Source organism: Mytilus trossulus, chromosome 3 (genome assembly GCF_036588685.1).
Source record: "Mytilus trossulus isolate FHL-02 chromosome 3, PNRI_Mtr1.1.1.hap1, whole genome shotgun sequence".
NCBI lineage: Eukaryota > Metazoa > Mollusca > Bivalvia > Mytilida > Mytilidae > Mytilus > Mytilus trossulus.
The window spans coordinates 62,009,684-62,131,579 of NC_086375.1; the positions used below are offsets into that span (position 1 = coordinate 62,009,684).

At 31.9% G+C, this 121,896-nt stretch overlaps 5 protein-coding genes across 14 annotated transcripts; 1 reads left to right on the forward strand and 4 right to left on the reverse strand.

Annotated features, from left to right (window-relative positions):
* The first annotated feature begins 21,925 nt into the window (after window positions 1-21,925).
* On the forward strand, window positions 21,926-26,675 carry LOC134712040 (uncharacterized). Its single transcript, XM_063573156.1, has 4 exons — window positions 21,926-22,431; window positions 23,615-23,788; window positions 24,798-24,958; window positions 25,601-26,675. Exons 1-4 carry the CDS (start codon window positions 22,389-22,391, stop codon window positions 26,558-26,560), a joined length of 1,338 nt encoding a protein of 445 aa, XP_063429226.1. The 5' UTR covers window positions 21,926-22,388; the 3' UTR covers window positions 26,561-26,675.
* A 4,226-nt stretch (window positions 26,676-30,901) lies between these two features.
* Window positions 30,902-49,316, reverse strand: LOC134712041 (leucine-rich repeat-containing protein 74B-like). Of its 3 annotated transcripts, none has more exons than XM_063573159.1 (14): window positions 49,227-49,316; window positions 46,355-46,605; window positions 43,708-43,892; window positions 42,855-42,962; window positions 42,225-42,318; window positions 41,552-41,607; window positions 41,088-41,166; window positions 40,261-40,346; window positions 39,597-39,791; window positions 39,200-39,295; window positions 38,424-38,696; window positions 36,124-36,209; window positions 35,153-35,353; window positions 30,902-31,572 (listed from the first exon to the last, which is right to left on the reverse strand). In XM_063573159.1, the coding sequence occupies exons 2-14, from the start codon at window positions 46,482-46,484 to the stop codon at window positions 31,548-31,550; spliced, it is 1,614 nt and encodes a 537-aa protein (XP_063429229.1). In that variant the 5' UTR covers window positions 46,485-46,605; window positions 49,227-49,316; the 3' UTR covers window positions 30,902-31,547. The 3 variants fall into 3 exon arrangements, with proteins under 3 accessions (XP_063429229.1, XP_063429228.1, XP_063429230.1); XM_063573158.1 differs by lacking the exon at window positions 49,227-49,316 and adding an exon at window positions 48,290-48,409; XM_063573160.1 differs by lacking the exon at window positions 49,227-49,316 and adding an exon at window positions 47,735-47,851.
* A 9,529-nt stretch (window positions 49,317-58,845) lies between these two features.
* On the reverse strand, window positions 58,846-79,127 carry LOC134712042 (uncharacterized). Of its 3 annotated transcripts, none has more exons than XM_063573162.1 (6): window positions 79,017-79,127; window positions 78,236-78,344; window positions 76,690-76,800; window positions 61,698-62,254; window positions 60,579-60,612; window positions 58,846-60,300 (listed from the first exon to the last, which is right to left on the reverse strand). In XM_063573162.1, exons 3-6 carry the CDS (start codon window positions 76,780-76,782, stop codon window positions 60,064-60,066), a joined length of 921 nt encoding a protein of 306 aa, XP_063429232.1. In that variant the 5' UTR covers window positions 76,783-76,800; window positions 78,236-78,344; window positions 79,017-79,127; the 3' UTR covers window positions 58,846-60,063. The 3 variants fall into 3 exon arrangements, with proteins under 3 accessions (XP_063429232.1, XP_063429233.1, XP_063429231.1); XM_063573163.1 differs by having other exon boundaries at window positions 78,236-78,294; window positions 79,017-79,076; XM_063573161.1 differs by lacking the exon at window positions 79,017-79,127 and adding an exon at window positions 78,653-78,767.
* Window positions 79,128-82,765: 3,638 nt separating this feature from the next.
* Window positions 82,766-88,927, reverse strand: LOC134712043 (uncharacterized). Its single transcript, XM_063573164.1, has 4 exons — window positions 88,553-88,927; window positions 85,290-85,867; window positions 83,991-84,048; window positions 82,766-83,038 (listed from the first exon to the last, which is right to left on the reverse strand). Exons 1-4 carry the CDS (start codon window positions 88,664-88,666, stop codon window positions 82,907-82,909), a joined length of 882 nt encoding a protein of 293 aa, XP_063429234.1. The 5' UTR covers window positions 88,667-88,927; the 3' UTR covers window positions 82,766-82,906.
* An 8,129-nt stretch (window positions 88,928-97,056) lies between these two features.
* LOC134712044 (uncharacterized) lies at window positions 97,057-121,615 on the reverse strand. Of its 6 annotated transcripts, none has more exons than XM_063573170.1 (7): window positions 121,482-121,602; window positions 121,330-121,382; window positions 118,799-118,869; window positions 103,699-103,839; window positions 101,695-102,071; window positions 99,409-99,463; window positions 97,057-98,232 (listed from the first exon to the last, which is right to left on the reverse strand). In XM_063573170.1, the coding sequence occupies exons 4-7, from the start codon at window positions 103,798-103,800 to the stop codon at window positions 98,074-98,076; spliced, it is 693 nt and encodes a 230-aa protein (XP_063429240.1). In that variant the 5' UTR covers window positions 103,801-103,839; window positions 118,799-118,869; window positions 121,330-121,382; window positions 121,482-121,602; the 3' UTR covers window positions 97,057-98,073. The 6 variants fall into 6 exon arrangements, with proteins under 6 accessions (XP_063429240.1, XP_063429235.1, XP_063429236.1 ...); XM_063573165.1 differs by having other exon boundaries at window positions 101,695-102,074; window positions 121,482-121,601; XM_063573166.1 differs by lacking the exon at window positions 121,330-121,382 and having other exon boundaries at window positions 101,695-102,074; window positions 121,482-121,613.
* Window positions 121,616-121,896: the final 281 nt, after the last annotated feature.

A 121,896-nucleotide genomic window follows, 5' to 3' on the forward strand; every position in this document is an offset into this window, starting at 1 on the left:
TGTCGATTTATGTTGTTTTTGTGAGACAATTTTTTTTTTAAAGTGAATATGCAACGAAATATTTATGAAAAAAAATCAAATTAAGGTGAATTTTTTGTGTTCAGAAAAGGTGCACTCTATCGAACTCAATAAAGGTGTGCTTGATAACATTTTGTTTTTTAGTTATGTAGTGATTAAGATTGTTAAGTCATATAATCAACACACATCGTTTTGAACGAACGTCATATAGTCAGTTGTGGAATTTGGCAATACTTTTTACTTTCTTAGGTTTCTTAGAGATACAAAATTAATGGGGTTTTTTGGTTTGAGTTTAAATAAAGATTCTGATAAACGTTGGTTGCTAAATGCACACAAAAGAGCTCCAATATCCTTAAAATGTCGAGATTTAGTAGGAATTATTAACCCTGAAACATCCGCCCAAAACGAACTCAGAAAAACTCGAATGAAGCGAGATGTAACTGATGTTTTGAATTGTTTCAGACACTGCAAAGCTGGCCAAATCCATTTAAAACAAATCAGCAGTTATATGGCTTGTTCTTGGGTTCTGTTGCTTCTTCGGAATTAATGTACGACATTCTAAACGCGTATGAAAAGGGAAAATTTGCTTCAGAATTTTTCATTACGGAACGGCGTATTCAAAAGTCAACCGATATCTTCAAAATACTCCAAAAAAAATCATTGCTTACATTTTTAAAAAAGGAAATATAAAGCAAGCAGTTAATTGCTGATTAGAACAACAAAACATTGAGAGCAGATGCAAAAAAAAATGTCGCCTGCTTGTCATAGCCTAGACAAAATAGTTGGTTATGCGATACGTTCTCCAAAAAAAATAAAAATCTGTCCTGGATGGTCTTTTAGAAAAGGGTCATTCCTTAGGAAAGCATGTGGATATTTGATGCCATGGCAGTTATTCAATCCATTACTAGGATACCAAGCACTTTTCTGATTTGGCAATTATTATTTAAAAAATCATCCTTTTAGTTTCGAAAAGAGGCCCCGCATTGATTTTGTCACTGATAAGTATCCTACAATATTCATAAAGAAATTAGAACGACAGGTCCTTGGGTGGACAAATCAGTACGGTAAGTTCTAGAACATCACAATCGTGTTCTTGTGAATGGAAGAAATGTTTGTTAGTTGGGGGAAACAAAGTTGCTCTTGTTGAAATGTTTGGTTTGGAAAATAGTAAACAATCCTATAAATTTACACTAGAATGTATTGATTTATTTGTATCACATGGAAGTATGTGCCACAAAATACATGTTGAAAATGAAATAGCGTAGAATGTTTTTAGCTTATAATCAAACAGGAAGAAGATGATAAAAAAATGTTTCTTAATGCAAAAACATGCAACTGACAAAGGTAAAGACTCCATTGTTATAAAACCTTCTGACACTGATGGGGAAGCATTGGCTTACTATTTTCACAGTTTCATATCAATTTTAACATTGTTATTCTGACAGATGAATGAAAGTTATTGTTTGTGCAATCACTGGTGCTAAATTTGGTGAGAATGTTTGTAGAAAACTGCCAGGATTTTACGCCAATACAGGTTGTGATTCAGTAAGTGTTTTAACTGGTAAAGAAAAAAAGCAAAGCAATCGGCTTTTTCACACCTTATGTGGAGTTTTCAGAAGGTCTATTCAATCTTGGTGAAACCTTTGAAGAGGTTGGTGGAGTGTGGAAAAACACTCGAGAGGTTTTCGTGTTCTGTGTATGGCTACGAAATTAAAAAGATAGATGAATAAAGATCAGAACGTTTGAAATGCAAAAGATGCAATGTAAAAGCAAATTAAATAAGCCAACTTTCAGACGAAGATTTGGAAATCTCCTCTTAAACAAAACACTGGTCTGTTGCCAAACAACTATGACTGGATTGTTTAGAACGCTTTGATCAGTATCAATTGGCTAGACCAACCACCTGCGTTAGATGCTTTGGTAATTCTGATGTGCTGTTCATGTAAAGCTGGTTGTGCCAACAAAAGTTGTTCAAGTTTTATCCTGAACAAATAGCTGTATTTTAATGCTCGAAAGCTTGTAGATATAAATATTATCAAATCGTTGATAACGTAACGATGACGACGAAGATGATGGAAATGATGATAATCATAATTCGGTAGATGCATGTGACTAAACTGATGATGATTCTATGGATTGAACTTCTGCTTGACCTTAAAATGTGGTGATTCGGTTGTTGAAAAATAAATATAAAAAAATAGAGATCTAGAAACCCTGATAGGTTTCTGTATTTTAATATGTGAGTTTTTTTCATGAATGAGATGTATAAATTTGTGACAGAATCATGCATTTCTGGTTGCTTATGTTTGTGTTTGTCTTTGATTCTATGTTTTTGTGTCTTACCTTGAAATGTTTTTTTCAACAACCTTTAGTTGATCTATGTTTCAATGTAAAACATATACCATTTTATCAAGAAAATTAGTATGTATGCTTTTTTTCATTCAAAATCATGACTTTTTGGAAATTACCCTCCCCCTTTTTTCTTGGTCCTCTACGATTTAAAGATTAATTCAAAATTAGCCTGCGTTTTAATAAGATATAATGTGTTCCATTTCATAAAAAAAAAAGTACTGAATACTTGGTTATTTTTACATTTTTCTGTAAATATGTACAAAACCAAATTTGTTATATACCCATAAATAAGTCCCCTTTTAACCCCTTTTGGACACTTTTTCAAAAGTCTAACACCTCTTAAAATATTCTTCAGATATTGCTCTTTAAATTTATACAAAAAAATTGCGGTACCCTGGGGTGTAACACAGAATTGAAATTTTGCCCTACCAGCTGATGGACTAAACAGGTGTTTTTTAGTAGTGTTGTATGCATATGATTAAGTCGCATATCATTCTTTCTTTTTGTATTGTTGATTATATTCCAAACCTGAACATACAGAAGTAGCATTGTTACAGTTAGAAACATTATAAGAGATGCTTGTTCACCAGTTTCCTTTTCATCAATCAACAATTTTTCAAAGCTTGTGTTCAGATTATTGTTGTGTTTAGATTATTGTTGTGTTCAATAGCTTACGTCTGTATTTGAGTGAATGTCGTTTACTACTGTTTGTCATATTTCCTCAGTTTATTATTTTGTTTAGTTTGTTAATTTGTTAATGTGTTGTTGCAACATTGTCCAAGGTAAATAAAGGCAACAGTAGTATACCGCTGTTCAGAACACATAAATCCATGGACGAAAAACAAAGTGGGGGTAACAAACTAAAACTGAGGGAAACGCATTATTTATATAGGAGGAGAACAACGACATGACACTAAAATGTAACACACACAGAAACGGACCGGGCATCAGACAAAATTCCACGAGAATAACAAATATAACATCAAAACCATAAGGCACCGTTCAATATTTATCAGATGGATGGGCCGGTGCATTCTGTATATTGATTCATTAAAAAAGTGATTGTCCATCCTTTTAAATTCTGAAAAAAAGTCCTCACCCATCTAAAACAATCTGTAAAAAAAGTCCTTGCCCATCTTAAAGGGGGTAGGATGGGTCCTGATCCAGAAATCATGGACTTAAAAAAACGAAAACCCGAGGTCCCGAATTTAAATAAAGTAAATCCCGATGTCCCGAAATCTGAAAAAAGGATTCCCGGATCCCGAAAGGGTCAATCCTGAAATCCCGAGCTTAAAAACACCCGATTCCGGGGTCCCTATAAAGGTTCTTTCCCCCCTCATCTTAAGCTTTAAACAATAAAAAAATAATAAAGTTTTTTTTCTTTTTGAAAGTTTGCAAGTTTATGTCTAGAAATCAAAGAATAGACTTTGGTGTAAATACAAAATTTAAAATGTGCTAGTTAATTCCATTTATATATAAATATTTATGTGTGTATCAGAACTATACATTTTATTGTTTTTAAAACCAGTATGAGTATACATGTATATATTTGATTTTATATTTTTTAACCTCAGATACAATATTGATTTAAAATACGGGAAATAATTTAAACTAAGGGACAATAACTCTTGGACTAGTAAAAATATTATCATATGCTGATTTTTTTATTATTGTCTTAATAAAACAGCATGTTAAATATAGTTCAAATACCAATGTCCCTTTATCTAATCTACTTTTCAAAAAAGAAATTATGGTCTTTTTATGCAATTTAGGCAGACATATTTTTGACTTTGATGTACCCTTTTTCACACATAAATTAATTCCGTACATTTGACAGTAAAACACAAAACAGCCTTGCATTCTGTAAGATTAATATATAAATGAGATAGCTGTAGAGTTATATGAAGATCTAAATTGATTTAAAAAAAAAGTTCTATTAAAGTTTAAAGATGACTATCCAATGATTTAGCCAAAACTGAACATTTTAGCTTTTTTTTTTAACCAATTTATTAAATCCATAGAATGACAGCAATTCACCAAACTACCAAACAACCTGTTATTCTGTAAGATCAATATATACTAGTAAATGAAATAATTGTAGAGTTTTAAGAAAATGCCAGTTAATTTGAAAAAGTTATGAAAAAAAATTAAAGATGACTATCTGAATTTAGCCAAAACTGAAAAATTTAGCTTTTTTTTAACCTATTTATTAAACCATAAAATGACAGCAATTCACCAAACTACCAAACAACCTGGTATTCTGTAAGATCAATATATAAATGAAATAATTGTAGAGTTTTAAGAAATCCCATGTTGATTTGAAAAAATTTAAAGATGACTATCTGAATTGGCCTAAACTGAAAATTATTGTTGAGACCATGTCCCTTATATTTTTTGTGCCTGCAAAAGGCATTTCCTACACACCGATGAATTGAGAGCAATTTTTTTCCATTAAAATAAGTTCAAGCCCATCCACTATATATATTAAAAAAAGTTCTCGCCCATCCAAATATTTCCACTAAAAAAGTGCTTGCCCCGCCCCATTTTGCACCGGCCCATCCATCTGATAAATATTGAACGGTCCCTAAGAAGAGTGTTTGGGGACCATAAACATGTTCAGCCCCTCACATAGTGTAAGTTTATGTTCCAATTCAGGAGTCTGTAATTCAGCGGTTGTTGTTAGTTGCTCTATATCATATTTTTTTTCGTTTATTGTTTAGTATATATAAATCTCTTGAATTGTTTTACATTTTGATGACTTTCATATACTAGTACATGTATATATAGCTTGCTATATAAGTATTTTTTGTTTAACAATAAAAATTCACAATATTGTCATAAGGTGTCTTAATAGTTGTTAGTGTTGAGAGGTTGTTATTTCCTTATCTTGCTATCTTCAACTTCGTTCATTGTTATTTTTAAGCTGTATTCATTTGCTGCTTCTCCATAATGCCATATTTAAAGCTATCCAGAGCTGTCTTTTAGTCTGGTTTATTCTTCAGTATGTACAGAACTCATGAATAAACACTTATTTGCCTTATCTGCTCTTTTAACTTCGTACTTTATTTGGCCTCTTTAACTTTTTTGAATTTGAGCGTCACTGATGAGTCTTTTGTAGACGAAACGCGCGTCTGGCGTATATACAAAATTTAGTCCTGGTATCTATGATGAGTTTAATTACTGGTCCAGATTCTTACTACAACCCCAAGAACCAATATTATTTAAGACTAATGTGAAGAAAAATTTAATTAGAAAAAAAACATAAAAGGTGATAATAACATTAATGGTATCAATTTTCCTGATAAAGCACACCTTGATGACACTGAAAATAAATGCATTCAAGGCTTAAAGCAACTCCCGTTTGATTAACAGAACACAAAACCTAACTGTAAACAAAACCTAACTGTACACAAAACCTAACTGTACACAAAATCTAACTGTACACAAAACATAACTGTACACAAAACCATCAGAACACAAAACCTAGCTGTACACAAAGCCATCCGAACACAAAACCTAACTGTACACAAAGCCATCGGAACACAAAACCTAACTGTAAACAAAACCATAAGAACACAAAACCCAAAGCAAGGAGGATTTACATCAGACACACAGTGTGATACAATTGACGAACAATTGTTTATTGATGGACAAGAATTACTAGTGTTTAACTCATGGAAAATAATGATTCCTATTGGTACGTGGATAATACTGTCTGTTTGAAGTCAGGAATAACAAACAACAATAAAAGATACATAGAAAATGCCACCCTGATATATGCAAAACCATGGAACAAACGCATGTTTGATCGGATGAAGTTTGTGAATTCTCCAGGAAACCCTTCTGTTTGTAACGATAGATTTACTGTATGACAATAAGCATAGACCATGTTAGGAATGGCTAATTACAATTTAAAAAAATCATTGATTGATTATCATAGATTATTTTTTCAGCTAAATAGTATTCTGAATAACTTTGTGTCCGTCTTTGTCTTGTCCTGGATGATTGTGTAATCCTCATAATCTGCGTTTATGTCTTTCTCCTGTTTGTCTCCACTCAGTGCTGTTTTTAGTCCTGAGGTTTTCCAATAATTTCCTTATAAAGAAGTACAGATATACTTATTTGATTGGATTAAACATTTATCTGTGAAATCAGATATAGTTCCTTTAGCACATGATATATGCGTATTGTCATACAGTTAATAGTTTTACGAATGAAGGGATTTCCTGGAAAATATACAAACTTATCCCCACGTACATCGTTCGATCCAACAGGTGTTTGTATAGTAGTCAGTTTGTATGCATATGATTAAGTCGCATATCATTCTATATTTTTGTATTGTTGATTAGATTCCAAACCTGAACAGACAGAAGTAGCATTATTCCAGTTAGAAACATTATAAGTGATGCTAGTCCACCAGTTTCTTTTTCACCAATCAACAATTTTTCAAAGCTTGTGTTCAGATTATTGTTGTGTTCAATAGCTTACGCCTGTAATTGAGTGAATGCCGTTTACTGTTTGTCGTATTTCCTCAGTTTATTATTTTGTTTAGTTTGTTAATTTGTTAATGTGTTGTTGCAACATTGTCCAAGGTAAATAAAGGCAACAGTAGTATACCGCTGTTCAAAACACATAAATCCATGGACGAAAAACAAAATGGGGGTAACAAACTAAAACCGAGGGAAACGCATTATTTATATAGGAGAACAACGACATGACACTAAAATGTAACACACACAGAAACGGACCGGGCATCAGACAAAATCCCACGAGAATAACAAATATAACATCAAAAGGGACCGTTCAATATTTATCAGATGGATGGGCCGGTGCATTCTTTATATTGATTCATTAAAAAAGTGATTGTCCATCCTTTTAAATTCTGAAAAAAAGTCCTCGCCCATCTAAAACAATCTGTCAAAAAAGTCCTTGCCCATCTTAGGGGGGGGATGGGAGGGGTCCTGATCCCGAAATCCCGGACTTAAAAAACGAAATCCCCAGGTCCCGAATTTAAATAAAGTAAATCCACATGTCCCGAAATCTGAAAAAAAAGGATTCCCGGATCCCGAAAGGGTCAATCCTAAAATCCCGAGCTTAAAATAGTTATCAAAGGTACCAGGATTATAATTTAGTACGAAAGACGCGCGTTTCGTCTACATAAGACTCATCAGTGACACCCGATCCCGGGGTCCCGATAAAGGTCCTATCCCCCTCATCTTAAGCTTTAAACAATCAAAAAATATTAAAAGTTCTTTTTCTATTTGAAAGTTTGCAAGTTTATGTCTAGAAATCAAAGAATAGACTTTGGTGTAAATACAAAATTTAAAATGTGCTAGTTAATTCCATTTATATATAAATATTTATGTGTGTATCAGAACTTTACATTTTATTGTTTTTGAAACCAGTATGAGTATACATGTATATATTTGATTTTATATTTTTTAACCTCAGATACAATATTGATTTAAAATACGGGAAATAATTTAAACTAAGGGACAATAACTCTTGGACTAATAAAAATATTATCATATGCTGAATTTCTTATTATTGTCTTAATAACACAGCATGTTAAATATATTTCAAATACCAATGTCCTTTTATCTAATCTACTTTTCAAAAAAGAAATTATGGTCTTTTTATGCAATTTAGGCAGACATATTTTTGACTTTGATGTACCCTTTTTCACAAATAAATTAATTCCGTACATTTGACAGTAAAACACAAAACAGCCTGGCATTCTGTAAGATTAATATATAAATGAGATAGCTGTAGAGTTATATGAAGATCTAAATTGATTTAAAAAAGTTCTATTAAATTTTAAAGATGACTATCCAATGATTTAGCCTAAACTGAAAATTTAAGCTTTTTTTTTTATTATTAAATCCATAGAATGACAGCAATTCACCAAACTATCAAACAACCTGGTATTCTGTAGGATCAAAATATAAATGAAATAATTGTAGAGTTTTATAAAAATCCATGTTTATTTGAAAAAGTTAGAAAATAATTAAAGATGACTATCTGTAAATTTTAGCCAAAACTGAAAATTTTAGCTTTTTTTTAAACCTATTTATTAAATCCACAGAATGACAGCAATTCACCAAACTACCAAACAACCTGTTATTCTGTAAGATCAATATATAAATGAAATAATTGTAGAGTTTTAAGAAAATGCCAGTTGATTTGAAAAAGTTATGAAAAAAAAATTAAAGATGACTATCTGGATTTATCCAAAACTGAAAAATTTTGCTTTTTTTTAACCTATTTATTAAATCCATAAAATGACAGCAATTCACCAAACTACCAAACAACCTGATATTCTGTAAGATCAATATATAAATGAAATAATTGTAGAGTTTTAAGAAATCCATCTTGATTTGAAAAAAATTAAAGATCACTATCTGAATTGGCCTAAACTGAAAATTATTGTTGAGACCATGTCCCTTATATTTTTTGTGCCTGCAAAAGGCATTTACTACACACCGATAAAATTGAGAGCAATTTTTTCCATTAAAATAAGTTCAAGCCCATCCGCTATATATATTAAAAAAAGTTCTCGCCCATCCAAATATTTCCACAAAAAAGTGCTGGCCCCGCCCCATTTTGCACCGGCCCATCCATCTGATAAATATTGAACGGTCCCTAAGAAGAGTGTTTGGGGACCATAAACATGTTCAGCCTCTCACATACTGTAAGTTTATGTTCCAATTCAGGAGTCTGTAATTCAGCGGTTGTTGTTAGTTGCTCTATATCATATTTGTTTTTCGTTTATTGTTTAGTACATATAAATCTCTTGAATTGTTTTACTTTTTGATGACTTTCATATACATGTATATATAGGTTGCTATATAAGTATTTTTTGTTTAACAATAAAAATTCACAATATTGTCATAAGGTGTCTTTATAGTTGTTAGTGTTGAGAGGTTGTTATTTCCTTATCTTGCTATCTTCAACTTCGTTCATTGTTATTTTTAAGCTGTATTCATTTGCTGCTTCTCAATAATGCCATATTTAAAGCCATCCAGAGCTGTCTTCTAGTCTTGTTTATTCTTCAGTATGTACAGAACTTATGAATAAACACTTATTTGCCTTATCTGCTCTTCAACTTCGTACTTTATTTGGCCTCTTTAACTTATTTGAATTTGAGCGTCACTGATGAGTCTTTTGTAGACGAAACGCGCGTCTGGCGTATATACAAAATTTAGTCCTGGTATCTATGATGAGTTTAATTACTGGTCCAGATTCTTACTACAACCCGAAGAACCAATATTATTTAAGACTAATGTGAAGAAAAATATAATTAGAAAAAAAACATAAAAGGTGATGATAACATTAATGGTATCAATTTTCCTGATAAAGCACACCTGGATGACAATGAAAATAAATGCATTCAAGGCTTAAAGCAACTACCGTTTGATTAACAGAACACAAAACCTAACTGTACACAAAACCATCAGTACACAAATCCTAACTGTACACAACGCCATCGGAACACAAAACCTAACTGTACACAAAGCAATCGGAACACAAAACGTAACTGTACACAAAACCATAAGAACACAAAACCCAAAGCAAGGAAGATTTACATCAGACACACAGTGTGATACAATTGACGAACAATTGTTAATTGATGAACAAGAATTACTAGTGTTTAACTCATGACAAATAATGATTCCTATTGGTACGTGGATACTACTGTCTGTTTGAAGTCGTCAGGAATAACAATCAACAATAAAAGATACATAGAAAATGCCACCCTAATATATGCAAAACCATGGAACAAACGCCTTTTTGGTCGGATGAAGTTTGTGAATTCTCCAGGAAACCCTTCTGTTTGTAACGATAGATTTACTGTATGACAATGAGCATAGACCATGTTAGGAATGGCTAATTACAATTTTAAAAAATCATTAATTGATGATCATAGATTATTTTTTCAGCTAAATAGTATTTTGAATAACTTTGTGTCCGTCTTTGTTTTGTCCTGGATGATTGTATAATCCTCATAATCTGCGTTTATGTCTTTATCCTGTTTGTCTCCATTGCTGTTTTTAGTCCTGAGGTTTTCCAATAATTTCCTTACAAAGAAGTTCAGATATACTTATTTGATTGGATTAAACATTTATCTGTGAAATCAGATATATACTGAGTGCCAATGAAAACGCAACACTTGGTTTTTCAATAATTTAAATTTATATAAGAAATGATAATCTTTCAAAATAAATTGTTCTTGAAAATTAACAATTCTAACAATAGATCAATATCAAACAAAAATCTTTCATTGTCATCTTTTAGACGCTATAGGTAAACGAAACATCCAATGTCAAATCATCAACTCGCAGTCCTAACAAAACATGTTACAACCCCGTTGTGCAGCGCAATTTCGACAGCGCCGTGGAACTAATCATCCCGGACGTTTAATGTGATCTCGAGGAATGTTGTTCCACTTGTCCCGCATATCAAACTGAAGCTGACTTTATGATATTGGTGGTGGTTTTCATCGTCTAAACCATGTCCAATCTGATGCAAAATTTGCACGATCGGACTTAAATCGGGCGAAAGACATGACTTTTGGCCAAGATGGGTGCCAAATGTCTATGTAACCACCACTGACGGTTTTTGGTACACAATGAATGATTTTTGGTCTACAGAATTCGATATTTACGCCTTACGGCCGTTTAGATGTCACTAAGGAAAGACTTTGGTGCTCTTTAACAATTTCTGCGCAAATGGTGCTTTACTGAAATTGCTCCAAAGAATCTAACGTGACCACCATTATACTCTCGTAACCTTTATACACCCATCAGAGTCAATATCGAATATGTTTAAGACCAAATTCATCGGTCTGGCTGAGCGTTTCTTGCTTTTTGTACCCCGGGATGTCGCTTATCATTAAATGATCCATTTTGGTTGAATTTGTGGATGATTTGGGTTATTGTAGAAGCTACAACTTCAGTCTTCTCGTAATTGTATGCAGTCCAAAACTGCATGTCGCTGGTTGTCAGAAAGTCCTGGCATTTATTCAGATGTTAATTTCAGTTTCCTTACAAGAACAGCAGGAAAATTCATGACATAAGCCAAGCTTTAAATGACAAAATCGTGAAAATGGTGCGTATGTTGAAAAGCGGAAAACTCGGTGTATGTCCGTTCAAAATAACCCTTACTTCGAATTTGTTCTAAAAATCACTCAACCGTAAAGTTGTCGTCAATTGTCTTAAAAGTAATTTTAAACCAACTATACAAAGTTCTAATATAAATAAAATAAAAATTATAAGATTTAAAAAAAAAAAAAAGTGTTGCGTTTTCATTGGCACTCAGTATAGTTCATTTACCACACGATTTATGCTTATTGCCATACAGTTAATAGTTTTACGAATGCAGGAATTTCCTGGAATATATACAAACTTATCCCCACGTACATCGTTCGATCCAACAGGTGTTTCTATAGTAGTTTTGTATGCATATGATTAAGTCGCATATCATTCTTTCTTTTTGTATTGTTGATTATATTCCAAACCTGAACAGACAGAAGTAGCATTGTTCCAGTTAGAAACATTATAAGAGATGCTTGTTCACCAGTTTCTTTTTCATCAATCAACAATTTTTGTAAAGCTTGTGTCACTTTCTGATATGCATAGTAGGGACGTTTTCCTGCTTTGAGTTTGGTTTTCTGTTGTTTGATAGTGAGTTGTTTTACGCTTTTCAGACATTTCTTCCATAATGATCCAAGAGTGTTCTATCAGCTTAAGTGATTTTGATTTCTTTGCCTATTGGCATTTTGACAGTTGCCTAAAAAGGCACCAATCCTTCAGGGCCTTCGATGACATAATCTGGATTTGTGAAGTATATATATGGAAAAGATATGGGTTCTATACATACTGAAGAGAACGAAACAGCTAATTCGAGTGTATAAGGAATTATGAGTCTGTCTCGCATCATGTAAAAAAAGTCTTCGACTATCTTTGTAGATATAACTTTATGCTAATTTCATGAACAATAACGGGATAGTTTTCAATTAATGACTTTAAGCAACCATGAAGCATTCTTTAATTTATTTAAAACTTTCGGGTAATGTACATCCCATGTACTGTTAACCATATCCTTTGTTGGTGTCGCCAGTTTCAAAATCATACAATGTTTTACCTTCTGCAACAATATAGGATGGTTGAGTTTAAGATAATGCCAAACAGGGTCCATATTTCAGACCAGTTTGACCAGATCATGCAAGAACCGAATTTTTTTTCATCAATACATTTCAATTGCTTGTACTTTATATCAGTTAAACTACATTTGGCCTTATCGAAGTACATTTTAATGTGTACTACATGTGTCTGATTTGATAACAATGACATCGCTTTCAAAAGTCTGCAAGTTGATGTAAGATATCTCTCCATTTCAACCACTGTCATCATACACCAGAATGTCCTCGTGTATCATCAGGTTGCTGACTACTACTAGTATATCAAATTTCAGAGCTAGTGGTTTTCCTGTGTAAAGTTCCCTCTAACCTATTTGGTCCAATATTACAAGTTAAAAAAATCTTTCGAGAGATTAGCAAAGAATAGCAAGTTGCTTGAAACTGCTTCTACAGATGTTCGATTGTTGGCGCGGATGTCTGAATTAATACCATCTTTTTTTGGTTTTGTTGACATCAACCATTCTGTAATACATTTCTTTAGTTCTTAGTGTTTGCTATTTCCATTTGCATTACTTTATTTTTTCATGATAAACTCGATAGCATTTGCTTTTGATATCCTTTAAGTTTGAGTATTCACTTTTAAAACACCCTCTAAATCAACATTCTTTTTTTTTTTAAATTCTTGGTTTCCATCACATTCCACTTCTTCTAAGATCTTCTTCCTCTTTAGATTCCACATCTATTGATCTACTAAAAGTAAAACAACAACAGCATATCACAGCTATAATAAACGTATCAGTTGACCGTGGAAGGTTTAGGCTTCTCCGTTTACGTTTTTTTATTTTTTTATTTATCTATTCTGTTATGCTCACGAACGTTTTTTTTTTTTTTAATTTATAAGCCTATGTTGACTGCTGTATACCTAATTTGACATTTTTACCTATTATATTTGTTTGTTTTGTTTACACATCGTTGTCAAGATAATGCAAATGTATGCGACTTCAATACAGTGTGTGTGTGTGGGGAGGGGGTTAGCTTGCCGTAAAACCAGGTTTAATCCACCATGTTTTACTTACGGAAGTACCTGTACCATATCAGAAATATTACAGTTGTTCTCCACTCGTTTAACATGTTTGAGCTTTTTTGATTTTGCCATTTGATAAGGCACTATTCATTTTGAGTTTCCTTTCGGTATTTTTATTATTTTACTTTTGGGAATATTATCTCCAAGTGCTGTTTCTTTACTGTTAGATTCATTAACATCTAACTTGTTTTATCTAATGGTGATAATATCTCACATTTGATATCATGGACCTGGACTTGAAAAAGAAAACATTATCAAGAATAGCAAAGTAAACATGTCAATCATACGCAAAGTTCATCCTACAATGTTTTTGGCTATTCTATTCAGGTCCTAATGGTTTGTATGCTCTCAAACTTATATTTTTTTTTGACTTTCTAGAATTTGGGAACCGAACGTACCCAATTAAAGCTGACTCAGAAACATGTGTTGAAAAAACATGAAAAAAGTACGGTTTTCTCTGTTAAATATCTTTTAACCATCTCAAAATACAACGTCTAGAGTAAAAGGAACGCCTATAGTTTACTTTTAAGTAAACTATAGGCGTTCCTTTTACTCAAGTAAACTATAGGCGTTCCTTTTACTCTAGACGTTGTATTTTGAGATGGTTAAAAGAGTGAGTCTTTGTACAGTCGGTATCGTGAGTAGCACTATGTGTTATTCTATCTTATCGTTCCTTCGTCCTGGGTTTCAACCATTGTCAAGATATTGAACATTCTCAAATTCTCAAATAATAGAGGATGGTTATAATCACTTGGAATTCATCCTATATATTATTCAACGCATCTTGATCTGTAAACAATAAAAAGGGCTATACGTCAATTGCATGTTAACCATGCAAACAGTGCTTAAACTTAACCAGTACTTATAGATGTGTTCAACCAAGATTGAACTGTAGGAATTGTTTTTTAATGCTTGACATCAAACCCTAAATATGAATTGCACAAACTTACCAGTCTTTCGGCTCTTACTTCATAATGCTACATGTGTTCAGAGAAGAAACTGCTACATCATTTTTAATTTATTTTGTTTGATAATCGATGACCTCAAGAACTTAATATAAGCTCTCTGCCACAAGACCACTGATATTGTTTTAAATAAAATGAAAAAAACAATGGCAACAACAATGTTTGTGTGCTTGTAGTCTACACGATCAATGAAGTCTTTTTGACATGCTTTGGACCTACTCGACTTGAGTGTATCGAACCACAAGTAGCTAAAACACCTCAAATTAAAGTAATTGGAATTAATACATCTTAAAAAGTTAATCTATAGATTATCAGTAATGAATTTTGAATTTAAGTGTAATTGTACGGACTTAATGACACAATCCTTTAAATCTCAGATTAAAACCAATTCGTATTTATAAGATTCAATTTAAAAGATATTTGTGTATTGGAGGAAGAAAATTGTAATCATGTTTTCCACAAGTATGGTTTTATCCTCTTAAAACACATTCAAATTAAAAATATACAATTAAATATTACTTCGCCTGTTTATGTGATATCAAGTTTTTCCATAGACGTTCAAATTGGCGTAAAATTGGTGTTGGATTAAGAACTCGTTACAGGATTAAGTAAATCTATCTTCGCGCAATCTTGTGGAAGTTAATCTTATAACGAGCGGAAAAGTGTTAAGTCTGTAATTTTTGTGGAGCCTCTATAAATATGGACTTAGCAAAAAGATTTAGCATTCTCTAAAATAGACGTAGCCTTATATTAATGTCCCATCTGGACTAGTTTTGGGTTAGTCCGAGGTTGCTCTGAAGTCTGACGTATATTTTTTTTTACTTTGTAAGGACAGCTGAATTTGACGATTGCGAGGCAGAAGCATGCCCAAAACAAGTCCTAATAGTCCGTCAGATATCAGAAAAGTCAATGACTTGTTGATGGTCAATATATGATAAAAATGAATATGAATTATCATTATGAAATTATTTTTTTGCTGTCTCCAAAACAATATTTTTGGGTTTTGTAATTATATCCCTTACTTCTTATATTTCATCATACAACTTTAGTGGATGTCTTGACATCACAGAAACTGTTAATACATTTAAAGAGAGCATGCTAAAGATATGCTAAATAAATAAGACAGGCATCTATGAACATAATAAAAATAGCAACACATTTTCCTCCAAAATCAAAAGTTTAAACAAAATCGTGATTTATCTTTCAATCTTCAGTTATTAATCTTCAATGATTATGTATTCAAAAGTACTATTCAGTTAAGACAGCTAAGTATTTCAAACTTCAGACAGCTACACTGTTTGTAAACTTTAATGGAAAAGGTGTAGGGTACAAGTCTAATTTTTAGCAATTTTCTACAAAGATATGAGCACTCAAAGTTTACCCCAATTAAGCTCATGGAAATGTTTTAAAACTTTGTGCTAGTAGTATACATTCGTAATAGTCTTTGTAGGGTCCGTAGACGACAGTAGTATGTTAAAATTCCTAACTCATCCGAAAAATACCAGACAATGCCATGGCAAATAAAAATGAAATCTGTTGGTGAGATTCAAACCATGTACATGCGGAAACGTGAAACTGGATTTTTGCTAAAAATGAGGAAACGTAAAACGCCGACATGAAGTATTTCATTACAGCGGTGAAGTACAGGACCGACTGAGAAAGTCTGAAAGGAAATTCCAATTTCATGTAAAAGGATAGACAAGTTCGTAACCGAACAGCACCGGAAACTGAAGTAACACGAACCCTCAGTTTAGCAACAAAAATAGAGTTGACGGATAAATAACTTTGTTGGAGAAGAGTGAGGAGTTCTTTACTTGTCCTTCGTGTTCCGCATGACAAATGATAATACAATGATATAAAATTGTATTTAAGAATTGAATGCTTCTTTTTGTAAATTTATTGGGGTGTAAAAGAGTTGACTGAAGTACATTTTGTATGAAGCGCGGAAGCGCTTCATACTAAAAATGTGCGCACGGTCAACGCTTTTACAACCCTATAAAGTTACAAAAAAAAGTATTTAATACTTATAATTACATTTTTTTTTAGCTATGATCATGAAAACACGAATTTCATAAGTTTTGTATATTGTTCACCTGTGCACTTTATTGTGGGACCACGTGCTATCATGAATGAAAAGTTTTATTGAGTGATGCAATTGCTTACGGAATAACAAGTAATGTGCCGTTAGCTAATCAAAATAAAGTATTATAATGAAACATACATCTAATGTAATTATTCATTTATGAAGAGTACAAGAACATCATAAATACGAAAGGAAAGGAGAATGTTGTCTGCTACAATTTCGTGACAGCATATCCTTTTCTAGTAGCAGTCCTTTCCCACCCGCCGTCATCCCAGGAGTTGGACCAAGTTGCATTCACAATGCTTGATCAGAGTATTATATGTCTCTGGCTTGATATAGGAAAATAAATACTCAACATAGCATCCTCTGGTTTCCTTGATGTTTCATTGGAGTGTTATTCATCCTGACTTCTGGTAACTTATATATTTGCAAACATGATAAAGATGTTTTGTGGTGTTTTTTTCTCAGTTACTCCCAAAATAATACAGAAATTTACCCTATCTGTCAAACGACTTTTGCAATCAGCTTTGAATAAGCTGTGAAGATAAGTTTAAGTCCATAACGATGTAGATATTTCATGTTAATAATTAAAACTATCACTTTTAAACATATCAACAAAGGCTTGTGATTTCTTACAACTGATTTCGATATTAGCAAGTAAATTTATCATCGTATTTCCCCGTCAACATGATAAAATAAGTTTTAAATTGTTGCAAACTAAGTGATAGGTAAATAAATTGGCGACGGTATATGGCAATTTGGCAATATGACACGCCCATATTTCTAAAGGAATAAAAACGTTTTTTTGTTATGGATTTAACACTTATAAACTTATATTGGTATAACATTTGAAACTAACAAAAATATGTATTAAAACATACTTTCAAAAATATTAAAGTTGCGTAAAATATATTAACCGATCACGGTCCTTAAAATATTGTTTTAAGTGCTATTAAAAGGAGGGTGTTTCTCGGCCTTTGTTTATTCGTGTTCTTTACCCAATCATTCTATGCATATGTTTGACTAAATACACGTCGTAGAAAACGTTTAGTTTAAATTGTGTTTTTAAGTGTTTTTGTGTTTGCAAGAAAGAAAAGAATGAAGGAAACATCCCCTTCAAAATTGTCATTGTCCTTGGGCATGTTATATCATCCAGTTCTTTGATTTGAAGACATTTTAGAGTATTCATCATAGGTTCAAAAAGTTGAAGTTTTGAAAATGATTTTCAGTTTATACGTTTTGGTTTGTTACTCGATACCCGGACCCCCATATGTACTTTTTATTCCGACACTCTAAAAAAGTCTTAAAAAAACTTTTTATATGAATAAAAATCAAGAAAAAGTTGTAGGGGTAATTACGAGGATGTTGATATAACTTGCTGAGTATTTGCTGTTTTAAAGACAAAAATATGTTAGTATCAAACATTTTGGTATTGAAAAAATGTCTTTATTGTTGAAAATTAAAAAAAACAACATATATCACTTTTAGGCCTTTGTCTGTCTCACTTAATTGCTATATAGAGTATTTATGGTTCTGAAGTCTGACGCTTTAAACATATTTTGGTACAATTTCATGCTTTTCTAAAACTGTTTATGACGTCTTTTCACTAATTCTGTATGATGTAAACTTATTGATATTTTAGCCCAGGAAAGCATGGTTTAGTAGTTGAGATTGTCTTTAAACAAGATTTCAGTATTGTGACCGCAAGTACACTAAGATCAAACCACATTATATATTTATTCACACCACTTTTTGTTTTAAATCAACTCTGAATGATACGCGAACCTCCTCTTAGCAATGCTTTAAATCGAAATAAGAGTATTGAATAGACTGGAGCAAACTTTATATCTTAAGAGAATAGCTCAGTATTATTTATTGTAAATGAAAAAAATATGTATAGAGATGTTGAGCTATGCTGAGTTTCAGCCTATTATATATGTAGTTACTAGTAACTCAATATTTACAGACTTAGGTATCATTTTCCACACATAATTATTTGCTGCTTCGGTGTGTACTTATTTAAATTGTTTGATTCTTTTTCTCACTACATATTCTACAAAACTATATAACAAGTGAGACAGACAAAGACCTAAAAGTGATATCTGTTTCGAGTTACATTGTAGAACCAGCAGTTAAGCTAAATTTTGTGTTGCTGCGAAAAATGACTAAAATCATATCTCAAAGACTTTTATTTTATATACAAATGTTGAGAGATACATATTGCGTTTTACAAACTCTTGGATTATAACATATACAAATGTATAAAGCCAGACTAAGTGGATAGTGAAGAGATACGAACGATACGGGAATTATGTTCACAAATCTTCATCTATAAGGAAGTGTCTTTGATGCTGGCGGAGAAATACAGATAAAACTAAAAGTGCGGTAAAACCGTGTGTATGTTTGTGTTTTTGTCCAAGATTTAAATCCTCGAGATTTTTTCCCGCCAAAAAATACGTCAAATGATAAGTGCACGTGTCAGCGTGCTCCAAGAGGTTTAGTTTGATTATTTTCGAGTTTGTCCTGTTGGGTTTCAAAGTTTTCTTTTTATGTCTTTTCTTCTTTTATCTTTGTTTTCTTAGTGAATGATTGGGGAACGTTGCCTTAGAAAAAAATGTTAGAAAGAGTCGAAATCTTAAAAAAATTATCAAATATTATATCTTTTTTTCTGACCCAAATGCTTGGAGTCCTGGGCCTCATATTTTATACCCAGTTGTTATGCGTATGTGTATCATTTCAAGAAAAAAAATAGACAGAGCCTGCAAAAAAGCAACACTCAAATTCGTGAGTCAAAAACAATTACACCATGGATAAACAAATAAAAAGAAGAAAAAAAGACCGAACTTAAGTCTGCACTACTACATAAAATAAACTAAAGATTATAAGCAACACGAACCCAACCAAAAACCGGTAATGATCTATGGTGCTCCAGATGAGTTGGTAGATCCTTCTCCTCAAGTGGCTCCCGTCGTGTTGCAAATTTGGTGATAAGTCACGTTCGATGATATAACATTTGGAGAAGAGAGAAAACTGGAACATATCTGTTGCTATCTGTGATACATATATTCCATCATAATAAAGTTCTAAAACTTAAAAATTCGGCAGACTTAAATGTATATACCATATGTGGTATTTGATGGTATACATGTTATGGATACGGTAATCATTATGATCAAGCTGAATAATTTAGAAAGAGGACATCATCTATATAGCTTCATTACATTTAACATGAGAAGCCCTTGTATACAGGAACAAATCGTCAAGAAGTTTTTCGTCAGTTATCTATCTTGTCCGCAGCTATTTATGATATCTGTCTTGCCAGCAGTTTTTTTTTTCTTTTGCGCCACATGTTTTAAAATTACATGGTATCCTTTGCGCCAAACACAAAAAATACGCTTTCGCCAATTAGAAAAACAATGACTTCGGTCCCTACTCCTTTATTCGGACTTGGAACCGGCAGTTTACACGCAATTGATACATTTGGAAAACAAAATTTGGCGCAAATGATACCCCTAGAAAAAAGGTGTTAGCGCAAAAGGACTGCTGTCATATCTTAAATATCGCGCCTAAATATCTATCTTTTCGGTTCACTTGTGTTTTTTTATACGAAAATTTTGCTTTATATTTCAATTATAAAGAATAATTCATTTGCAGACAGAGCATGGAAATGCACGAAATATGTCTTCCTTAAAGTGAATAAAGCTTTATATGAAGGATTGGTTCAGGATCCTAGTTTGATTTTATTATCTCACTTTCAAAATCCTTAGTTCATGTGAAATTCAAAACAAAATGAAGTTTTAATAGGAGTTAGAGCCGAAACTGTGAAAGAAAAGGGTTTATATAAAATGGTACATGTAAAATAATTGAATCCCATCAGAAGAACTGAGGAAAATACTTGGATATTTATTTTAAGAAATGTCTACGAAGAAGTTTAAAAAAAAAAATAATAATATATTATTAAGGGTTTCGTAAACTGGAAGGTATTAGTAGTCCCAATTGATTTGTCAAAAATCTGTTAAATTGTAAAATGAGATCTTATCAAATATGGGGGATCTAAAATGTGACAAGATGGATTATAGAGATTTGTAAAGGAATTAAGAAGTAAATTATATATATTATGAGATTAAAACTGATAATATTTCTTTATTGTACTATCTCTTTATGCTTGTTTATTATGGATAATATTATACACACAGGTATCATGGCGATTATAAAAATTTCACTTTGTTTATTGAAGAGACATACACAGTACTATATATATGTCCCTGTTTATTGGCATGAGAGCTATACACAATATTTTATGGAATAAATTAATTCTAATAAACAATACTATATTTCAAGCCAATGGTTCAAAACTTACATGTATTATTTTTAATTATTTCGTTAAAAATAACTACCTTCGAAGTTAATTTTTTTTTATGATAAAAGCATCTTATTTGTCGAAATAAATAAAATGAATTATTTGATCCTATCAAAAGCCATTAAAAATATATATCCATTCAACACTTTGAAAGAAGGCATTTATTTTCCTTAACATCATATAAGAGTAAATCCTTATATTTTTTAGGTACAATTATTTTAATAATTTAACATTAAAATTCACAAATGATATCAAAACTATCTGGAAGATTAATGCCTCGATATATATCATATGAAATTTATTTATATAATATTCCGTATATCATAAGCCTCCACAGGATGGATGGTATAACTGTAATGTTTCTTGACATATATACGTAAGTTTAAAATTGTGATATATTGTATTTTTAGTCCGATTTTTAGGTATATTTTGGTACATAATACTAATATCTATTTATCTATGAAACTTTCTTCATCATATTCTTTCCGATCGTGCCTTCCGACTTAATTAATTCATAATAAACACATATTTTCACATGTTCTTAATGCAATTATGTGATAAATTTCAATTTAGCCAACGGATCAATTCACTTCATTTATTTAACTTGTTAAAAATCATGTTTTCACATCATTATGGGTATATAAATATGGAAGGAAATATAAAATTTGAAATACATATTTACCCTATGGGCAAAATTGGTTGTAAAAGGGGGGATTAAAATACAATAGGGATATGAAAACTTTATTCTGTTAATGAGTTAACTGGTCTTAAAAGGCCATTGATGTATTGTTGTGAGGATTAATTATTACAAAAGATTCAATTGCTTGTATTGATAATTACAAGTGAAAACAACCCGTTAAAGTATTAGTAAACCTATATGCAATTAAAACAGAACTGTCAATTCAACAATTATATAAAATGGTCAATGGTAGTTTTGGTCAATCATAACTTAACTGACCAATGAGTTGATAGCTCACTATCAGCAAAGTTTATAATCAACTAGGAATAGCACTGATAAAAACCAATCCTTCAAATCAGCGTCGGTCCATATTTTGGGACCATTAAAAAATCTAAATTTGGGAATAATTTTCATTTCAACACCTATCATTGCGCGTGTCAGTATTTATCAACAGAGTCATAAAGTCATAATTTGTTTATGTTATTTACTGTTTTCTACCATCATTCAAGAAAGGGACGGGGATCGGTTAAGTGCGAAGTGTGGAATAATAGAGAAAAACAGTTGGAAAATTATCTGTTTATTTTCACCGTTGGAGAGAACTATATTTCACCAAGAGCTACAGAAACGTGTAACAAACAAAACTATAATTCAAAACAAGTGGACCTTCTTAATAGTCCTCAAACAGTAGATGTTGTCATAAGCTTACAGGATGTTGGAGGTTGAGAATTTCAGGAGAATGGTGCATCCTTCTGGTAAGTTACTTATCATTTTATTTATTTTTGTGTTTTTTTTAAACACAAAAAAATAACTTATTTATTTCAAGGATATGTATAGTCTAACTATACAAATCCTTGTTTATTTTGGCTTATTATATAAATACATATTTATTTATTTATTTTTGCACAAGTTTACCTATTGAATTGCTTATTCGTTATTGGACTAATTCATATATATATATATGATAGTTCTAGATCATTCATAATAGTTATAAGGTTGCAAAAAAATAATTATTTCAGTAAAAGTTATTTGTTCAGAATAGTTATAAATTCAAATCACAAAAGTATTGAAAGTTTTTTGTTGCTTATTATTATTACTTAAAGTAATAATTTAATACTTTTGTTTTATCATTGCAATTATTAATAATTTGAATACTCTACAAATATATTATTTTTCAAAGAGAGACAATTGTCACTTCAATTAATTATAATCAATAAATTAATTGTTCTTAAACACACAATACAATTTTAATAAATCTTAATAATACTCTTAAAGTTTATTATATTAATAAGTAGTCTGGAGATATTGGTGATACAGAGTAGTCAAGATTCTGACTTAAATATTTCGCAAAAATTAACATATTTTGGTTTTCGAAATTTATATATTTTTGCTCGGAGACGGGAGATTGTCATTGTATGCCTCCTTTCAAACAGATAAGTCAAGACGACACAGATAATTTGAATAAATTTGATCAATGGGTGAGGAGACAAACGTTGACAAGATTTCTCACTTTTTAGTCAATGAACACCCTCACTGTCTCACTATAAATGGACGATCGGATATAAAACAAATACAATTTGAATGTTGATAATTTAACAACGGCATCTTCTAAAAAGCTGAAATTTTGTGACTTGTGAATTTTGTAAGGAGTCAAAAATAAATAACGCAATGAGATACAATTATTATTAATACACATATAATTGTATAAACTAATTGCTTAAAATAATTCTGATAAATTTGACTAGACAAATTATCCAACTTCTACAAATTCATGAATATTTAACGACCTCTCCTTTCTTTTTTTCCTACATAAAAAAACCATAAATAATAGACTAACAAAATTAAAAAAGATATATATTCACATTTAGATGAAATGAGTACAATTACTACTACAATGTGAAATATCAAACATATTAAAAGATGTTTTCTAAATTTTAGGTCTGTTTCATGGAAGTTCTGACTTTAACCAAGACCATAGCGGTGGAATGCTATATTACCCTACAGCCACAAGGCCAGATAAAGCCAACCCATTTATAGACTGGGGGAAAAGAACTGTATCACCACCAGCAATGTCAGTGGAGTCAAAATCGGATGGCGAAGACGAAGACGAAGGTAGGAGGCTATTGCAATTTATCTTGAAATTTCTATTTTAAATTTTCATTCCAGTTATTAATTTATCTGAATAAGTAGGTTATTTATACGTAATGTCTTTTATTTTTATCAGAAATAATTTTTTTATTTATATGAAAATGAAATTTAAAAAAGAACACTTTTTCTTTCAATCTATATAATTTTCAAGAAATTGTTTAATAAATATATAATTTCTTGATAATTTATTACCACCAACTTGTCTGAATAATTTAGGGACAAGACAAAAGGACTGGCCTGGAGCGGAAATTCCAACTATATTTGTCACTATCTAATGCGGACCCTTTCATTATTTTTTGTAAGACAACTTGAGATGACAATTCTTTAATCTTTATTGCTGTTCGTTAATCTATTTGCATTATAGAGCAAACGTTGCTCAGAAACAAAATAACCAAACGATAATTTCCCCCCTAATACAACAAATCTGAAAACGTGTTGACATAAGAACCATTATCATCGCTCTCAGTGGCGACTACTGGACACAAATAGATTAAATAGGACATGCATTGTTGTCTGTGGCCAATGTTAACACCAGTAAATCTCCTTAAAAACTTTATAATAAAATAGTATAATTTTCCCATGAAAAAGATAGGATTTAAAAGAAATGAAATCCGGAAATAAACACGCAATAAAATTATAATAAAAAAAAATCAATTCAACAGGTTAAAAAGAAATAGATAATTTAATGAGTTTAAACAAGAATAATTCTCTTTCGAAATAAAACAAATAATATTATAAGGTAAAATACACTAGCATTTTGTTTTCTTATATTCATATATATTTCCTATATTTTTCTGAAATCTCTAATAATTGACAAAATTATTTTGAAATCAGAATAAGATTTGAAGAATTCTCTTATTCTCTTACTTTCCCGCCAAAAGAAGAAACCCATGGATCTAAGACCAGTCTGTAAATTTTTGTTGAGGCGTTTTGTGGGTATAAATAACTGATATTATATATTTTTCTCTTGTAGAATACCGACCATTTACGCCTCCACCACCAAGAGAGCGATTGAGTTATACCAGATATCAGTTAGAATTACTGAATGGTATCTACGTAAAAGTTCGCTACCCTAACAGCTCACAGAAACAGCTGATAGCAAAACGTGTGGGCATCACAAGAGAACAAGTGAAGGTATAGTATACTGTTTATGACTTTATTAGAGTGTAACACACTTGTATTATGCATGTAGATTTAGCTCATTTTGAATTGATGATATTTAAAAAGGGACTAAACTAAACATACTTTAAACCTTGGACTCTACACTGATACTGCTTCCAAAGTATCTAAGATGAAGCACATAAAAATGAAGAAAATAATCATAATCGCAAGGTAGCCAGCGATGTTTAGTATAAGCCACCTTCCTCAAAATATATAGGAGAGATGCGAAAGATACCATGGACATATTAAAACTTATAAGTTGAAAACAAACTGATAATGCCATGGCAAAAAAGCAACAAAAAAAACACACCAAAGCTTACTATAAATCTATACGGAAAAATAGACTTTTTTCAATCATTTGAAGGTATTTTTACATTTGAAAACCAGAAAATATATGCAAAAATTATTCACTTTACAAGACGAAGAATTTCTAGACTGTACAGATTGTTTTCTTAAATTGGCAAACTCAGACTGTTTTCTTAAATTGACAAACTCAGATTGGTTTCTTAAATTGACAAACTTAGACTTACCCACTTGAATACAAAGGGTAAATAGTTATTACGAAGCAACCTATCCTAACAACATGCTCATTTTAATTTTTTTAATTTATTTCAGATTTGGTTTCAAAATCGTAGACGAAAAGATGTTGTTGGCAAAGACAAAAAGTCTGACGATGAAGATAAAAATAAAAATAAAAGTGAAGACGAAAGTAGTGATATAAGTAAATGTTTAAGTGACTGTGAAAGTATTCCTGAAGATGACCCATCGACAAAAGAAGGAAACATGGTGCCGACAGTTGTGATGAAAGGTATTATCGGTGAATTAAAACGTTATGAAAAAGAAGCACCGAAAGGAAAAAAGAAGAAAAAGTCAAAATCTATGAAACAGAAACAGATAAAGAAAAATATATCCAGTGCTCTTTTACATAGTTCATACGATATGATCTCTCCTCCGAATCAAGTTATTCCAAACGGTGTTGTGAACAGAACCGCGAATAAACTTAACCATTCACTAAGATCATCAGCATTCGAATCTCCGAAAGAATCACAGACATTAAAGTATCCAACATCAGTTTCTACTTTCTTGGAACACTACAGTTTACATCCGAACCAACCACCATTTCCCATGTCAGGTCATTCTGGTCTTGGACCAGTTCATTCTGGCCTTGGACCAGTTCATTCTGGGTGTGACTTACCAGTGTTATCTGACTTACTCTCGTTTAAGACGGGACTTGAATCTCGAACAGATGATACTCTTATTAACTCAAATACTTCGCCACGGTCGGGACAGCCAAACAGACAAATTACTTGTGACAATCAAGGATCTCTAACTATGCCATATGGCTTGAATCGTTTTTATCCATTGCCATTCATCGCCGAACAGCCTTTACTTCTTTCAACTCTCAGACATTCAGAATCATTTAGACACCACATGTTACCGCAATCGGGATTCCCAGAAGAACAAAGTGTGTTCCAAGCATTGCCAATATCAGCTTTGAATAACCCATATTATGCCCCTACCTCATCAGTGGCTTGGTCTAATCAGATGCAATCATCTAACTTTACTCAGTTATAACAGTTAGTCAAAATTAAATTATAATTTATAGATAACATACATTATTATTTTGTAAAATAGTATTTTGTACATGTCGTTACTTATTGTTGAAGATTATAAATATTAACATATTGAACTTGTGTTCGTATCACTTTCATTAACCTTATTCTTATCAATAGTACTTCCATAATCCAATTAGCGGTCATATATTTGTATGATAAGTTAACCCGCGCCCCTACATCTCCCCCAACCCTCACAGAAAAAACACATACTCTAAAGCAGCCTAGTATTATATAATTAAAAAAAAACATCTCATGATCCACTTTTGTGAATAAGATTTGTTACCAATCTAATTGAAATGCAGATCCGTGTCAAAGCTTTGCCTACAAGGATCTGACTAGCCTGGCATTCTGACCCAATAATATGTTTCCTCGATAGCAGTCGAACAGGGAACCAGAAGCCCAGTCAATGATCTTACAGCACTCGCATTACCTTCTGATTTTTAACTATTATATCAGCCAATGAAATTCCAGCCTACAAATTTATGAAAGTATATTAATAAAAAAAAAAGATCATGAAAGAAAGTATATATAAAAAAAGAAGATGAAGAATGATTGCCAATAAGACAGTTCTTCTCAAGAGATCAAATGAACAAAGCCCATACCGCATAGTCGACAATACAATCCCCGAAATGACAATTATAAAACAATTCAAACGAGAAAACTAACGGCCTTACTTATGTAAAAAACAAATGAACGAAAAACAAATGTGTACAAGTTCGAGCTTTCTAAAATGCTATGGACTGCTTCGTTCTATCCTGATTTAAGGTAACATTTGTACATGTGGTTGTTGTTTTAGTATTTGCAACGTGATATTTTTAGATATTGATTGATATAAAATGGATATATTAGACTTGAAATATCAATTCTTGTATATATAATGATGAACTTTTATGAAATTTTAAACTGGCTGTTGAGTAACGATGGGAGGTAACTTATGACTGAGTAGGAATATTACATACGATTTAATTGTGTTCACTTTACAAATAGACATTACTCTGGAGGTGTGCTTAGATTGGCAGAAGTTATATTTACAGGAAATGCATTTTTGTAAACATTGTATAGGAACATTGTTTAGCAAAAGCAATTGTGCATATTGCAGATTAACACGGCAAATAAACTCGTATAATTGATATTCCAATATTGAATTTCTGTTTGCAATATATACGTGATAAAACGAGCATGAATAAATGACAGTTGATCGAAACTGAAATACACATAGTTTATTTTCCGGCATCAAATGTCTTATCCTGAGAAGAAAAAAGTCTGTAAAAGAGGGACAGTCAAACTCATAGATTGATAATAAACTGACAACACCATGGCTAAAAATAAAAAGACAAACAGGCAAATAATATTACAGAAGACACAACACAAAAAACTAAGCATTACGAACCTCAGCAAAAACTGGGGATGATCTCAAGTGCTCCGGAAAGTTTAGCAGATCCTGATCCACATGTGGCACCCGTAGTGTTGCTTATGTTATAACAAATCCGGTAAATAATCTAATTCGGTTGGTCAAATGCGTGAAAAGGGAAGGGTATTGTAGTTACGACATAAGGAACATATCCGATATCATCTGTGAAACAATTATTCCATTATCCAAACAAGTCGTGGTGACGTCCGTAAAATTTACGAAGGGATTACTCTTTGTCTATAGTTCTTTATCTCATTTAAGCCAATATATATTGCTGTATATCAGTCGCATTATAAAGCAATCAATCAGAATATATATTTCATACTGAAACTAATATCTCCGCACCGTGATGCGAAGCAAACATAGCAACAAACGACAACCACTGAGTTACAGGCAGCCTGACTTGGGACAGTCACATACATACATACATACATACATACATACATACATACATACATACATACATACATACATACATACATACATACATACATACATACATACATACATACATACATACATACATACATACATACATACATACATACATACATACATACATACATACATACATACATACATACATACATACATACATACATACATACATACATACATACATACATACATACATACATACATACATACATACATACATACATACATACATACATACATATAGAATTTGGCGGGGTTAAACCTGTTTTCGGATCCCAAACCCTCCCCTATCCTGGGACAGTGATGTAACAATGCAACATAAGAACGAACTATGTTATACGTATGTTCTTATGTTGTACTGTTACACCACTGTTCCGGGCTAGGGGGAGGATTGGGATCCCGCTATATTCTGTATACGTATGTACTACCTCTCAAGTCAGGAGCCTGTAATTCAGTGGTTGTTTTGTGTTACTTATTCGTTTTTGTTCATTAATTAGGCCGTTAGTATTGTAGTTTGAATGGTTCTATATTGACACTTTAGGGCATTTTATAGCTGACTATGCAGTATGGGCTTTGCTAATTGTTGAAGGCCGTTCAGTGACCTAAATTTGTTAATTTCTGTGTCATTTTGTCTCTTATGGAGATTTGTCTCATTGGCAGTCATACCACATCTTCTTTTTTATATATACAAATCAGTGGAAAAAGCCTTAACTCATCAAATTTATACAAATAGAAATACATCTAACAGAAAAATAGAATGGACGCGGCCGGGTACTTGTACATCATAACAACAAAATGACACGAAGTACAGATCTGAGATTACTTGCAGTTACTCACAGCTATTTAAAGGCAAACACAATTAATACCAAAATAAATCATGCTTCTAACACCACATTATCTATCAGTACACATCCAATTGATTTAGTGTAAAGACGTCATACACAGTTCAAAATAGTGTAAATGCTTAAAACACGTCATTTTTGTTATGTTCAAATACAGTTAGACAGTTCTATTTGCATTCAGTATTTTTACCAAAATAAATAAAAGACCTTAACAAAATACGTATACTTTGCCAGGAGTCTGTAATTCAGTTGTTGACATTTGTTTCTGTATATCATATTTTAGTTTTTTCGTTTTATAATTTTTGACGGTGCCTTTTATAACTTGGTATGGGTTTTGCTCATGTATTGTGGGCGTACTGTAATCTATCGTTGTTTTCATCTACGTCATTTGGTTACTGATGGAGAGTTTACTCGTTGCTAGCATGTCACATCTGTTTTTTTATTATCTTGACCAGCTGATAATTTTTTGCCAAGATTTTTTGTTGTTAGATTTTTTTCAGATACAAGCCCAAAAAATTGTAAATTTGGCTGCTTTACTTTTTGAGAAAACAGCCGCAAAACTGCATTCTACGCTTATGATCGATTTTAAGCCAAATTACAGGATACAACTTTTAAACTACATTATATAAAAAAAAATTAAGGTAAAGTTGAGTAACAGTTGGACAGGTACTTTTTTCGAAAGTTTACGACGGACAGACGGTGGACGACGACGTCAGATGGCAAGTGATGGCACCAGATTACGAAGCTTTTTCAGCTAAATGTAACCAAAAAAAGTCACTTAGGTCAGATCTAAGTGTGCACGCAATAAATGAGTTCAAAGCCAATTACAAAATAATTATATGAATTAAACACTATTTCTCCAACTAAAAAAGGGGCATCTGTTGCCGAGTGGTCTAAGTAGTTACTTGCTTAGTACTACTGTATTCACAAGCCAGTCAACACTGAGGTTGTGGGTTCGAAACCCGCTTATTCGGGTGCACTCGACTCCAATCTCGATTAACTAGGATTGTCAGTTGTCTTTCGAAGGTTGTTGATTTTCTCCAGCTACTCCGGCTTCCTGCTCAAATAAAAACTGGCCGCGACGAAATAGCCCAAAGTTAGCGATTAAAAGTGGCGTTAAGGAAGTTTGCTTCTCTGATCCAAAATAACAAGCTTTTCATAACAGTATGTATTGATAGGAGATAAATAAAGGAACCAAAAAAGCCAAAAAAATATATAGGTCAATGTACTTCTTTTCGAGATATTCGCCATTGAAATTTTTGCGGGAAAATGTTCTCTCTTGATTTTTCTTCACTGCATCATTGACAAGTTTATGTTCGCAAAAACTATTAAAAATAACAAAGATTTTATAAGGCTTTTACAGATGGCTTTCAATTATACAAGATTAATAAAAAGAAAAATAGGGGTCAATGGGCAAACATTGGTAAGGCATTCAAATGGATAAAGCCAGAGGATTCCGAAAATCTGACAAAAATCCCAAAACATGACAAGCAAACATGATTAAAACACAAAAAATCAAATCAAATCAGACTATAAATATTTATCAGTGATCAACAGTACACATCCAATGGATTTAGTACACTTTTATTAAGAGCTATACTTGCTTTGTCGTCAATAGTTTGTTTAAAGTTTGTTACTTGATGGGCACTAGTATACTAACAACTCAAGAGACAGTTGGTTGAAGAATATGTGGAATTAATTCATTGCAAGTAATGCGAATACATACAAAAATAGCTTGCATATAATCTTATAATACAAATACGATGATAAAGTTTATATGCAGATACACATGCAGTTCTGTTTATTTTGTCATTAAGGTATTTCCCTTCTGTTTTGTGATTATGGTAAATTGTCATGACCAAACCATATCAATTCATGGTCCGAAATATTGCTTTAAGTTCATTCAATGCTAATTTGCAAACTGCTCTTCATTAACTAAATAAATATTTGCTCAATGTATTTTGAATTCATGAGAAACTACAGATAACTATTGGTTATTCGTTTTTAATTGTACCAGCTATATAAGTCGAGTCCAGGACAAGGGAAACATTTCTCATTAAAAAAACAAAAAGATTAACACAATAATAAGGCATATCAGGGTTTGTAATAACACGTATGCCTATTACATGTACTAGTACATAAACATCTATATGCATGAATTTCTAAAAAGAAAAAAAAATGAAAGACAAACGTTTTTCTTCAACGCAATCTTGTTTTATATGAATGGAATTATATTATTATCAACTGATTTTCCATCAACCAGCTGTATGGTGATCTGACCTGAAATAAACAAAATAAAAAAACTTAAAGATAGCCAAGCCTACTAAAACTTTATGCATAACTATCATATAATATCATAAATGTATTTTGACAGGCCGTTTTACAGTTTTATTTTTGTCGTATTTTTTTCAACGTTCTCAAAATTTGTTCAAATCGTAGCTACTTTCCATTTAGTTAATTAAGGAATGTCTGCATTTATTGTTCTTTGCAACCAACAAAACGCGTGTCTTCGTATTCATCGCTATCAACAAATATGGCATCAAAATGACTTGAGAAAAAGTTGACCCAATCAAATATTGGCAAATCAGTCTTTGACATCTCATTATTCTCTCCAAGTCTCGTTGAGATACATACATGCCTGAGATATTTGCAATATATTTATTCATGTAAACGTTAAAGGTTATCCTCATTGGTCATTTTAACGTATTCCCTAAGTTTCAATATTTTCTGCAAATTAAAAGTTCTGGGTATAAAGGTTGGTAAATATATTAAAAAATAAGAGGGATTTTTTCCATTCCACGGTATAATTTTTTAGTTTAAAAAAAAAAACAGTTGTAAAAACATAGATAGTAGAATAATGTATGCAAAAAAACATGTTTTGGAAATATGGCTTGGGTGCATGGAAAGAAACTTTTGGTTTCGATATTGGATACATATGGAAATGTTTTTCTTTATCTTGAGTTATATATAATATATTTTAGATATTTTATCTAAAACTGTGAAAAATAAAAAAAATATTACGACTATAAAAAACAACTCAATTTTTTTCTTTTTTTATTAGGTCAATGGTATAAGGGAGATAATCCCAATTGACGTAATAAATAAGGGAGATAATTCCTTTTGACGTAATACAAAATTGTACTGAAATTTATTAGGGCAATATCAGCCAATCAAATTGCGAGAAATTACTATATATCAGGATAAATGCCTTTATGGCTAAATGAGAAAATCAAAATAGAAAACGATGGTTTGACCAAGGATTTATATAGTAACTTAACTTAAAATTACTATACACATCCTTGGTGTGACAATTGTTTGTTAATGGAACAGGAGAATCACTCACTTCAAATTATCTGACATTGCATTATCTTTATATATTATTACACGCAAAAAGTAATAAAATATTCATTAAAATATGTTTTGTGTATTCTTTTAAAGAATGCGTTTCAAAATTGAAATTAAGGATATTCAATTGATAAAAAACACAATTTAAAATATGTAGCCCGTTTGCAAAAAGGCCATTTGCTAATGATTATAAAATGATAAAATTAATTCCCAAAACAGTAATTACAAATAATTAGTGTGTTTAATAATTATCACGGCCAATAATCAATCATTAACTGATAAATATCCAAGCTTATAACATTTGTGATTGTGAACGGTGTTCATTTATAAAACAATAGGTAAGTTTTTATATTAATTCGTTAATTTTAATAAATGATAGTAAACAATGTTCATTTTATTAACCAATTATATTGATTGTTTTTACAACACTTAATGATTAAAAGCCAATGTTCCCCTGGAAAAAAACATCACTCAGTTTCTATCAACACTCCTATCAAGATGTCACACTACCAGTCAGTACAAGCTTCTGTCCAGAATTATCTGACCTCACTACCAGAGGGACTACAACACACCTACCATACTAGAACAGCACCTACTGGTCAATTCCTTATCTTACACTTTGGTAATGACCCTACTTTACAAGCCACCAAAGAGGAGCCAATGGACTTTACTACAAACATCAAACAGGAACCAGTTAGCAACACTACTACTTATAACCAAGTAACCATTATAGAAGAAGAATCCATAGATGTAAAGCCAATACTACAAAACATCAAACAGGAGACAAACATCAAGGTGGAAATTGGAACATCAACCCCTATATCACCTTCCCAGAATGGTGACAGTGTGTTCTCTAGACTGGGTCAAAGACAAGCAGAACAACTACAACAACAAGACAACTACTCATCCAGTACCAGAAGACCATGCAACTCAAACTACAGAAGGCACACCAAGAAGAGATCAACTAGACACAGTTCCAACTCTGAAAAAGATTTGCGTACATTCTTGAACAAGAAGAAACAGAATGGACCAAAAGACCTTCGTACCAAGTTGAATCAGAAGGTTCCTAAAGATCTACGACAACTTATACCAAAGAGACTACCACTTTTAATGGAATCAGCTCATGAAGAATTTCTTAGTTTTTACAACAGATAGACTCTAAACTATAGCCAATTGTAACTTTAGTGCTTGATATGCATTTTATCATTTTGATAGTTTTAACTGTAGTGCTTGGTCTAATGAATATGATTGTTTTGAATTTGTTAATAAGATTATAGTAATTTTATAGTAGTATGACATGTTTTAAATAAATTTATTGATAAGTATAACTGAATTTTCTTCTTAATGGAAACCAACCCTTAGTTTAATAAAAAAAAAACTTCAAATTTTAACAGCAGCAATACAGCACACCTCACAACAAAAACAAAACAGTCAGTCAACATGTTAAAATTAGAGATTGATATATATGCAAGTCTTATAAGATTGGCATACCATAGAGACCTCAAAGATCTCCCATATACACAGGTCTTTTCAAGTAACAAAAACACTTAAAAAAATCAGTGACTAGTGACTAAGTCAATATCGCACGAAATCTTAATATATATATAGACTAATTTATTGAAGATGGTATGTTGAATTCTAAATGTATTTTATTGGTTTCAATGTATTGCTGATTATGACCCACTATCGGTCAAATGATAATACAACTCTCTCAGAAGACTTGTTTTGGATAGAAAGTTTTACATACAATGAACGTTACAACTTCCAATTCACGTATAATGACAACCTGTTACTGGCTGGAATAAAAGTACACCACTTCTACGGTTGTGTGATATAACTTCGGCTACGTAATTTTTTTCGGCCCTTTGCATCATCGTGAAATAAATCAGAATGACTCTTCCAATAAATGCTCAGAACTTGTGAACATGATCGTCATATACTTACTATTTTAATACCTCACATTGGTATTTCTTGAAAAAATATAACATTATACACTCATTTTAAAATCTACATAAGTTTGCCTGCTTTTTGCATTGGTCAAATGTAGTGCACTAGCATTATAACTGAAGTACTGAATATCAGATGACATCAAGTTATGTCGGATGAAGGAAAAAGTGACAGACGGTAATATGATACCTGCCAGACAGAATTCTTTTTGAGCATCAAATATATCTTTTAATTCAATTATCTTAAATAAACAACTTTATAGGGGCATTTGAGTCAGTAACATGGATATTTTTGGGGATCTCCGTGTTACTTAGTCTTTATTTTACTATGAAGTGTTACAGTGACAGGTTTGTCTCTTCGTCGTTTTATTTAATCCATGACATTCCTTCCTTTAAAAAAAATGATTAGCTCTTTAATTATCAACTTAGTGCCTAATTCTACAGTTGACACTTTAATAGAAACAATAGTCGACTGCATGCATCTGAACATGATGTTGGATCAAATCATTCTTATTGAACTCTTGTAATAGTTTTTAAATTTTGGGGTATGACCACTAAAGTAAAATTACCTTGAAGACGGTCTATTCAATATTCTCGAAACCGGCCGAGATTTGTTTGATGATGATGGTCGGGACTTGCTTGACGAAGATGGGCGTGATTTGTTGGCACCACTTTGAGGTCTACGACCTGCTTGTCCAGGTTCGACCGGAGATGATCCAAATATTTTTTCCAATCTTCTGACATATCTTTTCTGTCCTTCCAGCAATTCACTATGGAAATCAATATGAATTATGATGATATACTCGTCAATGATTAATTTGGTCGAGAAAATAAAAAGTCAATATTAGAAATTTATTGGTAATACGTCTACATGTTATGTGAATATTTGTATACAACATAGGTTTTTTCAGAATTAAATAAGAAAAAATAAAAAAATATTTTTTATACAATTTTTAAAAAAATCTGTAAAAGGATATAAAAAGATGTGGTACGAGTGCCAACGAAAAACTCTCTCCATCCAAGTCACAATTTGTAAAAGTAAACCATCACAGGTCAAAGTACAGTTTTCACTAGGTGTGAACTACCTACCGAAAGGCGAAAACATTTTCTCGTACTTTCTGTTTAATAAAAGATTTTATTTACTGGCAACGAGGACACAAGCAACTTTATTGCCACCGAAACTACAACTTCATCCCGGGGTTTATCTATTATTGGACTTTTGAATGTTTGTATTCTAATGATTCTTTGTTTATTCACCTTTGATTAACCCCTCTTGGTGAGTAAGCAGCTTCACAATAACATGATATGTCTTTTTTAAACTGACTTTAGGTAAAGTTTGGAACGATTCTATCATACAAGACTAAATATTGGGGCGTTCTCTAAGAGAAATATGGATCAAACATTTTTGAAAATGTTCATGGTTTGCGGTCGATAAAAGAGAGATCTATATACAGAATGGAATGACCATTACTCACTAGTAAGTACATAGTTATGCTTCTTTACTTCCTTTCCCGGTCGTCTGCAAAATTCTATTACTTACTTGAAGTCTATTTCTCCATCTTCGTTTGCATCTAATCTTTCTATCAGCTGATCTATTTGGATATCTGTTACTGGTATACCAGCGCTCTGAAAGATTTGTTAGGGTTTAAAGCTAAAATAACATTTACGGTACCAGTTTTACTGCACCCTATGCACATTCGACAACTTATGCCTTTTCAGTGGTGCTCGAGGCCAAAATATCTGAAAATTCGCATTCAACCACTTTGACAAACACATGAAGAACTAATAGAACAAAAAAAAAGATCAAAAGCACAGCTGAATCTTGCCAAGGAATCGAAGATTTACACGAGGGTAATATTGATCAATCTAAAATATTTCCAATATTTTACAACAGCAAATTTCAATAAAGACAAATCCGCGTTTTCAACAGTACTGAAGTACTTGCTAATGAAATGGTAATACATTCGGGGACTAACAGTCCAACAACAGAGGTATCGACTAAATTAAGTAAAAAAACATAAACCGTATCAATTTTTTTACCGTTCCAGGTGCGAATTTCAACAATTAATGTATCTTCATTGACACTGGAGGCATTTAACAATTTGATTCCGAATAGCATATTTCATATTTCCATATGTTTGTCTTTGAAAGCACACAGTAAACTTTATACATCAAAACCAAACTTATTCATAAAATGTAGTCTACATGTATGTTGTTTTTTTCATCCAAAACATTACCTGCGTTAGCCAAGGGTTACGAATCGGTCCCTTCCTCTATACTGTGGGAGGAGGGATCGGATCATAACCCTTGACCAGCGAAAATGCAAGACAATGTATATTTGAATAAATTGTATTTTTTTTTGTTTAGTTCAGGTTAATATAATTAACAAGAATGTATATCATTTCATGCGACTTAAGAATTGCTTAGCTTACAAAAAACAAGAGGCTCTCAAGAGCGTGAATCGCTCACCTTAATTTTTTTGGTTAAATCTCTCATCAATGATTATTTTGGCTTTTCAATTTATTTAAATGTTCTTTGAATCGTCCTATTTTCTTCAAAAGCAAAAAAAAAAATCATTTTCTCCTATGTTCTATTTTAGCCATAGGAGCTATGTTTCTTGACATACAAGGAAATGAAATATAAAATGTATACTAGATACTTGGAAACTCATTTAGCCTAAGTTTGGCTGAAATTGATACAGCAGTTTCAAAGGAAAAGATTTTTAAAAATAAGTCAACATGATGAACAAATTGTGAAAAAAGTCTTTAAAGGGCAATAACTCCTTAAGGGGTCAATTGACAATTTTGGTCAAATTGACTTATTTGTAGATCTTACTTAGCTTAACATTTTTGCTATTAACAGTTTATCTGTATCTATAATAATATTCAAGATAATAACCAAAAACTGCAAAATTTCTTTAAAATCATCAATTCAGGGGCATTATACCTGAAAAACCAGTTACCCAATTCGGCTGAAAATTTCAGGACAGGTAGACCTTGACCTAATCAATACTTTAACTTCTTGTCTTATTTGCTCTAAATGCTTTCATTTTTGAGATATAAGCCAAAAACTGCATTTTACCCTGTGTTCTATTTTTAGCCATGACGGCCATGTTTTTTGACGAAATAAAAAATAAAGCACAAATTTTATTTTATACACCCTACTGATCATTCAGTTGAAGTTAGGTTGAATTTGGTTGAGTAGTTTTAGAGGAGAAGATTTTGTAAAGTTAGCAAATATGATGAACAAATTGTGAAAAATTGTCATTAAAGGACAATAACCCCTTAAGGGGTCAATTGACAATTTTGGTCATATTAACTAATTTGTAGATCTTACTTTGCTGATCATTTTAGCTGTTTACAGTTTATCTCTATCTATAATAATATTCAAGATAATGACCAAAAACTGCAAAATTTCCTTAAAATTACCAATTAAGTGGCAGCAACCCAACAATGGTTTGTTTGATTCATCTGAAAATTTCAGGGCTGATAAATATTGACCTAATGAATATATTTACCCCATCTCAGATTTGCTCTAAATGCTTTCGTTTTTGAGATATAAGCCAAAAACTGCATTTGACCCCTATGTTCTATTTTAAGTAACGGCGGCCATGTTTTTTTACGGATCAAAAATCGAAGCACACACTTTGTGCAGGATAATCTAAGGAACAATCATGCTAAGTTTCATTCAAATCCATTCAGTAGTTTCAGAGGAGAAGATGTTTGAAAAATTGTTAACGACGCCAGACGACGACGACGACGACGACGGACGCCAAGTGATGAGAAAAAAATTGCACATTTATATTTGTTTGTCCTTAAATTTTGGTTGGTGAAATCCTACCTTTATTCCATTGCGGAATTCGTCTTCACTTATAGATAGATTCTTATCTGTATCGAGCCGATAAAATAAATCGACCCATCGTAACTTCTTTTGGTGAACATAATCCATCAATTGCATGAAAGGATCGTTCAAGAGATTTTCTTCTCTTTGTTTTATTGCAAATTTGAATATGTCATTTTGGTTTCTAAATCCACCGTGCTTGCAACGAAACCGTGGTTTCAATTTTAATAACTCCTCCAATAATGTAGAAAATGCACTCGGTACTGAAATGTCCTGAAAATAATAAAAGTCAAGACTAATTCTAATGCTTATGTAGAAGATATGTCATTTTGAAATAAAATCTGTGTGCCATAATTAGAAAAAACTGTATGATTTCTTGTGTCGTCAAATTCTGAATCACAGCCTTATAGTGTGTATACATGCTCTAAATAACGTTGAAACATAATCTTACAAGTAGATTATTCAAATGATGACTTTGTATTTTCATTCGTTGATATGTGACTTAGTCTAATACACATCACAATATAGAAAAGAAAAATATACATTTATATAGATTTTAAATGTGTACTGCTAACAGTTTTACTTGGAGACATTTACCGACTTGAAATTTCTAACATAAGGTCATCGTAGCCATAGAGTTATCGCGCTTTGCCTGCATTTCTATTAATGTCGCATTTAAAAAAAAAAGGAACAGGGATTTTTTTTAATCAGTACTCACTTTTGCTATTAAAATAAGTATGTTGAATGGCACATTTATTTTGAATTTTGATACAGACCTTAATTTCCAAAATCTGTAATCCACATTCTGGATGTTCTTTGAGAATACCAATAGCTAAACATACACCTTCTGCAGTAATTGGGTTTTTGGACAACTGAAATCATACATATCATTTTTGAAGTAAAAATTCTATCAATTTATCAGTAAAATCTGAATCATACCATGATTTAGTCATTGATATAAATCTGATTATAAATAAAAATCTTTGTTGCTTGTTAAACGAAAAATTCGTATTCTATAACTTTTTGGTACTGATTTGATTTATACATCATATAACTAATTTTACAACTTTAACTGATATAGCAAATATTCTTCTATCATTAAAAAAAACCCGAATATAATGGAAATGTAAAGACTTCAACAAGACGAAATACCAACTTATATGTTGAACATACCTTCAATTCAATTAAAGATTTGTTATGGCCAACACTTTTCATAAGTTTTCCTATGCCAATCCTACCGATTCTGTTGGAACTAAGGTCAAGGCGAAGCAATGATTCCAGTTCATGTAAACGTTCTGCAATACTCTCTACTCCTTTATCACCAATACCATTGTATGATAAATCTAACTCTTGTAGAGTGGTGTTATCCTAAAATGTCAAACAATTAAATTAAAATTATCGCTTGAAAAAAGAGACTGGAAACCATAGAATGACTTTAGTACGGACTCGTTTCTTTCGTTTTCTTTTCATGCTCTGTGTGAAATAAAGGTAATCGGGAAAATGATACTAGTAAATCAAATGATTCATACCTAATGGCAAAAACAATAACGATAAACCCAGATTAGATATTCTCATCGATAAAATTTAGTATGCTAAATACATTGCATGTTAAAATGAACCGATTGAATATATCGAAAATTACATAAGAATGCATGTCAAGCCCGTAAAATTAAATTTAAATTTAGTATGATCAGTGCTTCTGACCACTCTTTGAGCATGACAGCGCTCACATCCGTGAGTGGCACCGACATAGTGGTAGTGAATCGGAGAGGAAAGTTTGGCGAATACTCAACGACCATTATCTGATCTTATAGAATTGTGTTGGGATATTACCTACCTTTAACCCAGCAAAAAGACTTTTTATGCCTGGTTGTCTGATATTATTCCAACTCAAGTTTAAAACTTGCAGTGTTTCGTTGCTGGCTAAAAAGTGAAAACACATAAATACATTATATACATATAAATGTTAGCAAAATCTTAATTGTTAAATTCAGAAACTTCATTTCGTGTGTTGATCAAAGCCGCCTTATATATGAAACATCCTTAAATTGAATGTCTATGTCTCTATTTGTTCATTTATTTATGATAAAATTTATTTTAACAATCAGATTTTTGTTCATTAGAAGGATAATAACATAATTGCTCTCAATGTAAAGTGACATAAAAAAAAATGGAAATCTTCGAAGTGCCTCCTTACACGTCAGCTTTTTCGTTTTATTCTTAATGTAATTGGAACGTTTAAGAAACACGAAAATTTGTACTTTACCGTCCAACATAAACGGTGATACACCTGCTACCCATCAGTAGATATGTTTGTATAATTGAATATTTCTTTACATTGAGTCGATGTAAAATAGCATAATCCCCATAATCCCGCCGTGATCTATTATGGCACAGAGAAGGAATTTTAAAATTTAACCAAACTTTCATTTCGATCATAATGCTATGTGATATGTGCTTTCTCTCGATTCGCATCCAACTTAAACAGTTGACACAATTATTTCCCAGTTTTGTGCTCTTATAAAACTTTGTTACACCTTCTTGTTATCAGTACAACAAGTTTATGATCAACTTTCAAGCACCGGCTTGATTTTAAAACACATTTTAATTTTAACAGAAATATTGAGAAAAAAACATGTTGCTCAAAATTGTCTGTACACTTACCTAATGCTTTTCCTAAGATAATACCTCCCTGGTCACTCAGTTGATTGTGGCTCAAATCTAAGGTTTTCAACCCAGATTTCTTATATTAAAAAATATTGAAAAGAAACATTAACGTGTATAAGAAGAAATTCTGGAAATAATCAAAGTATAATGAAAGTATTGGACATTATTTTTTTTAAGAAAACCGATAAGTTAAACATAGCTTTTACCTGAAAACGTGTCTGTTGTACAAAGAAAAAAATAACATAAACCTTATAGAACTAAGCCAGTTCATGTAATATATTGTGTGTAACTGAAACTCGGTAAGTATAGTCAGAGATTAAATTTGCAGTTGGCTAGTTACATTTGTCAGTTAAATCAAGTTTTAGCTAAGTAAGTAGTTCATTATCAGTGTTGTTTTAATTTCATAAGATAAATTGTCATTACAAAATATTCGTATTTTCCGAATATGTGTGTATACATACGTAGTTTGATAAAATGGTCCCAAAACAACAAGCATCATATTCGTTGAATCCATTGCCTGTCAAACAAATTGAAAACATAAAGCATGTGCATAGTTACTATTATGTTTCTTTTCTTGACGGCGATGTTCTTTTTTGTCTCTTTTCCTGGTTGTATATTTCCAACTCGTTCGCTATTGACTATGCTGGTGCCTGTAGCGATTTGTTTTGTGTCTGTAATGATTAGTTTTTAGATTTTATCGTTGATTGATTCCCATATTGGGTTTTAAAGTTGGCTGTACTGTAAACTTGTTCATCCTTAAGCATTGTAGTAAAATCTTGGAATATTAATCGTTTTTAACGGTACAAATAAGAATCTTAAATTCGATATGCTAACACATAACTAAATAATCTATAATTCCGAGGCCTTCTACAGCAGATTTTTGCTACACGTTGGTCTGTTGTTGCTGAAATTTGTGTCATTTAGTCGCTTGCAGATCGTTGTTTTGTTGGCAATCATACCAAATCTTCCCATTTTCATATTCAATGTAGGTAAATCAAAACGATACTCCTAGCTCTTATTCCTGGTAAACGTAAGTGAAAGACCACCACATATTATTTATTAATTCTGCCTATTTCTATGTCCCCCACTTTTCACTGAATACTTGTGTAATAGTAAATAACATGTATTTTATACCTGAAACGTTTAAAGTAATGATGTTTGCGTTGTCTTCTAACAACCGTGACAAGAGTTCGGCTCCATAAGATCCTAGTGCATTTTCAGATATATCCTGAAAGTATGAACGACCTTTGTAATGAATGAATTCACAAAAACTTTTTATTTTTATTACTCTTTTCTTTTCATTTTATATTCAACTCGTATTTCATCCGTTACAATGCAAATGGTTTATTCAAACAAACGGATTTCAATTGAAGAGGACCAGGCAAGAGAAAGTATGTTCAAACAGATAGCAAACCTGACTCATTCATCAGGATGTTATATTGAATGTGCCTTTGCAATATTAGTATAGTCACCAAGCCGACGTTTCACTATATATTGTACCGCCACCGAGGGCGAGATTACCTCGCTGTATTGAAGACCAATTGTTTGCCTTCGGTTGTGTTGTGCTCTTTGGACGGGTTCTTGTCTCTTTGGCCGAGTTCTTGTCTCTTTGACACATTCCCAATTCCATTCTCTTTTTTTCTCACTAAAACCATTCACTGATAGTTGCTCTCATTTGAGTAAATTGTTTTATCATTATGAATAAATCCGATTTGTTATATTGTTGTTTCCTTTACAGTACAAAATGAATAAAAACTAACATACCACACTGGTAATAGTATCGTTTTCTCTTAACATATCTGTAATAAGTTTTATTCCAGATCGTCCAATGAAGTTCCCAGAAATGGCAAGTTGAGTGACAGTGCTGTCAAACTGTGAAAATAAGAAAATAGTTTCTGTGTATTAAATTTATCAGAATTTAAGCTCGTTTTCCTATGTTACAAATTGGCTCCAGTTATGTATCATTTCCTCGTTACATGTTTCGCCCTGAGAATAACCCAGAGTACAGAAATGAATCCATTGGCAAGTTTCGCCATCAAAAGTTTGGGATTTATAGATACGCAGCCACATTCGATTGGAATGAGGACATGGATTCTCTGCAGTGCATTCGCAATGTATGAACTGTTTGAAGAGTTGTTGCAAGTATTTACGAACGTACACAAATCGCGGAACTTCTCCATGAACGTGGCTACATGTAGATTATAAGACCACATTTCAAACGGACATTACTTAGGAGATAATTATAACTGTATTGTATTTTAAGCTCCGACGGCATCAATTGGGGATTTGATGGTCGCAAATTAAGTTTACTGGCCACGCGTTGTCAATTGATGCCATGTAAAAAAGTGACGTTATCCAATCAAAATGAACGTTACATTAGAATGATCATTTATACATCCAGCTAAACCGTAAGAATTTTTTTCTAAAGAAGTCCTAGGACTATAGTTTTTGTATCAAAGATACCAAATTTGGCTTCTTATTTTAATTAAAACTACAAAATTAATAAAACTTAAGATTAAATAAATAGAATTGATTCATAAATAACGTAAAACATAATGGTCTAGAGGAGATAACATTCAGGTTATAATGTAACGAGAAACAAGTGAAATAAACTTACAACTAAACTTAAAGCTACTGCTTTAGCACCCAGTGGACCAAGTCCTTGGTTGTTGACATTAACTTTGCCCTTTTTTAGACCTCTGAGAAAACTTGACGAAATTATAATGCCATACTTTTTGCAAGCTTTTTCATACACCACTACGGATTTCTCTTTCTCAGGAATAGCTTCACGTTGTGGAAATTCTGCAGAATAAATACATAAATATAACACAATGCTAATTTCTTAACGTTTATGGGTTGAATTTTACATTCAATATATTTTGTCGTTTATGTCTTTCACCTTTTATTTAAACAGGTCTTTAGTGTGTGAAATTTTGTTCTGCATTTTGTCTTAAATAGGTTAATTTTCAGCTTTCTGTGTAATACTTGTACGCTTGCAGATGGCTTTAATGCTTGTTCGGTTTGTTTTTAGTAATCCGTGTAATAGTTTTACTTTGCAGTCGGTTTTTCGTCTTAGTCTTTCACGTCTCAGGTGCCCAACATTTTTTCTCTCTAGTATTAGTAAAACATCTATCCTTTTTTTTGTTTTTTTTTTAAATCAAATTGCATAATTCTAATCAGATTTAGAAAAATAAAACCCTTTAATAATTATATAGTTTACATATGTATGCCCCATTTTATGGGCATTGTGTTTTCTTGTCTGTGCTTCCATCCGTCTCTTCGTCTGTTCGTCCGTTCGTCTGTCCCGCTTCAGATTAAAGTTTTTGGTCGAGGTAGTTTTTGATGAAGTTGAAGTCCAATCAACTTGAAACTTAGGACACATGTTCCCTATGATAAAACTTTCTAATTTTAATGCCAAGTTAGAAATTTTCCCCCATTTTCACAGTCCTTTGAACTTAGAAAATGATAGTGCTGATTTTTGTGTGTTTTTTTTTCACATTTAGCAATACAAGTTTTAGTTCTTTCATTAATTTTTTTTATCAGATATAGTTAACATTTTAAACTTATTTTGTTGGGGTTTTGAATATATTATTTTGCTACTTCTTTAGAAATCCAAAATGCTTTATAAAACCAATAATACTACATATATCTCCCATAAAATAACGTTGTATATAATCATATGTTCCATGGACGCATATTCAACAGCCTAGCTAGTTGTTAATGGAGTATTTTTGATTTATTTGCAAGGAACAAAGTAAAATCAAATTGTAATAGCATATTCAATCTTTTGTAATAGGTCAACCCCTATGACCATGGGAAGTTTAAATGAACTTGAGTTAAGTTCAATTGAAGAACATTTACGTCTTACCACTACCACAATGTTGTTTTAAGAACAGACTTCGTAGCGAGTATTCCAAGTTTACTTCTAATCCTTGAAATGAGCACATTACTTTTTATACTGATTTAACTAACGTAATCAAATTAATTCTTTTTTTTTGGCACGAATACGAATCTACAGATGGGCGTTGGTTGTCTCTATGTTATCAAAATAGGGAGGTACGAAGTTTAGAACGGTCTAGCGGATGCTCATATTTGTTTCATTTTATAAATGCAATTGCGTTAAGCATAAGAGACAAGATGCTACCGAAAGTCGCCACAGGCGTTTCTTTTTGCAATCTCCTTTTTTCTATTTAAACTTCCATTTTGTTTACAATAACATTTAGAATAGTTTCTTCCGAATGGGTCACTGTAGATCCTTTTTGGATTTCATGCTTTTTAGTTCCTGAGATAAGTAGATCTGTGAACTTCTGTGGCTATAATATACTTCAGGTTGTATTATGATAATTATATTATTTAAAGTAAAGTGTCGATTGTCATTCGCACTCATTTTCTATTTCTATACACAACGTACCTATGTAAGCAGTCGACAAAGATCTATACAAAAGTTGTTTATATATTGCTTACAGCTATTATATTATTTCATTTACAATTACATTGACTGTCTGCAAATTGTATAACATTGGTTAACAAACTTAAAACTTAATGTGCATAATGATAATGAAATTAACAACGTGTTAAAAGAAAAGTTAATGCATAGGGATTGCGACAACTTTGCACTTCAGAAGTGTTCATAGCTTTTTTTCTATAAACCACATGGTTACAAATATAAATCACAACCAACTAAGTCAAGTTTTCATCAGAATCACATTCAAAAGGATGCCGTTATTTAACATAATTGAAACAGATATGTTAATTGAAACGACCCATACGAAATTATTGGTGGCTTCGATAAAGCTTCACACATAACGGACATACATAAATATAAAATACATATTAGCCCGATAATCTCACGTGATACACAGATTTTAATACAAAATCAAAGGACAAGAAGTCACGATGTTCTCAATGTAGTAAATGGTACAGAGACAGCTAACTATTAACAAAACAGACCTTCCGTAAATTAACTGTCAAACGTGTGGCATCATCAAACTTGTACTTAACATGAGTAACACGACAGGTGCCACTTATAGTGCAGGATTTCCTTACCCTTCCAGAGTCAACCCACATTTTAGTTTCCTTTGTAGTTTTTTTTTGTGAACGTGTTTGTCTTTTTGTTTTTACGTTCTTTTCCGTTACCTTGTCAGTTTTGCACAACTTATGAGTTTTGAATGTCCCGTTGGTAATGTCGTCGTGTTCATTTTTGATATCTAATTACAATTGAGAATCAAACAGTATAAGGTAGAAAATATATATTGCAAACTTACTCTCTTCTTCCAGATCAGTATCCCAATCTTCGTCTTCATCGTGAACATCCGTATAAATGTCAGATTCCTTACACTGACTACTGGCTTCTGATGGTGGTGGTGTTTGGGTTACTTCCGGTTCTGTTGTCATGACAATGATTTACAACGCAATTTTTGTATATTGTCAAATATGAAGTTCCACTCACATTTTGTAAATTCAGTTTTCCTTAAGATTTGACAGCTTGTAGACTATTGTATGCATTTGTAGTCACCTATATTTTAAATAAAAGTATTTAAAATATTTCAGTTCTGACTAATATATAACTAACGTAAAAAATGTCCTTAGGTCTTTTTTTCTGATCATAAAGAAAACAATTAACATTTAGAAACTAAGACAATAAACTTTAAATTTAGAAACTCAATACTTTTGCTGATATAAAACCATTTTGAACGTATTTTCAAGTTTTCTATTTTCGTACCTTTCAGATCCATTTTCAGTAAACATAATTTTCATATAAAAAATTTCATTGAAGGAATAAATCTTTATTTTGGTTTAATGAAGAAAAGACAATATTGAGCACGTATTTGTTGAACCTTCAAATTGTCCAATCTCACACACTGACTATATTATGTACTATTTTGCTCTATCATATCCGGCTGAAAATAAATGAGTATCAAAATAAATGATAATTCTACAATAGAAAAAAAAATGTTTAAACAAAAAATTATGCAAACAGTGTTGAAGACCAAAGTATACGATTTAAAATACAAATGTATAAAGAATGATCAATATGGATATTAGTATCTAATAAATTATTTACGTAACCAATTACAGGAAAATTAATGTCAATTGATCTGTCAAACTAAATGTTGTGTTAAACAGGTACACACAGAGATAGTAAACCCTATAATACGGACCGAGTACAAAATTCAGAAATGATCAGTAGATGCAGAACATTGAGAAATAATAGATAGTCACGCAGAAGACAGTTGTCATACTATACTTCAGTGGATTGCCTCGAAGATCTCGTTATAGCGGTCTCGAGAAAAGGTGTCGTAGGCTAAATGTACGGACTGGTCTAGCCAATGGATGGTAAAAAGCATTTGTCGTTTCCAACAAAGCAATCTGCATATCATACTTCTTGAGACTCACAGTCAGAAGAATGCAGTGTTAGATTATAAGATAACACGAAACAAAACCGTCCTAGTATATTAGACATCAGTCTAATAAAAGTATATTTATTCAAATAAAATTAACAATGTATATGTTCCAATTTATCAGTGATAGCAAAATTAAATGTAGTAGATTATAACAAATCAAAATGTACAAGTTATCAATTCATTTGAAATCTTTGTATTTTCTAATTAGAGTGTCTCAATACACTATAGAAGGAAACTTACCGCTATTTTGTATGTCGAGTGTTATACCTTTATTTTTTTTAATCCACTACATTTAAGAGGACGAAAGTATACAGTATTATGTCAAATACACGTTCGTACGTATCTAAATGACAAGATTTACATGTCTGTTAAAGAAATTTAAACGTCATTTGAATTAAATTATATAGCTGATTTTATCTTTTATGAAGAGTCCTATATTTGAAATTGCATTTAATGCCTTCAAGTTTAAAAAAAGCGCACTTTGATTCTTATGGTAAACTTGTTGTTCCGAGTCTTTTCTATATATAATTGAATCCAAAAGACATGTGTACTTTTCTTGAACTGTCAAGGTATGAATCTTTTGAAAGTAATAATTAAATGTTCTCAGTTAAAAAGAAAGTCTAAAATTATTTAATTGAATTTAATGCAGGTATAATTTGATTATATATTCAGCATGAAATATTAACTGAAAAAGAAATACATGAATGCGTTTCTTTTCAGTTGAAAATCTACATAAGAGTATTTTAAAGTTTGACGATTTTCCGGTTGCCTATGAACCTAACCTAATTATCATACCTTTTCTAAGTGTTCCCAGTTGCACTTTACACGATTATTATTCTACGCACCATATTAAAATAAAATAAGCGTCCGAGGAAATTTCAATTTTGTACTGTTACTCTATGCAATTTTGGAATGAAATTTAAACCTTTATTATGGGAGACTATTATGTTTAGAAAGTTTTGAATAGTAATCTTTTGTATCAAAATCTTTAAATTCAACACAAATGAAAATGAATTTCGAATTCCAATGTTTAAGTCTGTAAAAGGTCCGTGTTAAAAATTTGAACTCAATAAAATCTTGATATTTATGAATATTTATACAATGCCTTTAACGGACATTACAAAAGCTTTAAACCTTCTTCAAAAGACAATATACAGGTGAATGTCGACCTATATAATATATCACTTAAATTACAGAAAAGCTAACACTTTTGCTCAGTTTGCGCTTAATTTACTTTCTTAATAAACTTCAACTACAAAGAAAGTAAATTATAACAATTAAGACTCATTTTTTGTTTAAAAGTTTGATTGTATTTTTACGTTTGAACATGACAGCCCATCTCATACTGGTAGAACTCTAATTATCAAGAATGCTGAATGATAATACTAGTCTAGTATAATTTATTTTTTAATTTGCTGCATATTGCACCGATTCTTGAGTATCTATACTGAATATGGGGCACATTTTCCTAGTCCACTTTATCATTAAGCTGTTCGCCTCATAAGACTTATAGGCCCCCGATGAAATTACACAACGATAATCTAAACTTCAACACTCTTGTTATTCTTTGTGTTACATATTATCCAAACATTAATTGAAAACAAAATATTTATGCTGTCAAATAAATTACACGTGCACCGACAAACATTTTTCCTGATTTTCAAACTCCTTTAAAAATTAAGACTAAATCTTGTTTAATTCTTGAATAAATTAAATATTTACAAAACATTACCTTAAGACGAAACTTTCTGTCTTATGCTCTCCAAATAATACAATTGTATACATGATAGATAAAAAGTAACGAATGGGATTTTTAACAAATTTCTTTATTGAATTTCTGCCTTTAACAAACCGATATGTCAATACATACGGCGAAACGTTCTAAATCCATGTTTAAAATAAAGGTTATAGATTAATTTTTAGATAACAACCCCAAGGATATATGTCGCGTACATGACAATAAAAATATCATGTAGAGTTATTCTCTGTAAATTGTTAAATCATCTTTACTTTCATTAAAAGTGTTAAATCAATAGAAGTGTAATGACGTATATATAATGTATGTAAATCGTTAGTTTTATTGATAAGATTAAATACAACTTTTCATATATTTGAGTAAATGTCCTTTAAAAATTAGGGTTCATTTCCTGAAATGATATGCATGTATTGTTCATTAAAAACAAAAAAATAATAATTTATTATTATTGTCATTCATTTAAACCGATATTTTGTGTTCTATATACTTACAAAGAAAGGGCACAATCAAATACACACGTGTTTGTAATTGATTGATTCAATATCAAAAGTCAGAAAGTTAAGATTGAAAATAAATATATATATTAAAGATATGACATGCACTAGCACTGATAAAATATTCTTGTATTTACTCTCAATAGTGAAGTTTGTTTCTCAAGGACAAATTCCTAACCTTGTCCCCAAATGCATGCCAGAAAATCAGCATTAAGGTGGTATGGGAGTCTAAAATAAAAATGATAGAATTTGTTCATACTTTGCCAAAATGTAGTATCTATTGATACATGTTAAAAAATATTATAAAAATGATAGGTCACCGTGCATTTTTTCAAGCTACGGATCGTGACAAAATGACACATTTTGTATGGATTATACATGAAAAAACACCATTCTGTGAATAGAAACTAAACGAAATGATAGAATTGTAAAATAAATTAGGAAAATATAGCTTTCAAACAATGCTTCGTTAATATCAAAAGAAAAGATAGGGTCACCGTGCGTTTTTTCCGGCTAAAATACAAAGTAGGAAAATTCCATGAACAATCCAACAGAAAATGCACTGTTTTAGAGTTACCTCCCCTTAAAATGACAATTTCAAAATATTTAAAAACAACCAAAAATAATCTACACTTGTACATATATTTATATTTATAAGTTATATTCTTATAAATTGGATCTTTTAAATGTAAAAACACATGAAATATCTGCATTCTTGCATCAAGTTTTGCTAATTTGATAGAAAATATGGACCTTAGATTCTCTGTTTTTTACAATCCAAGATGGCGAAAGACACCCATACCACCTTAAAGCTTAATAAAACAATATATGATAACATATCGCCAGTGTTTATGCTACTTCAGATTTTTTGTTAATACGAAAAATGCTATAAAGTATTTCTCGACAAATAAACTCTCACAGCAGGTCACGTTTAAGTCCATATATGATATAGACAAGATGAAGCTATGAGGGAAAATTGCTACCTTCGGTGCCAAACAAAATTTCATTTCGTTCGATTTATAAATACATATTTTTGTAGAATTTTTTTATAACGTGATGAACAAATACATTACGGCAACCCCTCGGGTAATAATAAAATGATGAATTCATCACATTCAAAATCAAATATTCCTTTGTATGGATTTCATGATATGGTTATTAGGATTGTTTAATTGCTATGGCATAAAAATAAATAATAATTGTTGGAGAAAAATATCATCAAATGTACAATCAGATATAAAATGAAAATACTCCCTACCGTAAATAAAATCAACTCCAAATTATAACGTATAATAGAAAGCAACCAATTTCTTTTAATGTATACATTATATGCTAAGCTTTAAATAGAAAATTAAGCTGTATGTATACAAAATATTACCAATTTTTCCAAACATTATAGAGCATAATTTAAGGTCACTAAAAACGTTGTTATGGTCAACATTGGTAAAAAAAAAGTCCAATACAGAGTAAGTTGGAGCCTCTTCCATGACTTAGCAACTGAGGAATGAACACTATTGCTACATGATCACATGAACACTATTGCTACATGATCACATGAACACTATTGCTACATGATCACATGAACACTATTGCTACATGATCACATGAACACTATTGCTACATGATCACAAGAACATACATTGCAGTCTAACAAAGGTAATGACTGTGACAACTGCACCTTGAACAACGGCCAATGTATCAGTCATTCGAGAGTTTTAAATACGATCAGACATATTTTGCGACTAACCAATAAAACTGATTTCATTTTCATAAAACGAGGCTAAAAAAACTACCGGAAAGTTAGAATAAGAAGAAGCTGACAAAACACACCAAAGCAAAGGAACATGCCCTTCAGTAAATAAGTAGGAAAATCCCACAACATAAATGTTTGATCCGTTTCTATACAATCATATGCAGCAACAGCTTTAGTTGCTGAACCAGGGGTATGTCAAAAACGTCTTGTCATTTTTCTACAACAAAACATCAGAATGTACTATCCCGTCATTGTGCTATTATAAAACATTTTTTGTACTTTTGTCTTTCATATTTGCCAATGTGCTTTGTCTATATGCCTTTTATCTTTATGTTTCTTTGATACACATATATGACGTGGCTCTGTACTTATACATCCCGTTATTGCGTTATTATGATATGGTAAATTTGTGTATTCTTGTCTTTAATTTTTGCAAATATGCGTTGTCTTATGCCGTTTTGTGCTTCTTTTTACATATTTGTTTGTTATTGTGATTTAGATTATAACACAATGTTGACTGCTGTACCCCGATTTTTGACATTTTTACCTATTATGTCTGTTTGTTTTGTTCACACGTCGTTGTCAAGATAATATAATTTGATGCGACTGTCATACAAGTATCTTGTTATAGGGACGGATTAATTTTGATTCAAACAAAAAATTCTCTGAAACTGACGTTTTCAAGATACTTGATTTCTTGATTGACAACATATTTTTTACGTTCAGAGGACGTTTTTTCAACAACAGACTGTTGACATTCCAATGGGAACCCATTGTGCCCCTCTTTTTGCCGACTTGTTCCTTTATTATTATGAGGCTGACTTTATACAGAAATTTTTTAAGAAAAAAGATAATAAGTTAGAATTATCCTTTTACTTTACTTTCAGTTATATAGATGATGTTCTCTCATTAAATAATTCAAAATTTGGAGACTGATGAACGCATCTATCCCATCGACCTATTTATAAAGGATATAGCAGATATAGTTAAAATTTATATGCCTCATATCTTGACTTACATCTAGAAACTGACAATGAGGGTCGGTTAAAAACCTAACTTTACGACAAAGGAGATCATTTCAGCAACGCCTGTATAAGGAGTGTATATCTCCCAATAGATACGGTATTGCCTGGCTTGTATTTCCTATCATGATTTCCTTGATAGATAGTTATTGCTCACAAGGTAGCTATTTAACCAAGAGTTCCAAATGTGAAGTTGAAATCCTCACTTCGTAGATTTTACGGACACCATCACGAGTTGGTTGATCGTTATGGAATAACCGGTTCATAGATGGTAACAAATATGTTCCTAATGTCGTAACTACAATCCCCTTCCCTTTTCACGAATATAACCTACCAAGTTATACTATTTTCCGGGTAAGTAATAACATGAACAACACGATGAGTGCCACATGTGGAGCAGAATCTGCTTATCTTTCTGGAGTACCTGATATCACCCCAGTTTTTTGGTGGGGTTCGTGTTGCTTGGTCTTTAGTTTTCTATGTTGTGTCGTGTGTACTATCATTTGTCTGTTTGTCTTTTTCTCTGTTTGCCAAGACGTTGTCAGTGTATTTTTTATCTATGAGTTTGACTGTTCCTCTGGTATCTTTCGCCCCTCTTTCATTAGAGTGATATGTTTTGTTTAATCTCCATTTTCTACATAAGAAAATGCCTGTAACAAGTCAGGAATGTGACAGTTGTTATCTATTTATTTGATGTGTTTGAGCTTATATTTTGCCCTTTTAATTAAGGACTTTCCTTTTTGAATTTATGTTGCATTCACCTATTGCATCGAACTTTAAGAAAGGAAACCCTGACAAATAGTTACATCTCATATGTTAAACTACGTTCTACGAATTAAAGTTTGCTCAAATCAGATCTAAGAAAGGCTCTGAAAAACCTGGTTCAACCCAACAGGTTCATAACAAAGTGCAAACCGATCACTGGTGAGTCTTTTGTAGACGAAACGCGTGTATGGATCGTTGTAATTGCTTTGCACAAAACGGCATATATGTATATATCTAGGTGAGGATAATTAAGATTTTGAATGCCTCGCAGTTGTAAGTTGTCTTCATAATTAAGACCATTGTACTAAAATACGAATACAATTAGACAAAGCTGTTTTGTTTTATTAATTGCAAGTGTATATGTTCTTATGTCTTGTTTTTGCTTCCAAAAACTTTGACCTTAATCTATACACCAGATATTATATTCCAGAAACACTGGTTAACTGATTAACTGATTAAAACCAAAGGCAAATTCTGGCTGCATAATGTTAAGTTTAGATGTTTATAGGTAGTTTTGAATAGTGAAGAATCAGACTATAAATTGAAAGGTTAATGGTATTTTTGTAACATATACATTTTTACAATGTTGATTTGTTTGAGTGATACAGCATGATCGTAAATTGTGTTGCTAACAAACACTTTGAGATTCCTACTATAGCCAATTTTTATAACCTTTGACCATTAGATGGCATAAATGACCTTATAATTGATTTTTTTTGTTCATTGGCAATCAACCGGATTTTACACTTTGAATAACAAGTGGACTAACGTTTGGTCTAGATAGGAGTTATTATTGACTCTCGACGTTTGTAGTCTTTTTTGTGAAGTTTCGGTTACTCTGAGTTATTACTCATTTCATCTGTAGAGGGTATATGTTCTTCTTAAAATGTTCGAGTAATTCCACCCTGTCTCTTTTTTCTCTTCGTTTTTACTGCATATGTAATTATACCTAATTTTACTGTCACATGGCTTTTGATATTAGTTTTTATGCTTTTATGATTTGCATTGCTGTGCGGCTTGTCTCGGTGTTTTGTAACTGCAACCTTTATATTAATGATTTCGATTGGATAATCCATTATGTCTTATTGTGTGTAGTTCAAATATTTATAAAATTGCATTTTCATACCATCATTGTCATATCACGTGGAATTGTTTGGGTAAATATTATTAAATAATTGTATAAAGTTCGAGATTGCACGTTAGATTTTATCAATTTCAGATTTTTCGTTTCTATTTTATGAAGTTTTATCCCAATAAGGGGGAATTTCCAGTTTTCGGACAATAGCGAAAAAAGGCCTCCATCAACTTTAATAAAACTTGGGTGAATTGTTTATATTTATTGACGTAAGCTCCCTTTCGATTTTCATAAATTTCAGATTTTAGGTTTACGTGTCATGAATTTTTATTTATTTTTAAAAAGGGGGGATTTTCCAGTTTTCGAACAATCATTCATCAACACATTCACAAAATTTTATGAAACTTTGGTGAATTGTTTATATCTGTTGACTTAAGCTACCTTTCAAAAATTAAAAGAAAATTAACAAATATAGGTCACTGTATGACCTTCAACAATGAGCAAAGCCCATATCGCACAGTCAGCTATAAAAGACCCTGAAATGACAAATGTAAAACAATTCAAATGAGAAAACTAACAGCCTAATTAATGAACAAAACAATTTCATATAAAGCATAAAGACAAGTTAAACAGGGCAACGGGCGTATCATGCGCTTAAAGCGCAGCTCTTTATTATATATATAAGACCCTTTGTTTTCCAGTTTGAATGGTTTAACACATGTCATTTGTGGGTCCTTTATAGCTTGCTGTTCGATGTGATCCAAGGCTCCTTGTTGAAGACCGTACTTCGACCTATAATGGTTTACTTTTACAAATTGCGACTTAGATGAGAGTGTTGTCTCTTTGGCACTCATACCAGATCTTCTTATATCTATATAGTTCTTCACATTTTTCATCTTCATTGAAAAATTGTTCAATGGCTGTTTTGAACCTTAATTGGAACGTGTTCTGTGTTGGACGCGTAAAATAATATATAAAAAAAGGAAAACATTTAGGCAAATACTCAATTATCGATCAAGATGAAAGTATTTGTTTACATAATAGCTCAAATGAGGTTTGTCCGAGGTATAAAAGTACTCATAGATCCCGACAAGACGCCAAGGGACTAATCAGAACGGGGCAATGGGTAAGCGTCATTTTCCGTTACGGAGTTGATTTTCCAGTAATCTACGCAGATTCGATTCGAACACGGCGAGCGACTTTGTCCTAAATATATTGTAGACCGATAGACAGCAAATTAAGGGAAAATACTTCGAAGACAACTATGTCATGATGCAACTACTAAAATTAAATCGACTGACCAGAAAAATTTAGTATGAAGGTCAACTAGATTTTTTCAAAACTTAAATTCATTGTCCTAGGGGAGATAATTCAGATAATTCTATATACCGATTATGTCATAATATGACTATATATGATTTAGATAACGATTGTTATTTTTATGAATCCATGTAGTTGAATGAATAGTACGATGAACTATTTGGAAGCATGGTCCAAACATTGCGTTCCTGTGAGGGGTTTTGGGAACGCCTATTGCCAAAAGCAGAACAGCTGAGTTTCATTTAAGAATTGAATGCTTCTTTTTTTTTTTTAACTTCATTGGGGTGTATTAAAAGCGCTGACCGAAGTATATTTTGTATGAGGCGCGGAAGCGCTTCATTCTAAAAATGTGCGCACGGTCAACACTTTTACGACCCATTGTTAGCCAATCAGAATAAAGTATTATAATGAAACATATATCTAATGTAAGTATACACTTTTATTACAATTTCGTGTATGCTGACATTTGAAGTGGAAACGTCGACAATCATCTGAAAGTGCTACTTAAAAAGCAACTTACAAAATCTTCTGTGATCTATTTTTATTCTGAATGTATCGTGAATATGAAACCGTCAATAAATAAACTATATAGGTATATTAAGGATTTTGATGGGTATAAAGCTAGTGTTTTTTCCCGGTATTTTCTTATATCCTATAACATTTATTCAAATTTTACCATCACTAGTATTGAATAGATGCACTTTTCCTCTATGTCGAGGTATTTATCTAAACGTATATTGAGCGTTTACAACGACGCATTATAGAATGCGACAAAAAAAAATAACTTTTTAATAGCAAAAAAATAATAAGAATAACATTCCCATCCCCATTGATACTAAGAGTTATTCATTGAAACTAGATATATCATGTTCAGGAGAAATGTTTGCACCAAAAATTGCCAGCCTTGAGAAGTATTTTTTCCTAGCGTCTCACAAATGAAATTTTTCGAACATACCCTTCATAAACATGATATATCTGTTCGCAATATAATTTTACAAAACTGTGGACTTAAAACGGCAGATTATTTCATCTTATTTATATATGCAGCAAACCATTCACATTAGAGTCAAAAACCAGAAAATTTGTTTGTTTTAAATCAAAATTAAAAGGCTTAATCTTTAGTTTGGTCATCTTAAAGAATGGACCAAAATCATTTTAACACATAACACTGAAAAACATTAGAATCGCCCTCTCCTAGCATGGGTTATAAATCGAACGCAATGTAGAAATATAAATTTATTAGGATCTAACTTCATTTTTAGAAAGCGTTAATGTAAAGTGACATGTTTTGCGGAGCATAACAAAACACCTCCTTGATGGAACCTCCACACTCTACAAGAAATGATACTTTGTGGCTTTGTTCTATTAATAACGATTTTAGATCACACCTAGTAAATGGATTAATTGCGCTTCCTTTGAAATGCAGCTCCTGCATTAAAAATTTACAATGTAGGAGTCCCTAGCGAAGTTATGTTTATTTTACAAAATCAATATCGTCGTTTCCTTCTAGGTTTATAAAACCACTTTGATAGCTGTCGTGAATGAAACACATATATAGCTTATAAGATAGTTAACACATTCGTTATATCAAAATAGAATTAATGAACCATTGATATAAACATTGATGTTAACATTATCAAGCTAGTCCTGCAACATATTGTATTTAAATGAGATCAAGAATCAATATATTGTAACCTTCGATTTCATGTAATAGAACATATTGCAAATAGGAGAATGTTATTTGAATCAAAGTGATAAACTATTTCTAGTCGAAGCATTCCATGCTCCTGTGATTTCTCATCTTTGTGCACTTATCGATATTACCTCATGTATAGAAGATTGCAAATGTGTTATTTGAATTTTCAGGAAAATATGTTTTTCTAAAACATTTCTGTTTAAATAATTCATTCTGATTTTAAATTCTAAAGACATAAAAGATAATTCTAAAGACTTAAAAGATAAAAGATGTGTGTATGTACATTGTTTGAGTCAGTAAATACCATTCTGTGTAGACCAGATGCGATGTTTGTTTTCTATTGAGTTTCTTTTCGAGTACGTCCCATTTTTATGGAATCTTTTAAAGCGAGAAACATTTGGAATAAAACAGATTCAACAGTCTCTTGTGGAGAGATGTTTCGTTGGCAATCATTCCAATTTTTTTTTTTTTATTTCAATGTTGACATTGGTATCCTTGATCCTTTCTAACATTTCATGCAAAGGCCAACGACAACAATACTCGAATTACACTTGAAGGAGTCATTATTGCTTCTCTGCACGAGTTTATGCGAAGAATGTTTTGCAAAACAGCCATTGAGTTGATTCGAATCTTAAAAAGCAGCATAGGTATTTCAGCACACTTTGTTCTTGCATGATAAAATGATATCCCATCATTGAAAGTTAACCATTCAAAGGTTCACCCCCTTTTGTCACGTGTATTTGACATGGTCGACTATCCATATGTAATAACAGGGTGCCATATGTGGTGCAGGATTTGCTTACCCTACCAGAGCACCTTAGACCCCCCAGGTGGGGTTCGTGTTGCTCATCTTTAGTTTTCTATTTTGCGTGTTGAGTACTATTGTTTGTCTTTGTTTTTTTTATTAGCCATGTTGTTGTCAGTTTATTTTTAACTTATGAGTTTGAATGTTGTCCTGGTATTATTTGCCTCTCTGATATAGAAGCTTAAAGAAGCTTCTTCTATTACATAGGTATAGTCGACATTCCTATGGATAGAAACAAGTGCATGTGCCTTTTATTCTGTCTATAACTTTAAATAACCATGCCAACTCATCTTTCCAAAATATTTTATAGAACCAAATAAAAAAGAATAATGCTTGAAAATTATGAATCCGAAACTAATCTGCAATGAAATGCAGGGCTTCTAACCTTCTACTGTCAAATTCAAGTGAATGTTTTTTCGACCTGGTAAATGTGACATACCCTTTTTTGGTAGCATAACACCTCTTTTATGGCTACATATATTATCAAAGGGAGATACTGAATTCTTAGGGTTAAAATGAATTAAACAGTATATTGTGCAAGTTTTGAAAGAGAGATATGCGTTTTGGAACCTAATCTATCAAATGTAAGTCTGATTTAAGTTCCTCACCATTATTTCAGTTTTTAGGAAGAATTGATTCTTATGTAGTACTTTTGATTAAGAATAAAGAATTAAAAAACTAATTTATTGTGCTCACTTTTCAAATATTCAAAATAAATAATGTAACTGTACATTGAGTTACAATAATAACTACAACATATAACAAAGAAAAATATAAGCAATTATAAATAAAAGCGCCATTTCCATCTCCCAATCATCAATAAAATATACATTTGGCATTGAGCATATACTATAATATTAAACACTTTTCATGCAATTCAAATTTAAACCTGAGTAAAATCTCTAATAATCAACTTTTGTTTACAATGTTATCATTTAAAAAAATATTCAAAACTATTATGCTATGGTTTACAGCTATTTATATTATGCTATGGTTTACAGGTTTTATATTATGCTATGGTTTACAGGTTTTTATATTATGCCATGGTCTATAGGTGTATATATAATGCTATGGTTTACAGCTTTATATATAATGTTATGGTTTACAGCTGTATATATCATGCTATAGTTTGCTTTGTTTTACAGTTGTGTATAATATTATGCTATCTGATGTTTTATAGCTGTATATATATTATGCTATGGTTTATTTTACTGCTGTGTTTGTGTATCATTATATGGTTCTATATTGTTTCTGTAATAGGATGGTACATATATGGTATTTTGAGCGATGTTTTTCTGCAGTAACATCGTGTACTATATATGTTTTGTCTGTTGAATATGGTATTTTACTTTTATTCCTCAAGTCCGTTTTTGTCATACAAATTATTTAATCTTAGAACAATTGCCTCAAATAGCATTGTTTAAAAGTGTTTTTTTTCTATTTATACATCTTTTTTTGTGATCAAACGAACGTAGACAGTATATAAAACATGGAGGTGGTATGATTGCCAATGAGACAACTATCCACCAAAGCAGTGGATTTAGTTGGAGGCCATCGTATCATAATCTATGTGAAATTAAGTATTAGAAATATATAAACAGGATATTTATACCAATTGGACCAAATGATAATCTTTAAAGTTCCATCATATAACTGGCCACATAATATCCATGTAAAAAAATATATATGACCGCGTTATATGCATTTGTGTTGTAGAAATATTTTGAACACATTTGGAGGAAATGTTGCCAAAGTACCACTCTTATAGTTCAAACATCCAGGTTTAGAGTATATTCAGGTTTAGAGTAAATTGACAGAAACATTATGAATTGGCATGACGGGCATCTCAAATGTTTTTTTGTATGAATGTTTTATGTGTAATCTTATCCAGTGTCTTGGTCATCTATCAATAGAAGAGAATACATTGAAACAGCTGCACTTTGATCGGCGTAAGGGAAATCGAATTCCTGTCCTATAGAAGATGCCATAGAATCGGGTCTGGATGGAATAAATAGAGAGTTCTCTGCATCTACTGGACTGTGTAACTCTTTATGTACTACAGGTATTAATGACGGTTCATCGTCATCACAGTTTGTCTTCACAGTTTTACTTCTACCTCTCTAAAATAAAACAGAAAGCAATAAACGTTAGATTTCCTTGATACAATCAACGGACAATTTCATAAACACATTTGAAAAAATTCTATGGTTATTATCATTATTATTTTGTATATGTTCCGTATATTTAGAGGAGAATTTCTATAGCCTACAGCATAAAATCTTGCAAAAATGAAATACCTATGGATTTTTTATTGTGCTTTTTAACCTTCCATTTAAAATATTTTAATCATATCATGGATCTTATTTATTATGCTGTTTGATCTTTTAATTAAACATACCTGACATCTGTTCCGACACTTGTCTATCAGAGATCTACAATGGAAATAAGACACATTAATACCAATGCATGAGAAGCGTCCTTAGACTGTGCATGATGTTAAAATACACTGCTATATCCGATTGGAATGGGAACGATGCCTAGTGTCAGGATAGCACCACGCTCTATACACACGTTCATAAACCCTAGTATCAATTCTTTGAGGGGTTCCGTAGCATCTCTATATATACAGCATAAGGTAATTTTCCAATATGTTGTTATTTTCGACCAGAATATGGATGGAATATATGCCACTGGACATTTATCAATTATAAAGCTTTGTATTTTTCTTAACAATTTTAGTCAATAGGAAATCAATAGATAAGTTCTTAGATTGACCAGCCTTATAGCTTTTTATCATGGCTTCAACTGGTCCACAATTAATGTTATGTACTAGAAACCTCGCCAAATTATCGCCTCCATTCCTGCCAATAATAGAAACCTAAATTAACGGTATAGCCATTACACCTGGTTTACATACTAGGTGTGGTTGAGCTTTAATGTATACTTTGATCATTAATCTGCATTTCCATCTTTACCAATCGTTTTTTTTTTATAAAGCAAATAACTTTGATTGATAGGTACAAATACAAGATTATTTAGACAAGTGCAAATTAGATATACAATTGATACTTGCCTCTAATTTGCAACCTCTATGTTTTGACTGTGATACTTGTATAAAAAGTTAATCAAAGTTCATTAACACTTTAAAGCAAAATGTATCAAAATATCTTGGCATATTTATTGTAATAGCTTGTTACTTCAAAACACTCATATCTGCCCCAGCATACTCCACTGAAGTATGAAAACAAAATTGGAACATAGTCAACATTCTATGTAAACATTTGATTTTATTCTTTACAACCAAATATTTCAAAACATTCGCATCCAGTTTATTAACTAGCTGTTGTACGGGATGAAAACTGATTGCAATAAAATATTTCCTCATGATACAACACGAATACAATAATTTAAATAGAAACGCATGCAGAATTTGCAAATTAATGCAGAAGAATTGAAACAGAAATTGTTCAGTAAAAAAGATTGAGACAAAACCAAAGTGTTAATAAATTCCACTTACCGTTTTATTACAAAGTTTAAAAAGCAAGGCACAAATACCAATATGTAGACTAGAACTAACAAGGCCCAAAGTACATGCCAGTTAATACTTGGTCCAATGTACGATAGTCCTGAGTCAGTGTCCGACTCTATTACACTATTTCCCATGGTAATTTCCGTTGTATTATTCATGTGGTCTTTTGCATTATCTTCGTTCACATCAACAAAATTTGGTACACTATAAGTGATACCGTCAACACAGTGATGCTTATACCTTTTAGATGAACACAACCTTTCGAATTCTTTGCAATGCAAAATGGTTTTACAATCCGACAATAAATTAGAATAATATTTTTCTTCAGTTTGTTTGAGACATACTTGTAGTATGATAGTTATTTCCTGGCAGGAGAGGTTTATCCTAGTGAATGTCTGTAGATCAGTACAGAAACCTGGCCACCATGCTGGTGGACATGGAAATGACAATAAATGATTGTGTATAAATGCACTGCTGCTAACATCCACTAAATTGATGACATCCCTTTTAAAGAGTGGTGAAGGAAAATTATAACCTGCACAATCCTGCAAATACAAAAAGTGGGTCGTGTTAACAAGAGGGTGTTATCTTTTTTCGAGCTTTGTATTTTTTGTTATATACGTTAGTTAAAAACAACAGACACGTTTTTACAACAAATAAGTTTATGAATAAGTCACTTTTTTTCATACTTACTATGATGTTTTGTGTGTATATAACGATTATTGTGTAAGGCTATTGACATCACTTGCTTAACCTGGTTACTACTGCACTTATGTGCTTTACACGTGCTTTATTAATGGAGACTTGTGAGGCTCTCTTGAGCGATACAAGTACAATTTATCCATAGAAGGCAATAGCTGTATTTGGTCAAACCATCATAGCGTTACCTTTTGTGCATTATAACAAGAGTATGAAGACCAAATATCGATAAACTAATTTTATTAAGTTTTAATTTTGCAACTGGAAATGCCTCATTTCACCAATATATGCAATCAACTGGCGAAATGAAATAAAATACGATTTTCAAGATGAAATTGGTACGGTGACAGGAATAATGTCGATGGCTATTAGGGGTCTAGAAATTTGGCTATTGCTATCAGTAATCAGAGGACTTTTTCAAAAAATTGTAAATAACCAACGAATATTGGGAAATACATGTTTAAATTCAAGGAATTATGACAAAGGCTGTCCAAGATTAATGGAATTTAGGCTATATCTTCCGAGAAAATAATAACTGAAATAACTGTTAGAGACAGGAACTTCGACGATAGCGGTCTGTGATCAATTGAATGTTGGTATTGGTGTCCGCGATTGAAAGAATGTAGGTATGAAGCAACGGCTAACATCAGATGAATATAGGAAGTTCCTGAGTTTAATGACTCAAGGCTATAGCTTTCCAACAACATCAGCAATTAAGCAATGGAACTGATCTCAGACAGCCATCGTAAGAATTTGTTTGGTCTATAGCACATAATACTATCTGAGATCTGGACTATAAGGCTTTGTTCAGATAGACAATGGGCAGAATGTCATATCCCACACTAACGCTAAATAGAAAATAAATGGTAAAAACCAGCAGTTCATCTTCATGCTTATTCATCATTTTATAATTGATGATGAAATAAGGATGTTAGATACTGCTGAGAAGGTAATTGAATTTTCAGAACTTTTATTGGAAGGATGCAATAAAAAGCGGCGTTACGACATATTCATAATCCGGAGATCACAAAAATATATTAAAAGAGGCTCTTGTAGGAGCTTAAATTTCTCACATGGTAAAATATGCGGTACTGATATTACATTTTCATCTTTTTCGCGATTAAAACTTTTCGAATACAAATTGATTACTTTCAAACATACAGCTTTTCGGGTGCTTTCAATTAAGTGAAACATTATTTTCATTCTATACCTGGTTGTCACTTTTTTGATAAGCGGGAATTTAAGGAACAAACTCAACATAGATACCATAAGGATGATTAGGACCAAGCTGAATTCAAGTTCAGTGGTTTTGATGTCGTTTTTTTATGATGACGTTTTTAGAAAGCGAGCCAAATTGGTCCCAAGTGAGCCAGACGAGTATTCTGGCTTTTCTAGGAACAATTAATTTGCTTGCGACTTCATCTTAAGGCCATATATTTCTTTTTGTCTTTTTCATAAATGGATTACAATTTTTTGGGGTATATTTAATCAATTTACAGGGAAAATTGCAGATTTGGACAATCATACACAACACAAGATTTGGTGATAATTATATTTAGTTCAAATATCCCTGAGAAACATGGGAAATAATACTTTTATGTAAATTAATTTTAAGATTTTGTCTGAACTAGATTAGTTTCTCACAATTCTTTGGCCATTAATAGGACCTGATTTATGCATTTTTTATAAACCAACCATCCATGCACACGTTAAGCCGCCGTCATTACACGTCAGCAAGCAGTTCCAATGATAGTAATTAATTCAGACAGGTGTGATCAATACAACTTGTAACTGTCGTCAATACGTTAAAAAGGTAATTTAGAGCAACGAGAGCTGCTTGTAGTATACACATGATCAATAAAAATGGCTCCATGAAACAACCTTGCAGCTAAAAAAGGTAATTGAAGCGGGTGTGTTCTCGAAATTAATAATTTTTGCTATCTAAAATCAAGATGAGTCAAGCAAACCACAATTATGATGTAGCAGCGTGTTCAAAGGCCGTGTCATATTGATTTTCGCTTTTATACTTGTCGTTTTCTTGATTGATGCATTACAACTGTAACAATGAAACATAATATTCTTAGTTGTTTTAAAATGAATGCATTATAAAATGACTACTTACCTATTAGGAAACTAAACTCTCCACGGAATGCTTTTCTAACTTAGATCGCGATGAATGTGTTTTCAATACAATATATCTGGAGAATTCCTATGAATTAATTGAAGTAACAGATGTACGACATGCTGTTTTAATCCATTTATATATTGACTCGGTAACAACAACTTATATTTTTCATTTTAACCATTACATATATGCAATGACTATCTCAAAATCTGTAAACATATCCTCATTATCACGTCCATTTTAGTCTTCTCAACCTATGCTTTAATTGTCAGCACAACTACAGCAGTTGAAGCCGTAATGAAACTATATTGATTATGTTGTGTGATGTTTTAGTGTTTAGTGCTTTTTGCATTATTAAGTTAACTCATAATAAAAAGCAGGATTTTTCCAATTAAAGTTATTGTATGTCACGGTTAGATGATGAAACAGCATCCGCCGCGAACCATGAAAGGTTGCAGGTTCGCACTCAAGAGATTTGTTTTATGTTTTTTTTAATATTGTAAAAATCAAATCGATAACATAGGCTTTGTTGGACTTTGGGGTGATTTTTTCTTTAAATATATTGTTTTGTCTTTTTAAGACCTTTGCCAATGCATTCCACACGTTTCTAAAATGCATATCCATAATGTTATATACGCCAAAAACGCCAAAACATAGTAGAAATTATCTTTAAAGGACAATACATATAATAACAGGTTGTCAAACGATTTCAAAAACGAAACTTATTTGCAGATACAAGATATTTTCCGATAAAAGTCGAAAACGCAAAACAATATGATGAAAGTCTTCATTAAGGGCAATAACCCCGAAAAGGGGTTGTCTGACGATTTCATTCATGTCTACTTATATGTAGATCTTGTCTTGGTGATTATATTTGCCATTTACAATACATCTCAATCTATTATAATTTTTAAGCTAATACTAGTAGCCAAAAATGAAACAAATTCGTCAAATTCATCATTGAAGGGCAATAACTCCTTTAAGATGTCATCTGAAAGTTTTAAGTTATTCGGGCAATAGGTAGATCTCATCATTCTGAATAAATCTGGCACTGTCATAATTTTTGTCTATTTATAGGGCAAGTTTTCAAGATAATAGACAAAACTGGAATTTTACCCCTCTGTTCTATTTTTAGTCATTTTGGTCATGTTAGTTGGCATTTTTAAAGAAATATACCCTACCCAGTAGTTTCGGACACGATTGTTGTAGTAATTGAAGACGAAAGACAACGGACGACAGATGCCAAGTGTTGAGAAAAGTATGAATCACTAAAAACCAAAAGCAAAAGTATCCGAGAGCATATAACAAAATGCCTTTGTATATTGGAGTCAACTTTGACAGTGGGCGTTGCAACTTTACATTCATAACAAAATCCACAAGTTTCTACTTGAGACACTACTAACTATGCGCAGATGAAGGATTAAGAAGAGACATACATTGCAATACACATCACATTACGTTATATGTATTATAATTAAGAATTATGCCTATGTTCAACGTTACATTCTTATTAAAAGAATATGTTTTCCTTGAAGGAATCTACCAATAGAGTTAAATATGTAACAATAAAGTAAGATAGTGTTATTAGGAAAAGCGATACTTGTGTTTCTTATTACCAACCATCTAACATAATTATAAATTCAAGGTGTATTGGGTTGTTTTAATTGTATTGTTTGCTTTAAACATAAATGCAAAGCATAGCAACATTGATTTTTATCAAAATCAGAACTTGTAAAATAAAAGTGCCAAGAGTGCAACGTTGAATGTGAATCACTACATACTCATGAAAACACATTAAATCAAATATTTATTAAAAAATATACCTTCTTGTGCTACTTTTTGAGTTGAATGAGGTCTAAATTTTGTATATTTGCTCAAAATTCGGATTTGTGGCCGTATTTTCCCTTTCGAAAAAAAGACATAACTTTTTTGTTTTAAAAGATAAACACATGTCTGTATTTTATAAGTATTCTTAAATGTATACATTTTTTATTCATAAATAACTCATATTTATCAAATGTTCATGAATGTAGAAAAAACATCATTTTTGATGTATATTTATCAAATTTAAAAAAAAATGCACTATGTATGTTTTCATGAAAATTGGCACACATAATCTTCTTGCGTAATCAAACCAAATGGCATTTTAAAAAAGAGGGGTCCATGAACTCGTTTTCAAGTTAAATAAGTTTGAATGATAAAAATCAGTCTAAAACTAAACTGGTCAAATGTCTACATACACTTATACAGTACGTAGACAATTTAGATGGCTGTAAACAGTGTCAAAGGTATGTATGATGCTCTGGACGCCTGGGGCTTCTTCTTTTTTTGTATGTAATTATTCGTGGAAATGCCTACAATGGCATTTAGAATTAGGTAACACATGATGAGTCGAGTTTCTTTTCGCCTCGTGTGTAAGATTTTCCATCCTAGTTCAAATAAAAATCACATAAAAAGTTCTACTGAGAACTACCACGTTCAAAATTATAAGAGGTCATCGAAAATAAGCAGCATTTAAAAAAAGATGCAGAAAAGAATGTAATGAATCAGCGACGTAAAATAATGGAAAATTCTTTCTCAAATTAATGACAACTACAATAAAAAAAAAAAATATACCAGATTGATTCAATGAATGGATGACCATCAGATACAAATTCAACAAAGTCAAAATTTTAAAGAGGGACGAAAGATACCAAAGGGACAGTCAAACTCATAAATCTAAGACAAATAATAGTACACATGACACAACATAGAAAAACTAAAGAATAAACAACACGAACCCCACCAAAAACTAGGGTGATCTCAGGTGCTCCGGAAGGGTAAGCAGATCCTGCTCAACATGTGGCACCCGTCGTGTTACTTATGTGATAACAAATCCGGTTGAAAGTCTTATTCGGTAGGTCACATTCATAAAAGGGAAGAGGATTGTAGTTACGACGTAAGGAACCTATCCGATATTATCAAAATTTAAGGTATACAATACACAAGGCACTTGTCACTGAGATTTGTTTTTCTATATATACTGTAAAAATTCAGGTATACATAGGATTTTTTTCCAGAGACAATGACATGACTATGATAGAGAGCAATAAATCTTTAGTAACCTTACTCGTAAAATATTTAAACCCCAGATACAGATTATCAAAAATAGAGCTGGAGTTGTCTTTCTTTTTATGCATCCCAACGGTTGAAGTCAAAGACAAAGCCAAATATTTTATTGATATAAAATCCAATATCTGGATTGGTTGGGACAAGGTGGATGATGACAAAATTACACATTCTGCCAACTTCAATGGTTGAATGCCTTTGTATATTGGAGTCAACTTTGCCAGTGGGCGTTGCAACTTTACTTTCATAACAAAAACCACAAGTTTCTACTTGAGACACTACTATGTATTATAATTAAGAATTATGCTTATGTTCAACGTTACATTCTTATTAAAAGAATATGTTTTCCTTGAAGGAATCTACCAATAGAGTTAAATATGTAACAATAAAGTAAGATAGTGTTATGAGGAAAAGCGATACTTGTGTTTCTTATTACCAACCATCTAACATAATTATAAATTCAAGGTGTATTGGGTTGTTTTAATTGTATTGTTTGCTTTAAACATAAATGCAAAGCATAGCAACATTGATTTTTTTTTTTATCAAAATCAGAAATTGTAAATAAAAATGCCAAGAGTGCAACGTTGAATGTGAATCATTACAGACTCCCGAAAACACAGTTTTGATCCCGTTTTTACATTTTAATAAAAATTTCCATGTAGAATATTTTTTACCTGATTAAATCAAATATGTAATAAAAAATCTACCTTCATGTGCTGCTTTTTGAATAAAATGAGATGTTAATTTTGTATATTTGCTCAAAATTCGGATTAGTGGCTGTATTTTTCCTTTCGAAAGAAAGACATAACTTTGGTTTAAAAGATATACACAAATTGTTTTTGTTAAATAATTTATAATGTCTGTATTTTATAAGTATCATAAAAATGTATACATTTTTATTCACAAATAACTCATATTTATCAAATGTTCATGAAGGTAGAAAAAAATATCATTTTTTGCTGTATATTTATGAAATTTTAAAAATTTGCACTATTTACATTTTCATGAAAATTGGCACACATAATCTTCTCGCGTAATCAAACCAAATGACATTTTAAATAAGGGGTCCATGAACTCTTATTCAAGTTTTAATTTTAAAAATAATAAATGAGTTTGATTGATAAAAATCAGTCGAAAACTAAACTGGTCAAATGCCAACACATACACATATACAGTACGTAGACAACTTAAATGGCTGTAAACAGTGTCAAAGGTATGCATGATGCTCTGGACGCCTGGGACTTCTTGTTGGTTTTGTATGTGATTATTCGTGGAATTTGCTACAATGGCATTTAGCATTGGGTAACACATGATGAGTCGAGTTTCTTTTCGCCTCGTGTTAAGATTTTCCATCCTAGTTCAAATAAAAATCACAAAAATAAATTCTAAGAACCACAAAGTTCAAAATTATAAGAGGTAAACGAAAATTAAGCAGCATTTTAAAAAAATGCAGAAAAGAATGTGATGAATCAGCGAGGAAAAATCATGGAAAATTCTTTCTCAAATTAATGACAACTACAATAAAAATATATACCAGATTGATTCAATGAATGGATGACCATCAGATACAAATTCAACAAAGTCAAAATTTAGTAAGGTATACAATACACAAGGCACTTGTCTCTGAGATTTGTTTTCCTATATATATACTGTTAAATTCAGGTATACATAGGATTTTTTCCAGAGACAATGACCTGTAATAGAGAGCAATAAATCTTTAGTACCCTAGCTTGTAAAATATTTAAACCCCAGATACAGATTATCAAAAATACAGCTGGAGTTGTCTTTCTTTTTATGCATTCTAACGGTTGAAGTCAATACAAAGTTAAAGCCAAATATTTTCTTGATATAAAATCCAATATCTGGATTGGTTGGGACCTCAATGGTTGAATGAGGTACATAATTATAGCTAGTACTTGACTGTTTCCATCTGGAGTAAAAACATGCATGCTAAAGACATGCAAACGTTCGTTAGGCTGTTTCATGCTGTTTGGGATGTATAGATACCCTGCAACGTCCGGTCGCATCAGTCACGTCTGTCGTTACAACTGAGAATGCGAGATCAGCTCCTGTTTATACACTAGCCACAATATATATATACCTTGAATAGCTACTGCTGAACGACATACTCTTCGTGACTACGGCAAATCTACACAGCAGCACAGTAATCCTGGTCTATTTATGTTCAGAGGACTGTATATTGGTTCCAGAATTAACTGTAGCATTAATTAAACATAATGGGTGCGAGTACAGTGTACGAATGTCTGAAGTCCAAGTACACTGTTTACAATGTTTGACACTCGCATCATCATCGTCATTGTCGTCGTCTGAACAGGGTCTCGGTGTAGGAGACGTTTTGTGCTATCAACACACGAAACCTCGCAGTGCTATCAACACAAGAAACGTCGCAAAACTCAGATTTAGGAAACTGTTTAAAAGGATTGTTGTTGAACCAAGTTTAAAACCCGATTTGTCCAAAGGTTGTCACAGTTTGTCAATATATCAGGTGAGGTGAGTGTATACCAGAGGATATTGTTTTGTATAATTGAAAAAAACAAAATCTGTAAGATGTTTATAGATGCAAACAATATATATTCCTGGTATCATATGCCATAGATACTATTCCTAAAGAGATAGATGATCCCAAAAAGTTGTCTTCATGCAAAACCATAAAGGTCAAATCTATAAAACATGTTATCAAAGAAAGAATATCTAATAAATACAGTAACCTCTTAAAACTAATATTGAAGATCATTGAAGTTCTATGTGATAAAAATAAACATTTTCTTTACAAGATCTCAAAAAGATTTTACTTGGCACATTCAAACTTTGAATTTCGTATACCTTTTGCTGTTATGTGATCATAATTAATCTGGAACTTGAATAAGATATTATGTAATTTTTGATCTATTAAAGATATACTAGTAGATGATGGAATTCATATCTTCCTGCATTTTGAAATAAATTAAATTTAAGAAACAATTACTTCTCTGAAATTGTTTCTCAAAATATTGGCTTTATGAGTTGTACTTACAAAATAAAACTACAGTAAATGCTCAATCCAACAATTTTTCAAGAAGTACATAGTCTAAGTTCCTTTTTAAAACAGTCAGTGGAACTGAGGACAAGTGACTCTTGATTAACTGATGGCTAAAATATGTGTTGTTTATATGTTGTAGTTTGCATATTTTGTTTGTCACTATCTTATATGATTGAGACAATTTATATATCATGTTTGAAGATCATTTCTAATTTAAATGTACACAAAATGAAAACTTGAGATTTGAATTCAGTAATTAATTGTGTAACTCCCTTAACTTGTGTTATATGTACATAACGTTATGCTTAGTATGCCTTGTGCTTTTATAAGTCTCTGTGGTGTATTATGTAAAAGAGGGACGAAAGATACCAAAGGGACAGTCAAACTCGTAAATCTAAAACAAACTGACAACGCCATGGCTAAAAATGAAAAAGACAAACAGAAAAACAATAGTACACATGACACAACATAGAAAACTAAAGAATAAACAACACGAACCCCACCAAAAAAACTAGGGGTGATCTCACGTGATCCGGAAGGGTAAGCAGATCCTGCTCCACATGCGGCACCCGTCGTGTTGCTTATGTGATTACAAATCCGGTAAATAGTCTAATTCGGTAGGTCAAATTCATGAAAGGGAAGGGGATTGTAGTTACGACGTGAGGAACATATCCGATATCATTTGTGAAACGGTTTTTCCATAACGGTCAACAACCCGTGATGGCGTCCGTAAAATTTACGAAGGGAAGATTTCAATTTCACCATTTGGAACTCTTGGTTTAATAGCTTCCTTGTAAGCAGTAACCCTCTATCAAGAAAATCATGATAGGAAATGCAATTAAGCACGGGAATATCGTATCAATTGGGAGATATATATCCCGTATGCAGGTGCTGCTGGAATGTTGCTACTTAGAAATGGAAAGTTCACAATTGGAAGCTGAAATCATCTCTTTTGTCGTAAAGTTTTGTCTTCAATCGACCCTCATTGTCAATTTCTAGATGTAAGTCAAGATATGAAGCCGACTTAATTGTATCTGTAGTATCCTTTATCTCCAATTCGATGGGATAGATGCAATCCACATAGTCACCAAATTTTGAATTGTTTAGTGAAAGAACGTCATCTATATAGCGGAAAGTAGAGTTAAAGGATATTGCTAACTTCTTATCTTTCTTCCTAAGAAGTTCCTGCATGAAGTCAACCTCATAATAATAAAGAAACAAGTCAGCAAGTAGAGGGGCACAGTTTGTTCCCATTGGGATGCCGACAGTCTGTTGAAAAACACGTCCTCCGAACGTTACAAATATGTTGTCAATCAAGAAATCAAGCATCTTGATAATGTCGGTTTCAGAGAATTTTTTGTTTGAATCAGAATGATTCTTTACAAAGTATGATTTATCCCTCCCTAAGACAAGATACTTGTATCTACGTTGGCCTTTATTTTTTATGAAGCAAAGTAATACCAACTCTTTTAATTTGTCTTTTAGTTTGGAATGTTGAATACTTGTGTAAAGAGTAGAAAAGTCGTGTAAGTTAAGTTAGATTGTTTATTTCACGAATTGTCTGCCATCACCCCAGTTCGGAGTTAAACTGTTCAATTATTTGATTGGAAGATTGTTTTCATGTTTCAACCATAAGAAAAACACATTAGCACGAATCACAAAAACAAACTTACAAGGATGTATTTCAGTCTCATTCAGTCTCGTTTAAATCTCGTTCTTGAATTATTTCCAAAACATGTGATACAAGCGGAAAATATCAATGAATTTTAAAAATGTTATAATGAAACATAACTTTGTGAAAAATTGTGTATCTGCAATGAACGGTTTTTGAGTAATCCAGTTTTCAAATTTAACGACTAATCAAAATTTTAGGATAATGGGTGAGGGATACAAAAATTGATTTTACAAGAATATTATACATCCCATATCATTTTGGTCTTTTCAAATTTCTTAGATATGTATTTTTTTAGTCATTTATAACAAAAAAGTTGAAATAATATGCTCTTTGTTCTTAAAACTGAGAAAAATCACAAAACTAGAAAATTGACAGCATGGTAAATTTTACACAAAATAGCGTCAAAATATGATAAAACCTTTTTATATTAACACCTACCTATAGTTTTTTTTAAGTAAAATTTATTTAGATTGGTCCACTTCATCTTTATATGGGGACGAAGTCCCCAATTACGGTAGAAAAATCAATAAAAAAAAAAAAAAAAAAAAAAAAATTGGGAAAATTTCCCGAATTTTTCATTGTACTAATGAACTCAAAATCGTTAACTTTTTTTTTAGATCTAGTTCCTGTTCCGGTTTTCCCGCATTTGCGCAGAAATCTGTCTTTTTTGCATGAGACTGATTTTTTTTTATATTGATCAGTCTAGTAAAATATAAGATTGGAACTCAATAAAATTTTAATAATATGAGGCAGGCATTACCTGTAAATGGGGACGAAGTCTGTATGAATTATTTTTTTGTAACTTAAATATTTGTTAAAAAAACGGAAATATACGTAACGTTTCCGATATTGGTTCTGTTGTTAGGGAGTTTAGTTGTGACGTTATTTAAGTTATGACGTCATATTCAATGTAAACAAAGAAACGCTATCATCAGGTAACGTTTTTTCATATCAAGGAATTATTAAAAATGAAATTGATATTGCGTTCCTTCCTTTTTATAATAGATTGGTAAATATATATTTTACTTAAAGATTCATACAAACAAAACCGGAAAAAGGAAGTACATTGTAGATTTCTGCGCAAGTCCGGGATTTCAAAACATGACATAAAAAAAATTGAATGATTTTGAGTTCATTAGTACAATGAAAAATTCGGGAAATTTTCCCGATTTTTTTTTTTAATTTAATTTTCTACTGTTATTGGGGACTTCGTCCCCATATGATAATTGTTTAATTTGAAAAAAAACGTTACCCGATGGAAGGGTTTCTTTTGTTTACATTGAATATGACGTCATAACTTAAAGAACGTCACAGCTAAGGTAGCACTCCACAGTTAGGTGTGTAGTTTCGCATTTTGGCCCCTGTGGATTTTTTAAATATGAGAGCTAGTGTGCAATAAAATTCATTTTTGGATAGCTGAGTATTAAAATAGCCTTTGTATTGGGTTTATATGAACATCAAGGTTATGTAATGTATGTAATATAGGCTGTTTTCTGTATGACAGTCCGTATTTGCATGTCCATACCATACATTGGTCCGGCAATTATTGTAATGTGTTTTTCCAACTTTTTATCGCACGAACTTTGTGATTGGATTTTACGAAAAAATGAGGCGAAAGACACCCATTTTTTATTTGATCATTAGGAAGATTTAAGGAAACAGTTTCTAAAAAGGTATTACTCAAAGGCATTGAAATTCTAGTTTGATCCAAATTTTGGGGGGATATATGACATGTTCACCCCCCTTTTTGCAATATTTTATGGTAAATAAATGCTGAATGTTGCCATGGATACACATAAAAGGAATTAATTTTCACCCTTTTAACTTTGGAAAATTGAATCTATGGAAGATACTGATTACATACATATGTACATGTACAACACAACCAGTTAGGTTAATGTATTAGAAATCCAGGAATAGGAGATGATAAAACATTTTGGGGCTCATTTTTAATTTTATTTTCTAACTGTGGAGTGCTACCTTATATCCCTAACAACAGAACCAAAATCGGGAACGTTACGGTATTTCCGTATCCTTTATTAACATGTTTGAAGTAAAGAAAAATATACATACAGACTTTGTCCCCATTCACAGGTTATGCCTGCCTCATATTAGAAAGTATGAAAAAAAGTTTAATTGTGAAATTGTGATTTTTTTTTTCACGATAATAGCCCAAAAATAAGTAAAAATCGACGAACAATGGGAAAATCATCAAATTTGGCCATTTTCAAACGACCGTAGCAAAAAAAGAAGTGCACCACCATATGATTTTTTCTTCACCAATTATTTTGTTACAGTCTTATGAACCAAAAAATCAGGTTAAGAAAAAAAAGTAAGAATGTTTGGCTCCTCAAAGGTGTTAGAGTCCTCGCATTTACTGAAACTTAATTCAAGGTCAATAACAAATATCAAATACAAGATGTTCTCTCAGATAAAAGTACCAATAAGTTCACATCAAAGGATGTAATGTAACGAAGTCATAAACGGACGCCTTGTATTATGAAACAATTACGCATGCAGTAAGTGTCCTCATAAATACTGGAGATGATACCTTTCATTAAAGAGTCTCGTTCTCATTTCATTATAAGTTGCATATAAGAAGCTCATGCATCAAATCACTGCGGATTTTCTTTATGTTTGTATTGCACACTCTTTTGTTCGGACTGTTTTATGATGTTTACTTTATCGATTTCTAGTAATTGTTGAGATGAAATAAACCATTGAAATTCTAAGACCTTAGACCTTAAACTTCAGAAAAAATGATGGATTAAATAAAATAAATGTGTTCATGTTTATACAAATTCCTGCAATTATTATGTGCAAGGTAACTCCACAAAATTGTTAATAACATTCCGATTGTATTTGATCGCTCGGGTAATATTGGAAGAAGAGTCTTCAAAAAGTCTATACATTATAAATATCAAGCTATATATTTATGAAATTTAAAGACATTGAAATAACATGACCGTAGACCTGAAACTAGGTCAAATTCAAATAAATGATGAATATGTCAATGAGACACCGATGATGTTCCCGCTTGCATATAACGTTATTAATAAGAAACGTAACTCAAAAACTGTGAAAGTGACGATACCGCTGATCAGAGTTTCGTGATAAGCAATATGTATACGTTTCATAACATTTAGGAGAGGCAAGCTTAAGTTCGAGAACGGAAACGAAAATGTTTGCAATGTTTCATTTGTTAAGGGGCATTTCTCTAAAACGATAGAAAAGACGCCACCAAAATTGAAAATTGACCTGTACCTTTGGTATGTGGTATTTAGCATTGTACATAAATTTCTTAATATTTGGTTGAAGCAAACCTAAGTTAGGGAACGGAGAACGTCCGTATACTGATGGACGGACGTAAAGACGGACAATGGCCACCCTTAATGCCACCTCCGCTACAGCGGGGGCATACAAATATAGATATACCTGTTTAACATTGCGGTAAATTGCCTAATGTTTTTTATGTGTATAGATAAAGGAAGATGTGGTGTGAGTGCCAATGAGACGACTCTCCATCCAAATAACAATTTAACTAATAACAAATACAAAGTGTGTTTTCTAACAAGGTAACGCCACAGAATTGCTTATAACTTTCTAGTAGTATTTGATATCTCGCATTATACCACATGTTCAATATCACTCTTTTTAACCATACAGTTCATTTTGGAAGAAGCGCTCTGTAGTCTATATAAATGGCAAGCAAATGATAAACAAAAGACCCAAAAGCGGATTCAGAATAATTAGAACACAGGTTATAATGGTTCTATCTTAAAAAGGGGGTTTCTTATGATTTCAGTCGATTTTTAATTGATTTATATAAAATGAAATCGTTTTATCCTCCATCGTATAGTGGTATGAATACAATTCGTTTATCAAATCGATTGAAAGATTTTCTATTTTTAGAGTGAAGTAGATAAAATATATATGTTGCCTTATCTTTCAACTTAATCTAGAAATCCAGCATGATATGCCAGTAAGTAAACCTGCTGAAAACTTGACAGATATATTTATGTTTTATAACTTAAAGCAACCTTATCTTTTGTTGTACGACTTTCTAATTTTAACTGCAAACTTCTTTCGATGCTGTGCACTCTCTTCATTTTTATAAACAAATATGATTGGGAAATAAGATTTAACTTAGTATACTACACGTTGAAATATTTTTTTTTTTAATGATACACAATTTTGAAGTATCTTGAACGTGATTGTTTTATCTTGTTCTGATACTTTGCTGCTCCTATTATAAGTATCAACCCATGCCTTTTTTTAATACTACAACTTGTTAAAAAGATAAAGTTTGACAACTATAATTTATAGTACCTACCTCAGTACACATAGTTTTATTAAGGTCCATGCTTTGAGCTACAGAGGTCATAAACACTACAAATAATGTAACCTTTCCGGTGGAGGTCACCATAACAAACACATTTTACCCCTGAAACAAGAGAATAATTAAGTTATATTTCATGTGTAGATTATCTATTTTTGTCTATCTTAATGTGGCTACCATGTAGAATAACGAAGTCTTTCATTACTTGTTGAAAACAGAAATTATCTTTGTTGTAGATGGGAATATGTTGCAGAATTCCTTTGAATTATAAATAATTATATAAACCATTTCATAAGTTTGTTTGAATTATACGATAAATCCATCTAATTGGACAACCTACCTAATTTTATACAATGCAATGGCTATCTTTTAACAAATAAAGTTGTTGCAGTGTTTTCTTCCAAACCCCGATGCAAGATGAATAAAATATGCAGTCATGTCCAGTCAGGAAGAGGTGTAAAATATCAAGCCTTGTGCACAGAGATTGCAACACTCTCTTCACATTATAGAACTCTTGTAAAAACTCTGCGAGTATCCTGATGTGGCCTGTTGCTAGGTCAAGTTTCTGCTGACATACACCATACTCTCCCTTGTTCCCTTGCTGTCAACCCAGTTTGCAGAACAAACATTTTTGGTTCTCAGTTAATTTATTCTTGTCCAAAATTGCTTGAAATATACTTGCAGCCTTATATGTTTTAACCAAACGCTGGATCTAACTAGTATTATCTATCTTGGTTACTTTTCTCTCACTTAATTTAAGTCCCCACATACCCGTACTTGCTGCATGTGCCTATCCTTAGTCAGGAATATATATACATATACATGTGTTATGGGATCCTTAGTTAAGCATAGTTTGCTTTATTTTAATTACTAAGACAATAACACATGCATATAACACTAATGATGCGCAAACCATTCTGGCCAACTTTAGAGTGTAAAGAAGTGCAGTGTCAAGGCACTAATCAAGAACAAATTCTTGTAAATATACGATAAATATACGGAGATCCCATAGAAGCGCAGCACATCATTTTGGTCTTTTTTGATAACAATACAAACATGTCCATTTCGGCTAAATATATACTAAAGTAGTTTATTTTGCATCTTTTTTCAGGTAAGGAACTAATTCCAGAGGGATCAAAATCAAAACCCACAAATATCCTTCCGAATATTAACAAACACAGGACCAAATGTAATATGAGCCAGTTTATCATTCCAGGAATTAATTTTGATGGAAATTCGACATTCAAGCTAGGAAAATTTAAAGTTAAAAATCTTAAAAGTCAAGCAGCTATGAATTTTGATGGGACTGTTTCTGCAGACATGTATTTAGAACGACTGGTCAACTCCCAAAGAAGATTCTATCAAATGATAAATACATGTTAGATGTTTCGATTCTATTGACACTCAATATATTTGGATATTAAACAAGCAACTGCATGTATTTACTCTGTAAAGGTTTCCAACCTATTTAGTATTCCCGGTTTCCGTTAAGAAATACGTTAATGTATTAGTATAGCAAAACTAAAATTAGACTTCTTACCTTTAAATTAGTTATTTTCCTAGCTAGTGGTAATCACCTATTTCTGTCATGTATGTTTACTACAATGTACGTATGCCATAGTTATTTCTTTGATTAAAAACAGAAATATCTATAAATAAAGAAAGTGTATTTACAGTTGTCAAACCGTGATATGCACCATCACCTGCGCAAAATACAAGTTAATTTTATTTTATATTACACATTTTATAGAATTAAATACAACACTTATGAGATAAAAGTGTGATATTTCAGTAGTCAGAATATTTTAGCAATTACACATTATGTTATCACGTAGCAACGAATAAAACCTCTTTAATATGTCAATCAACAGTGTTTTTTATGAAAAGAAAATGAATAGCTTTTTAGAAATGTAAAAAGTTTTGTTATCAACTACAAAAAAATATCAATGTTTTATACATCCTTATCGCAAGTGGAAGAAACGAAGAAGCGTGTTCCCTTTGTCCCCTTTTATCCAGTTTTGTTGTCACATAAGTTTATTTATGATCATTCTATCTTGAACGCACAATTTCTGAATCACATATGTACAGGTAGTTAGTAATGTCTTACTAATTCAACACATACATATGAATTATAGATTTTTGTGTAACATGTTTTTTACATGCACTGTTACAATCAATTAAACATTAAACATAAGAAAAATATAACAAACTATGATCGATTGAAAGATCTTTAAAACATATAAGATCATTGAGGTGAATACGTAAAGGGCCGTGAAGCGAAAAGTTGCCTTAACTTATATGTGTAATAGTTTCATTCTTACCTCATAATTACAACAGTTGTAGGTCTTTGACCTGATGCACTTTTTACTCCTTTGTCATGTTTCGATACAAACAGTTATGGAACGTTCATAAACAACAAAGGAAAAATGGACTGGGTAGTTCTATTAATAGAAAAATCATATTATTAATAATTGTTAATCAATAAAAAAAATGACAGAACTTGATTTTCGGACAATGATTTCAATTATGATAATAAATTTGTATTGATGTAGTTCGTCTTATTTCTTAATTTAATATCGCCGATAACTGTTAATAGATTTCTATCGTTTGACACGTGTTTTATAATATCACAGTTTTATTTCTTTGCATATTAATATTATTTGCTTGTGTGCACTAGTGTCAAGAGTATGATGACCAAAAGCCGAATAATTCCAATTACTGAAAGCTGCAATATAATTTTACAGGGTTGTCATATTTATCTGTTTATGAAGTCTGCCACCGAAAATCATGCTTCATTCCACTGATACAAAACAACAAGATATTGGAGATGAAATGGGTGTGGTGTCTTCATTGGCAACCAGAAGTTGAAAACCATTACCTAGTCTCACATTTTAACACACTTTTTTTCATATGAATAAATCCATCTAATTGGACGACCTGGCTACCTATATATGAGTCATTTTTAATAAATGTCGAATTTTTAGTACACCTAAGAATTTATATCTTATTTTTTATATTTGATGAAAACTGCAAGTGTATGTTTATAGATTTTTTGTTTTTAAACGACTTATATTGCTTTGTTACAATAAACTATTTTTTTCCCAGTGAAAAAATCATTTACTTTTAATTATCTTTAATGGAGTTGACATGAGCAAATTTGATAAGATGCAAACAATGCTTTCTCTTTTGGATTCCCAACTCCCATGTTTTCACCCTTTTTTGTCGGTGATTAAGTTGGTATTTTTTTGCTATATTGTAGGATGTCAATGTCGGTACCAGCTCCTAGTCCTGGTCTTTTCTGTCCAGGTATATGTTTCTTACAGTCTTTTACAATATATTTTTCATTACTTTTTATTGGCAATGACCTAGCTGCCGATAACTGCGAGTGCTCTTAAATCTGTACTTAGTGTCTTTTTGTTGTAGGGATGTACAAGTACCCGGCCACGCCCACCCTGTGTTTTTGTAAGATGTATTTCTATTGGTATCAATCTGATGAGATAAGCCTTTTTCAACTAATTTCTATAATCTGTTCTTATTTTGAACTGTTACATCATTGTCCCAGGTTAAAACAATGTGGGATCGGTGCTAGCTAACATCTTTAAACCCCGCCACATTTTTTATGTGCCTATCTCAAGTCAGGAGCCTGTAATTCAATGGTTGTCGTTTGTTGCTGTGTTACATTCATACGATATTCCCGCGCTTGTAATTCCTATCATGATTCCATTGATAAAGAGTTGCTGCTAGCAAGGAAGCTATTAACCCAAGAGTTCCAAATGGTAAAGTTGAAATCATCCCTTCGTAAATTTTACGGACGCCATCACGAGTTGGTTGACCGTAATGGAATAACCGTTTCACAGATGATATCAGATATGTTACTTACGTCGTTACTTCAATCCCGTTCCCTTTCATGAATGTGTCCTACCGAATTTGACTACCGGATTTGTAATAACATCGCAATACGACTTTGCCACATATGGAGCAGGATCTGCTCATCCTTCCGGAGCACCTGATATCAACCCTAGTTTTTTGTGGGGTTCGTGTTGCTCAGTCTTTAGTTTTCTTTGTTGATCCTTTTATATTATTATGTGTCTGTTTTTTTTATTTTTATCCATGGCGTTGTCAGATTATTTTAGATTTATGAGTTTGACTGTTGCTCTGGTATCTTTCGCCCCTCTTTTACATATTCGTTTTTCGATCATTATTTTGTACATTAACTGGGCCGTTAATTTTTGTATATAAATGAATCACCTTTATTAGACCAAGTTATTTTATCTTGTGCTACTTTTCATATTGATTAGGTTGGTACCTCCTTCTTTCAGTCAAAACACTCGATCTGTATCTGCTCATTTATCAAGACAATTCAATTAAAATCATGTTACTCTGGAATTTAAGGAAATGTGAAACACGGAGTGCACTTAAAGATATTTTTTAATATTCATTTATGCTACATATCGGTGTATTCTGAATGAACAACAAATACACATTTTTTTTTATCTTTATTTATGTTCAACAAAAATAAATTATGATTTGGTTACAAACAATATTCTTAATAAATATAAGCAAAACAATTCTCAAACCACTTTAATTGGGTCATTAATACACGTATAGTGACTTTGAACACAAACATTCTGATTTTAATATACGCAGTAATTCGTATACAAGAAACGACCTCTGTCTTTTGTGTGGTTTTCCTTTCACATCAGGGCAAGACAGCCATTATACTAGTCTTTAAACATGATGTTCTTGGGCTTCTGACCCGTTCTATAATGACCAAGTTATGAGGTATGAATTCCGACGAAGCAGGTATTAACAAAAGTAGCAACGATCGTTGTATTTATAGTGTTATTGCAAATCATGAAATAGAATAAAAAAGTAAAGTACATGCAGGTACACGAGGAGAAGAAAAAAAAAGTAAGTATACAACATTTTAATCAATACACAAGGTTTAGTTCTCTGATAGTTATTCGCATTATTTGATTTAGGCGTTTAGAACCTTTGGCGACCCCGCAGTTTAAATGTCGAAAACATGTACGATACTGAAAAGTTGGAATTACAGACGAACGTTCACCTAATCTGACCCAGTTAATTAATAACCCGAGAGAGTCAAAAAATGGTATTGTCTTAGGTGTTATGAAAATGATTCTGTAGTGGTATCTTTTTTATTACGGATATTTTATCAGCCCGACGTAGTCGTGAGATACCATAATGTGTCAAGTTCCAAAAATACCCCCAAAAATATGAATGTCAGAGCTGGGGAACAGATACTAAAGGATAACGAGATCATTTGGATTGAGACGGACGCTGGCATGATGTAAAGAGGCAAAACATATCGTGCAGGAACGAAAGAATCATTGGAAGAAATGTTAAAATTGAGAATGGAAATGGGGAATGTGTCAAAGAGACAACAAACCGACGAAAGAAAAAAACAACAGCAGAAGGTCACCAACAGGTCTTAAATGTAGCGAGAAATTCCCGCACCCGGAGGCGTCCTTCAGCTGGCCCCTAAACAAACATATACTAGTTCAAAGATAAAGAACGCCATACTAATTTCCAAATTGTACACAAGAAACTAAAATTAAAATAATACAAGACTAACAAAGGCCAGAGGCTCCTGACTTGGGACAGGTGCAAAAATGCGGCGGGGTTAAACATGTTTGTGAGATCTCAACCCTCCCCCTATATCTCTTGCCAATGCAGAAAAGTAAACGCATAACAATACGCACATTAAAATTCAGTTCAAGAAAAGTCCGAGTCTGATGTCAGAAGATGTAACCAAAGAAAATAAACAAAATGACAATAATACATAAATAACAACAGACTACTAGCAGTTAACTGACATGCCAGCTCCAGACTTTAATTAAACTTACTGTTCAAAAGATTATGATTTCATCATATGAACATCAGGCACAATCCCTCCCATTAGGGGTTTAGTATCATACCATCATAACATATGCATCATAGCATCTTTTTCTTATTGTATAGCAACAAACAGATGCTTACTTTGGTGCCTCAAAATGTGTCAAGTTTAAAAGGCTATCATTAATAGTTTGGAACATTCAGTTTCTTGAAATAGTTTCAACATTATTTTAATAAAACTGAGTTCTGAATTGTCTGCTCAGTTTGGTACTATTTCATTACACTGATTACATAACAATGATTGAAAGACATTTTAAAATAGTGTATGTTTGTATACTAGTCTATTCGTCATGATTTATTTCGACATTGCACACAACTCCAGAATCACAGACTGTTGACACTGAAGTTCATGAGTGTTGTTCTTTCCTCCTTGCTCGTGGTTTTCATCAGTATATGTACATTTTCCATTGGTTGGAGTCACATTATTCTGAAATGAGTTTATGAGTTTATCGAATAAATTATTCTGAAACGAGTATATGGGTTTATCGAATTCATAATTCTGAAATGAGCATATGAGTTTATCGAATACATTATTCTGAAATGAGCATGTGAGTATATCGAATACATTATTCTGAAATGAGTGTATGAGTTAATCGAATACATTATACTGAAATGAGCATGCGGTATGGGCTTTGCTCATTGTTGAAGGCCGTACGGTGACCTATAGTTGTTAATGTTTGTGTCATTTTCCTCTTTTGTTGATAGTTGTCTTATTGGCATCATACCACATCTTCTTTTTTATATATGAGTTTATCGAATACATTATTCTGAAATGAGCATGTGAGTATATCAAATGCATCAGATCTAAAACATTACGCTCAACTAAGGCCTTTCCCTATTTTATACAACATTCAGTAGAGCTGAATGTATTATGAAAAAACAGAATGTTTATTTGAAGTATTTATGTAATTTATTAGTATTAACTTTAATATACACGAACATAAGTGGAATATTCAATCAGGAACTTCCCGATAATAATAATTGGTGGCTGTAAAGCACTCAGGAGCTGATCTCAGAAGGAAGTGAAATGCTTACTAACACGAGAACATGATATGAAAATGTACACGTTTTGTACTAGACCTACATTACTGAACAGGAATTTGAATGTGTTATTTTAAGAGGTATCAGTTAGAAGGAAGACATGTCACCTTAACGGGACATGGAACTTTTACTCCGGAGCGACAGGGTTTGATCTTATTAAAATACCGCTTGCTTAGCGGCGAAAAACAAATGTTTAAGTTTTTGGTTTTACTAGTTCAAAGATCGATCCCCGACCAGCTATAACGCGGCACCAGTCTTTCACTTGCATGCCTTGCTTGTATGATAACATGCATCCTCTAATTTTTGGACACGGTGTATATTAAATAATGTTAAGTTACCCCATGTTCCTTTTGTATTTGGAATCTTCTTCGTCTTCTCTTTTTGTAAACATACATTCTATAGAAATAAAATTTAACTTCACTTTAATATAACAAAAAACAACTTTTTTTTCTTGGAAAATTTAACTCTACCCCGATTTAAAGTCATAAGAAACCTCAAATCAAAAAAAATAATGCATGTTTTTTATAACTCAATGGATAGTTTTCACTACAAAACTTATATACATATAATTTTTTCTGAAGAAAATTCTTTAATTTATTCATATTTAGAAGAAGTTTACTTTATTTAAATTGCTTCCTTCCAGCAAGCAATTCCCCCGACATATTTTCCGTATGCAAGGTGACCTCAGTGTGACCCATCTCGTAAAAATCCGGTGACCACAATACGCATGGGTGTCCTTAAAATGAACTATTATCTGAATTTACATGTTAAACACGTGCTCAATTTCCATGCTTTTTGTTTATTTTTCGTCAATTGTTGACAAACAGGTGACAATCGTTAAACTTCGGCTTCAAAATACGAACTTTAATTACCTGCCATATTTTCACAACAACACTGACCGATTGAAAAAAAAAATGACGATTATACGAAATTTACACGAAAAAATGATAAATTCGAGCACAGAAGAAAGACTAAGTTTATGATTTTTGTATGCATTGGTTCAAGAATTGGAAGAACATTATTTTTCACCGGTCACTCGTTTCTTATGACTTTAACAAAAATGTAATTCCTCATTTTAATATGACATCATGTAACTTTATTTTAATGCAGTAAAACATCAACACACTTTGATGTAGCAAAACATCAACACACTTTGATGTAGCAAAAGGTAAACACACATTGATGTAGCAAAAGTTAAATACATTTGGATGTAGCAAAAGGTAAATACACTTGGATGTAGAAAAATGTTAGTAATCTTGGATATAGCAAAAGGTAAAATCACTCTGAATGTAAATACTATTTTATCTTTCGTAGCCTTCAAGTCAGCTCTGGATTTTTTTAAACTAAATTGCACTTGTCCTGGTAATGCATGTCATATTTGCCGCTGTAAAAAGCAATCAAAATATTAATCGATACATGCAATCCGAAACTATTCCTTTTTTTTTAGTTTCCAAAATGGACAAATGTTGGAAATACTTAGATAATAAAAATGGGATTAACGTATATATGTCCGTTTTGGGTCAACTTTGTAAATGTAGGACGACACAACCCTTTTTTTGTTAACATTCCAATGGCACTTGTTAATGGCCAATGTAAATAATGCATTCTTTAAAGTGTTGACTAGTTACTGAACGTACCCAACAGTTACTACAAGAAGACTGATAATACTCAAGACTAATACCACTATCACGGCATCTTTTGTCTTCTTCTCTTCTTTTTCTTGATTCGTTGGAAAAGGAATGTGTGTAGGTAATGATTCTTTTGAAACTGTTGTTAATTCTTTTGATAATGTTGTTAATTTTGCTGATGCTGTTGTTTTTGTTGACTGAAATGTTTGCGTGGAAGCTTGTTTACTCGTCGTATTCCTGAAATGGGCAGACGACGAAATAGTTGTCGTTAACGTTGATGTCGTGGTGGACTTCCTCGATGTTGTTTTGTGTGTGGGTAATATAAGAGAGGGACAATTTAATTTCAATTCTTTGTTACATTTGTATGTAAATGTACTAAAAGTTGAGGTGACTTGTTCGCTGCAAAATGACTTATCACCAAAACATTGTTCGTAGACTTCCAGGGTTTTATTGCAGTCACATCTATCCAAAGATATACATTCGAACAAAACAAGTTTCATATCATCTGGAGGACATATTATCGAACTGAGTGTGTTGTCTAGAATCGCCACTTTACTGGAGTAGAAAGCTTCTACTGGCTGTAAAACCTGAAAAGATAATTATAAATTGTAGGTCTTATTAAAACATTTAAACGTTTATATTTAGTTTCAAAAGATTTCTTAAGGATGTTTGCTTGTCATGTTTTGGAATTTTTGTCAGATTTTCGAAATCCTCTGGTTTTATCCATTTGAATGCCTTAAAAAAATGCCCATGAACCCCCATTTTTCTTTTTATAAATCTTTTACATGTATAATTATCAGCTATTTGTAAAAGTCTTAATAAAAATCTTATTTATTTTTTAATAGTTTTTGAAAACTTTAACTGGTCAATGATTATCATTAAACTAAGAAAATTCAAAAGAGAACATTTTCCCACCAAAATTCCAATGGCTAATATCTCGAAAAAAAGCACATTGACCCCTACATATTTTTTTTTGCTTTTTTTCCCTCAATTAATCCCCTATCAATATATCAATATATACTAGTTTTATGGAAAAAATATTTTGAAAACTGAGCAGCAAACATCTTTAAGATACTTGACAAAATGAAGAATTGGGATTGAATGTGTATTCTATGAAAAATACCATAAAATAATGGATTGTGTGTCCAACGTAAAGAAGTTTTCAAGAAACAAAATTTGTTTGGGTAATTGTCTAAAATTTCGACCCCGTTTTCTCTACAAGTAGCTAGCTCGTGAAGATATCTTATAAGTTATAACATGTTTACATTGACAAGTTAGAAAATTCACCAGATGAAGTGTTTTAACTTTAGGATATGATATTTGTTCCTTATTTCCTTTTATTCCAGAAAAATTTAAGTTGCTTAACTTTTAAGTCTTTTTGTCCTTGATGGAGATTTATCTCATTGGCAATCATACAGCATATTCTGATTTTCATAACACAAAATAAAAGATAAACAGACAGTTTTGCAATTGGTTTTAAAGATCTTGTATGTGTCTTGAAATTTTTAGTTCATTTTTATGTTTTGGAGATAAGTATGACGTCAAGCTGAGGCCAATCTCCGAATGCGAAATTTTCTCGCTGCGATGAAGACCCATTGGTGGCCTTCGCCAGTTATCTGCTCGTTGGTCGGGTTGTTGTTTCTTCGACATCTTCCCCATTTCAATTCTCAGTTTTATTTAACATATATTTCTTTTTATTATTATTACAATTTGTTTATCTGCTTATTTATTCTCTTAGTTTGGTCCGTTTACATTATTATGAGAGATTGTAAATCATACTACACACATTGTATGTATCATATTCCTCTGACGTCTGACTGCTTTTTATTTAGTGATGCACAGACCACGACCTTCAGACAATGACACAAGCTCGTACTATCGCTTTATACCCTTACTACCTTTGTTTATAAACCTTGTTTGTACAAATCTATTTACGCTTGTTTTGAAATTATGATGATGATGATGATGATGATGATGATGATGAATGTAACTATTGTTGAACGTACAGTAGCAAATATTACATGCATATCAGGACTAGTGCATGTTAATACGACTCTTAAAAGACATATAGAAGCTCGAAATTGCAAGAATTCGAAATAATATCCACATGTTATAAAAAAAATATACACATTTTCAACTGCACGAATTTTATTTACAAGTTTTTAACATCATATAATGAAATCACGGCTGGTAAAATGTTTCTATTTTCAGGTTCCTTCACTTATTAAGTAAGATGGTAAGCATAGTTTATCAAGATTCGACATATATTATAAACAATCAAAACCTAATATGGGCTCTAACGACTCGGCTCTTTCAACCGAAAAACTACTTGACATCGATGCAAATTAATTCATTAAAGTGAATGATTCATTTTACGGCATTCCTGATCATTCCTGTGGTCTATAATAATTAAAGTCGTGTCACATTTTAAATTGAAACAATTCATTCGGTTTTGTTAGTAGATAGACCAACAACAGTAAATAAAGACCAGGATATGAGGTTTAAAATCATCATTTTGTTAATCATTGAAAATTGACATTGTCAAGGAGGATGTTGATTGTATCGAGAAAAAAAACAACATTTCCTTCCCCATAAATATTATATAACTGAATGTACGGATAAAACTCAAATTCCTGTTATCGCTTAAACTACATAAATATTAGTTAATTCTGAGTATAACTAAGAAATTAGACACATGAGAACAATTCTGAAAAATCTTGCATTACTAATAAATAATTTCTGGTGTTTAGATTTATTTATATGCACTAATCCGAGCAACCACACTACATAATTTGGAAAACGAAAAAAAATGGGAATGCAGAAGATAACCCACCATATTAGTACATGTAGTTGAAATATACATTTAATTGCCATAATACTACTTTTAGTTGTTTTTTTGTGCTGAGATTTCTGTTCCATTTTGAAACAAATAAAAGAAATCGCCAGCCAAATACTTACTAATCGTGTTTTTATTTTTATGTTTGTGCTGGAAAAAGCTTTTGAATGATTGTGTTTGTACACATACTGACTTTAATGTCTGTTCCTATGATTATCTAAGGTGGTGAGATAACCTTCACATTTTTAAAATTCATAATACAATATGATATATAATCAATGATAGAACAACAAACTATTGAGCTATATAAGACCGGAGACACATGATAATTCATTTGCGTTTATATTCGTCCACGAGTAAAATTATTAATGGCTAATCTTTAACAGAAATGGGTGTGATACAAATGACATTATATTACAACACACACACGTCTTACCTTTGAACAGAAACCACCATCAGTTCCGTTACAAAATAATATCGTAGAATTATCTTCTGAATATGAAACATGGAATATCAATAGAAATATGATATTATACAATAGCCCAACCATCACACTGGCTAGCTAGGGTAGGTTTCATTTCCTCATATGTAAATATATCCTTTTTCTAATTACTTAAAATCAACACTCTCACACATAATCTATTTTTATCAAACTTTCACTGCGTTCAAGTGTGTTATAATTGTATTACTTTCAACACTTGAGTTTTTACAATTTTTCCTAGTACATGTAATTTTAAAATGAACGACGATTCTTCGAATTTTTAGCATTTTAAAAGATAGCTATAAATTATAATCTTGTGAGATAAGAAGCTGCTATTTATTTTATAATATCAAGCATGTTATTTCTCAGGTTGTTAGCTCACTTGGTTTAAGGATATTAATCAGGATGTTGGTTTTAGCTTTTGTAGCTTTTAAATTATTGTTGGTTTTATCGTTTGAAATTTTATTGTTTTTTTATCTTTTGATTCACCATTTTCTACATTTGAAAATGCCTGTACCAAGTCAGGAATATGACAGTTCTTGTCTATTCGTTTTTGATGCGTTTTGTTATTAGATTTTGCCATGTGATTATGGACTTTCCGTATTGATTTTCCTCTGAGTTCAGTATTTTTGTGATTTTACTTTTGAATTGTTGTTGGTTTTATCTTTTGAATTATTGTTGTTTTTTTCTTTTGAATTATTGTTGGTTTTATCTTTTGAATTGTTGCTGGTTTTATCTTTTGAATTATTGCTGGTTTTATCTTTTGAATTGTTGTTGGTTTTATCTTTTGAATTGTTGTTGGTTTTTTCTTTTGAACTATTGTTGGTTTTATCTTCTGAATTATTTTGTTGGTTTTATCTTTTGAATTATTGTTTGTTTTATCTTTTGAATTATTGTTTGTTTTATCTTTTGAATTATTGTTGGTTTTATCTTTTGAATTATTGTTTGTTTTATCTTTTGAATTATTGTTTGTTTTATCTTTTGAATTATTGTTTGTTTTATCTTTTGAATTATTGTTGGTTTTATCTTTTGAATTATTTTGTTGGTTCTATCTTTTGAATTATTTTGTTTGTTTTATCTTTTGAATTATTTTGTTTGTTTTATCTTTTGAATTATTTTGTTGGTTTTATCTTTTGAATTATTGTTGGTTTTATCTTTTGAATTATTTTGTTGGTTTTATCTTTTGAATTATTATTGTTTTTTTCTTTTGAATTATTGTTGGTTTTATCTTTTGAATTGTTGCTGGTTTTATCTTTTGAATATATTGCTGGTTTTATCTTTTGAATTGTTGTTGGTTTTTTCTTTTGAATTGTTGTTGGTTTTTTCTTTTGAACTATTGTTGGTTTTATCTTCTGAATTATTTTGTTGGTTTATTTCTATACACTCAATTCGAAATCTGTATATACAATGTACAAGTAGAATATAACAGAAAATATTATTTCACTTTCCAAATTAAAGGGTAATAAACAGCATATAAAATCAAGAACAACCAGTGATGGTGCGTGCTACTGATGATGCTCTCGCACAAATACTTCGTTTTTGAGTTGTGAAACTGAAAAAGCCTCACATCGTATATAGCTGACTTATATAAACCATGAAAAATCATTGTATTGTAGTTCCTGCGAAAAATGTGACGAAAATTTTCAATTTGGCTGTCATGTGAAAAGTGTTCGGTAAACAGGAATCTGTTGAGGAATGAATCTGAAAACCTACCACACGATATAGCCAACTTCAATAAAACTTTCAGAAATCCTTGTGAAAAGATGCTACGAAAATATCCATGGGACGGAAGGACGAACTGACGGACTGGCTGACTGACGAGGTGACGGATGAATGGACGGACAGACAGAGGTAAAGCAGTATATTCACACTTTTTGCGAAGCAGCGGTTTAATGATTGGGTCAACATTAAGATTTTACAATACTAATATCATAGTAATAATATGATATAATTATCTTTATAGCCTCAGTCACAATTGGAGCCAAATCAAAATAGAAAAAAAACCTAGCTTATTGATATTAAATAACAGTCCGTATCAAACCATGTACTATAAAATTCAAAAGAACTAACAATATAATCATCATTTCTTTCCCCTACAATAGTTAATTTTTCTTGTGTTTACATCGAAGATTTATCATATTTATCTATCTTTACAAAGTTCTGACATGTGCTAGACTGAATATGTTGAAAGAGTTTCTCCCTCAAATTTTGATAATGTGAGCATTCGATTGAAAAATGACGCTCATCCACAACTTTATCAGCTGTACAATACGATTTTTGGAATATCTGGCAATCTCAATTCTTAATGTAATGGGTGAGCACCGGTTCTTAATTAACATATGAACTTCCTTTCTTAAAATCAATTATATCTAAATATTTTTTCTTTGAAAACATTCTTTATAATAAAAAATAAGTGTCAAGTTTGCCACAAAACACATAATGTTGTAAGTTTTTACAATTAGACAATTTGAGAAAGACATAAGCAGGACAAGACTTTCACACATTGTCTTAGATGTCTTACTAGTTGTTATTGCCTTTATACTGCAATCGTTCTATTTAAACAGTCAAAATACGTTGACTGATACTTCTATGGCAGTAGAGAAGGCTCATTTAAGCTTTTGTAAATTTATACTTGGAGTAAGTAAAAAAGCAACTAATATTGCAGTTATGGGTGAACTTGGCAGATATCCTCTATTTTTGGAGGTTTTGTTAAATATGTTTAAATATTATATACGTTTAAAAAAATCTGATGACTTATTATTAAAAGAGGCTTTCAACCTCTCAAAATCTCTACATGATGAGCACAAAAAGAGCTGGTATACCAGTATTCAAACTTTATTTAAATACTTGAGCATCAATGAAAATTATGCACTTAATTTAAAGACTAAGTTAAAAAACTATTTATGTAAAAAGATGCAATCAAAATATGATTTAATATGGCAAACTGAGCTTAATAATGATTTCAGAGGCAATAAACTATATGGTAACAAGCTCAGAACTTATAGACTTTTTAAAAGCAGATTTTGCTTAGAAAATTACCTTTTGCAGGAAAATTTTAGATATAGACATCATTTAACAAAATTCCGTATCAGTGCTCACGATTTAGAGATTGAGAGGGGAAGGTACAAAAATCTGACAGTGTCAGAACGTATCTGTAAATTGTGTGGTACTGAGGTTGAGGATGAAATTCATTTTCTTCTTCAGTGCCACAAACTTTCAAATATTCGTTTCAATTTTCTAAATGAAATAAAACAACGGTTTAAAAATTTTAGTGGTTTAGATATTAAATCACAATTTATTTGGCTAATGTCCTCTGAAGATACTTTCATACTCCAGAAACTCGGAGAATTATTGCAAAATTTATCCTCATTTAGGAAAGTTTCCTTAAATAATATATAGATATAGAAATGCCCAGTGACCCCCCCCCTTATATTGTTAAACACTGTGCTTGTTGTATTCTTGTATTTGTGTTGATAAATATTTTTTTTTTGGTTTATTTTTCTTTTATAACATTGTGTCTTAATCATATTGAATCACTTGTAATCATTTGTATGTAATTAATGTTGATTGTTCTGCTCCTTGTGGGCGCTTTGATTAGCAATAAAATATATTTGAATTTGAATTTGAATTAAACAGTCACCGACCCAATATCACTTTTCCTCTTGAATATTTTTAAAAGAAAAAGAAGTTGCCGAAATGTTCATGTCCGTCATATTTGTTTTTCGTTTTGTTGTAAAATTAAAATCATCAGTCCTGCACTTCCTTCAACAATTATAAAAGAGGCATATTTTTCTAGATTTTGAAATAAGCTCGGGATATAAAATTGGTATCAATACAAAAGAATTGAGTGTCTGACTCATCTCTCAGACTATGTCTGATCGATCGCTATTGGAAGTGCTGTGTACTGTCTCCGTATTTCGTGGATTCACATTCCCGAACATGATACCGTATTCATAAATGGAATTGCTTATCTTTTCTGAGCACATATTTCGTCCTAGTTGTCATCTTATTTTTAAGGATCTGGGTATGTATTTGTGTCTTTGTTTTTCTCAATTTGACTGACGCTACATTAGTCCCTTATTTCTGCGACAAAATTAATTTAAATAAAACTCAGATGAGTGATACAAGGGGTTTTGAAAGTGTTGCGGCCAAAGAGGGCGGGTAGTGTTATCCAACTACTATATATTTTTTTATGTAGTTAATAAAGTGATGAAACCTCACTCTCCTGATACGCGAAAGGGGGTAACTCTAGTGAAAGAAGGTAGATCAAGACACACACAAAAACAACACAACAAACTAGAACAGCACAGACTCAGAGTGGACACACAAACGATGAAATGTAAATAAAATAAAATACATACGCACGTAAAACGAAAGAGGGACCAGGGCAAGGACTGAGCAGTTGCAACAAGCATGTGTATCTACTTCAATGTACTGAGACTTATATCCCTCATGGAAAGAATAATTGGAATCAAAACGGACAACCACAATTATTACAGAAACCGGAGTTGGTCTTTTTTAGAGAAAATTTACCCACCCACATAAGAAAAATGCATTGTCGGAATAATGGGCTGTTGGAGTAATGGGTTGTCGGAATAGTGGGCTGTCGGAGTAATGGGCTGTCGGAAAAGTGGGCTGTCGGAATAATGGTTGTCGGAATAATGGGATGTCACCCCGAAATGCAGTGGTGGACCGAGAAATTTTTATAAGAGGCGCCCACTGATTGTCTGTCCAGTCATACTTGAACTTCAGTGAATCACTATATAATTTACCAAATTTTCCAACGAAAGGAAAGCCCGGGCCCACTGTGCCCCCCCCCCCCTTAAATCCGCCTCTGCAATATCACACATTACGCCATAATGCATAAACCAGGTGAGCGATACAGGCTCATATGGCAGCTTCTAGCTGTTTATGTATTTTTTGTTTTAAATAAGAGAATATTAATTGCAATTGAGCTTGAATTTGAGAAGAAACAAACCCAGTTACATAATCGATAAGATGGTGGTAAAAATCAAAGTTAGTAAGTGTGTTATTGTACAGTCTATATAAAACGAATGTTTACTTCTATCGCTATTATGCAATACTGAAATTTAGAACTGGTGTTGGAGAATAAAAATGTAAAAACAGGTTGTTTCAGTCTACTTCATTAGAGAATAATTACTATCAAAACATATGAAACAACTTTTAAAGAATGGAATATTAAATAAACATATAACAAGAAGTGGCACGCGATGCCGTGCTAAATATGCACCCATTCGGGATTTAAAGTAGCGGGAATGATGTGTCAAAATGTTTCAACCCATTACTGTCATGCTACCGACTAAAGGAGTAGGTCCGGTAAGACCCCTTTTTGGGCCCAAAAAATAACAGTTTTACAAAATTGTTAAAATGTAAACTTTTAGTTATTTATTGGACAGTTGAATGCTTCTGCTACATAAATGTGGGCTGTTTTTGACAATACAATGCACATATATCGGGTTGTAGCATCATTAAGTCATGCTTAATAACAGAAATATTCAAAATTCTATCATTTTAGTTAAATTTTAGACGGTTTCCCCGTAAAACGAAAGTGGCCGCATTCGTGTTCATCCTTAATATTGAAATGTAAGTTGTATTTTATCCATAACATATATAAAGGTTTTGGCTGAACACGGATGCGGCCACTTTCATTTTTGACAAAAACCATCTGAAAAGTGACGCTTTTTGACATATTGAGAGATTTTTCATATTTGAGCTTGAATCGGATTGTTTTTAATGACTAAATCAGTTAAAATCTTTCACTTATACTAATGGAATCAAGTGAAATAGACACATAAGTGTTTAAAAAGTGGTCAAAATCTTTCGTCAGATGAAACTGAAATTTGAGGCCAAAATGAGTCCATACCGGACCTACTCCTTTGAATTCATTCTGTTCGATACAACCTTAGAGCTAGTGGTGTAAACTTTGAATGATGAACGGACGATCGGACAAGGGGTTGTTATAGACGATTGGGTAGAATAAATGATTTTGTAGCAGCTTTTAAAATAACTCCTGCTAATAGATTGTATTTCTACCACAATTGAAACTATTCTTCCAGTCAGTCTTTCATATCTGAAATTCATGATTACGTGTCGTTCACGACAATATCAAAATGAGGATATCCACCAGAGTCTAAAAGACGCGGTCGTAACAGACATTGAGGCGAGATGTATAGGGGACACAGCCACGTTAACTTTTATTTCTATAGAAGTCGCTCTTCACTGTACTACTACCTGTCGATACATTTATTTTTGGCATTGCACAAGTCATGTCTTCTTTGACTATTAATGACGTTAAAATACTAAATCCCTGTGATGTGTTTTAGTCGATTTTAGTCTCTGATGCATGATTTTTTACTATTAATTGGTTTTGGCTTTTAACTAGCTGTCAGTAACTGCGAGTACTCTCAAATCGTATTTTCTTGTTAATTCGACCTGTTGATACTGTTTATAATGCTTTTTTGTCATTTTTTATTTATATGGATCTTGTCTGTATACCAGCTTTGATCATTTGTAATATCTTCAATTTTTCACTTATTCTTACAACATTTGTATAAACTTCAAGATTATAATAAACCGTTTTTTTTCTAAAGTGAACATTGATTGGTTAAATATTTCTCAGTGTGTTTGAATTTGTTTGTTAGCCTTTTGGTCATGAATGTTTGTCTCTAATATTTAATTAACTGTGCATTTGTATTCAGATATCGCAGATCAAATTTATTCGTTCATTGTGTAATCATACGTTTTTTGATTGAGTAAAGTCTGCCAATTGATATTTTATCGTATGTGTTTCTATGTTGTGATGTTATGCTATTGTTTCAGAAAAAGGGAGAAGGTTTGGGCCCATTAAAACGTTTAATCCCGCTGCAAATGTTTGCACCTGTCCTAAGTCAGGTATCTGATGTACAGTAGTTGTCGTTTGTTTATGTAATATATACGTGTTTCTCGTTTCTCGTTTTGTTTATATAGATTAGACCGTTGGTTTTCCCGTTTGAATGGTTTTACACTAGTAATTTTGGGGCCCTTTATAGCTTGTTGTTCGGTGTGAGTCAAGGCTCCGTGTTGAAGGCCGTACTTTAACCTATAATGGTTTAATTTTTAAATTGTTATTTGGATGGAGAGTTGTCTCATTGGCACTCACACCACATCTTCCTATATCTATTTTCTTATTTAAACAATGGTGAATCAAACCTGGCTGTATAGCTAGATGAACCTCTCACTTGTATGACAGTTGCAAACAATTTGATTATATTGACAACGATGTGTGAACAAAACAAACAGACATAAAAGGTAAAAATGTCAAAATAGGGGTACAACAGTCAACATTGTGTTATAATCTAAATCACTTTAAAACAAACAAATATGTAACCAAAAAAAACCAAAAAGAGCACATAAGCAAACATGATAAAGACAAAAATACAAAAAAAAAATACCATAGCACAATAACACGATGACGGGATGCACAAGTAGCAAGCCACGTCAAATGGATATCACAAGAAGTTAACCTAATACTTAATGTTATATTCAAAAAGACTATTATAAAAATAAAATACTAGCCCACGTTATTATCGAGAGTGACGAAAGATACCAGAGGGACAGTTAAACTCATAAATCGAAAATAAACTGATATTATTTAGATGATACACAACGTCAGTACCCAGAATCTATAATTCAAGACCATTGTGTATAATTTGTTGATAGGAATATTTATCAAAAACATCTATGATACGAGCCCATGTGCACCAATCCCATATAAAATATTTGAAAGTACACATTCGAAGAGAGAGGACGAATTTATAGTTTAAGATAATTAAAACTTATCCGTCGTCATCTGTCAACAAATACTCAAATTACGGTCATCCAACTAGTGTCCGTAAAACTTTGGAAGCAACGACTTCCACACACTGGGTCGATGCCACTGCGCATGCTGGAGATTTATTTCCCCGAGGGTATCACAAGCGCAGTAGTCAGCACTTTTTGTGCTGACATGTATTATCATTGATATTGTTATATTTATATTTTAACTGTTCACAAAATTTTGATCTTTTGGAAATACTAAGGTTTTTGTACCTCAGGCATAGATTACCTTTGCTGTATTTGGTAACACTTTTAGGAATTTTGGATCTCAATTATCTTCAACTTCGTTCTTTATATGCCTTTTTTTTTATAACTTTTTTGGATTCAAGCGTCACTGAGGAGTCTTTTGTAGACGAAACGCGCGTCTGGCGTATATATAAAATTTAGTCCTGGTATCTATGATGAGTTTATTTACCAATTGAACTTTTGGTTTAATAGGTTTTTCGTAAGCATCAACTCTCTATCAAGGAAATCATGAAAGCAAATCGATTCTTTCATACATGACATCAATGATCATGTAATAGTTTTGTTATTCAGCTTGACAAATATGTATATGATTTTTAAAGAATGAAGATAATAACACCTGTCTGAACTTTTTTTAATGTTTCATTTTAGTATATAAAAATGTTTTTTTTCTGTTACAAATCATGATGTTTTATGTGTACACGTTATGCTGCCCATCAAGGGTCCTTGATTGGAATAATACATATTCTTATTCTTATTAATCCTGTTTACTTTTTCATCCCGCCTCTTTTTCAAAACTCTTGCGTCCACATAAATATGGGACCAAACCAATGGTTTTGCACATGGGAACCATTATATACCACCCGTAACACCTGAGATTTTTCACGGATGCAAGATATAGTAACCTTTGTCAGAGATCACTTCGTACATCATGTTGACTATCTTGCACCCTCTGTAGCACGATTCATCGTCCTGCAAATCACACAATTAATTGAAATTGCGATAGTGCAATGGGACATTCATTCTCGTTATATTTTCTTGTTTTTGTGAAATATTTATAGATAGTGCATGTAAGTATATATATTAGGCCATATTCACTACCTCGTTCTCCTGGATGATTATACATGTAGTTTCGTATTTGCATTTTGATGTTTTACGAAAAACCAAAACCACTTTAATTTGTAAGTTATAATTTAATTTGCAGAACAATATTTTGACAATTGTCCTGTGTAAAACATCATTTCTAGACAATTCTAGATTCCATGTTGTTAGTAGATCACAAATCATTTTGGACTTTCTAAATGTAAATAGATAACTGCATATCGATTCTTCTTTTCTTTGGTGTAGGTCCTTTTTTCTTTCCTCTGTATCTTATCTGTACAAGTAGCTTAATGACTATAGTTTGTTCCATATCAATAGTCTTCCGCAATCGGATTTTTTACTGGTTTGTAAGCACTAAAAATCTCAATTCTACGTGAAGTTAAATCCATATAGGTTCACCCCTACCCATATACGTACTCCTTTCACGTTCTGATAATCTTGCATTGGGTGGTTCTAGTTCGACTTTTCATTTAATCCAAACGGTAGCATTTCATTTTGATTCTCTTATCTTTTCAATGTAATCAAGAATATATAGTTCATGTGATAATTTCTTCAGAACTATTTTGAACATTTTCATTAAGTAACTGATGGGATACATTCATTTTATCATCTTCTTCTTCTCTTGTGTCGTTAACCAATGCATCTGCAGTTTCTACATTCGTTGTTATATCTTTTTTATTCGGTTTATTATTAATCTGGAAAAAAAACACACGCAAAATAAAGTGACGTTTAGTTCCTCAATGTCGTCAAAACTTTATCAAAAAATCGAGAAGTAATCAAAATGAATTTATTAAAAACAGAACATAAAGCAGAGAGATATATGCGTCCTCAAAATGCTAATAATATGTCTTCATGCGATTTTCGGGGTCTTTTAAAGAAAGGAAAAGTTTGGATAAAAAGGAAGTCTTTTTTATATTCGAAACAGAAATATTTAGAAATGAGGTATGAAAATGTAAATACAATGTATATCCCTGTTTCATGTTGTTTAGCGTGCATTGCAACAGAGCACTGTGGCACCGTTAAAGTCCACAATTCCTCTAAAGTCCAAAACACCGCTTAAGTCCACAACAATTTTCCGCTAAAGTCCACAACGCCGCTAAAGTCCACAAATTTTCCGCTAAAGTCCACAAAATGACCTCCGCTAAAGTCCACAAGAAAACGCCGTTAAAATCCACAATAACAAGTTCCGCTAAAGTCCACAAAAAAGCACCGTTAAAGTCCAAACATTTTTTTTTATTATCAAAAGATCAATTCACTGGTTTTTTACTCCCAATAGAATATATATAACTTATAAAAATCATGAACCCTTCTTCTTTCAAAGTATTTCTTACGAAAGCGTATTAGGGACATAGTAAGCATAAAATTTGTATTAAAATATTTTTCAAAGTAGAAATTTTGACATTCCAAATCTTAGAATTTCGACTTGATCTCGAAATGTTGACCTTCTCAAATTTTTGAATTCCGACTAAGTAAAAATTCAAAATTTTGATTTTTTTTATAATTCCACCTTATGTTATAATGCTGTTTTTTGATTGGATGAGAAACATGGTATTTTTCACCAATTTCTATATATTGAGATTTTCTTTTCTCTGCCGGGGTATTTGCGAAAAGGGAATTCCATGTGCCGGGGCAAATCCCATGGCAGATGGGGAATACCATGTCTAAAAATAACTCCATGAATTATTTCTATTCTAATGTAACAAAATTAATTTATGTGGACTTTGGCGGTGTTGTGGACTTTAGAGGAATTGTGAACTTTAACGGTGCCACAGAGCACAATCTACATTGTCACTGAAAATATTATCTGACAATTTAAATAGAGTTAAGTCAAAACAGAAACGACCCCATACACATATCCTATTTCTACGTACCGATCTACGTTGTCTACGTCTCCTTTGTTTGTACACCATGAATGCAATTGGAAATCTGAAAGACAAAATATGCATAATTTTATAAGACTCGTTAACTTGCACTTGATCCTGTATTGTATGTTTAAAAATGTCAACTGACTCTTCAATCCATTAACTCCATTAACTATTAAAATGTAAGGTGAGAAGTTATTATCTGTCAACTTAAAATAATAACAAGGTATATTATGAGTGGCCGTTCGTGTCATTTGCGCGATATTCTAACGCGTTAGTAAAAACTAACGCGTTATTTTGTACAACTAACGCGTTATTTTGCTATAATAACGCGTTATTTTGGTAAACTAACGCGTTATTTCTTCATTTTAACGCGTTATTATACAAAACTATCGCGATACTTTTGTATGTTGTACAAATGTAATCTATCGCGATATTTAATGGAATTAACGCGTTAATTTTTGATATTCGTACAATGATGTTAACCAATCACAAGCGCGGTTCTAGATTGAATCTGAAGAGACAAGGAATAGAAATATTTTAAATAGAAAACATCAATACATCTAAAGTAGGAAAATTCTATTTGTTGCCAAAAATACATAAACTATCCCAAAATATACTATCAGAAATGGAGAGAAATGAAACAGCTAGACGAGAAAATTTAATTCCAGGCAGACCAATTGTATTACTGTGTGGTACGCCCCTACACTATATTGGTCACTATATCGATTATTTTCTTGTTCCACTTGTTAAAAAACAATATACCTATATAAAAGATACGTCAAGTTTTATTGATTCGATTGAAAATATAAAACCCCAAAGAGACTGCTATCTAGTAGCATTAGATGCAAAAAACATGTACTTACTTTACATTAAATGAAATACTAGAGGCCACTAACGCGGTATTGACCAATATTGATCCAAGTGAGTATGAAATAAAAGTTCTACCAAAGGACAGTATACTTCGTCTATTAAGGCTTATTCTAGAAAACAATGAATTTATTTTTAACAATAAACTTTACCGTGAAACCTTGGGCGTGTCGGCGTCTGCTGAATTGGCAGATCTTGCAATGTTTGTTATTCTTGAAAAAGTTTTACAACGCTTTCAGCACAGAAACAAAATGATAATGACTTCCAGATTTAGGGATGATGGCTGGATTATATATTCCGGACCTATAGAAGAAATACACGAACTATTTACAATAGCTAATACTGCACACCCGAATAGTGTTTTCAAAGGATTTATCAAAGGTGAAGTATTGAGATACATCAGGAACACCAGTAGCAAAACTGAACTTAAAAAACAGTAAGAAACTTTTAAATCACGTCTCCTCAAACGAAGATATAGAATATCTGAAATCAACGAAATTTTTAATCAAAAACAAAATTTAGAAAGGAAAAACCTCCTTATACAACGCCAAATGAAACGGGAACAACCACTAGTTATGTTAACAAAATTCAACCCATCCATACAGAAACTAAAAAATATAATTACAAACTGACACTGGAACCTTATTTCATTAAACCCTAATTGTTTGAACATATTTAATCGCCAGCCTATTATAGCTTATAAAAGACATACAAATTAAAATTATTCAAATTTTGACCTGAAGTTAATGTTGGTTAGATTGTCTGTCTCTAAAATATCTGATGATCCCAATCTAAAGCAATAATCGACTGTCTTTGTAAGAACCTATCTCGGTCTCCGTGGATTCCAGCCATTTTGCATTAATTCCAAAACATAGAAGTAACAAAATCTCTCATTGGATGATGCTTATTTTCGTATCATCGCGATAGTTTTCATAAATATCGCGTTAATAGTGAAAACTAACGCGTTAGTTTGATAATATTTTAAAGTAAAAGCAAAAATGAAATATCGCGATAGTTTTGTATAATAACGCGTTAAAATGAAGAAATGACGCGTTATTGTAAAATAACGCGTTAGTTTAACAAAATAACGCGTTAGTTTTTACTAACGCGTTAGAATATCGCGCAAATGACACGAACGGCCACTATACTCTGGCAAAATATCCACACACACACATACACTATGTATATTGGACAATATTTTATGAAATATTAGAAGACACATTAAACAAGAATATCAGTTTTTTAGATTTTGATATAAATAAGAAGCAACACATTATAAATTTCATACGTCTGGAGTGCTTTCTGGATTTACCTTTATCAGGGAAGCTTCAAATTAGAACATTTGAGAGCCAAGGATGTTTAATATTAACATAAACAGTTGGAGATGTGTATAACAAAAAAGACATACAAAATTTGTATACTCACAAAGAACACGTAGTCAATGTAACCATTACAATTAATACTATCATTTTAACGTTTACTGTATCGTTGTCATTCTGTTTTACTATGCCATTTTCCTTTGTTGTCTCGTCCAAAGCGGTTTCATTATTGTCAGTGCTCGAGTCGTTATTACAAACATCACAGGAAATGCAGTCTTCACAGCTGATGATATTTTCGCAGTCAATTGTGATGTTCCATTCTTTTAAACATTTTTGTAGTATTTGTACTCTCTGTGCACAATCTAGACAGCGGATAGTAGATGAAAACAAAAGTGACATATCCCATGGTGGTGGACAAGGGGCAGAGTGTAAAATGTCCGCTTCTGATTGGCTCAGCTGTAAATCTTGGACCATAGTTTCGCACTGCTAAAGCAAAAGTGTGTCACATGAGAATTACAAGTTTACAATCGAAAATCAATCCTATATTTGACTGTAAAAAGACCAAAATGTTGTGTTGTCCAATATTTTTGTTATTTGTTATTATTTTAACCGATCAATCAATCAGTCGATCGTTCAAGCAATCAAAATAGCAATCTATTTGTAGGCTAGAAATGAGACAGAGATATATTTCTACTAGAACATAGTAGGTTATACTTTAACACAATTGCTTTAACAAACAAGTTTCAAGAAACACTGCTTTTACTATACATTATCAAAACTTTAGTTGAATGTTTTGAAATTCTAGTTACATCTTATATATGTCTTACACGTTTGAATTTCGTGATAATCTTTTAAAGTTCAAACTTCAACCAGAAATTATCAATGTCCAAACTCTTAAATCTCAAAAATTATATTTATTTAAATAATTTGTTTTACATCATTCATTAAAAATAACATTTATGAAAAGGTTGTTATTTTGTATTTCAGCATTTCAAACATTCAATTTGCGGATAATTTGATATGTCAATCAAACTTAAGTATATCTATTCAGATGTTGGTAAGTACTAGTATGTACTAAGAGATAGAATTAACTGACACAGATAGAAAGGTTATGTTAGGAACACATGACTGGATACAACAATAGAATTATGATTTATTCATAACTTCCTAGTAAAGAAATACATTGTCCCTTACGTCTTTCGTCTGTCATTCTCTATCTCTTTAAAATTCAGATATATCTTTTACTCGCGTGCTCGTATGCAGGATAAATGAAATCAGAAATTTATATACAGATTAGACCGTTGGTTTTCCCGTTTGAATGGCTTTACACTAGTAATTTTGGGGCCCTTTATAGCTTGTTGTCGGTGTGAGCCAAGGCTCTGTGTTGAAGGCCGTACATTAACCTATAATGGTTCACTTTTTTTTTTTAAATTGTTTATTGGACGGAGAGTTGTCTCATTGGCACTCACGGCACATCTTTCTATATCTATATATGAATTAAATTGTTTCTCCGTAACATGTGATTTTGGGTAGATATTTAGAGATTCAATAGTTATCAAAGGTACCAGGATTATTATTTAATACGCCAGACGCGCGTTTCGTCGACATAAGACTCATCAGTGACGCTCATATCAAAATATTTATAAAGCCAAACAAGTAAAAAATTGAAGAGCTTGAGGATCCAAAGGTTCAAAAGGTTGTGCCAAATACGGCTAAGGTAATCTATGCCTGGCCTTGAAGGCATAAAACTTTGCTCAGTGCTCGGAGCACAAAAAATCATGCTCGAAACCTGAAATCCAGCAGTTTGATTGGTTGATTTTCGAGTCTGAGTACAAAAATCATGTTCGAAAGTTTTATGACCGTGAGGCCTGGGATAAGAAAATCCTTAGTTTTTCGGTAAATTCAAAGTTTTGTAAACAGGAAATTAATAAAATGACCACATTAATGATATTCATGTCAACACCAAAGTGTTGACTACTGGGCTGGTGATACCCTCGGGGACGAAACGTCCACCAGCAGTGGCATCGACCCAGTGGTGTAAATAGTTATTTATCAAAACCATAGTTATTGATTATTACTGAGAAAAATCATCGCTGATATAAGTACTTACACTGTTAGAACATATTTCTAAGTTATCATCTGTCTTCTGAATTATTCCATTCGCCATAGTTACGTAGACTATGACTATTTTACAAACAAAGCTAAGTACCATTTCATGTAATGGCGTCGTTCATCCTTTACTTTTTTTAAACTGAAATTGAAAACAAAATGCCTAGTCAATGATGGTAAAAAGTTGAGCAAAAAATGATATTATAAAGAATAAAAGTTTGTATTATTCCAATCAAGAAGAACTTATCTATTTTAAAAATACTAATACAATCATGTTAGTGAAAAGTATACATACTCAAATCGCCAGTAACAATTCTAAAAATGTCACAAAACATTCCTAGCATGTTACTATAGTATCGTATATGTATGCTATAAATAGGTAAGGTTTTTGTTTGACTGATCTAAACAGGTTAAAAAGGTGTTACTTAAACAGTAGTTGACATAATGTGTTTTCCTTCAATGTCAATTGCTCTCTCATGGATATTTTGACTCCAACATAGGTGAAATCTGTATTTAAATAAATACCTGAAATCTGTATTCAAATAAATTTCTAGAGAGTTATACAACGTTTTTTAATCACATGCATTCGATGGAAATTTTAAACCACAGGAAGTCATACACATTAATCACCAAATTTGAGGTCACGAAAAAGATGTGATTAAAAAAAAAGTGCACAAACGCTTGATAACAAAATGTACATTTCAAAATTTTAATAATTTTAATCGCAAAGTACGGACTTTATTATAATATAAAACTTACCTTTCCTTATCTTATCTTATAATGATTGTGTTTATTTCATGATGATTTGTTTAAGGTCACGTTTAACCTTTTATAACAGTAAAGATAGAAATACCATCATGCAAGAAGTACAAATGATTTTAACAGTTTGTTATAATATTGCAAATTAACTTGCATCAATAAAGAATTAATACGGATATCCTGTCAACCTAGTGGTCACAATCCCTCTTCTTATAACAACTCTGATTTATCTTTTCTTTTGAATTTAGTGCAGTTCAGAATTTTATCCACCTATCATTTATATAAATGGTGCATCGTACTGTTTAAATTATGAAATTCAAGAAGAATGTTCCTCCGAAATACAGCCTCTTTTATTACATAAATTTATATTTCAAAACAAATTGCAATTCATTAGTCTAATTAAATGTATATTTCAGAAATGAATTCTTCTTTTTATGGTTTTATTAGCGTGTAAAAGTTCAATGCTAAATTGCAGGATAAAAAAAGGGTCATGCCGTGTACAAAGGATATGAAATGTCTTTTGAAAACGTTCGGTGAGCCTCGCTTTTCTGTTTCTTAAGATCGTCATTTAAATTTTATGTTTTCCTATAGTTGTACAAATATCATGTGCAAACGTTGATTTCAATTACAATGTTTTAAATGAAAAGAAAAGAATTTTGGTATACCAAACGACCTGTGCTTACTTGTATAATTAAGTGTAATTAAGGGAGTGAAATGTTCCGTTTCAACTTGAACAAATAGAATTATTTTTTTCTCATGCACGTTATAACTTCTTATGCAAAAATGCAGTTGTATACAAACGATGTCAATAGAACTGTATGACGCTAAGTAGTTTATTAGTTCTGTTCTAAAGCCCTGGCCACCGTTTCACAAAGCCTTCTTAACTTACGATGATCGTATCACTTTACGATCGGTTTACGTGTGGTTCTACGTTCCCGTTACGTGTGTTTCACAAAGGCATCGTAAAGAACTACTAAGTTGATCGCAAGTTACGTCTTGTTTATCATCGTAAGTGTATCGTAAACCGAGAAGAGTGCTTTCTTTCACGTCCGCACTTTTATCGAGTATGGCGTGCCAAATAAACATTTTTAAAAATAATTATCATGGATGGCGAAATATGGCGATATTTGTATATCAACATTAATACAACTAAAGAATTTTAGTCCTTTTTCAATATTAATTCAAGATTAGATAAATGACGCTTACAGTCATAGGACAAAAGTGAATTCCCACTCAAAAAATGTCCGATCATTTGAACTAAAATCGGATTTTTCAAAAAAATATTACCAAGTAAGTCTATGAGTGATTTTTATAAAATAGATACCATAAGATGCAGAAATGTCTGAAGTTTAATTGTTTATTTGGCCATATTTTTAGTGAGGTTCTTTTTTCATTATTGAATGGGTTGAACACAAATTATTCTTTTTACGATATTAATTTATTTAGAATACATAGCAAACTTTGCCGTGAGTCAAGCAATATTTTTCTGTGTGTTCACCTTGTCAGTAATTTAAAATACATATTAAATACACTTTGTACCAATATTCTTTTTGAAGACAAAAACAGTCAAATATATTCAACGGCGGAAACTATCCGACACAGTGAGGGTCTAGATAAGAGGCAACGAAAAGGGGGGCGCATTTCTTTGGTCTGTAATTCTTTTAACCATTCTTATCTTTTCAGCATTAAAAATATGCTTATACTTTGAATTATGTGTCCCTTTTGAATTTGCACTACACAAATGAAACCATTTATCAATTTTGTTAAATGTTTGATTGAAACGAAACACAGAAAAATATAAATATTTTAACTTAGCTTACTTGTAACAATTTTTAAAAGCAGTAGATTAGATGAAATTAAATTTATCTGATCTTATCTAGTTTGTAATATATGAGGAAAAAGTAATGAGAAGCTAGCTCTGATCATAAAGTTTTATAACATATATGTAGCATTATTAGTTATCCGACATTAAGAGTTATCTGGAATCTGACAAATTAAAAATTTTATCATCAGAACAGGTTAGATGTATTATTGATAGCCCAATATAGAAAAAAACATGCTTATCATGGACGATTTTAATTTTTTTTTAACTTTTATTAGTAGTGAAAGAAAAATAGGTTTTCCCCAACCCCCAAAAAAGCAAAAACAATGTTATCCGTCTTCGAGCATTCGTCTTCCAGATCTATATATAAAATATATTTTTTTTTGTTATTTTTTTTAAAAATTGGAATGAATAATGGATCTCTCAAATATGAAACTTAGGACGTAGGAATCATTCCGGCGAAAGAATATGAATTTTTCTAAGTACTCTCAAATCTATTCATTGTGACTTTTTGTGTCGGGATGTATAAGTACCCGGCCTTGTCCACATGTATTTTTGTCCATCTGATGAGTTAAGCCTTTTTCAACTGATTTTTATAGTTCGGTCGTATGTTGTACTGTTATACCACTGTCCAGGCCAGGTTAGGGGGAGGGTTGGGATTCCGCTTACATGTTTAACCCCACCACACTATTTAATGTGCATGTCCCTAGTCAGGAGCCTGTAATTCAGCGGTTGTCGTTTGTTTATGTGTTACATATTTGTTTTTCGTTCATTTTTTTTTACATAAATAAGGCCGTTAGTTTTCTCGTTTGAATTGTTTTACAGTCTTATCGGGGCCTTTTATAGCCGACTATGCGGTATGGACTTTGCTTATTGTTGAAAGCCGTACGGTGACCTATAGTTGTTAATGTTCGAGTCATGTTGTGGGTAGTTGTCTCATTGGCAATCATACCAAACATTTTTTTATAAGGTTTCAACTCCATTTGACACAGTTGATCTTCGTCTGCACGATTTGGCTATTTATTAGGTTCTATTTTTTCAACTTTTTCTGTTCTTTTTTGCATGCTTCGTTCCAAAAATCGAGAATTATAGCTCTTTGATTGTATGACTAGTTGTTGTATGGTTTTTTCAGCTGTACAGAGCTTTGTGTTGTCAATGGTTATTTTTGTCGGAACTCTTTCACGAAATTTCATTGTTGTAATTATTATTGACACAATGTAGGAGAAGGATGTAAGGTTAACTACATGTAAGTCTCGAATAGTGGACGAAAATACTGATGCTTATTAATGAACATAATTTGCATGGCTAAAATCAGTGAACCAGTTCTGATAAGGACTCGTCCAACATTTCATTCCAAATGATATACGTATATCAATATTTAATTTGGTATGCAGAAAACGCAGAGTATAATTATTTTGTCAAATTTACTTTATATTCTCTCTCTCTCTTCTTTTTTTTGGAAGGGGGGGGGGGGGCATTATCGTCTATGCTGTAAACCTCATTCACAAACTCAGATATCTTGGGTTATTTCAAATAAATATCTGGTACATGTACTAGTATTCAAGCGCCTATTAATGGGATAGGATGCTTAATACTATAAGAGTATCCACAAGTAGAGTTTTGGTGGTCTCTTTTAAAAGTCGGTGCATTAGAATATTATGCTACAACCAACCAACGAAAATGGTTGCCTACTAAGTATATAAAAGCTAAAGAATATGCAAAGCATGTAATTTTTACGACGCAGGAGTTCGGGTAAGAGAGGTTCCAAACCGTGAATATCAAATAATATATACCGATTTGATTGGCCGATAAATGTTTTAACACACGACGCCATCAAGTTACGTAAATATTTTAGAAATATACAGACGATATTTCGCAATCCACGCCTCCTAGGAAAGTTTCTTGTACTGTTACGTAAAGCGGGAAATACGCGTTTATGTATTTAAAAATTGGTAATTTTAAATTATTAACTTTTTTTACATTTAGACTTTTTCCTTTTTTCCTAGATTGTTACATTATTTGGAGAGTTGCTATTTAATGTTATTTTTTTGTATCGTTTCTATCAAATTTTATTTTTTATATTAAAACTAGAAATTGACCTGTTGTTTCACTAGCTGTTTTGACTTTTTATCTAGAAAAAAATCCTAAATATTCTAAAAACTTTTCATCCACATTTTGTCGGCTTCAATTCAGTGAGCAATATTGAATTTCATGCACTAAATACAGACGCTTACCGTATTAAATAAACGCGACCTATTAAAATAGTCAAAACAATAAGTTTTTATTCCAATTACAATTGAACTTTTTATATCAATTCGAGATTTATGTCGTGTTGATCTGTAATATATTTATTTGTATTAAAACTTGACCTTAAAATCTGACAGAACGTACGCGAACAGTCCGACGTATGCCGCGTATTTTGAAATAGTACGCGTACGGTACAAATACTCATATGGTCTGGAACATAGACATCTATCTATATTGTTGAAAACTATACTATACTGGATGTCCTTAGTTCGTCTTTGTCATTTGATTGCTGTTTTATTAAAGTATAACCTACATTTCCAACTGGTTTGTATAGCTAAAACGGCTATTGTGTATAGAATAATTGTCTTTCTTTTCCTAAATAACATATATGCTTAAAAGAAGACGGACCGAGGAGAGATGTGCACAGGCACTTGTTTCGATCTATTAAATAATAAAGTAAACAGAAAAAAATGCTTCACTTTTCAATCTTTAACTTCCCCTCCCCCTTCCAAATTATTTTTCTACTGTATTAATTTTTGAAGACATGTCTCATCTACACAAAGTCTTCTTGATCTGCAGCTTACCCTTTATTAGTTTTGGTATATATGATCTACATTTAATTCGATCCATAAATAGTCACTCAGTCGAAAGGCATATATAATATATATCTTAATATTTGCAATAAGTTCAATCTATAACCACGAAACTAATTACAGTCAGATATTTATTGAGATATTCTTATTTTAAAAAATACATTTCTTTTTTGGACGAAATTACAAAGAATAATTATTATCTGGTTTGACTGTGAAACACTGATTTCAGATTTATATTGTACACATAGCTTTAAAATGGGAATAAAACATCCTTCTATAAACGTTTTATCGATTACCACTGTGTTTGTAGTGATATAATTATAAATAGATTTCAGAACGCGGACGTGATAGAAAGCCTATTTATCAAATTGTCAAGACGGACGCCGGTAGGAAATAAGATGAGTAAAAAGTGATTATAAATACCTCGGATTTGGAAATTGCATTATGTCAGTTGCTTGCATATACAAATAATCAAACGAAAATAGACTTTAATTAAGTGTAGTAGATATAATATTGACGATTCTTCTTCGTCTTCTAACATTTGAGGCATCTTGGCCAAGAATAAAGAACGCTGCAGCCATGTTAAATGGATTAATTCATTTTCGTAGAAAAGCTACGATGGAGTTACGACTGGGTATAGCTGTAGTAAGTTACGCATAGGATTTATGCATTATTTACGATCATCTTAACTTACGATGTCTTTGTGAAACGGCTGTAAATCCTACGATTTATTTACGATGGGCTTACGATGACACGTAAACTTACGAAGGCTTTGTGAAACGGTTTCACAAAGCCTTCGTAAGTTTACGTGTCATCGTAAGCCCATCGTAAATAAATCGTAGGATTTACAGCCGTTTCACAAAGACATCGTAAGTTAAGATGAACGTAAATAATGCATAAATCCTATGCGTAACTTACTACAGCTATACCCAGTCGTAACTCCATCGTAGCTTTTCTACGAAAATGAATTAATCCATTTAACATGGCTGTGTGCAGCGTTCTTTTTTCTTGGTCAAGATGCCTCAAATGTTAGAAGACGAAAAAGAATCGTCAATATTAGAAACTACACTTAATTAAAGTCTATTTTCGTTTGATTATTTGTATATGCAAGCAACTGACATAATGCAATTTCCAAATCCGAGGTATTTATAATCACTTTTTACTCATCGTATTTCCTACCGGCGTCCGTCTTGACAATTTGATAAATAGGCTTTCTATCACGTCCGCGTTCTGAAATCTATTTATAATTATATCACTACAGACACAGTGGTAATCGATAAAACGTTTATAGAAGGATGTTTTATTACCATTTTAAAGCTATGTGTAAAATATAAATCTGAAATCAGTGTTTCACAGTCAAACCAGATAATAATTATTCTTTGTAATTTCGTCCAAAAAAGAAATCATAATGTATTGTTTTAAATAAGAATATTGCAATAAATATCTGACTGTTATTAGTTTCGTGGTTATAGATTGAACTTATTGCAACTATTAAGATATATATTATATATGCCTTTCGAGTGACTATTTTTGGATCGAATTTAATGTAGATCATATATACCAAAACTAATAGAGGGTAAGCTGCAGATCAATAAGACTTTGTGTAGATGCGACATGTCTTCAAAAATTAATACAGTAGAAAAATAATTTGGAAGGGGGAGGGGGAAGTTAAAGATTGAAAAGTGGAGCATTTTTTTCTGTTTACTTTATTATTTAATAGATCGAAACAAGTGCCTGTGCACATCTCTCCTCGGTCCGTCTTCTTTTAAGCATACATTTGTATATGTTATTTAGGGAAGGAAAGACAATTATTCTATACACAATAGCCGTTTTAGCTATACAAACCAGTTGGAAATGTAGGTTATACGTTAATAAAACAGCAATCAAATGACAAAGACGAACTAAGGACATCCAGAAGGCAACATAGTATAGTATAGTTTTCAACAATATAGATAGATGTCTATGTTCGAGACCATATGAGTATTTGTACCGTACGCGTACTATTTGAAAATACGCGGCATACGTCGGACTGTTCGCGTACGGTCTGTCAGATTTTAAGGTCAAGTTTTAATACAAATAAATATATTACAGATCAACACGACATAAATCTCGAATTGATATAAAAGTTCAATTGTAATTGGAATAAAAACTTATTGTTTTGACTATTTTAATAGGTCGCGTTAATTTAATATGGTAAGCGTCTGTATTTAGCATGAAATTCAATATTGCTCACTGAATTGAAGCCGACAAAATGTGGATGAAAAGTTTTTAGAATATTTAGGATTTTTTTTCTAGATAAAAAGTCAAAACAGCTAGTGAGACAACAGGTCAATTTCTAGTTTTAATATAAAAAAATAAAATTTGATAGAAACGATACAAAAAAATAACATTAAATAGCAACTCTCCAAATAATGTAACAATCTAGGAAAAAAAGGAAGAAGTCTAAAGGAGTAGGTCCGGTAAGAGCCCTTTTTGGCCCCAAAATATAGCAGTTTTACAAAATTGTTAAAAGGTAAACTTTTAGTTATTTATTGGATAGTAGAATGGCTCTGCTACATAAATATTGGCTGTTTTTGGCAATACAATGCACATATATTGAGTACTAGCACCATTAAGTCATGCTAAATTACTGAAATCATCAAAATTCAAGCATTTTAGTTAAATTTTAGACGGTTTCCGTGTAAAACGAAAGTGGCCGCATTCGTGTTCATCCAAAATATTAAAATGGAAGTTGTATTTGATGATAATACATAACATATATAAAGATTGAGGATGAACACGGATGCGGCCACTTTCATTTTTGACAAAAACCATCTCAAAAGTGACATTTTTCGCATATTTGGTAGATTTTTTCATATTTTAGCTTGAATCGGATCGTTTTTTAAGACTAAATGAGTTAAAATCTTTAACAAAAAATAATTGAAACAAATGAAATAGACACTTAAGTGTTAAAAAAGTGGTCAAAATCTTTCGTCAGATGAAACTGAAATTTGAGGCCAAAATCGGTCGATGTTTTGTCGTGGAAGATCTATAAAAAAAAGTTGTCGTGGCACTGTCGTGCAAAATGTCAAAAAACATTTCGTGCAAAATGTAAAAAAACATTTCGAGTGGTAACATCAGCTACGACATGTCCACGATGGTACACGACAGAGAAAAACAAATTGTAATTGTGCTGTCGTAGGTAAGTCGTAAGTCGGTCGTGCGACAATCGTGAGTTGTTTGGGGCAATTTTTCAGGTTTTTATGTTATGAGATACGCGTGTTATAGTCCGGCGGCTACAAGCATATTTCAGACGAATTGTGCACATCCTGTTACAAGCATGAAATTTGGCATAGACCTTCCTCAACTATTACTCTTTTATTTCAGATAGGGAGGCATTTGAAAAAAATGTCTCACTTCCGGTAAAATTCAAAATGGCGGACGTTATACTTAAATCAGCCCCATATCGAAGGCTAGCGTGTAAAAATGTCCTATTATCATGCTACTATCATAATAATTGGTACAGACCTTTGTGTTTTACTACTTTTGGATAAATTAAATATATTAGATGTCTTCAGAAACCCCAATTCCGGTTAAAATCCAATATGGCGGACATTGTACTTAAATAAGCTTATTTTTTAGGGAGGGTAATTGAAATGTGTTTTAACGTATTGCTACTATAATTACATTGTGTATGAACCTTTCTTTGGTGCTTCTGATGGAGACAATGTATAAGACATATGTCTTAAAAACCCTTACTTCCGGAAGTATCCAAAATGGCGGACAGAGAAATATCAATTTTTTATTCAAATTTTCAACTTTTTTCAAAATGTAAAGAAAATGATTTTATTTTGTGCTGGTCATTAAACTTTTGGCTTTAAGTTATCCCCAAAACCACTTATTCTAGCATGTTGTAAATGCTAAGATATAAAGTTGACACTTCCGGTAAAAATATGACGTAAATTTTAAAGATGAGTCCTCAATCTATTTCTTCGATGTAGAGTTTAGGATAGATTGATTTTAACTAAATAAAATCACTATAGTACTAAAAATATTTAAAACTACTTCTATTTGGCCAAGAATACATGCTTATTCACAGTCACCACCACATGCACACAAGGCAGTGCACGGGAGACCCGATTTTACACATTGAAAATAACCGCGGCATCCTTTCGACAAAGGTCTGTACCAAATATTATGATAGTAGCATGATAATAACACATTTTTACACGCTAGCCTTCGATATTGGGCTGATTTAAGTATGACGTCCGCCATTTTGGATTTTACCGAAAGTGAGACATTTTTTTCAAATGCCTCCCTATCTGAAATAAAAGAGTAATAGTTGAGGAAGGTCTATGCCAAATTTCATGCTTGTAACAGGATGTGCACAATTTTTTACAAAGCCGCCGGACTATATTACTGTCGTGCCGGCACACTGTCGTATGACTGTCGTGCCACTGTCTTGAAACATGCCAGGCTCCATCCTCATGAATCCAACGAAATCTCCGACAGATTCCCGCTCCAACTCTTGCATCAGTATTATACTATTCTGCACAGTCATAAGGCGCCGTTCGATCCATGGCCTAACTCACCAACGTCGGGCGTTTCGCTGATTCCTTGTACTGTTCACGGGCTCGAATTAACGCTAACAGGACCATATTTTGGTCTTGGTTTAGTCCGACAAGGCGCCTATTTAGAAAGACCTAGCGTAATCATTCTGGTGGAATAGTCATCCTCTTTAAACGGTAGACAGTATGTTTTCCAAACATTAATTCCCGTCGAATTGTATTCTTCTGAATACAACCGAAATATGTTGCACGACGAACGTACAACTGTCGTATGACAGACAATCAATGTTGTGCGAGCATCGTACGAAATTTGGTATTCGTGAGACAATCGTGCGACAGTATCACGAGTGTCTTGCGACAATCGTAGGATTGTCGTACGGCAGTCGTGCAACAGTTGTACGATTTTTCTTTATAAAAAAGGTTTATGTTGGTACCCATGACAATGTGTTTATCGCACCAAAGTGGTAAGACACTACACTATCACGACAGCCACAAGACAGTGACACGATAAAAAATCGTAAGGTAAAAAAGGTGTCAAATTTTCGTCCTACGACACACGACAGCGCCACGATGCTCAAAATTTCGTACAACTGTCGTACGATGATCACAAATGACCCACGATTTGACCAATTTTCATGTCCTGGCGCTGCATAGATGTATCGTGGGTTCGTTGTGACCAGGCCTCACGATCATAAAACTTTCGAGCAATCAAATTGCTTGATTTCATGTTTCGAGCATGATTTTTGTGCTCCGAGCACTGAGCAAAGTTTTATGCCTTCAAGGCCTAGGCTTAACAGTACACCGTGTAGTTAATGTTTGGTACATTTAAATAATATACAAATCTATAATACTAAAATCACGAGGTCCAATTTGTCAGCCGTCATCACGTAAAAACGACGAATCAAAGAATTCAACTTTATATATAACTAATATAGTACAAAGCTGTAGATTAAAAATTACACCACTCCAGGCCCTTTTGTTTTCCACGTAATTAATATTGCCAATAATTAAGAAGTTCCGGGTCGAGTCCGATACCGATACCAATAGTATATTCATCTGTTACCTATTACCTTATCTGTACGTTCCGCATTTGACAGGCGCACCACCAAACGGTGTATTCAGGATATGCTATATACACGGGTCATAATCACAGGGTTGACACTACTAAATTGTCAAATTGTTACCTATTGTAGTATTTTAATCAGTAAGACTTTATAAGATAACAATACGAATACTAAAAATATTAGGCGTATAGGTACAGTTTTCAATTTGTTAGCGGGCATGACGTAAAACAGCGAATCAAAGAATTCAACTTTATTTATAACTAATATAGGACAATGCTGTTGATTAAAAAAATACTCCATCCCAGGACGTTTTGTTTTCCAAATAATTAATATTACCAATAATTGGTCAGTTCCAGTTAGACGGGTCAAACAGAAAGATTTGAAAGCAGAGAAAACTGTGATAACTATCTTATAATCGGCATGACTTTATCAGATGACAATACTAATACAAAAATAAGTCTTGCGCATAGTTAGATACTTTAATTCAGTCACGGACCCGCGATATCACGGGTTTGTTCTAGTAATACCTAATAATACTTTATAATACAAATATCAAAGGTCAAATTTGTAGAACACATTACATTTACAAATAGACTATTAAAAATTCCTTATAAAGATATTCTTACAATTTTAAAATTATATATGTATGCAAAGGTTTATAAACATAAGTAATTGTCTTTACCTAAATGCTGTTCGTACCACGGTGTTCGTTCATAATATCATACTTGTCAATGTCGGTTATCTTATTTCATTGCCTAATTGTTGTGACAGATATTTGTAATCTGATTATTTACGTGATTATCAATGGACTAAAATAAATGATTAACAATTGAAAAAATATGTAAAGATCACTGTATTAATTTTATCATATATGTAGTATCAATCAAACTCATGTCAACTTGTATTGATAATGTATTCATTTGGCCGAAGGACTAGATTTCCGTCATTCTAAAATTGGATGCTCATTTCTTTTACTTTCTGTTCTTGTGTAAGATCGTGTAAGTGACATAAAATTATGAGAAGGTAAAACAATTTTCAAATGGATTATCTCATAGGATTTTGTTTATTTTTACATTCAAGGAGAAAGTGTTATGTTCTCTAAATTGGCCTGTTTGGTTCACTGAAATGACCATCACAATACAATTTCGTATAAATTAGTTGTGGACTTAGCGGCGATGCCACCACAATCCTCAAGCAAGTGGCACAGTTTATACTTTCAATGAATTTTCTTATAACGACCCTTTTATATTTCTGAGTCATCGTAACTTATTCTCAACTATAAGTGAAGAATTTTCTTATATAAAAGTTATTGAAAGCTAAATAAAATTCCCTATCAAACCAAGTTTTAAATTTTCATAATGTAACAGTTTACTTTGTTCATCATAACTATTTATTCTATTCTCAAAAGTATCTTTTTTTCTTGTTTCAAATTCACTTTAAATCAAGGACTTTAAAGACTTTCTCTCAATCAAATTCTTAAAATTATCAACTTTATCTCAAAGGTCTAGATTGCAATTTAGTTGTACTATGTAAACTTAAGATAAGTATCATTGGGAGTCAAACAGATTCGACAATATAAATGCTTCCTTAAGTAAAGGATTTATAGTTTAAGAATTCGGTCTTGCTAGGTAAGATAGAGACTGCGAAAATTATAAACTAGAGGCTCTAAAGAGCCTGTGTCGCTCACCTTGGTATATGTGAATATTCAACAAAGGACACAGATGGATTCGTGACAAAATTGTGTTTTGGTGATGGTGATGTGCTTGTAGATCTAACTTTACTGAACATTCTTGCTGCGTACATATATCACCTTCTATAATGATTGGCCCAGTAGTTTCAGTTGAAAGTGTTAGTAAAAATTTACAAATTTTATTAAAATTGTAAAAAATTGACTATCGATTTGTCTGAAATTTTCAGGGCAGATAGATCTTGACATGATAAACAATTTAACCCCATGCCAGTTTTGCTCTTAATGCTTTTGTTTTTGAGTTATAAGCCAAAAACTGCATTTTACCCCATGTTCTATTTTTAGCCATGGCCGCCATCTTGGTTGGTTTGACGGGTCAACGGACACAATTTTCAAACTAGATACTCCAATGATGATTGTGGCCAAGTTTGGTTAAATTTGGCCCAGTAGTTTCAGAGGAGAAGATTTTTGTAAAAGATTAATAAGATTTACGAAAAATGGTTAAAAATTGACTATAAAGGGCAATAACTCCTAAAGGGGTCATTTGACCATTTCGGTCATGTTGACTTATTTGTAAATCTTATTTTGCTGAACATTATTGCTGTTTACAGTTTATCTCTATCTATAATATTATTCAAGATAATAACCAAAAACAGCAAAATTTCCTTAAAATTACCAATTTAGGGGTAGCAACCCAACAACAGGTTGTTCGATTCATCTGAAATTTTTAGAGCAGATAGATCTTGGCCTTATAAACAATTTTACCCCATGTCAGAATTGCTCTAAATGCTTTGGTTTTTGAGTTATAAGCCAAAAACTGCATTTTACCCCTATGTTCTATTTTTAGCCATGGTGGCCATCTTGGTTGGTTGACCGGGTCACCGGACACAATTTTTAAACTAGATACCCCAATGATGATTGTGGCCAAGTTTGGTTTAATTTGGCCCAGTAGTTTCAGAGGAGAAGATTTTTGTAAAAGTTAACGCCGGACGCAGGACGACGACGACGACGGACGACGACGACGGACGACGGACGCAAAGTGATGAGAAAAGCTCACTTGGCCCTTTGGGCCAGGTGAGCTAAAAAGTTAAAACTTTTCGATATTTCATGTACACAGCATGTCCAAGTGCATAGAGAACCCCTTCCATTGTACAATATGTGAGCTTTAATTTATTATACGTGTACGTGGAAAAACAATGAAACTGGTATATCTTAGTTAAATATCGTCTCTCTCATTATAGCCTTCAAATATTATAATACTGAAATTCAAATATGTATATTTGACACCGGTGTCAATGCAATTTATACAGTGTGAAGAGTTACACGCAATGGTTTACATTACTAATACACGATAAAGGCTCGTTTTAATGACGTCCCTTTGTTGTGCGAGAGATCATTGATGGTGTGATTATAGATATGCAATGCACATAGTACAATTTTTTGCAGATTGTTAGTATGTTTATCTTAGCTTCACAACCACGTGGAGAGAGCGGGAGTGGATCGTAACCCTTGGCTAGCGAAGATGCTTCACAACCTATACCACTTTACAAAAACACAAATCCTTCTTTGTCCTAAAAAATGCTTTATTGTCAATTTTCAAACCTACAAAACGGGAAATAGCAGCTAATCCCCATAAAAAATGAACTGCATCTGAATAAAAACAAATCAGATCCATCTCAACTCGCGTGCTCATATGTAGAAGACAAAATCTATGATCTACATAAAAAAAAATGTTCTTCTTTGTCTGGGTATGTGTTTATTTTGTCCAAAGTTCAATCTACATTTGAAAATGCCTGTACCAAGTCAGGAATAAGACAGTTCTTGTCCATTCGTTTTTGATGCGTTTTGTTTTTTGATTTTGCCATGTGATTATGGTCTTTCCAAATTGATTTTCCTCTGAGTTCAGTATTTTTGTGATTTTACTTTTCACTAAAGCCAGCACCTTCTATCCATTTGCGTGTGTGTGTGCCTTTTTTTTTTTATATAAATTATTGAAAGTAAGTTGGGTCTGGCTTTAGTGATCTTAAGTCATAATTGAAAGTAAGTGGGGCTGACTTTAGTCACAATTGAAAGTAAGTGGGGGCTGACTTTAGTCACAATTGAAAGTAAGTTGGAACTGGCTTTTGTCACTTCTGGATTGACGTATCATTTTTTCAATAATTTTGTGCTATTTTTCTGGGTGCATACAACATCTTGTGGAATATTGCATATCAACGTTAGATTTGCGGTTTAGGTAGTGAGATAGAAACAGTGTACCACTATGGTCAGATAAATAACTTGTATAAAAATCTTTTATTTAATTAAATGTTTTTAAAAGGAGAACATCATTTTGGCAAATTAATTTTAATAATTATTAGTATATTTTAGAAGTATTTTACCTACCTTTAGTTTGTGTGTTGCTATCAATTGATTAATGCAGGTAAGAACACAGAAATGAGGTCTGGAAGGGGATTCTAGAACACAAATAAAGAATAATATGAATCTTAGATCTAGTGATAGATTAAAGTAGAAAGAATAGAGAAAATGAAATAAAAAAAATAAGAAACGCAGAACATCACCTTATTTTAACCTATTCAAGGGTATTGCACCGTTTGTATATATATTTAATACACATTGAGAACATTGGGCCGAATAGGTCTACCTAATTTACACCAATTTATTATATAGTCAATACAGAATTGTTCGTATTCAATAATTAAGGAGGGGGTCTTTCAGTGATTTTAGTATAAGTTTTTGTAAAAAATGATTCATACAGGATATCCAATTTCATTTATCGACATATTCGTGATACATTCTAATAATCATAATTAAAATTAAATTATGATTTTATCTTTTTCACTGGCCCCTTTAGACACCTCAATTGCAATAAACGCATAATATCTATCTATTGTTATGTATTCTATTGTATTCCCGGTATTCATATTATGCATGTTTACCGAGAAATTAGGTATACTGCACTGGTCTTTAAATAAAAGAAATCCATTATTTGTAACTTACGTCATTGAAGAATGCACTAGTTTACGAAAAATCATAGAGTAAAAGATCAATATTTAATTTGTATACGGTGATTTTAATATAAATGTAAATTATTTGAGTAAAAATTATTTTTTCAAAGATCATGGGAATGGGATAAGGTGGGAAATAATCTTTTTAATAATATATATGTCTGATGTCAAAATCTAGATTAAAAGGCACGAAATTTGTTACTTTTGTATCATAATATATGCTCCATTGTCAGGGTCTCATTGGTACTCGTGCTATATCAACCTAAATCAATAAATGTTTATTCTAGGATTTAAATATCCCTTGCTTTGATTTTCATACAAATTCATTTTCTTGTGCCCCAATCGAGAGTACCTTACCATTTTTCGAGTTAACTTAAGCAATCATAATCCAAACAAAGACAAAACGCAATTGCGATTGGTAGCTTTTTTATTTTCTGAAAAATAGTACTATACATTATGTACGTGAATTATATATTTACCTTCTGAATGTTGTATAACTCACAGGGCCACTGTATTTATGAATGTATAAATAACATAATGAGTTCGTAGCCTACATATAGTGTTATCTTCACCAAAGTGACCTTCTATTGCATGTATGTCATATCATAAGTTAGTAGATATGTTAAAAGTGAGAAAAAAAAACTTTTGCATTTTCTGAAGGACAAAGGGTACACACTGAGAAAGGTTTGCATAACCCATAAATATCAAAAAGTTATAGAGTATTTATAAATTATTCTAATACCCAAATGGCTGACACAGCTTATTCTATTGTTTTAATATTTTAAAAGATTCCAAGTTATTAAGAGTCGAATCATGTGAAACTATTTAAAACGTATTCACAGACACTACACAGACTGTGTTTTTATGTGTTATACTAGACGCGCGGTTCGTCTACAGTGTTCTTGACTCGTCAGTAGCGCTCGAATGAAAAGGGGGAAACAGTTTAGCTCATTGTTTCAGTGTTAGGTTGTTAGAATAAAACAAGAGCAGCGTGATTCTAACCATCCAGTTCTAGTTCTAGTGATTGACTGTCTGTGCTATGGGATTGAAAACACTTTTAAAAAAGCCTACTTTAAAATAAGAAACACTGGTTATTAAATAAATCGATCGTGATGACATTTATTTAGTTGCTGTGACGTATATCAATGTACTTGCGAGGGACAGTTACAGTGATAGTAAGATAGTTGCCAGGAGCGTAATATATGCAAAAATGAAGTTGCATTTACACAATGAATGTACTTTAAGTTCCCACAACCTTTGCACATTCGCAAATCCAGTTATCATTATAGATTTAATTAAAAAAAGAAAAAAAGAAAACTTACACTCCTTTTGACAATAGTATCTTGTGATTTTTTGTTTAAGACATATTTTTTTTATTTAGTTTCTCGACGCTCAGATTATTACATAATCTAACACTATGAAGTATCAAATCTGAATTCTAAAGAAAGAAAAAATTGTCACCTACTTGACCACAATATTTTCGTTCATCAAATTTGGGATGAGATTACTTTTGTTGGTTTAAAAAGAACATACCTAACCCTTGAAGTTAAATGGTATTTCCAGTATCATATTGTCCCTCACATGAATAAGCATGGATGTATTACACGTATTAGTTAGTACATGAATAAATATAATCCAAAAAGAAAAGAGAAAACATTCATTTAACTTCTTACAGTAATAAACATTTGCTCGAACAGGTCAACCAATTAAAAGTACATCATTTGATGAAATAATTTCCTGGCGATATTATAAGTCTGATCATCCATTACTTTTCACGACAATTGCCTGAACCTTTTACGATCAATTGCTAAGAATTAAAAACTTTTATAAATACGTCTTTTTTCAAATATAACCTGCCATCTTTTCAAGGAAAAATCCAATAAAATTTTTCTGTACTATCTAACATACCATAAAGATTGAATAATATGTATCACTTTGACTTCATTACATAACAATATCTCCTAAAATGAATAAATAGATAACAAAATAAGATTCACAGATTTAAGAAAATAAGATAATCAATATGTAAAAAACAGTGTATATACATATAAAATCCATACCTTTCATTATAACGTACGCTGCATTTGTAAGGTGTGATAATACACAGGTTAACAACGTGCAAGTTATCTTTAATTACTAACATGCATAATTGAATCATGTGTATACGTAATAGGCATAGGATTGTCATTAAATAACGTGTTATCGATCCCTCTCGTTACTTAGGAATGTTTTAATATTATTAGCCTGAATGAAATGAAATTTAAAAAAAAGTAAGCGATAATAGTTCAAATTATTAATAAGGCGTGGTTATTTTTAACCTTGGAATATAATATGATATAAATGTTGGGTTTGTAAAGTTATTTAAATTCATCCATTTTTTTTGATTATATGGCACGCAAATATTCGTTTAGAATACAGGATTAAACTTTTTTTTTTAAACTATTATTAACAGAATAATTGAAGGTAACTATGTCC

Coding starts and splice junctions, on each gene's coding strand:
- LOC134712040 (XM_063573156.1), top strand. CDS start 22,389: ATGTTGGAGGTTGAGAATTTCAGGAGAATGGTGCATCCTTCTG. Junction 22,432..23,614: donor GAGAATGGTGCATCCTTCTG/GTAAGTTACTTA, acceptor TCTAAATTTTAG/GTCTGTTTCATGGAAGTTCT. Junction 24,959..25,600: donor TCACAAGAGAACAAGTGAAG/GTATAGTATACT, acceptor AATTTATTTCAG/ATTTGGTTTCAAAATCGTAG.
- LOC134712041 (XM_063573159.1), bottom strand. CDS start 46,484: ATGACAACAGAACCGGAAGTAACCCAAACACCACCACCATCAGAAGCC. Junction 41,167..41,551: donor GGACCATTTTATCAAACTAC/GTATGTATACAC, acceptor TTTTAATATAAG/AAATCTGGGTTGAAAACCTT. Junction 35,354..36,123: donor GATGGAGAAATAGACTTCAA/GTAAGTAATAGA, acceptor TGATTTCCATAG/TGAATTGCTGGAAGGACAGA.
- LOC134712042 (XM_063573162.1), bottom strand. CDS start 76,782: ATGGTGACCTCCACCGGAAAGGTTACATTATTTGTAGTGTTTATGACC. Junction 62,255..76,689: donor ATAAAACTATGTGTACTGAG/GTAGGTACTATA, acceptor TTGTATTTGCAG/GATTGTGCAGGTTATAATTT. Junction 60,613..61,697: donor TTAAACTTTGTAATAAAACG/GTAAGTGGAATT, acceptor TTTCCATTGTAG/ATCTCTGATAGACAAGTGTC.
- LOC134712043 (XM_063573164.1), bottom strand. CDS start 88,666: ATGGTTGGGCTATTGTATAATATCATATTTCTATTGATATTCCATGTT. Junction 84,049..85,289: donor CTTCTTGTAGTAACTGTTGG/GTACGTTCAGTA, acceptor TTATTTCTATAG/AATGTATGTTTACAAAAAGA. Junction 83,039..83,990: donor AAATACAAAAGGAACATGGG/GTAACTTAACAT, acceptor AACTCATTTCAG/AATAATGTGACTCCAACCAA.
- LOC134712044 (XM_063573168.1), bottom strand. CDS start 103,800: ATGGTACTTAGCTTTGTTTGTAAAATAGTCATAGTCTACGTAACTATG. Junction 99,464..101,694: donor ACATTGACTACGTGTTCTTT/GTGAGTATACAA, acceptor TTTGTCTTTCAG/ATTTCCAATTGCATTCATGG. Junction 98,233..99,408: donor GACGTAGACAACGTAGATCG/GTACGTAGAAAT, acceptor TTTTTTTTCCAG/ATTAATAATAAACCGAATAA.